Source organism: Pristis pectinata, chromosome 44, assembly GCF_009764475.1.
Source record: "Pristis pectinata isolate sPriPec2 chromosome 44, sPriPec2.1.pri, whole genome shotgun sequence".
Lineage (NCBI taxonomy): Eukaryota > Metazoa > Chordata > Chondrichthyes > Rhinopristiformes > Pristidae > Pristis > Pristis pectinata.
The window spans coordinates 2,889,337-3,033,515 of record NC_067447.1 but is presented as its reverse complement, the minus strand read 5'-3'; the positions used below and the strand labels follow the sequence as shown (position 1 = coordinate 3,033,515).

Genomic DNA, 144,179 nt, shown 5'->3' with positions numbered 1-144,179 from the left:
GACACTGAGAACAGTGTTGGTAAGGGCAATGCTCTAGAGCATGTTGATATCAAGAGAGAGGATGTGTTGGAGCTGTTAGAAAATATTAGGACAGATAAGTCCCCGGGGCCTGACGGAATATTCCCCAAGCTGCTCCGCAAGGCGAGGGAGGAGATTGCTGAGCCTTTGGCTCGGAACTTTGAATCCTCCTTGTCTGCGGGAATGGAACCGGAGGATTGAAGAGTGGCATATGTTGGCCCCTTATTCAAAAAGGCAGTAGGGAAAGTCCAGGAAATTATAGACCAGTGAGCCTTACGCCTGTGGTAGGCAAGCTGTTGGAAAGGATTCTTAGAGATAGGGTCTATGGGCATTTAGAGAATCATGGTCTGATCAGGGACAGCCAGCATGACTTTGTGAAGGGCATAACACGTCTCACAAGCCTGATAGTGTTCTTTCATGCGATGACCAGGCAGATTGATGAGGGTACTGCAGTAGATGTGGTCTACATGGATTTTAGGAAGGCATTTGACAAGGTTCTACATGGTAGGCTCCTTCAGAAGGTCAGAAGGCATGTCATCAAGGGAAACCTGGCCATGTGGATTCAGAATTGGCTTGCCTGTAGAAAGCAGAGGGTTGCGCTGGAGGGAGTGTATTCAAATTAGAAGTCTGTGACTAGCGGTGTCCCACAAGGATCTATACTCAGACCTCAGCTTTTCCTGATATTTACTAATGACTTGGATGAGGGGGTAGAGGGTGAGATGACAAGTTTGCAGACGACACAAAAGTTGGTGGTGTTGTGGATCGCGTAGAGTAATGTCGAAGATTGCAGAGGGACATTGATAGGATGCAGAGCTGGGCTGAGAAGTGGCAGATGGAGTTCAATCCGGAGAAGTGTGAGGCGGTGCACTTTGGAAGGACAAACTCCAAGGCAGAGCACAAAGTTAATGGCAGGAATCCGGGTAGTGTGGAGGAGCAGAGTTTTCTTGGAGTCCATTTCCACAGATTCCCGAAAGTTGCCTCACATGTGGATAGGGTAGTTAAGAAAGCTTATGGGATGTTGGCTTTCATAAGTCGAGGGATCAAGTTTAAGAGCCGCGAGGTAATGATGCAGCTCTATAAATCTCTGCTTTGATCGCACTTGGAGTACTGTGTCCAGTTCTGGTCGTCTCATTATAGGAAGGATGTAGAAGCGTTGGAAAGGGTGCAGAGGAGAATTACCAGGATGCTGCCTGGTTTAGAGAGTATGCATTATGAGGAGAGACTAAGTGAGCTAGGGCTTTACTCTTTGGAGAGAAGGACGATGAGAAAAGACATGTAGAGGTTTACAAAATATTGAGAGGAATGGATAGAGTGGACTGCCAACGCCTCTTTCACAGGGCACCAGTGCTCAATAGAAGATGGCATGGCTTTAAAATAACGTGTGGGAAGTTCAAGGGGGGAATATCAGAGGAAGGTTCTTTAAGCAGAGTGTTTGGGTCATGGAATTCTCTGCGTGGGGCGGTGGTGGAGGCTGGTACATTGGTCAAATTGAAGAGATTACTAGATAAGCATATGGAGGAATTTATAATAGAGGGATATGTGGGAGGAAGTGGTTAGATAGCCTCAGGCGAGTTTTAAAGGTCACACAACATTGTGGGCCGAAGGGCCTGTATTGTGCTGTAATCTTCTATGTTCTATGTCCTTTCTATTCATTGGATATATGAGATATTTCTCAGCCTTTCTCTCGTCTCACTCATCATGTGCATCTTCCATCCTGAGGTCTTCCTCTCTGCTATAGTAAGTGACGGGGAACTTATTAATCGGAAAAAGAGCAAGGCACTGAGCTAAACTAACAGAAACAGAAGTAACAATTTCAGCACCACATGCTCTGAGATTCGTTATGACAAATTTGAAAGCTGTCGATGTTCAGAGGAACGAGCTGCCAGGAGACGTAGTTGAAGCAGGTTTTAAATTAACACTTAAGAAGCACTTGGATTGGTATATGGAGGGGCGGGCCTTAGAGAGATATGTGCCAAAAGCGGGTAATTGGTATCAGCTGGGTGGGAACCGTGGTCGACATGGAGTCGTTGCGCCGAAGAGCCTGCATCAGTGCTTTACTGCTCTATGTCTCTATGATCTTATAAACAATCTAAACCACCTGAAATATAGTCCACATTAATTTAACACTGCAACTGGTTGTTTCCATGGTGTTACTGGGATCTTGCTGAACAAGATGACTTCTCATTTTCTTGCACTGCAAAGGCAAAAAAATGTCTTTGGATGTAAAAGCTCTGGGTATCCCGAGCGGAATAAGACTTGATTGTAATGCCGTGCATGTTTACTCTTCTTATAATAAACATTATGTTGATGTGCGCATTCATTACTCCGCTCAACATACACCTGATCCTATTCGAAGCCTCTCACTGTTGGGTGAGCTGAACAAAATATGGAGCTACCAGTGTTGATCAGGCAGCTGTTACCCGGGCAATATCGTAACTCAGTCAGCAAAAACAACAAGAGGAGAATTCGCCACAGTAACGTCACACGTTCCAAGATTCGTTATGATGCAGATAAACCCTGAAAATTCAACAACATTTCCTAACCACGAACCATAAATTCCAATATCAGGTTTTAGCATACCAGACATCTCTGTGCATTCAATTAATCAACTGTCCGGCTCAGCTTTACAGAACATCCGTCTGTAATTCTTCTGATGAACCCTTGGATTCCCTCAGATAGTTCCCAGCAGTTTTTAAACCAGGATGACCGCATGTCCTCCAAACCGTCTGAATTCAACCTGTTTCTATATTAAGGGTAGGAGTGATGATGTCTGATCCATTCTAAGCCAAGGAATAGGTGAGAACATGGACAAGGTATAATAACAGCTATCTTGAAACTATCAAAAATACACTGCCCCCCCACCCCGAGCAACTGCGGGAAGGGGAGCCTGCTGGTGGACGGGGTAATGGAGCCAGAAACCCGAGCACATTTACACCAGGTGAAGCCATTCAATTCGAGGCCAGTTGGAGATGGGGTCATGAGGCTGATCTTGCAAGTTATGCCCACGTTCCGTCAATGAATTAACAAAACAAAGGCCCAGGTGACTCGATCCACTCTGTGAACTCAGAGTCTGAGATCAGTGAGGGTGGACGCAAGCTTCCACCGCTGTTAACACTGGGGGTCGGGGCTGCGCGGTGCTCAAAAGTCCCCAGCTCTGGCTCCTTGTTCATAACAGCATGGGAAGGGGGATTTCTTCGATAATAATTCCAACAACACTGGGTATGGGCAGGATTTGGTGTCAAGTAAATTTAAATCATGGAAGAAAATCCATAATTCCTTCAGGAATCAACATGTTACAGATCCAGTACTAGTTCAATAATTCAGTAATTTCTGAACCTTATTAAACAGTTTCTTGAAAGTGTGAAGTGACTGATTCAGAGCAACACTGTATAAAGATCTTTGCTTTCAGTGTCCTGCCTTGTGTGGGGCCCCCGGATTCTCGCCTCACACTGAAAGGCCCAAAAACATTATGGTCTGTGACAGACAACCTGGGAAAGTAAAGTGACCAACAGACTCTGCCTGCTTCCACTTCCAAGTGCTGGTTATTTACACCCGTCGCTCATACAAATACAGTCCAGTGCCACGGCAGTGGGCCCTTGTTGAAAGGATGCATGACACTGAACGAGGAGGCACTTACTGTGGAATATATTGCAAACTGTCATTGCCGACAACTAACATTGCCAGAACATAGACTTGCAGCAGCCAGAGAATCAATGATAAGTTGTTGCACTTCATGGCAATACACTATTTTTGCAATTACTACAGTATGACTACACTTGGGGCATCTCAACATGGGGAGAATTTTCAATGCACTTTGAGATGGTTACGACGTAACACAACCGCATAAGGAAATCCCAGAACAACTGAACAGGAACTACTTCAAAGGATGCAAGGCTAGGAAAAGAGGAAATACTTTTGTGGGAATGTGAGCATTTTAAAGAGCTGAGCTGTTACCACACCTAGAGCGACTGAAACGGGCTCTGACAAAGGTGTAACTTGGTACTTATGGACACATTCATTCTCATGCCAACCACCTCCTGCCTTCCTTTGCACAGATCTGTAACGTTCAAAGAACCAGTGTCTGAGTAAATGAGACTCACCAAGCTTTCTCCCAACTGCATTGATGGAAACTCTGGATCAGAAGGGTTCGCTCCAGTTACTGCTCTCAGTTCCGGGTCTGGTTCACTTGTTGCTGTTCCTGAGTCTTCAGCTGCTGTTCACTTCCAGTTGTGAGATTTTTTTCCAATCAGTCTCTCACCGCAGGCCTAATTTTAACAGAACAGATAATTAAGCAGGTTAGGTAAGCAAAGGAGAACAAACTATTTCTGGTCAGTGTTCCTAAAAACAAAACTCTCTGAAATTTAAATGTTGAATACAAATATAATGATCTCATTGAACTAATACACAATTGTGTCTCTCACTCAAAGCACTTGGCATGGAATATGATGGAGTCAACATTAATTTCAGAATGAGACCAAAAGACATAGGAGCAGAATTAGTCCATTCAGCCCATTAAGTCTGCTCCGCCATTCAATCATGGCTGATTAATTTTCCCAACCCCATTGTCCTGCCTTCTCCATGTAACCATTCAGCACCTGAGAGTCAAGAAGCTATCAATCTCTGCCGTACATAAAACCAATGATGACCTCCACTGCCCTCTGTGACAACAAATTCCACAGATTAACCACCCCTTCACTGAATCAATTTCCCTCAGCTCAGGTTTAAAGGGAACCTCCTTTATTTCGAGGCTGTGCCCTCAGATCCCAGACTTTCCCACTGATGGAAGCGTCTCCTCCATGTCCACTTATTCCAGGTTTCTCAGTATTCAGAAGGTTTTAATAAAATCCCTCCCCCAATCCTTCTGAACTCCATCGAGTACAGGCCCAGAGCCATCAAAAGCTCCTCATATGTAAAGCTTTCATCATTCTTGTGAACCTTGTAAGCAACAACTGATGACCACATTTCCAGGAACAACATGCAATTTGGTGGCAGGATAATTTAATGGGAAAAGCTATGGTTTCGTTCCTACCCCATTAACTTCCAAAACATGAACGCCTGTGCACAGGTCCATTTCCCAGGTGGCTTAAAGCATTCCCAGGTGAATGTTATAATAAAACAATGCTGGAAATGCTGGAAACACTCAGCAGGTAATTATCAGCTGTGGAGAGTGGAACAAAGTTAATATCTCAGGTCTGAGACCGTTTGTCAGAATAGCTTCAAACAATTCCTGATTTCCTTGCAGATCTCCATCATCTTTAGATTTTCTTTGATTTCCACCTGCTCACAGGGCACAGTGAGGGGGTGTTTCCAAACATGTTTCGAATTCCGAACCACTGGTCCATTTCTCAGGTTGCAAATGCGGAACTGTTCATTTAATCACGGCCTCTCGCTGTGAGGGATAGAATGGGAATTCATTCTCTCCCCAGAGAAGAACTGACAGCTTCTAAAGGAATGCCAGACCCAAACATCCCAGCCCAGAACACAAATGTTCTCTCAACACCTCATATATACCGGGCAAGCTGATCCCCGGCGCCCATCCTCCCCGGGTTACAGACTGTCTGATACCCTGGGACACATCCTCCGCGGGACACTCAGTCTGACCTGCCACTCACCCACCCTGATTGCATCACCCATCGTCCCCATGTCTCACAGCCTGGATTAGACAGCCTGGATTGTTTGCTTTCGGACTCCTGTAGGGAGAGTTAATTGAATTGTACAAATTTTTAAGGCGCCCAGATAGACGAAAAGGCCAATTTCTCGTACCAATAGGGTCCGATACCAGCAATCACAGGTTGTACTTCTGCAGTTTGTAGAAACGATGAGAAAAACTGAATTGGCACCCCTCGCATGCATACAGGAAGAGGCGACAAATCTGAATCTCACTGCCTTGCCTGAACGGGCGAAGGGGGAAGATACTCATACATGTGCAGCTGTGTCGCGATGTGCGATTACTCGGTTTAACTTTCTGTTTCTTCATAAACATAATTGGCCAAATGGCCATTTGCTGCGTCCTGCAATCATGTAAAATTCTAATCGACCCCCGACATCGATCCTGTAGAAGTTCAGATCCCGCTACCGGACAGGGTGACGGAGGTAAATGTCCCAGATACAACTGGATGGAAGCCTGTGCTCCCGGCGTCACCAGCCTCACTCTGCTCCCAGCATCAGAACACCAGGGACCCAGCGGCGGCTGATCTCAGCTGACTCCGTGTGAAGGCCAGGGGTCATGATTTAAGAATAAGATCTAGGACATTTAGGACAGAGGTGAGGAAAAACTTCTTCTCCCAGAGGGTTGTGAATTTGTGGAATGCATTGCCTCAGAGGGCAGTGGAGGCCAATTCTCTGGGCACTTTCAAGAAGGAGCTAGATAGGTTTCTTATAGATAGGGGAATCAAGGGATATGGGGACAAGGCAGGAACAGGATATTGATTGTTGAGGATCAGCCATGATCTCAAAATGGCGGTGCAGACTCGAAGGGCCGAATGGTCTACTTCTGCTCCTATTGTCTATTGTCTAAGGCCCCAGCACGTGGGCCGACCCCTGCAGGTTCTCCGCTGGAGGTGGGCCGAGGCCACTTCTTAGAGGAATCTAACTGGAGTCACTGCCCAACATCAGACCTCACCCGCCCGGGAGTTGCGGTAAATACTCACCGATGGGAAATGGTCCTCGCCCCGCAGGCAGTGGGCCCTCTCCAACTCCCGGTACCGCAGACATTGGGCCCTCTCCCAGTCCCAGCCACGCAGGCTGTGGGCCCTCTCCCAGTCCCGGCCCCGCAGACACGCTTCAACACAGATCGGGAGGAATCTGCAGCTGCAGAACCTCCTGTGTCCGTAAAGAAACCTCCGCCCATCCAGAGACTTGAGCATGGGGGATTAGATATTTCAAAAGGGACAGTGATAGAGGTAAAAGAGGTGGGGGACTGGCTTTGCTGATCAGGGACAGTGTCACAGCTGTAGAAAGGCGGACGTCCTCGAGCAATCGTCTACAGTGTCAGTGCGGGTGGAAGTCAGAAGCAGGAGGGGAGCGATCACTCTATTGGTAGTATTCGACAGAACCCCCAATAGTAGCAGAGACACTGAGGAGCAGATCGGAAGGCAGACTTTGGAGAAGTGCAAAAATGACAGGGTTGTTCTCATCAACTTCCCCAATATTGATTGGCACCTCCATAGTGTAAAGGGGATAGATGGGGCAGTTTGTTGGTTGTATCCAGGAAGGATTACTGACACAGTATGTGGACAGACCGACTGGAGGAGAGGCCATCCTGGATCAGGCTCTCAGTGAGAGACAATTTTGGAGACAGAGATCATAACTCCTTGACCTCGACCATAGCCTTGGAGACGGATAGTAGCAGACGATATGGGGAGTATTTATTTGGAGGAGGGGGAATTATGATGCTATTAGGCAGGAACTTGGGAGCATAAATTGGGAACAGATTTTTACCTGAGGAAGTGCACAACCGAAATGTGGAGGCTGTTCAGGGAGTACTTGCATGGGGTTCTGGACAGGTTTGTCCCATTGAGGCAGGATAAGGATGGTATAATGCAGGAAATGTGGTTGACGAGACGTCGAACATCTTGTCAAGAGGAAGAGAAAAGCTTACTTAATGTTTAGAAAGCAAGGATCAGACAGGGCCCTGGAGAGATACAAGGTAGCCAGGAAGGAGTTGAAGAATAGACGGGAGAGCTGGAAGGGGGCCTTGGCGAGTACGGTGAAGGAAAACCAAGGCGTTCCACACATATGTTACGAGCAGGAGGATGACTAGAGTGAGAGTAGGACCGATAAAGGATAACAGAGTAAACATGCCTGGAGTCGAAAGAGGTAGGGGAGGTCCTTAATGAATGCTTTGCTTCAGTATTCACCAGTGAGAGAGACCTTGACGTTTCTGAGGATGGCATACAATATACTGACACGCTAGGGCATGTCAATGCGAGGATGTGCTGGAACTTCTGCAAAACATTAAGATAGCTAAGTCACCGGGGCCAGACGGAATATATCCAAGGATGTTACAGGAAACGGGGAAGAGATTATTGTGTCTTTGGTGATTAACTTTGCGTCGCCCTCTCCACAGTTGTGCCGGATGATCGGAGGGTGGCAAATGTTGCTTATTAGTTCAAGAAAGGAAGTAGGGACAACCATGGGAATTACAGACCAGAGAGTCTTACTTCAGTGATGGGCAAATTACTGGAGAAGATTCTCAGAGACAGGATTTATGGGCATTTGGAGAAGCACAGACTGATTAGGGACAGTCAGCATGGCTTTGAGAGGGGCAGGTCGTGCCTCACGATCCTGATTGAATTCATTGAAGATGTGACAAAGCAAATTGATGAAGGTCGAGCATTAGATGTGGTGCACATGGATTTCAGTAAGGAGTTTGTTGAAGGTTCCTCATTGAAGGCTTATTCAGAAAGTCAAGAGGCATTGGATTCAGGGTAACTTGGCTACGTGGATTCAGAATTGGCTCATCCATAGAAGAAAGAGGATGGTTGCAGTTGGACCATATTCTGACTGGTGGTCGGTGACTTGTGGTGTTTGCAGGGATCTATTTGTGCCCTTTGTGGTTTTTATAAATGACTTGGATGAGGATGTGGAACGATGGGTTAGTAAATCTGCAGATGACACGAAGGTTGGTGGTGTTATGGATCGTGTAGAACGTTGTTGTAGGTAACAACGGGATATTGATAGGATGCAGAGCTATGCTGAGAAGTGGCAGATGGAGTTCAACCTAGAAAAGTGTGAAGTGATACACTTTGGAAGATAGAATTTGAAGGCAGAACACAAGGTTTATGCCAGGACTCTTACCGGTGATAAGGAACAGAGGGATCTTGGAGTCTACGTCCATAGGTATATCAAGGTTGCTACCCAGGGTGATAAGGTTGTTAAAAAGGCATATAGTGTGCTGGCCTTCATTAGTCTGGGTTTTGATTTCAAGTTCTGTCAGGTAATGTTGCAGTTCTATAAAACTCTTGTTGGACCACACTTGGACCATTGTGTTCAGTTCTGGCGGCCTCATTATAGGAAGGATGTGAAAGCTTTAGAGAGGTTGCAGAGGAAATTTACCAGGATGCTGCCTGGATTGGAGAGCATGTCTTATGTGGATAGGTTGAGCGAGCTCGGACCTTTCTCTATCGAACAAAGGACGAGGAGAGGCGAATTGGTAGATGTGTACTAGATGATAAGAAGCATAGGTCTAGTGGGCAGTCAGAGACATTTTCCAAGGGCGAAAATGACTCACACGAGGGTGTATCATTTTTAGGTTATCGTCGGAAGGTATAGGGGGAAAGTCAGGGGCAAACTTTCTCCACCCAGTGGAGCGCACTGCGGGCAGAGGTTGTGGGGGCAGACACATCAGGGACATTTAAGAGACACATAGCCACACGAATGATAGGAGAATGGAGGGCTATGTGGGTGGGAAGTGTTAGATAGATCTTAGAGCAGGATAATATGTCGGCACAACAACGTGGGCTGAAGGGCCTTTGTTGTGCTGTAATGTTCTATGTTCTATATTCTTTGAGGCTTTGCCCTCAGATCCTAGACTCTCCCAACAGTGGAATCGTCCTCTCCACGTCCACTCTATCCAGGCTTTTCAGTATTCGGTATGTTTAAATAAGATCTCACCTCCGCCATCCTTCTGAACTCCATTGAGTTCAGGCCCACAGCCATCAAGCGCTCCTTACATGTTAAGCCTTTCATTATTGGCATGATTCTTGTGAACCTTGTAAGAAACAGTTATAATGAGCACATTTCCAGGAATAACATGCAACTTGGCAGCAGGATAATTTAGTGGAAAAAGCTGTGGTTTATTTACTGACCCATTAGCTATCACGAAATGAGTACTTCTATATGTCTATTTCCCAGGAGACAAACCATTCCAAGGTAAATGTAATTCAAAAGAACTAAAAACCCAACAAACACTCAGCAGGTAAGGAACATCTGAGGAGTGTTACGAACCAGCAACAAAAGAAACACACTGAGTCATGATTCAGTGTTAAAAACTATTTTATTAATCACTGATTATAATAATACGAAAAATAGAAGTAAAAATGTTAGTATGTTAGAAATTCAAAAATGTTAAACCTTGAACATTAACCCCAAAAACTAAACTCTTCGTGTGTCTGTGTGGCAAAGTCCCTAACTCAAAGTCCAGGAATGGTTCTTAAAGTTCAGTTCCGCAAGCCATAAGGTGAAACATGAGCAAAGGCTTCTTCAACAACCACCGTTGTCTGAAGATAAGACGTAGATGTAGAGAAACATAGAGAGAGTAACTACGAAATCCAAATGTTCCACGATTGAACCCAAACGACACTCCAGTGTTTACTCGGTAGTGACTTCCTCACCCCGAAAAGCATCCGAATCGTGGTCGTCCACACACAAATACCTGTTTCCTTCTACAGGTCAGCAACAAAGTGAACTCCACCGGATTACTTCCAACTTCCATACATGGATTTCAGTGGCAGACACAGTTATTGTTTCTCATCCATCGATAGAGAAAACTAGCAGCCTGGTGTCTCTCTCCCTTTTCTCTCTCTCTCTCTTCTTCTTCTTCTAACTTCTACCACGTCACTACGTCCTTTAACTTCTATTAACGTAAGCACGCCCCACACACACATTCACACACACTTTCTATCTTAAAGGGACTTTCACTGAGTCCGGAACACCTCCCACCTAAAAAAAAATTCCCAATAAAAATGTAACCGCGCATACAGTTAGTAATGTTAATAATTATCATTCTACATAACTACAGATTATCAGATTAGTACAGATACGTTTCCCATTTAACATCGGGTTAGACAATCAGTAATCACATTATCTTTGCCTTTAATGTGAGTTATCATGAGACCAACCTCTTGCAAAATTAATCTCCAGTTTAACAGCCTTCTGTTCTTGTTTTTGACCCTGTTCAGAAACACCAATGGGTTATGATCTGTATACACAGTCAATGGTTTCTGAGCGGTGCAAACATATACACTGAAATGTTGCAAGGCTAAAACAAGCGACAGTAATTCTTTCTCTATGGTGGAATAATTCTTTTGATGCTCATTAAATTTCTTTGAAAAGTAAGCTACAGGATGGTCAATATCATCAAGGTCACCCTTCTGCAACAACACAGCTCCTGCAGCTTCATCACTAGCATCTACTGCTAATGAAAATGGTTTTTCAAAGTCAGGTGTTTTGAGCACAGTATGGTAGCATAAAATGGCTTTCAGCTACTCAAATTCTTCTTGACAAGAATCTGTCCAAACGAACTTTACTCCCTTCTTCAGAAGGTTAGTTAGCGGAAGAGCAATATCAGCAAAATTTTTACAAAATCTTCGATAATATCCAACCATTCCCAAAAATTTTCTAACATTCCTCGTACCTGTGGGAATAGGGAACAATATCCTGTGGGATATTGCTTGAACTTTTACCTGAACAGGAGCTTGCTTGCCTTGACCTACAACATAACCAAGATACGTCACAGTGGCATGGCCAAATTCACTTTTAGCCAAGTTAACTGTAAGGTTAGCCTTGGAAAGTCTTTCAAACAACCTTTCTAACGCAGATATGTGATCTTCCCAAGTATCATTCCCAGTCACTAAGTCGTCAATGTAGGCATCTGTATGTTTTAACCCATGAATCACTGAATTAATCATTCTTTGAAATGTTGCCGGAGCATTTTTCATTCCAAATTGTAAAACGTTGTATTCATACAATCCAGAAGGGGTTACAAAGGCTGAAATCTCCCTTCCTCTATCTGTTAATGGGACGCACCAGTACCCTTTTAATAGGTCAATCTTTGTAAGAAATTTTGCCTTTCCCACTCTATCTATGCAATCATCCACCCAAGGAATAGGGTAAGCATCTGACTTTGTTACAGCATTCACTTTCCTGTAATCTGTGCAAAATCTAACAGTTCCATCAGGTTTAGGTACAATAACACAGGGCGAACTCCAATTTGAAGTAGAATGTCTAATAATATCATTTTCCAACATGTATTTTATTTCCTGATCAACAAGTTTACTTTTTTCCACATTCATTCGATATGGGTGTTGTTTGATTGGTTTTGCATCCCCAACATCAACATCATGGGTAATTATCGATGTTCTGTTTGGAACATCTGGGAACAGATTTTTAAATTTTAAAATTAATTCTCTCATCTGTTGTTTTTGTGAAACTTGTAAATGGTCCAACTTCTTTTCAAGTTTCTCCAGGATATTTTGTTTTTTTAGTTTCGATGGAACAATATTTGGTCTAAATTGACCTTCCTCAACATCAACATCAGGCATTCTAGAAACAACTTTTACATCATCCACCAAGACCACCACTGAATCCCTCTCATAATAAGGTTTTAGCATGTTTACATGACAGAGTTGTGTTTTCTTGCGTCTATCTGGTGTTTTGATTATATATGTTAAATCAGTCATTCGAGATTCAATAACATAGGGTCCAGAAAAAAACGAGATTGCAAGGGATTATTTTGGCTAGGGAAAAATACCAACCCCTTTTGCCCCACTGCAAATGTCCGAGGCCGAGCACGTCTATCAAAATATGTCTTCATTTTTATCTGGCTGGTTTTCAAATTCTCTCTTGCTATCTGGCAGACTCTCTCCAAACGAGTTTTAAATTTTTGGACATAGTCCAACAGACTCAAGTGCACCTCTTCATTAACCCATTGCTCTCTTAACAACTCCAAAGTTGTTCTCCCTATGTCCAAATACAAGCTCAAACCGACTAAATCCTATTGACTCTTGGATTGATTCTCTAATGGCAAACAAAAGTAAATGAATATCTTCATCCCAATACTTTGTGTTTTCAACGCAATAAGTCTTCAGCATATTTTTGAGAGTAGAATGAAATCTCTCCAGAGCTCCTTGAGATTTTGGGTGATATGCAGATGATACAATCTGCTTTGCTCCCAGCTCATAGACTAGTTGTTGAAAATTGTTTGACATAAAATTACTACCTTGATCAGATTGGATTTCTTTTGGCAAACCAAACAAGGTAGAAAATGTTAAAAGAGCCTTTGACACCGTCTTGGCCTTAATATTTATAAGGGGTATTGCCTCTGGAAATCTAGAAGTGGCACACATGATGGTTAACAAATACTGACTTCCAGTCTTAGACTTTGGTAAGGGGCCAACACAGTCCACAATCACCTTCGAAACGGGTTCACCAAAAGCAGGAATTGGTTTCAACGGAGAAACAGGGGGGTTTTGATTTGGTTTACCTACCATCTGACATGTGTGACAAGTTGGACAAAACATCACCACATCTTTTTTCAAACCAGGCCAATATAATTGTTTCTAGATCTTCCCTACAGTTTTATTCACACCACAATGACCACCCAAAGGCATACTATGGGCCAGGTTTAAAATTTCATCCCTATAAACTTTTGGAACAACAACCTGATGAATAACTTCCAATTCCTCATTAACAGGAACATGTGGAGGTCTCCATTTCCTCATTAACACTCTATTTTTGACATAATATCCAATTGGCACTTTTTCAATCTCCTCACATGAGAGTGCTTTTTCTTTCAATTCTGTCAACTCAGGGTCCTTTGTCTGTTCCACCATAAAATCCTTCCTCGACAAAGACAAATCTTTAAATTCAGGCTCACTATAAGGATGTTGATCCTCCAGTGAAGACAGAAAAGTCTCAGATAAGGCATCAAAATTTTCTTCCTGTTTAGGACTGTCACAAGGAACCACATCAGACTGCATCGGACTGTCTGTCTTGGCTAATTCTTTAGCTCTAGATCGAGTCACCGCACATGATGGGTAAACATCTGGATCATTCTCAGACTCGTCAATCCTTGGTTTGTTTGTTAACCGTACCACAGGAACAATTTCTCCATCTGCAAGGTCATTTCCCAATAACAAAGAAACTCCTTCCACTGGCAACCTAGGTCTTATCCCTATGTCGACTGGTCCTTCTACGAACTTTGACTTTAAAATCATCCTGCGTAAAGGGACAGATATGGTATCATCTGTAACACCTCGTATTAGATTTACCTCACCAGTGTCACCTTCTTCACTAAAATTTAAAACACTGTCCAGCAAGAGAGATTGACAAACCCCAGTATCTCTAAGAATTTTCACTGGCACCTGGGGTGACTCATCATTCAGTGAAACAAAACCCTCTGATACCTAAGAACGGAATTCCTTTCTGACCTCCTCCAACTTTTCCGCTTTTACCTCTTGCAAGGACTGATCTTTAACAGCATCTCCTGAACCTTTTTGATTTTTAATTGCCTTAAAGCAAGCATTGGGCCCAGCTTCCTTCCTTTTCTTCAAAAGGGCACAATTAGATATCACATGGCCAGGTTTCCTACAGTAATAACAAGTATGCTCAACAGGTTTCTCCAGCCCTGGCTTCTTTTCATCTTTTCCTTTTTGATTACCTCCCAATTTAATCTCCAGTTTACCTGGATTGTCTTTGTAAGTCTTTTGAAAGGTTTTAGGTTGTCCCCATTTGGATTTATGGGTTAATGCATAATCATCTGCCAACCTAGCAGTTTCTTGAAAAGTTTCCACTGCCTTTTCATTTAAATATGTTGTTAATTCAGCTGGAACACATCTTTTAAAGTCTCCCACTCGTATCAATTCTTTCAATTTATCAAAATCCCCATCTACAATTTTAGCCATGTACCATCGTTCAAAACATATTCTCTTTCCATTGGCAAATTCCATATGATTCCGATATGCAGATTTCCTCAAGTCACTAAATTTTTGTCTATAAGCTTCAGGTACCAATTCATAGGCCTTCAATTTAGCTTGTTTTACCTTGGTATAATCAACTGCATCCTCAGCAGACAAAGCAGAATAAGCTTTTTGAGCTTTACCTTTAATCATACTCTGTACCATAAGAGCCCATCCTTTCTTTGGCTAGTTTGAACTAACAGCAACCTTTTCAAAATGTTGGAAATACTGATCAACCTGATATTCCTCAAAAGGAGGGACTAATCGAACCTCCCTGCTGGCTGAAAAACCATCATCAGAATCAGATTCCAAACTATTTCGCTTCATTTTTAATTCATGCTGCCTCTGTTTTTCCTTCTCCTCTGCCTCAAACTTTAACCGAATTAGTTCCCGTTCCCGTTCAGCCTCGGAACTTCATCTGAGTTACCTTTAGTTCGGCCTCTAATTTATCTCGTTCGGCCTCTATCTTTAACTGAGTTTGTTCTCGTTCGGCCTCTATCTTTAACTGGGTTTGCCCTCGTTCAACCTCTATCTTTTCCAGCTGCACCTGTGCCTCAGAAATTGCTATTTCACTGCCAGGCAACTGTTTTAACACTTCCTTCTCTCACACCTTCTTTTCCACATAATGGCCAGCTATCAGTCTCTGAATATCTGCCTTTCCCATAAACTTCTTTACTTCTGTAAGGTTTAACCTTGTAGCAATCTTTATCAGATCATCCTTCTTCGCCACCTCCAATCCCTTTTGGGTTGGTGACTCCAAAAATGCCTTAATATCCATTGCTGCTGGTTTCCACACACACAAGCCAATTAAAAAGAATTTATCAGACCTCCCTCAAAAATCTTTGGATTGAATCCCGAACAAATCTCGTCAATCTGGGGAACGATCCCAGACGACACTCGTTAATCTTTAGATTGGATCCCGGACGAGCCCCCAATTACGTCACGAACCAGCGACAAAAGAAACAAACTGAGCATGATTCAGTGTTAAAAACTATTTTATTAATTACTACTTATGATAATACGTAAAATAAAAGTAAAAATATTAGTATGTTAGAATTCAAAAATGTTAAACCTCGAACGTTAACCCCAAAACTAAACTCTTCGTGTGTGTGTGTGACAAAGTCCAAAACTCCCAGTTCAGGTATGGTTCTTAAAGTTCAGTTCCGCAAGCCATAAGGTGAAACATGAGCAAGGGCTTCTTCAACAACCACCGTTGTCAGAAGATATGACGTAGATGTAGAGAACATAGGGAGAGTAAATACGAAATCCAAATGTTCCACGATGGAACCCAAACGACACTCCAGTGTTTACTCGGTAGTGACTTCCTCACCCCGAAAAGCATCCGAATCGTGGTCGTCCACACACAAATACCTGTTTCCTTCTACAGGTCAGCAACAAAGTGAACTCCACCGGATTACTTCCAACTTCCATACATGGATTTCAGTGGCAAACACAGTTATTGTTTCTCATCCACCGATTGAGAAACTAGCAGGCTGGTGGCTCTCTCCTCTCCTTCTTCTTCTTCTTCTTCTTCTTCAACAACGTCATTACGTCCTTTAGCTTCTATTGACGTAAGCACGCCCCACACACACATACACACACACTCTCTATCTTAAAGGGACTTTCACTGAGTCCGTAACACGCCACACACACACACACACACACACACACACACACACACACACACACACACACACACACACACACACACACACACACACACACATACTATCTTAAAGGGACTTTCACCGAGTCCGTAACAGGAAAGAGGAACAAAGTTAATGTTTCAGGTCCAAGACCCTCCGTCAGAATGGCCTCAAACAATTTCTGATTTTATTTCAGATCTCCAGCATCTTGAGTTGTCCTTTGACTTCCACCGACAGGTTTCAGTGAGGGGGAATTTTCAAACACAATTAGAATACTGAACCCCAGGTACATAACCCTGTTTCAAACACCAAACAGCTAATTTATTAGACATAGAATACAGCACGGAGACAGTCCTTTCAGCGCAACAAATCCATACTGTATTATTCTATGACCCAACCCATTAAAATGCCTCATAAATGTTGTATTTGTACCCGCCTCGACCACATCCTCTGGCAGCTCATTCCAGGTATTCACTGTGCTCCGTGTAAAGAAGGTTTCTTTTAAATATCTCGCCTGTTACCTTGTATCTGTGCCCTCTGGTTTTGAAATCGCCAATCCTGGGGAAGAGACTCTGACCATGCATCGTACAAGTCCTACCCTGGTTTGACTATCCAAAATGCATCACCTCACACGAATCCAAGTTGAAATCCATTTGTCATTAACCAAGATCTCTTTAAAATTCATTATAATCTGCTTCACTATCAATGACCCCCAATTTAGTAGCATCAACAAACTTGCTCATCGTGTCATGTACATTCATATCCACGTCATGTACATAAATAATGAACAAGAGGTCCCAACATTGACGTTAGCAACCCCAGTCATCACAGGCCTCCAGTCGGAGAATCCACTTTCCACCATCACCCTCTGCTTCCTATCATCGAGGCAATTTTGAATCCACCTCGCGAGCTCCCCCTGACCCCCATGCGACCTAACCTTCCAGATCAGCCTTCCATGTGGGACCTTGTCAAAGGCCTTACTGAAATCCATCCAGACAACATCCATCGTCCTGTCTTCATCTGTCCCCTTTGTTACCTTCGAAAAACTCCAAAAGATTTGTCATACATAATTTCCCACGCAGAAAACGACGCATAAAACTTCCTTGTACTAGTCACATCTTAATCAGTAACTCACACACCTAAATGTTTTTCTTTATGTTTAGTTTCAGCCCATCATCAATGTTACCAATTACAACAAAGCAAATTAAAGCGTACTTAGATGGATGTTTCGAATACCCATTCATAACCTCAAACTCCCAGCAGCAAATTTGGTTCCAGTGGTGAAAACAGAATGACCAAGGAAACTACATGAAGTGCCTGGACTGTTCCGGATCAGGCCTTGACTATCATTGTGATGGTAGATCTTGTCCGTCAAAATTCCCTGCAACAATTTCGTTACACCTGAAGTCAGGCTCACTGGCCTGTCCTTGCTACCTTTCTTGAACAATGGGACAACATCAGTAACCCTCCAGTCTTCTGGAACTTCGCCAGTGGCTAACGACGAAGTAAATATGCCCAAAAGGGCGTCCACAATTTCTTCCCTGACCTCCCATAAGGTCCAGGGGTGCACGTGTTCAGGATCTGGGGATTTTCCCACCTTAATGTTCTTCAAGCCTCCCATAATGAAGGGTGGGATGGGAATTCACCCTCATCCCAGAGCAGCACTGACAGCTTCCAAAGAAACTCCAGCTCCAAACATCCGAGCACAAAACAGAATTGCTCGCTCAACATCTCATCAACCCGGCAGTCTGATCGCCAGTGCCCATCCTCTCTGTGTCAGAAACTATCTGCTAACCCGTGTCTCACATATGGTGGTGTTGTCAGTGATTTAACCACAATCAATGTCCAACCGCCTGAGACTTCTCCTTCATTGCGAAAGGAGGAACTTCCAGTCCCAGCTGTAGAATTACTGCAGCCCGTATACTGCCAGTTCCATATTCTCGGAGGCACCACCCCAGAATTATAACTCTCACATAGACTCCTCCAGGACTTTTTTGCTGTCAGCAATTTCATGCGGTGTTCCTTTCCATTACCAGGTCACAAACTAAGGCGAAACTGGAACCTAATGATCCCCCGCTTGGGTCAGGGTTCAGGCTGGAAAACCGGGCTGTGGGGTCATCGGATGTCACGGATACACTTCATCTTGTCTCCGGCAGCTAAACTGAGCTATTTGATCATTTTCTTATTGCTGAGTGGGATCGTGCCAAGCACAATTGGCTGAATATTTCCTGCAATGTAGCAGGTACAAAATGCATTTCATATAAAATTAAGAACAGAAACCGCCGGTAACTCCGTACATCGGGCTGCATCTGTGGAAAGAGAAATGCTCGAAGAACCAGTATCAGAACTGGGACTGTCCAAGATGCTGACTGACCTGCTGAGCTTTTCCAGCATTTTCTCTTTTTACTTGAAATTTCCAGAAACCACTATTTTCTTTTCATGCACTAATATTAACTGATTGCAAAATGTTTGGAACACCAGCACAGGCATAATGGATTCCACACAGCAAATGCTCAAAGCATCCTTTCCTCCCACTATCATTCTGTTGCACCTGTTCCTGAGGCCACTGTCTCTCCACTGTGAGGCAGTGACTAGAGAGCCATGAAAATGTGCAGCAGCCCTTGCAGGCTGTTACCCTGGTAATGTGGGAAGTGGCTCACCAAAAATAACTGAAAAAGGAAGTAACATGCTGCAAGTTTCTTTATGATAAAGGTTAATGCATAATATTTAGCCATTTTATAACGGTGAAACTAAAATTCCGGTGATTTCTTTTACCCGGCCCCGCGGAGCATTCAATAAATCCGCTGGTAGTCCCAGCTAACAAAACCAATACTTGAAAGAACTCTGAGTCAAGAAGCAGAGGGTTGGGGGGGGGGGGGTGGAGGTGAGTGTCAATATTTCAGGTCAAACCCAACGCCAGGACAAAGGGAAGAAGAAAGATGACGGATATATAGCAGTTGGGTGGTGGGAAAGAGGCTGGAAGATGATGGGTGGAACCGGATGTGCAGGGAATGGGAAGGTGGGACCAGGTGGGTGAAGGAGGGGGTGGGAAAGGTGATCGATGGAAGAAGGAAACTGGAAACCCGCGGTGAAACGGGAGGCGGGATAACGTGACCCGGTGACTCTACTCCCCTCCACACCCGCTGCCCGACCCACCGGCCGCCTCCTCCGGCTCAGCTCAGCGCCCCACACCCGCTGCCCGACCCACCAGCCGCCTCCTCCGACTCACTTCACCCTTACAGCAGCTGCATTTTGTTCTAGTCCAGATCTGCCCCGTCACTGGCCCCCCCCCCCCCCCCCCCTACACCGCCCCTGTCCCAGAGACACGGGCTAGATCCCCATCCCAGCCCGACACACGGTTCACACCCGCGGGGGAAAGACGCTGATTTAATTCCAATCCTTTCGATAAATCAGTCGACTCACCGGCTCCGGCCGCAGGAAGCCGCTTCACCCGTGGGGAAATCGGTTCACAAACGGCCCCCAACTCCCCCTGGAGGGAAACGGGAATAAATAAAAAAAAGCGGCACATTTGCTCTGAGGTTTGTTCGGGTTTGACCGGGAATCTGGGGAGGGAGCGGGAGGCGGGGAGTGCGGGGGTAACGCCCCCTCGGCGGATCCGCCTCTGCTATTGGTTATATCCAAGAATTGAATTCCCCTCGCACTAATGGGTACAGGATTGTTCTACCCTCCTCTGTTCACAGTTGGAGGGTCAGGTGGCGGTTGGTGGGCGCTCGCTCGGCCGTTAAACCTATCCATCCGCTTCGTCCTTTCCTACCCCTAGGGCCGACTCAGTTACAGAGGGATGTGTTGAGTCCTTGGTCTCGGAGTTTGGTGACAAGCTTGCTTGGGATTATTGCATTGAAGGCAGAGCTGTAGTCAATAAACAATAGTCTCACGTAAGTGCCTTTACTGCCTAGATGCTCCAGAGCTGAGTGTAGGACCAGGAAGATGGCATCCGCTGCAGACCTGTTTCGTCGAAATGCGAATTGCAATCGTCCAGGTTGTCTGGGAGGCTGTAGTTGATGCGTGCCATGACCAATCTCTCAAAGCACTTCATCATGGTGGATGTCAGAACCACTGGTCGGTTGTAATTGAGGCATGTTATCTTGTTTTTCTTTGGTACCGGAATCCGTAGTCACTCTTCCGGAACACCACACTGACCCCAGCTACCTTCTTTATGTTATACATCCCTGTGTTTGTATTGATATGTTACACTTGCGATTTTTCTTTCCGTCATTTTCTCCCACATTATCAACTTCTTCGTCTCTTGGTGATCGTTCCTGTAAGATGTCCACTCCTCTGCTCTAGCACTAGACCTTGGCACCTTTTGTATTCATGGCCTTTTTTCGTTTGCTGCAACTATCTCAAAATAAGTCGGTCCTGCCGTCATTCCGTTCGCAATGTTATGGCACTTCCGCAACAACCATATTATTTGCAACACCCATCCGTTCGCTTCGTCCATTCCTACATCAAGGGGCGCAAACAATTCCTGCAAGAGAAGAAGCGATTCACTTGCACGTATTTCAATCTGGTGCAATGCTTTCTCTGTCCACAATGTGTCCTTCACTCTATTAGAGACACTAAACGCAGATTAGCTATTCAATCAGCAGAGCATCTGTATTCTTTCCACAGTCGTGACCTTAAGTGTCTCATTCCTTGCCATTTGAATTCACCATTCCACATCGATCTTTCCGTCTGTTGTCTCCTGCACTGTTACAATGAACCCTAATGCAAGGGTGAAGATCAAGATCTCTTCTCCTGTCTGGGCAACTTGCAACCTTCAAAACTCGATATCAAAGTCTCCAAATGTAGGTGAACCACGCTTTCTATCAGTTCTTTGTTGTACATTTCTGCCCATAAGGGATCTGCCATTTTACTTCAGTTTTCCCTTCTCTACTAATATAGCCTGGGTGTATCCCAGGTCCTGGCTATTAACAACAGATGGAAGTGAAAACAAGCCAGATGTCTCGGCCTTCTCTGCTACAAGTACCTAACATTTCTCTCTTTTCCCGTTCTCCAATCTGAAACATTGACTTTTCTCCCTGCAGAGATATTGCAAGACATACTGAGTGCCTCTGGTATTTTTAATTCCGCTCGATCCAGAACCCGCCATCTGTCACTGATTGGGCAGGCACGCAATCACTCTCGTCAACTTCCTGACCATCGCACAACCATGCGCCATCCCCATGATCTGATGCCGCACAAACGCAGCACTGTTCCTGCTGAGACGGATTAAACATAGTGAGTGCACTCATCAACAGCCGCGTAAATCTTCGCCTGTCAGCGAGATGCGTGCGTGTTGCCAGCCTCCTACTTGTCCAAATAAACATCAATCTCACCCTGTAACCAATAGCGAGAGGATCACCCCGTGGAGAGAACTGCTGCAGAGTCCGCTTCCCGCTTCACTCACTAACTCCAAGCCAAACCTGAAACCCCGATAATGAGATGTCTTCTATTTATTTTCATTTCCCTCCGATGGAAATGGGGAGTATTTGTAAGGGTGGAACACCGAATAGAGAGATGAATTTTTAGTTCCTCTCTCTGAGGAAGCGAGGAGGGGCGGTGAGTCTCGAAACTCCCCTCCGAGGTGGGGCGAGCTGAGACTTTGGGAATTTAAGGCCGAGACCGGTGGCCTTTCCATCAGTGATGCAGCGCACTATGATCTGGAGAGCGCTGGCGGGCGTGAGTATGGGATTAGGGAAAATTCAACTCAGCGCTGACCCTGGGAATGGCGGAACGGAGGAATATCGGACTCTCCGACTCCTCCCTTTTCGTTCAATGTTCTCCCGGTGTCGCACACCATGTCCCTCTGTCTCTCCCCTTCCCGTCTCACCCTATCCTGTTCCTCACACCTCTCTCTCCCTCTTTCTGTTTCCCCTTCTGTCCAAGCTTGTGCTCTTTCTCCATTTCTATGCTCATTGAGTATGTTCACAGGATGAGGTCGAACATCTCCCCAACACAAGATGGGACTATTCGCCATCCTGAGCCGTCAGACACGGCAGGGCTGGGCCGTTTAGTCCGCACCCTCCAATAGCAGTGTGTTTTCGTCGTTCTTCCGCTCACCGTACATAGGAAGAGGAGCGGCCAAACCCACCTGACAGGAGGATCTCAGCACGGTCGAACTGTTCCTCAGCGAGAGGGTTAGTCCGCTCCGCCATCCAGACCCTCTGCGGTTAGAGGATTAACCCATTAAACAGCTCCCATTCTTTACATTTCAGGAACAGACCAGTTAGCTTCTCGTCCTCGTTACATGAACTTGTCTCTTTTGCTGCACAACTGTTGTTCAAAGAGCTCAATCAGATCACCCATCAGACTCTGACACGAAGACGGGCAATGACAGTGGCACATTCATCTCACAGTCGTGATTATGATTTAAAGTCTCAATAAGTTTCTAATTTCTGGGAAAAACAATCTGTACGTCGGATCACGATTTAAGTACAAACACAGAGAACTGACAGCCATGCGGCAAGGAATCAATCCTACCATAGAGATGTGGTCGATGTTCAGGGATCTTATGCAGGATGTTAGGGAAAAATATGTCCCGGTGAGGCAGAGAAGGAATGGCAGGGTGAAGGAACAGTGGGTGACGAGAGAGGCGGAACGACTTGTTAGGGAGAAGAAGGTAGCATACGTGAGGTATAAGCAGCAAGGCTCAGACAGGGCCCGTGAGGAATATAGGGTAGCAAGGAGGAACTTAAGAAAGAGCTGTGGAGAGCTAGAAAGGGACATGAAAAGGCTTTGGCTAGTAGGGTTAAGGAAAATCCCAAGGCCTTTTTCAAGTACGTGAAGGGTAGGAGGATGGCTAGGGTGAAGTTAGGTCCGATTAAGGACAAAGGTGGGAGAGTTTTCCTGGAGGCGTCGGAAGTGGGAGAAGTTCTCAATGAGTACTTCTCTTCGGTATTCACCAGGGAGAGGGGTCTTGATGACGCGGAAGGGAGTGCTGGTAAGGGTAATATTCTCTAGGTTGTAGATATCAAGAGAGAGGATGTGTTTAAGTTGTTAAATAATATTAAGACAGATAAATCTCCGGGGCCTGACGGGATTTACCCCAGGCTGCTTCGAGAGGCTAGGGAGGAGATTGCTGAACCGCTGGTGAGGATCTTTGAGTCCTAGTTGTCTACGGGGGTGGTGCCGGAGGATTGGAGGGATGCGAATGTTGTCCCCTTGTTCAAAAAAGGTAATAGGGATAGGCCAGGGAATTATAGACCGGTGAGTCTCACGTCTGTTAAAAAGAATTCTAAGGCATTAGATTTATGAACACCTAGAGAATCATGGACCGATTAGGGACAGCTAGCATGGCTTTGTGAAGGGAAGATCTTGCCTCACAAGCCTGATAGAGTTCTTTGAGGAGGTAACCAGGAAGATTGATGAGGGCAGTGTGGTGGATGTGGTTTACATGGATTTTAGTAAGGCATTTGATAATGTTCCTCATGGTAGGCTTCTTCAGAAGGTAGAGGCCAAGGGATCCAAGGAAGCTTTGCTGTGTGGATTAGGAATTGGCTTGCATGTAGAAAGCAGAGGGTTGTGGTGGAAGGACTGCCCTCGGATTGGAAGGCAGTGACTAGTGGTGTCCCGCAGGGATCGGTTCTGGGACCTTCTACTTTTTGTGATATTTATAGATGACTTTAATGAGGGGGTGGAGGGCTGGGTTAGTAAGTTTGCAGACGACACTAAGATAGGCGGTGTTGTGGATAGTGTGGAGAGCTGTCGGAGCTTACAGAGGGATATTGATAGGGTGCAGAGCTGGGCTGACAAGTGGCAGATGGAGTTCAATCCGGAGAAGTGTGAGGTGGTACACTTTGGAAGGACAAACTCCAGGGCAGGAGTACTGGGTGAATGCAAGGTACTTGGCAGTGTGGAGGAGCAGAGGTATCTGGGGGGTTCATATCACAGTTCATTGAAAGTTGCCTCACAGGTGGAAAGAACAGTTAAGAATGCCAATGGGATGTTGGCTTTCATAAATCGCGGGATTGAGTTTAAGAGCCGCGAGGTGATGATGCAGCTTTACAAAACTCTAGTTAGGCCACACTTAGAGTACTGTGTTCAGTTCTGGTCGCCTCATTATAGGAAGGATGTGGAGGCATTGGAGAGGGTGCAGAGGAGATTTACCAGGATGCTGCCTGGATTTAAAAAGTATTGAATATGAGGAGAGGCTTAAGGTGCTAGGGCTTTATTCACTGGAAGGTGGAGGATGAGAGGAGACATGATAGAGGTATATAAAATATTGAGAGGTATAGATAGAGTAGACAGTCAGCGCCTCCTTCCCAAGGCACCAATGATCAAATGAGAGGTCATGGCTTTTAAGGTTATCGGTGGGAGGTTCAGGGGAGATGTCAGAGGGAGGTATTTTCACCCAGAGAGTGGTTGGTGCATGGAATGCACTGCCTGGGTTGGTGGTGGTGGCAGATACATTGAATAGGTTCAAGAGCTTGTTGGATAGGCATATGGAGGAATGTGAGATAGAGGGATATGCGTCTGATGGACGGAACAACATGGTGGGCCGAAGGGCCTGTTTTGTGCTGTATGGTTCTATGGTTCTAATTATCGCAGTCAGTCTGCAGGTATAGTACGGCTGATTCAGGGCAGTGTCCGAGATGGCTAGATATCGACACTCAGCTATTGAGGTATTTGAGGAATCATCATCATTATATCGGCAGGCTGCTGAATGGTCTGGAGTGAAAAAAAAATTAGACGCAGCGTCCACAGCAACGTGGCTAACATGGTTGTCTCCCCGGTAAACCCCACCATGGGACTCTGAATGTTATTCTCCCACTTCAGTCCAGTTTGAGCGTACCCTGCGGCCTTGTCGACTGTACAAGCTCCCACTATTGTGCGTAGGAAGCAATAGTGAGTGCCCAGACCCACTGATCCGGCAGAATAACCACCTCAGGACTGCGCGGCACTCTCATTTCACCCCGTTGCTGGGGTTCTGACGTCTGCGCCGAGTTCCAGCTGCAAATTTTTAAAGAGGATTTAGAACGTAAACCAGGAACTGAGACGTTTAAATCGGAGGGGGAACTTCAAGCAATTAAAAAAATTACTTTGCAGGCCCCGGAGGTCGCAGAAGATTTCATAGCTCCACAGTGAGCTCGGCTCTTGTTTCTCACAGTAACTTAAATTGGTTCTTCTCATCTGAACTGAACTGATTATCCCCCAGCCTGGAACGCATTTAAGAATAAAAAAAACAGACAGATTGCACAGCAATGTCAATAACACGGGGCAGTGGTTAATATTTCAACAAAACGACGGACAAACATCACCAGATAAACCCGTAGACCCACTGACATTTTAACATTAAACATTCGCACAATTAATCACCAGATCCACTCCAGAGTTCGACAGTTCAGTCCGGGACGGCGGAGACCGCGCACAGAGCCGTCTGTGAAAGAGTTTGATGCAAGGTCCAGACTCTTTCGTGAGCCGATTGTGCCAAGAGTGGAGGCGAGATTCTCGGTGCATGAATCCATGAGGCCGATCGATTAGACACTGGAGATCAGAGAGAGAGAGAGGGAGAGAGAGAGAGGGTTAGTAGTGGTTACTGCTAGTGGTTAGAGGGTTAGAGAGGGTTACAGCGACAGTAGTGGTGAGGTAGACCTGCTGTTGACTCCAGATTTGCTGAGCTCCTGTCGTAAGATCGTCCTGTGCACAGACACTTACCGAGGCCCAGACGCCTTCTGGCCAAGGCCAATCTTAGAACACAGCAAGATCCTACGACGGGATAAATTGGGACTTGGCCGTCTGGATTCAGAGTTAGCTTTCCAGGAGAAGGCAGGCGACAGTATTCGTTGGTACTTATTCTGGCTGGAGGTCCATGACTAATTGTGTTCCTCAAGATTCCGTACTTGGACCTCTGCTCTTCCGGATAGATAAATAACCTGGTGAAACATAGATGGGTGGCTTATTAAGTTCGTCGATGATACACAGATTGTGCACAGTGCAGAGGATTGCCAACGGATTTGGCAGGAATAGAGGTCAGTTCCAGATATGGGCGGAGAACCGGCAGGTGGAGTTTGACCAGCCAAATATGTGCTGTTGCACTTTGGGATATCGAACATAAAGTGGCAGTACGCAGTTATGGCAAGACCCTTAACAATGTTGACGTACAGAAAGTTCTCAGGGTCCAAATTCATAGCTCTCTGAAAGTGGATGCACAAGTTGCTAGGGTGATAAAGAGGGCATGTGGCATGGTTGCCTTCATTACTCGAGGAATTGAGTTCAGGTGTCGCGAAGTAATGTTGCAGATTTATAAAACACTCATTCGACCGCATCCAGAGTATCGCGTTGAATTCTGGTCGCCACATTATATAAATGATGTAGAGGCTTTGGAGATGGTGCAAAAGAGTTTAACAGGTTGCTGCCTTCATTATAGGGATGTGCTGTAAGGAAAGATTGGACAAACGTGTTGTTTTCTCTGGAGCGGCGGAAGGTGAGGGGTGACCTGATAGAAGTTTATAAATGATGAGAGGCATAGACAGAGTAGACAGCCGGTATGTTTACTCCAGGGTAATACTAGGTGGTATGTATTTTATGTGAGAGGGGGTAAGTTCAAAGGATATCTGCGCAGCAATTTTTTTATACAGCGCGTGGAGAGTCCTCAGAATGCGCTGCCAGGGGTAGTAATGGGGGTAAATCCGATAGAGGAGTGGAAGAAATAGTGAGGTTGCCACATGGATGTGCAGAGAATGGAAAGATATGAACATTGTGTAGGTGGAAGAGATGAGTTAGTTAGGCATTTAATTACTGTTCAGTTCTTTCGGTGCAACATCGTGGGCTAAAGGGCAGGTTCCTGTGCTGTACTGTTCTATGTTCTATGTATTGTGGACAGTTCTGCCCGAACATTACTGCTGCTCATCCTCATCAACACTGACTGCCATTGACCCCTCACCAGCAGGAATCAAAGCAGCTTCAAATGGTGACGGAGACGCTGCAGTAACGTTGCTGGTGATGACATGAAACCAAGTCACGTGTAATAAATCTACTTGAGAACCACTTCCGTCATCGTTCCGCTTGCACTGCTCAAGGACATATCCCCTCAGAACTGTAACATGCGTTTTAACGTAATTCCACACTCTTCCCCAAAATTGTCATGTGGTCGGCAGAGTAACCCAGCTGCGTACTCCAGGGAACGCGCACGTGTTGGCTACCTGCAATAACATCAGTACAGTGATTGTACTCAAATGGCACTGTTGTGGGCTCCAGCAGAATAATAACGTTGGTGACGATTGCACGCATTACACGTTACTGGCGATGGCGTGATGATTCTGACCCTAGTACAATATTTTTGCAGTAGGTCACACGGCTCCAGATTCTAGGGTCATTATGATGGTGACCGCACTCAAATGTATCTGGCGGGAACTCTGCTCCACCATTCCCAGTGGAGACGGCAAACCGGGCAACCGTTGTCTTCGACGTTGTAGACTCAATGCTCGGCAACTGGTCTGACATTATTTGTAGCTGTTTTCATCAATCGCAAAAAAAAAGAAAACATAAATGGACTCTGCTGGCAGCACTCCGCATTTCAGGCACTATCTGTGGAAAAAGAAATAACGTTTCAATTCGAAAACCCTTCGTCGGATTTGGCAAGGAGAAAGTAAAAATATTCGCAGCTGTCAGTAGGGCAGGGAGGTATGGGAAGTTCCTCTATCGAAAAGGGGATGCTAGCGTTGCCATGAAACGAGGTCATCTGGTTTTCGGTGAATAAGAATACATATGTAGAGACAACTTTGTCCTTTGTTCATAAATCCTATCAAATGAGGGTAGTTATAGAATTAGAGTAGAGGGTAATGAGTGTAAACGTTGTGAAATGTGGAGCTGCTTCACGTGCCCAGTAGATTAAGGTGTGCTGATGGAGAGAGAAATCCTGAGCTGTTGTCAGTGATAGACGACCTGGCCATTTGTGGTACGGACAGAGGAAACAAGTATCCTGAAGTGTAGGGGCCATTATCGAGTCCGAATCCGGAAGGATGCAATGTGCCAGGCTGGACTATGAGCTGCTTTTGTTCAAACTGATGCTGGACCTCCACATAAGAGTGCAGGAAGCACAGACAGGAAGATATGGATGGGAGTGGGATGGTGAATTAATGTGGCGGGCAAAAGGAAGATCTCACATTACTGAGTCGTCGTTCGAAGGTAGTTGTTGAGAGGGTGTTTCACGTTATGGGAGTATCTGCATATAATGAGTTTTGTCTGAGACGAACGCGGTCCAGTTTTCAGATGGAGGTGAAGAGACCTCTCTCTCTTAAATGCTTGTGAGTCTTTCAAATTCTTTATCCCACAGATCTGAGGAGGCTGGAATTTAATATCTTCATGACCGAGACGTGTTATCGTTTTGGAGGTGATCCAGGTGTTACGGGGAGATGGTCTCAGTATTTTCACACCTCTCATATTTCATAACGACAGAATGAGATCATTCAGCCCACTGAGTCTGCCTGCTGTCAGAGCAAATCCAATTACCCCATTCCCCCCACTTAACTTAGGCCAAGGTCAGAGCAATAAAGAATGGCGCAGCGGCGTGCAGTGCTGGGTGTCCAACCTTTCTTTCAATGGTCAGTGTTGATCCACCTCCGGCAGCGTTAGACTCGAGTCACCTCCGTTGAACGGAGACTGGAACCGTCTCCAATAACACTGTAAATGTTGGACAGCTGAATATGTTGGATTTTCATAACGACCGACAATATTGTGTAAAAGTGAATCTCCATCGATTTTGGTGAATTCCCCACTTAAGACACCGGTCGCACTGGCGGTGACCACCGGTGGCATCAGCAGAGGGCAACGTGAGCAGCTGTAATCTGAAAACAACATCGTGCAGATGAAGGCGTTAGGTGTGGGGGTGAGGGTGGGGTTGGGGGTGGGGGAGGAGACCGACTGAAAAGAAGGATAAATCAAATTACCTTTCGACAGGTGCTGCCCAATTGTTTGTGTTTTTTCCCTGATTATCAATCGCATAAATGCAGGTGACTCCAACTGTCTAAATGTGAACATATTCAGTAACTGCTGGAGAGGGGTTTCATATGATCTTTTGGAGTGACCACTTTACGTGTTACAGTGGAATCTCCAGCAGCAATCGCAGCATGTTACCATCAGGAATGCCAGAGTAGCGACGCCACCCTCATCGTCAGAGCGCTGATACCATCAGTTCTGGTGAAATGTGTCCGCAGTCAGGAATGGATCACAAGCTATAATATTGGGCTGGGACCCGCTGACTTCAGGGGATGATTATGAGGGTTACTGTTGAAGGCGAATAGTCATGAGTAAGGTGAAGGCAAGAGCAACAAGAGCAACGTTATAGCCAGCTCATCGCCAGAGATCCACACAGTGTGAACAGATCCAATAATAGAACGGAGGAGTGACGTGTTCACTGAATCACTGTGAGGCACCAAGAAGGTCAGCTCTCCCTGGAGGTATGTTCCCTGCAGGGGTCGCAAAGCGAGCGCTGCCGACACTCCCTCTGGGGGTATTTTCCGCTGTGGAATGTGAATGAATGAGCTTCTTGGTACAGCTGCACAATCTACCCATTTGAGTCTCGGTCATACTGGAGTGGAACATCGCCCTTGTTTGTTAACTGGCTTTAACTAACGACAGTCGTTGCACAACCTGTTTTTCCCTGACCGACGATTCGTGTTTTCTATAAAGCGGCAGGGTTTCGAGATCGCATTCATAATCTGATGTGAACCACAAACGGGACAGAATTCAAACAATCTTCGAAAATGTATCGACCCCCGATTTTACAGAAGAAGACATTTGTGACCCGATTCTCGCAGTCTTTGGTTTCCCCAATAAACCAAAGTAGCGCATCCTCCAACAGCTTTTGACCATCTGATACTTCATTGTGTTTATGGATAGAGCGGGTTCCAATGATGCACCGCGATGTACACAGTGTATTAAGTTGTTCTATAACCGTAGGATTCCTTCTCGTCCTGACTGCCGGTGAGGAGCCATCCGTGTGGGCACACCCGTGGGGCACAATGTCCCTTCCTGCAAAAATAAAAGGAGGGGCCTCATCCCTGATTCCCAAAGCAGTTTCATTAAGTAAGGAAGGGATTGTGCATGGCCGTCGAATCCTAAGTAGAAAATCATCTCTATTAGCTTGGTATACCTTTGGACTGTGGCCCCAGTAAAGAGCGCTCTGATCAAGAGATTTTGTAGTAAACGAGCACAGTGGCCCGTTGGTTCCCTCACCGATTTTGAATCTAGAAGGCGGGACCATCTTTTCCGCCACAGCTACTGGGAAATTACAGGAACATATAGATTTTAATTTCCTTTATGGTTTCGTTTTTAGTTTCCTATTTTGTTGAGAACCAGAGGAACTTAGTATCAATAATTGTGATGATAAACCCACCCCTGACTGTTCACGGACCAATCTGATCACTAACATGCCTTGAAGGCGCACAGCCTTGCTTACTGGTCTTCGCTGCATGTGACTTCAGTCCCACCAGGCCGTCTGATTCCTCGGTAGCTCTCAGATTAGGTGGAACCACAAACGGACAATACGAGCTGGCCTCGACGAGAACGACCATCTGCCGTGAATTAATAAATACAATCGATTAGTTTGCAGTTCGGTCTCAACATTCCTTCCTTCCCTCGGCTGCAGAGAACCGGCTCACACACTGTTAGATGCGGCTTCCGCCAGCAATTATAAGGAAGCACCGCGATCTGCTGTGGATGTTTTGTTATTGTCTCAGCTGGAAGTCTCACTTGAACACCTGTCTTACTTGTCATTGCTCAGAAGTCATTTGAGTGTTTGACGATGCCTGGTTCTCAGTGCCGCGATGCCACCAGCCCCAAAAGTAATTCACGCCGCCGGTCTCGATGAGACGAAGCGGAGGGACAGGCGAATATTTGCCCCGTTTCTGACGGTTTTCCAGTTTCTATTACGGCGAACTCGCTGATAGTTATCACTCTTTCCCGAGGAAACTGAGGTCTTTCCAAATGTTTCGGCGGCCACATGATGAACATGGCAGTGTCAGATTTATCGTCATCATACGTATAATGTCGTTCTCTATGAAATTTTAGTCCCCGTCTGCCACACACATTTCTGCATTGCACGACTTCCGTATCACCACACCGGACCTGATGACCGTCCGTCTGGAACTGTCACCGTGGTACACAGTCGCCTTCGCGTCTGACCGATATGTTGCCATGTGTTGTCAGAAGTTTAAAACAAAGTCCTGCCGGATGAAAACGGCGAGAATCCTTGCAGCATGAATTCTGATCCTGCTCTCCTTGGCGAACATCCCGTACCTGTTTGTATTTCAGCCTCGACGAATAATTGCCAACATTTCTTGGGGTATTGAATTTAGCTCGATGTCCCGAGCTCGCCAGCATTTGTCGCATTTACCCGATTGAAAACTTTCCAAGGTACAATGTGAGTCTGTGGTTAAATGTTTCTATTTAACGGGTCGACAGTCAGACATATCCTGGTGACGAACAAATCCAGAGGGCAATTGCGGAGTAAGAAGAGTGAGAATCATTGTGGCACGGAAATGGCGAGCAGAAGAAAATCTATATAATTATTGTTCAGTGTATCGGGCAGCTTCACGTTACTGTGAGCTGACAACGTCTGACACACTCCTTGTCGCCGGTTTCACAATGCATTCTCATCGCGACTATTATTCTCCCGCAGATATCGTGGCTCACGCACCTGAGTTCCTATACAAGCACATGTATTTATGCAGTGACCCAAACTAACTCCAGGGATGGGCTGAACACGTTGGGAATGTCCCCTTGGCGGTTTACGCCGGCATTGACCAAGACAGATGTACGTCAAACCAAGTCCTCCTGTGCTCCATAGTCCTCGGTTCCATTCCGTGCCCCCTGTTAGAAGAGGCACGGTTCTGTAAGGGATCCGGATTGTTCTTGTGGAAAAGAGTAATATCAAATTAATGGGTTTAATGCCTCGTGCTATGAGTAATTGACATAAACTCGTTGTTGTATCACTATAATAAGAATTCGTTGAAGGTAAAATGAAAATGGTGGAATGTCCGGAATCGACGGGAGTTTGGCCTCTCAGCCAGAAGTTTCATCAGCGCCGCTGCGGAACACAGGTGGAAATCGAGACGAGAGGTAAACATGCGCTCCTGAGCCAGAGCGACCTGTGGTCCGCCTTGGTCTCCTGTAAAACAGCGGACACTAACGATCAATACGATCCCGAGGTAGATAGCCCGAACTGTTTCTTGATGAAAACTGAAGGAGCGAGGAATCGGGGCAATTTTCTCCGAATCCTGAGGGCACCAGCCTTTCAGCAAGTACAGCGGGACTGGAGAATACGAGCAATAATGTCACGGTAACTTGTGGTTTGGAATTCAAGAATAAATTAATGTATCCCCTCGAAATAACCCGTTTTACTTTAATGTCGGTTGCGTTCTTGTCTCTGTTATGTGACCATAAGTTGGCCCTGATTGAAAATTCAGGTAAGAAGTTTCCAGTCTGTTTCGGACCCGTCCAATTTCCCGCTGCACACTTCGGGTGTTGAACAATGTTGCTCATCATCAGAACAGAAGCAATGGTAGCAGGTGACGGCCACCCCGCCGCTCGAAACTCTCCACCATCAAGTAAGATCACAGCTGATTGTTGGCCACGGCTCCAGCTTCCTGCTCGATCCCCAGAGTCCCGACTCTGCTGCAGCCCAAAGCTCTATCCATCTTAGCCTCAAATATACACAAATATACACTCCTCCGTCGGCTATCCTGGCTGGAATAATTTCAGCAGACCCCACGATCGGCACTTGGATTACAGAAATTCACCCTTCCAGAATTCACAAAACAATATCTAGAAAGTAAATACGACGTAAAATTTGTTATCACGTAATTGCTCCGAAAAGAAGTAAATGACACAAAAATACATTTCTCTTCAAATCTGAGCATCCACAGCTGCCTGGGTCAACGGACCCAGGGTCCTAACCATGCTTCCCTGCACTTGACACCAATCAATGGAAAACACCATTAAAACACCAGCCCTGTCAATCCCAGCACGGCCACACGCCGTTATCACATCAACTTTCTTTCTAAAACCCTGGAAGTTCAGACCCGTTCTGCTTAATCTTTCCCCTCAAAACACTGCCGTCAACCCAGCGATCGACACTGAGAATCTTTACTCGACGGCCTCGAAATGAGAAATAGCTATTTCTATATTTCAGGAGGGAAATCCGACATGGACCAGACGTGATCTCACTTAAACCCTCCTCAGGTGTACCAACACGTCCTTATTCGGTTGCTGCACTCCCTCGTAATGGAAGCCACTCCTCCGTCGGCTATCCTGGCTGGAATCATTTCAGCAGACCCCACGATCGGCACTTGGATTACAGAAATTCGCCCTTCGAGAATTCACAAAACAATATCTGTAAGTTAATACGACGTAAAATTTGTTATCACGTAATTGCTCCGAAAAGAAGTAAATTATACAAAAATGCATTTCTCTTCAAATCGCATTTCTTACCACAGATGCAGACGATGGATTTTCACCTTGCAGAAAATCGTATTACGGCCCTTACTCGAGGGGGCCTGTACCCCCACCCACCCCATCAACGCCCCAGCTCATCACCACACAGCCTGGATGGCCTGTACACAGTTTCATTCATCAGTTGACACAAAGAACACAAGAAGAAGAGGCTACACTGATCGAACAATCTCGTGTTTCCCATCCGCGTGTTTCAATGTCGTTTGGAATTCCAGTCTGTGAATCGCATTTGGCGAACTGTATGCCTGATTTAAATCATTCTATTCATTTTATTTCCTCATTTGTACCCTTTGTGTTATGACAGAGCAGCCTGGCGTGCTTCTGAGAGCCAGTACACTCTCTTATCTGGATGCCTTTTGGGTGATGAGTTCCAAAGTGCGGGAAGAGGTGGGGCATTTTATAAATGGGACGGCAAATATTATGCAAATATAAACCTTACCGTATTGTCCACAGATAAATACTGCACTCACTCATGCCGAGTTTCAGACCGCATTCCACTCCCTGATCAGCAGACCAAAGGCAGAGTGTCCTTTATCTTATGACGCTCGGTGAATATTAGGCCGGTATGTCTAAGCTGTATTTTAATATAATTTGCACAAGTATTGAGTCTGTGCCATTTGTGAAAAGTGAGGTCCAATTATGGACATATCTTTGCAAGTTTTAAAGAAAAATATTTCCATTCACTAAATCACGCCGTTGTTCAAGAAAAAAATTTGAATATTGTCCGTCATTTGCTATGAGACAAGCGATGGACTGAAGGAAAAAAGTAAAATTTGGGGCCGCCGCAGTCCCATGGTCAAAGCTTTTGGTAGAAAGTGAGTGGCATCAAAGTTGAAGTTTTTCAGGCTCTTCTTTGCACTCTTTTCCCCCACTTGGTTACAGTTAATCTATCTGGTTCTCCTTCTCTGTTTCTACCCTCCCACCGGCGTCCCCTAACTTCACTCCCTCTCTCACCCACCTATCTCCATCTGCCCATCAACCTCTCCTCATCTAGGTCCACCCAGCGCCTTGCAGCCCAGTGCCTGTCGACTCATATTGGCAAGTCCCCCCGATACTCACATCAATTTGCAAGGTCTCGACCCGAAAGGTTCGGTCATCTCTCTGTTTTCAAAGATTATGCCGGAGTTGCGGAGTTCCTCCAGTCAACTGTTTTTGATCCAGATTACAGAATCTGCCTTCTGTTGTGTCTCCAATATGATCAGGAATTGCGTAACTGATAAACTGTGGGGAGATTCGCCGTCGCCTGTCTCTCTGTGTCCTGCACGCTCATTCTCGCTGATCTCCAGGCTGGGTCGGAATAGTCTCACACATTCTTGCGCCGAGGATCTCGCCGCTGCGCTCAATACATATCGCTCACTGACAGGGCTGGACTTTGACGTTAACGACCTGCGAGATTCAGCAGTGAAACAGCTGTGTGCGGATCTTGTGAACCAGGAATGTAAAATACAAGTCCTTCGGTAAGTCTGTGAAGTTTATGGGTGTATTTTCTTTTTATCATTTCTCAATATCTCTGAAAGTTGGAAAGCTTGAATAACCCACCCTTAACCTTGGCTCCGTCCGGTTCCGATCACCTACCCAAAGAAGCAACCGAAGCATTTCCGACGCAGCCTGTTGGACGCAAGCCACAATTGTTTGTTCGGGGCCGGTTTGATGTGGAACTGACTGAAGATTAAGGCTGGTTTCATCCAGTTCCCATTTGGTGCATTATCGCAAATGCAAAATAATAGTCACGTGGGTTCGAAAGTAGTTGGACAAAGAAAGATGTGAACAAATATAAGCTTTGACTAAGACCGGGTCAGGGTCAATTTTTGGGTGAAATATCAATGAGATTGATTCTGTAACACTGAGACTTCATTCATACAGTACTTCAAGATGCGCGCTAAAATGAAGCACACCTCATCCCCTGAAGAAGTAACAGAAAATATTTTTTGTGGAGGAGTAAATGTGTTTTGAATTGTGATTGTTTTACGGAGGAAAGGTGATGTCATGTTGATGACTGTGTTCGTGAATAGAGCTAAGGTAGCTGATGAAGCGAATGCGTAAACCCAACCGTATTCCCCTCCGTCCATACAAAGTTGCCTCCATCAGCAGGGAATGTCAGGGCAGCTAGAACCGTAGTTATGCTGCCGTGAACAAGGCCCATCCAAACGATGAGCTCCCGAGTAATCGAGAAATAGGGGGTTGCTTCGGATTTTCATGACGGAGCAATTCAAGGTGCCGAATGTTGTGGCCCGTCAACTAAGTCTTGGAGCAAATACACAACCTGCACTGGGATAATTCGAAAGTCCAAGCGTTTTCAGATTGGAAGGTTACCTGGTGTTTCCAGTCACTCGGTGTCTGAATATGACCAGCCCAATTATCAGCAAGGCTGTGAATACTGAACATTAATGTAGCCATCATAGACTCATTGTTTATGCAGCACGGCCCGACTCCTCCCTGCCAACCAAGTTGCCTACCCGAGCTGTTCTCATTTGCATGAATTTGGAACATATCACACCAAACCTTTCCTATCTTGGTGAAATTTACCCGCCTCTACTCCTTCTTCTGGCAGCTCTTTCCATGTAACCACTGCCTTCTGTGTAAAAGAAAACTGCCTCTCAGGTCCCCTTTACATCTCCTTCCTCACGTGAAACATGAGCTCTCGAATTTCACTCTCACTTGTTGATCTATATCCTGTTATAATCTCAGACAACCTTCTTCATTGTCCAGTACACCACCAATTTTGGCGTCTTCTGTAAACTTACTCACCATGCCAACTACATTCTCACCCACACCATTAATATGGATGAAAAACAACAGTGGACCAAACACCGACCTCTGCTGTACACCGCTGGTCGAGGTCTCCAGTCTGAAAAAAGGGAACAACCAACCATCCCGCTTTTGTGACTCCTGCCCGAAGCCAATTGTGTATCCCATTGGCTAGCTCACCCTGGAATTAGCTACCCCACCCTCGATATTGTCTTGACTCTCCTTTGGAGTTCATCCGTATGCCCTGATAAGAGACTGTGCAGAATTATGAGTACATGACCTCAAGTATGTAATTCACGGACATGTCTTTGTTAGGTCCTGGCAGCAATCTCATCGCGTTAGTGATGAAATGATGTTGTATCATTTCGCTTTACTTGACATCTTTCTCCGCTCTCCAGGCTGGGTCAGAACGGTCTCACGGCCTTATTGTGTTAAAGATCTCGCCCCCGCTCGCTCGTCAAACAAACTCACTGACTGAACTTGACTTGGATTACAATAATCTGGGAGATTCAAAAATGGAATCTATTGTCTTCGGCTCTGAGGAACCCGGATTGTAATATAGAGATATCCGTTTTAGTACCCAGACTGCAAGTAATTGTATTTACAATCACTAAACATCCTCATACGAAACAATGGAACAAATTACCTCGTCAGGGTCCAGCACTTCTGTCGCACTGACCCGGGATTCTTCGCCACAGGTCCGGCGCTGGGGCTGGCTTACGCGGCAGCGCCATCTTCTGTTCTGCCGCCCGTGTTGCTAGTTCCACCTGTTCGCACAGTGCAGCATCCACGCAATGCAACGGGGAATCGCACACCTGGAATTCTCCTTTTCACCAGTTAAGCAACCTGTTCACTGAATCCCCAACAGGTTAAACGCGGAACAGGTCCAGCGACCCCGGCGAGAGGCTGGTGGGAAAACAGTGGATCATTCTACTGGAGTTCGTGCAGCTGAAAATTGGTTCATAGTTTCAGACGTGTGTAGTTTCTTAGTTATAATAATGTATATGTTAAAGGAGCGTTTTAATATAGTAGTTGTCAACTAATAATTCAGCATGTGCGTTATTGCCGGAAGGCTGTCAGTGATTCTCCCTGAGCTGGTTTTGTGAGCTGCCAATTCCAACCATTTTGAGGGGGCTGTTCAAAACATTCAGCTAAAAATTCCAAAGGATCACCAATATATCTGCATGGTGTGCGACCTGGAGAGAAATGTGCAGGTGGTGACGTTCCATGTACCTGCTGCCATTGTCATCCCTGTAAAGTTGCATCAAAACGTTTCTATGTCCATACTGCACCATCCTTGTAATAGTGGCCAATGCAGTATGAACATTCCTAATTACTTGTTGAAGATACATGACAGCATTTCCTTTCAGTTAAAATGATCCTGGGGGCCCTTTGTACCGTATCAGTGTACCCTCACGGCATGCGTAGACTTCTCTTCCAAAGTGGATAACCTCCACATTATCCCACCAGTATACTCCAACTTTCAAGATTTTGCCCTCTAATTTTCTCCGATCGATATCCCTTGCAGGCTCTTTTTGTTCTCCTCACAAATTGCTAACCCACCCACACTTGTGTTGGTCATCAAACTCCAAATGTTGAACATCGCTGAGGTCCAGCACTGATCGCTGTGGCACTTCAACGGGTTACTGACAGCCAATCCAAGCCTAATCCGTTTATCACATGGATTGATGGGCTGCCAATCAAGTGGGCTGCCTTGTCCTCGGTATGTGTTGAACTTGGAATTGTTGGAGATGCGTCATCCAGGCAGGTGGAGTGTCTTCCCTCAGGTACCTAGCTTGTGTCTTTGTGGATGATGAGAAAGTTCAGAGAGTTGGAGGTTCGTTATTCATTACAGGATGCCCAGCACTCGACCTGTTCTTGTCATTACAATAATAATATGTCTGGTTCACTGGTGGGATTGTAGCTTTAGCAGCAATCTGCCTGACGGCAAGATGTTAAAGGGTCGAAGATAAAAAAGACTACGTATGTTGGAATCTGCAGCGAAAAAGAAAACAGAACACTTGGAAAACCGAGAAAGAAAGCGCATCAGCGCTTTTGCTTTCTCCGGAAGCGAAAGGAGTTTGGCATGTCTTTGACGACCCGAACCAATTTTTATCGATGCACCATAGAAAACATCCTATCGCAATGCATCACGGCTTGGTGTGGCAACTGCTTGTCCCTTGGTCGTAAGAATCTGCAGGAGAATTGTGGACACAGCTCAGCACAATCACGGAAAACAGACTCTCCTCCATGGATTCTGTCTATGTCTCACTGCCTCGGTAAAGTTGCCAGCATAATCAGAGACCCCACCCACACCAGAAATTATTTCTTCTCCCTCCCTCAACGGCAGAAGATACAAAAGCCTGAAAGTACGTACCCAACAGGCTCAAACCACAGTTTCTATCCCGCTGTTACAAGGGTATTGAACGGTTCCTTGGTATGATAAGCTGGACACTCGACTTCAAATTTCACCTCATTACGACATTGCAGCTTACCGTTTGACCTGCACGACTCTTTCTCTGTGGCTGTTCCACTTTATTCTGAATTATGTTGTTGTTTTACTGTGGACTAACTCAATGTACGGTGCAACGAATTGATCTGTCTGAAAGCTATGCAAGACAGCTTTTTCACTGTACTTGTAACAATAATAAACCAATTCCAATTCCAGGTCAAGGAGTAATCTGTGGAGGCAAAAGGTGTAAGTTGACGACTTCGGTCGTGACCCTGTTCAGGATGGACAGAGAAGAAGAAAAGAAGCTACAGAAAAGATCAACGCCCAGGTGTTCTCTTCCTACACTCACCCACCTGTTCACCGAGCTTACTACAACACTACCTGAGTTTACCTTTCCATCACGTGGTTCTATCTGTCCATTTCCTGCTCATCTGGTTCCAACTATCATTTTCCAGCCTCTGTCCCACCACCACACTGCTATATATCGGAGATCTGTCGTCTTCCCTTTGTCCTGAAATGCTGTTTGACCTGAAATGGTGTCTTGCAACTTTTTCCTCCACACTGCTTCTTGACTCATCGAGTTCTTCAGAAGTCGCGTTTTGGTTACAGGACGAATGTGCTGGAGCTAATCAGGCCAGTTTAATTATTTCTTTAAAAAAAATTTTTGAGGGACTTTTTAATGAGTTAGTTGAACAATGAAGGAATCTTCATGAGTTTCACACTGAATTCATTGTGTGGTTTTTAAATATCCCCCAATGAACGTTTGGAGTATGCAAGTAATTTCCAGCACAGTATCTTGAGTTTGGATCTGCTTCTGTAGATATTGCGCTGCTTAGTGCTCTGTAAAGCTGGAACTACCAGTGGAGTTATTGAATGTAATTTGAGGCAGGGTAAACGCAAGCATTGATATTTTAGTTTCACTGTTATAAAATGGCTGAATGTTCAGGGTTAACCGTTATCATAAAGAAACTCGGAGCATGTGTTATTTCCGTATTCAGTTATCTTTGCCGATCCACTTCCTCCATTGCCAGGTTAAAAGCCCGCTAGAGCTGTAAGGGGTGTCGCACATTTTTAACGCTCTCCAGTCACTACCCCTCAGCGGAGAGGCACTGAACTCGGGAAGTAGCTGCAACAGAATGATAAAGGGGCGAAAGGGTGCTTCGATCATTTACTGTCTAAGAATGCATTATGCTTATGTTGGAATAAAATGAGAACTAACGAACTGGTAGGGGGTAGAGACGGCATGAACGCAAATCCGTTGATTGTTTCTGGATGTCCCAAACATGTTGCAGTTACTTAATATCTGTGCATCGAAATGAAATCAAAGTGAACATGCAGAACATTTAAGTTAAAAAAGACAAAAGCTGGGAAACGCTGAGCAGGTCAGACGGCATTTTGCACAGTCCCAGTTCTGATAAATGAGTCCTTCCACAGCTGATCCACCGAGTTTCCAGAATTTTCTGGTTTCCATTTTATATTCAGTGCATTATGTCCCTGTGTACTGCAGGAAACATGACAGCAAATTGTGCTGAGCAAGATCCAGTCAACAATAATAATGATCAAATGTCCTCAACTTAGCTTCTGGAGACTAGATGAAGTGTATCTTTCCCTTCGGTGACCCACAGCCGGTTTTTCAGCGTGTTCCCCAGTCAGGACGGAGGATCATTAGCTTCCATGTCCGCCTTAGTTGTGAACCGGAAATGGCAGGAATACTTTCAGCACATTGCCGCCAGCAGACGGTCCCTGGGAGTCTGCTCCTGGGTTATATATCCTGGGGGGTGACTCCGAGAATATGGAACTTACAATTGACAGGGCTTCTGCGAGGTCGGTAGTTGTACACTGGGACTGGGTGTTCTCCTTTCGCACTGAAGCAGAAGTCTCGGGCGGTTCGACATTGGTTGTGGGGAGATCACTGACGACACTGTCCAGTGTGAGACACGGAGACAATGTGTGATGCTGCGGGGGGCTGTGGTGGTGGGAGGGGGTGGTGAATGACAGTTCACACAATGTGTCTCGGGGAAAATGGGTTCCCGGGATCAGTCTGCCCGAGTTTATGAGATGTTGAGCGAACATTTCTGTTTCTGGGCTTAGATATTTGGGTCGGAGTTCCTTTGGAAGCTGTCAGTGCTACTCTGTGGGGAGAATGAGCTACCATCCCACCTTTCATGAGAGAGGCCGTGATGAAAATCAGCAGTTCGTGTTTGCAATATTAGTCATGTGCCTGTGGTTGACTATTTGAACCATGTTTGGAACCACCCCCCTCACCTGTCCGTCAGCGGTAGATATCAAAGAAAAACTGAAGATCCTGGAGATTTGAATTAAAAACAGTAACGTTTGAAGCCGTTCTGACGAATGGACGAGAATTATTAACATTAGACCATGAGACATAGGAGCAGAATGCGACCATTCGGACCCTCGATTCTGCTCCGCAATTCGATCATGGCTGACGTATTTTTCCCTCTTTAACTTCCATTCTCCTGCCACGTTTCCTGCAGCCTTTGACGCCCTTACTTAATCAGGAAACTATCAAACCCTGCTTTAAGTGTCCCCAATGACTTGGCCTCCACAGCTCTGTGTGGCAATAAATTCCACCAGATTTACACCCTCTGGCTAAATAAATTCTTCCTCGTCTCAGTTCTAAAGGGAAGTCCTTTTATTCAGAGGTTCTGCCCTCTGGTTCCAGACTCCCCCATTATTAGAAACCTCCTCTTCACATCCACTCTATCCAGCTATTTCAATATTCGGCAGGTATAAATGAGATCCCTCCTCATGCGTCTAGAAACTCCAGCTAGAGAAGTCCCAGAAACATCGAAACTTTCCTCATACGTTAATGCTTTCATACCCTGATCATTCTCGTAAGCCTCCTCTGGAACCTCTCCAATGCCAGCACATCTTTCCTTAGATACGAGGCCAAAATCTGCTCACAATAATACAAATGTGCTCTGACCAACGTCTCATAAAGCGTCAGAGTGGCATCCTTGGTTTTTTATATATTCTCACCATCTCAAATAAATGCCAACATTACACGCACCTCTTCTGCACAGCCGCATCATCTGTCCTGCAATGTGAACCTGAACTGCCCAGAATACTTTAAAGGTGGCCGAACGATAATTTTAAACAGTGCAATATGACGCGCCAACTTTTAAAATCAGTGCCCCGACAGATGAAGGCAAAGCAGGACATACGTGTTCTTCACCACCTGTCAAATTGTCTTGCCACTTTCACCGCTGCCGTGGGGATGTCAACAGTACCACTAGGGCCTGGACAGGAGCTGACCCCTCCCTCAGCTGATCCCTCCAAGGGGAGAAAGCTATAGAGACGGGACGGTGCCCGGACGATGGACCCGCCCCTGTCCCTGTATCTGAGCAACTAGCACACAGCTCCGCCCCTTGTTGCCCACCCACGCTTTATCTTATCTTGCATACACAGGCCCTGCTCGGCTAGAGTTGAGGCGGCCCAACGCCTGCTTATCGGCAGACACATTACCCACCATACGTCAACGAAGGCTGTTTGAGCAACTGAGCCGCTATTGGTGACGGCAGATGTCAATCACTGGTTATAACCAAGAGCGCTGGCGGACGCGCCGAGTGGGCGTTGTCGCACCCCCCCCCCCATGCAGTCCCGCCTCCCGCTCCCTCCCAAAACTTGCGGTCAAACCAGAACAAACTTCAGAGCAAACGTCCCGCCTTTTTAACATTTAATTACAGTTCTGTCGAAGGGCAATTCGGACCGTTTGTGAACCGGTTTTCCCTACGGATGAGCGAAGCGTCTTCTTGCGGCCGGAGCCGTGAGTTGACTGGTTTATTGATAAGAGGCAGGAGAAGGCTGCTCGGCCATCGGCTTCATGCCGGCTTCCAGGGGAGATATTCCAAAAGTCCCGTCCGCTCATTTCCCCACATGTCCATCCGCTCGAACTTTAAAAACCTTCTCCTCTCCCCAACACTGAACGGTCATTTACAGCTGCCAGTACCGACCACCCTCTTTTGGATTGGGAGGAAGCTGAAGCCGCCTGTGTTCGTTCCCCCACATCCCCAGGCAGGTTGTGGGGAAAGATTCCCCTCGGCCATTCATTTTCTCCGGCTGTTTCTACATTTTACTCTTTCAGTGGCCGCGGTCCGAAACTTCCGCGGAGCAGGACAGGCGCGGGAGTGGAAAACCGCAGAGCAGCGGGGGAAAGGTCTGGTGGTTGTAGGAAGGATTGTCATTGGGTGTTCGGGCTTAACGGTCTTCGTCTGTGCTGTCAGAGCTCTGTAATTAACTATTCGTCGCAAACCACGTCTGCAGAGTGAGATGTGGAAATTTGTGCAGTGGAGATAAGGAGGAGTAAGCGTGAGGCATGTGGGGGTTGGGAAGAGATGTGGGCCTTTGGCAGAAACTGTACTGTAAACAGAGTTCAACCTAAACAGTAATGGCTGGATCGGACCTCCTTTTGAAACCTGGCCATATCATTTTTCCTGTAGATTTTCATATCTAATTGGCAAACGTAGTTGCGGTGTAATTCATGCAGTGTATTCTGGATGCGTATTCTTAGAGCAATGTGTTGAAGAACGAAACAGGGAGCATGGATTTCATCTGTCCATCTAGACATCTTCTTCCTGTTTCCCCTTACCTCTACCAACCCCACCTAGTGCCGTCTGCATATCAGTTGCGGATAAAATTGGCGAGTTCCGCACAGGTGCAGGAAGCGACACTTATGCAGTCTTCAATGTAGCTGAGAAAGAATCGAGAGTGGTGCCCAGGTAGGTTTGGAACATGGACTGCTCCATCGAAAAGACAGGCTTAACTGGGGACTATGAAGTGTCCATGAAAAGAGAAAGTGGGAACAGCCAAAAGAGAAGTGGTTGAATGTAAGTTGTTGAAAAAAAAAACAGGAGTCTATACATGTAGTGAGAGTAAAATGTTGTAATATAAAAGACCCGTGATTGTCGTGTATGCAAGACGAAGCCATCGTTTATACACAGTCAATAATTAGGAAAGCTATTAAAATGTCGCAAGCGGATTCTCAAACTCCGTGAGTTTTGATACTCTACAGGGATAAGATGGTCGCAGGTATATGGGAGGCCACCGCGTAGGTTTCCCTCCAGGTCACACGCCAGGCAGACATCACCATTCATTTTGCACTTTTGGGTCAAAATTTCAAACTCCCTTTCAAAACAGCATCGTTACCATATGCACATTAATAGTTTGAGTAGGAAGGTCACAAAACCTGCTCAAGGACAATAGTAGACAGTTTCAAAATGATCAGTGAAGCAGCCTCCTTTGGTCGCATCGGTGAGTACATCCGATTTATTTAACAGATGCAGGATGTGGGTGCTCTGCCCATCTGGTCAACGCTGGCTCCCGGGGAGGGATCCCACTAACTGTGTCCCCATCCATCTTAACACACATGAAACCCGCTCCCCTTCAAGCCGTTTCTCTGCACCCCTGCATCAAGTGATTTACAGCAGCCTGTCTTTGTGAACTCGAGAGGTAACTGTAGCCCTTCATTTCCGGGCCAGTTGTGGGTAAAATATCAGCACTAACGAGCATGTCCGAGAGTCCTGAGCTACGTCTGTGTGTGCAGAGAGCGACCCCGGTGGGTCTGCTGCCTCCCACTCCCAAGGACTCACATTTCCATCGGTGGTTTCTGCACTTTCCTCCTTCAGCCGAAGAAGCCCAGAACTCCACGTGGACAGGAGGGGAGCTGAAAGGGCAGGACAGCGGGAAATGTGAGCGGGATGGAGTCTGAGGGGTAAGTCAAGGAGAGTCTCTCATTGGGTGGTTGGCCTGAACACCCTCATTCTGTGCTGATCGGGTTCTGCGATTCATTCAGTGTAAACAACATCTCCAGAGCGAGGTGTGGAATCTGTGCTGTGGAGGTGAGAAGTAGTGACGGTAAACATCAGTGGGTGATTGTGGGATGTCAGTTCCCCTGCAGGAGCTGCACTGCAGGACACGGCTCTTTTTTACGCATATTGTGTTTTGTTGGAAATGTTCTTGTGGCATCCTAGGCAATTGCCACCACCCTCCACCCCACCCCACCCCACCCCACAGCAACAATGCGTCGGGCAGAAGAGAGAAGCCCCTCGGGCAGTCTGCAGCTATTTAAAAAATGAAATATTTGTTAAAAGTTCGTGAAAGAAATGGAACTAAGAGCAGAGAAGGATGTTGTCTTGGAACATATCCACATTACAGAACAGGAGGTTATGGCGGTCTAAATGCACATGAAGTTGAATAAGTCCCTGAGACGTGACCAAGTGTATCCTCCGGAAACGAGAAAATTAATTGTTGGGACCCTGACAGAGGTACTAGTGTCGTCTTTAGCCATGGATGAGGTACCAGATGACTGGAGGGTGGTAATGTTGTGCCTTTATTTAAGAAGGACTGCAACGGACAAGACGGAGAAAACAGGCTGATGAATCAAACACTCGTGGTGAAAAAGTTAGAGGCGGGAATTCTGAAAGGCAGGATATATCTACACAGGGATAGTCAGCGTGGCTTTTCTGCATGGGAAATCCTGTCTCAAAAATTGATTGAGATTTTTGATGAAGTGACCAAGATGATTGACGAGGGAAGAGCGGCAGACATTGTTTATATGGACTTTAACAAGGCCTTTGAGATGGTCCCACGTGACTGGCTGGTCCGGAATGTAAGATCACATGGGATCAAAGGTGAGCCTGCCAACTTGAAACAAAACTCCTTCGACCCATTCACGTCAGGCAGTGACTTCCAGAGCTGGTCTCTCTGGTTGTATGTGGGGTTGCTTCTGGATTTCCTCTCCGATCTCACCAGCTGCGATTCCTGGTGTCTGACATTTCTACTGCGAGAATAGGCTTTTTTCCATTTCTCTGGGTGGCTTAAATATCTCCGAACCTGAATTCAGTTTTGCAGCAGGAGTTCCAAAGCAAACAACTCTCTGTCGAATATTTCAGTCTGATTGTGATGCTCACTGTTTGTTCCAGTCTTGCTTGTTTTTGTATGTTTATTAGTAGTTCTGTACTAATGGGCACAACATCTGGACCGAATGGCCTGTCTAGTGTTGTACTTTTCGAATGTTTCAGCCGTGTGTGTATTGCTTGAAGACTGTAATTTATTGTCCTGGAGCAGGTTTCGAGAGCTCCCAATCCCACCTAATGCAGTGCATGCGATGTTATTTGGGGAGGCAGTTGACCCAAAAACGGAGAAAGAATGGCGATATATTCGCACGTCTGAATGTTGTGTGACCCGGAGGAAGATCTGCAGGTCATGGCATCTCTTGTGCTCGGTGACCATGTTATCGCTGTAAATTGTAACAAAACTTCCTTATTCTTATACTTCACATTTGTAAAAGAGAGCGAACATTCCATTAGCTCTCCTGATTATTTCCTGTATATACATGATAGATTGGTCTTCCACGCACAAGGATCCTGGGTCCCTTTGTACTGCAACATTGAACTCTCACTGCATGTATGGAATTTTGTTTTCTCATCGTTGCTTCCAAAGTGGATAACCTCATATTTTCCCACATCGTAATACGTCTCCCTCGCAACCCATATGTATACTTTTACAGATTTTTTATGTCCTCATAATTTGCTAAACTACCTATCTTTCTGTCATCAGCAAATTTTGCAACGGTGGTTTTGCTTTCTGCATCCAAGTCATTCATATAAATTGTAGGTAGTCCATGTCCAGCATTGAATCTCGTGCTACTCAACTAGTTAGTGATTGCTCATCCAAAAATCAACCATTTGTTCCAGTGATTGATGGGCTGACAGTCAAGTTGTCTTGTCATGGGTGGTGTCGAACTTGGGAGTTGTTGTACCTGCCCTCATCCACGCAAGTGGAGTGTCCTCCTTCAGGTTACTGACTCGCGGAAATGAATTGGAGTTCCTCATTGCAGCCTTTGACCTGCTCTTGCAACTGTCATATCGATGTGACTGGTTCAGCTTCTGTTCAGTGCTATCCCCCAGGGTCTTGATGGATAGTTCGGTGATGGCAGTGTCATTAAATATCAAATGTTGGTGGTTTGACTCTTTTCTTCGGGATGGTCATTGCCGGAAAAACGTGTTGCATAAATGTTACTCACAGATGTCTATGCCTAACTGTTGCCTTGGACTGGATTGATTATTGAGGGCTTCTATGGTTGCTCCGTCCTATCTGTTTACCACTGAGGCCGCTATCACTGGTGAGTTTGTGGCACAAGATCCCAGATGCCAGTGGGGAAGATCTTACAGGGTCAAAGAGGAAAGGGACTGCATTTGTTGGAATCTGTAACAAAAGAATATTTGAAAAACTCAGCAGGTCAAGCAGCATCTGGTGGGAAGGTTGGATAGAGGCTGTAAGGCAACAGGTTGAACCAGGTGTGGAGGGGATGATGGGTAGATTGAACTGTGGTGGAGGGTAATTTCGGGTAATACAGACTCCTGGTGTTCTCCCACACACACTCCCTTTGCTCACCTTTTCCATCCCCTTTCCCCAGCCAGTTCCACATATCTCCTGCCGTCCTTTGTCTCACCCCTCCATCCCCTCGTATCCGCTTACATCTTTTGCCTCCAGATGTGCTGTTTGGCTCAATGAGTTCTTTCATCATTGCGTTTTTGGTTCTAACAGGGTTGACTGTGTTGGAGATAATTTGGCGAATTTAGTGCATTGTTTAACAAAATTGATCCACATCTTTCAAGGACTCACGCACGATGAGCTCCGATGCATTCATACCGTGTGACGCCTCGGTGGGTGAGCAGCAGGTCGGGATGTGTGTCCTGGTTATCAGACAGTGTGTTGACCCCTGGCCGATGAGCCGGGATATCAGACGGTGTGTGTGACCCGGGGCAGATGGGTCCGGGAATCAGGCTGCCTGAGTTATGAGGTGTTGAGCGAACATTTATGTCCTGCTCACAGTGGCTGTGGGAACCCAATAACTACACCACCTGGTGTGAAACACGGGGACGATGTGTGATGTTGTCGGGGTGGGTCAGTGACACGTCAGACTGTGTGTCTCTGGAAAGTGGTTCCCGGGATATCAGACAGTTTCTGAGCCAGGGAGGATGGGCGCCATTGATAAGGCAGCCTGGGGTTTATGAGGTGTTGAGCAAACACTTCTGCTCTGGGCTCAGATGTTTGAGTCTGGAGTTCCTTTCGAATCCGTCAGTGCCAGTCTGGGGAGAGAATGAGTTCCCATTCCATCCTTCACTGGTAGAGGCCGTGAATAAATGAGTAGTTCCGTGTTTGCCACATGAGAAATGAACATCGGGTTCAGTATTCGAAACATGTTTGGAAATTCCCACTCACTTCACCTATGAGCCGGTGGAAATCGAAGAATTTCGAAAAATGCTGAGATCTGAAATTAAGCAGAAATTGTTGGAAGCCATTCTGACAGAGTGTTGGACATCAAAACTTAACTTCATTCCTCTTTCCACGGATGTTCTTTATCTGCTGAATGTTTCAAGAATTTTAGAGTTTTTAGCTGAAATTTACCTTGGGAAGGCTTAAGTCTCCTGGAGAATGTGCCTGTGCACAGCTGGCCCCTTTTGTGATACTTGATGGGGCAATAAAGAAACCACAGCCTTTCCCATTAAACTATCCTGCGACCAAATTGCAGGTTATTACTGGAATTGCCCTCATTACAATTGTCTCTGACTGTGAAATGAACAATGACTCTTTAGTATTACATTTCAGGTGTTGGGAAGTGAGAGGGACAATTATATATTTGTTCTTCAGATCATTATTTTTGTAGTGAGATTTGGGAACACCGACCAGAGATGTTTTTTTCTCCTTTGTATTTTCCACGTGCTTCATTATCTATCCGGTTAAAAATAGATCTGGGGTGAGTGTCTGACTGTAAAAAAGCCCACAATTGGAAGAAAACCAGAAACAAATGAACCAGCCCCAGCAGTGAGTGCAGCAACGGGAAAGAACCTCTTTGATTCAAGGTTTCGAATCATTCAGTTGGTTCGTCCCATTTACTCAGACACTGGTCCTTTGAACGTTGGCTTCTCTGGAAGGTTGTACCGCATGGCAACCAGGGAGAGATTGCTAATTGGATTGAAGGTAGAAAACAAGAGGATGATAATGGATAGTTGTTTCTCGGACTGGAGGCCCATGACCAGCGATGTTCCTCTGGGGTAGGTGCTGGGCCCATTGTTTGTCATAAATATCAACGATTTAGATTAGAGGTCATGAGATATCTTTATGTACTTCGAAACACAATGTGAAATATATATTTTGCGCATTGTGTTCTGGGGGCAGCCTGTAGGTGTCTCCACGCTTCCGGTGCCAACATAGCATGCCCACACCTTCCTAACCCGTAGACAAGAATGTACAAGGCATAGTAAGTTCGTTTGCAGATAACACTAAAATAGTCAGCAGAAAAGAGGTTGTCAAAATTACAGGCGGAATCTTGATCAGCTGAGTTAGTAGGCCAAGGAATGGCAAATAGAATTTATTTTGGATAAGTGCAAGGTGTTGAATTTTGAAAGGTCAAATCCAGGTAAGACTTTCACAGTGAACAGCAGGGCCCTGTGGAGTGTTGCAGAACAGTGGGACCATTGAGTCAGAATCAGAATCAGGTTTATTTTCCCGGTCTTATACGACATGAAATTTGTTATTTTGCGGCAGCAGTACAGTGTAAAGACATAAACAATCTATAAATTAAGAAATAAATATATAGTGTAATGTAAAAGGAATAACGAGTTTGTGTTCATGGGTTAATAGGTCGTTAAGAAATCTGACGGCGAAGGGGAAGAAGCTGTTCCGGAATCGTTGAGTGTGGGTCTTCAGGCTCCTGTATCTCCTCTCTGATAGTAGTTACGAGAAGAGGCCATGTTGCGGATGGTAAGGTTACTCACTGATGGATGCCCCCTCCTTGAGCCACCGTCTCTTGAAGATGTCCTCAATGGCGGGAAGGGTTGTGACGGTGATGGACCTGGCTTAGTCCATAACCTTCTGCAGCACCTTGCGATCCTGTGCATTGGAGCCTCCATACCAGACTGTGATGCAACCAGTTACAATGCTCTCCATCATAACTCCATAGAAATTTGCAAGAGTCTTTGCTGACATACCAAATCTCCTCAAACTCCAAACGAAGTAGAACCGCTGGCGTGTCTTCTTCGTGACTATTAGTACATGGTCTACTAAAAGGGTAGTGAAGAAGGCTTTTGGCACGTTGGCCTTCATAAGTCGGGGCATTGATAAATGTTGAGAGGTTTTGGTGCGGTTCTGCAGGACGTTAGTGAGGACGAAATTGGAGTATGGTGTTCAGCGTTGGTCGCCCTGCTATGGGGAATATGTGATTAAACTGGAATAAGTGCCCAGAAAATTAACGAGGGTGTTCCCAGGACATGAGAGACTGTATTATAGGGAGAGGTTGAGCAGGTTAGGACTTTATCCTGTAGAACGTAGGAGACTGAAAGTCGATCTTATAGAAGGATGTGAAATCACGAGTTGCAAAGATGGGGAGAATACATTCCGTCGTTTTCCCAGCGTTGGGGAATCAACAACGAAAGGCCATAAGTTTTAGGTGACGGGGGAAATATTTCATATGAAATTGAGGTGTAAATTTTAACACAAAGGGTAGTATCTATATGGAATCAACTACCAGAACATACGTCTGAGGCAGGCACAACAATTTTTGAAAGGCAGTTGGGCAGGAACATGGATTGGAAAGGTGAGAAGATTATGGGCCATTGGCGAATGGGACTAGCTTAGATGTGGCATCGTGGTTAGTATGGACCAGTTGTGCAAATGGCCCTGTATCCGTACATTATAACTCCAGAGTTACTTTGGAAGCTGTCAGTGCTACTCAGAGAAATAATGAATTCTCATCCCACCCTTCACTGGGAAAGGCCATGAATAAATGAGATGTTCGGTGTTTGCAACATTTAGTTATGTACCTGTGGTTCACTATTAATGCGAACTATTTTCAGCCTCTTGAAGCACTTCATGATGGTGGATGTCAGAGCCACAGGGCCGTAGATATTAAGGCACGTTACCTTATTCTTCTTTGGTACCGGGATGATAGTGGTGTTCTCAAAGCAGATGGGAACACCTGATTGAATCAGGGAGAGATTAAAAATGTCTGCAAATATCACTGCCAGCTGATATACGCAGGATGTAAGGTCACGGCCAGGGCCACCATCCGGGCTAGATGCTTTCCGCGTGTTCACTCTCCGAAAGACTGATCTTAGGTCCTCATCCGTGACCATGGGTCCAGGTTCATTGGAGGCTATCGGGATGGGTGGTGACATACCAATCCCCTTCTGTTCAAAACGTGCATAGAATGTGTGAAGCTCCTCGGCAAGCGATGAGCTGTTGTCGGAGATACAGCCCGACTTCGTTCTGCAGCCTGTTATAGAATGTAAACCCTGCCACAAATGACGGCTTGTCTGGAACCCGATTATCCACTGATATTGTCACATGGCATCTCTGAGAGCTTTGTGGAGGTTATGTATCGATTTCCAGTGAGGGTCAGGGTCAACTTATTTGAATGCTGCAGTCCTGGACTTCAATAGGGAGTGGATATCACTATTCATCCATAGTTTCCGGTTTGGGAACACCCTGATTTTCCTCTTTTCTACACAGTCCGCAACACACAATCGACCGGTGAGCCTGACTTAAATTGTAGGGAAGTTTCTGGAAGGAAATATGAGGGACAAGATCAACCATCACTTGGATAGTCAATGCCTTATGTGGAATAGTCATCATGGTTTTGTGCCTGCGACGTCATATCTGACGAGTCTTTTGGAGTTTTCGAAGAGGTAACTGAGGAGATAGGTGAAGGTAGGGAAGTGTATGTTGTCTACATGGACCTTACTAAGGCCGTTGACAAGGTCCCACATGTCAGGCTGATCTGAAAGCTTCGGGCGCATGCGGTTCAGAGGAAGCCAGCGAGATTGACACAAAATTGGCTCGATGATTGGAAGCAGAGGGTAATAGTTGAAAGACGATTCTCCGACTAGAACTGTGGAGCTAGTGGTGTGCCCTGGTCAGTGTTGGGACCTCCGTTATTCAGTATGTATGCAAATAATTTGGATATGAATGTAGATGGCGCGATTAGCAAGTTTGCTGATGTTACTAAACTAGGTGGTCTCGTTGATAGTGAAACAGGTTACAGTGAATTGCAAAGAGATCTTCATCATTTGGAAAGATGGTTTGAGAAATGGCAAATGGATTTCAACTTAGATAAGTGTGATGTAATTGATTTTGAACATTCAAACCACGGTAGACATTATACAGTGAATGGCAGGGCACTGAAGAATGTTGCTTAACAGAGGGACCTTGGAGTACGTCCACAGTTCGTTGAAAGTGGCTGCGCAAGTAGACAGGGTGAAGAAGAAGGCGTTTAGCACGTTGGCCTTTATCAGTTAGGGCATCGAGTTTCGTAGTAGGGACATCACGTTGCTGTTATAAAAATGTTCGTGAATCCCCACTTGGGGTATTGTGTACAATTTTGGTCACCTGTTAAATGAAAGACATGCTGAAGACGGTGCAGAAGAGATTTACGAGAATACGAGTGTGAGTTATAGGGAGAGGTTTTCCACGCTGGATCTTTATTCCTTGCAGCGAGGGAGAATGAGGGGTGACTTCATAGAAGTTTATTAAATCATGAGGGGTATGGAGAAGGTGGGCGGACATAGTATTTTCCCCTGGGTTGGGAGTCTAAAACTAAAGGACACAGATACAAGATAAGAGAATAGAGATTTAAAAGAGACCTAAGAGGTAACTTCGTCACACAAAGGGTACCTGGATTGAGCTGCCAGAGTAAGTGGTCAAGGCTGGTACCAATGCAACACTTAAGAGGTATTTGGATAGGTACCTGGAGGAGAGGGGCTTGGAGGGTTATATGCCGAACGCGGGCAACCGGGACTAGCAGGGAGGATGTTGTGGTGGGCATGGGCAAGTTGGGACGAAACGCTTTTTCCACGCTGTGTTATTCTATGAGTAATAAATGAGCTGGTGGTTGTTTGCAACATTAGTTATATCCTTGAGTTCAGTATTCTAACCGTGTTAGGAAATTTCCATCACTAGCACATGCCTGTGAGATGCTGGATCTCCGAAATAAAATCAGAAGTTGTTTAAAGCCATTCTGACAATGGGTCTTGGATCTGAAACATTAACTTTGTTTTCTCTCTTCACGGATGTTCCTTACCTGATGAGTGTTTCTTGCATTCTTTGTTTTTTATTACATTTACCTGGGAATAGTTTCTCTCCAGGGAAATGGACTCGTGTAGCAGTGTTCATTTCGTGATAGTTAATGGGAGCAGTAAAGAATCCACAGCGCTTCCTATTAAATTATCCTGCCAACAAGTTGCATGTTATTCCTGGAAAGGTGCTCATTATAATTGTTGCTGACAAGGTTCACACGAATGTTCCCAGGAATAAAAGGCTTAATACATGAGGAGCGTTTGATGGCTCTGGACCTGTATTCGATGGACTTCAGAAGGATGAGGAAGAGGGGCGTTTCTTATTTAAACCTAACAAATACTGAAATGGAGAGGATGGTTATATTAGGGGGAGAGCTGAGGATCCGAAGGCACAACCTCAGAATGAAGGATTTTCCTTTAAAAACCGAGATGAGGAAGAATTTCTTCAGCAATCGGTGCGTGATTGGTCAGGAGCTTAAAGGTTACAGTGAGAAGGCGGGAGAACGGGGTGGAATAAACGTCAAGCATAATTGAATGGCGGAGCAGACTGAATGAGCGGAATGGCCTAATTCTGCTCCTATGTCCTTTTGTGAACTAAACGATAATTCCTTCATATCCCATTTCAGGTGTTGTGAAATGAGGACAATCATACAGTTGGTCACCAAGATCATTATATTCGTATTCAAGTTTTGAATTTCACTGAGTTTTGCTTTCAGGAACACTGACCAGAAATGTTTTGTTCTCCTTTGTATTGCTGACCTACTTCATTATCTGTCCTGTAAAAATTAGACCTGCGGTGAGAGACTGATTGAAGAAAGCCCGCAATTGGAAGTAAACAGTAGCTGAAGACTCGGAAGCACCAACAAGTGAACCAGACCCAGGACTCAAGAGTGCCAACTAGGGAGAAACCTTTGACTCAACGTTTCCATTAAGTCAGCCAGGCGAAAGTGTGGTGAGTCTCATTTACTCAAACACTGGTCCTGTAAGTCTGTACAAAGGAAGCCAGAAAATAGTTTGGGTGAGACTGAGTGTGCCCAGAAGTGTCAAGTTATGTCTTTTGCAGACCCAGTTTCAATCGCTCCAGATGTGGTAACGTTGTTTCAGCAGCCTGGCTCTTAAAAACTGTTTGCATTCCCTCAAAGTGTTTCCTCATTGCATTTTAAGGTAGCTTTTGATCAATTGTTCTGATATTTCCTCATGTGAGTGTTACATCACAACCATGTCAAATTGAAAATTTCCCCCATTTTAAGATGATACAAGCGCAGTCCTTCTGTAGTAACTGCAAAAATAGGGAATTACTATCAGTTGCAACAACTAGTCATTGATTCCTGTGGCTACTGCAAGCTGGAAGTAAATGCTATTACAATGTTGGTCATTGGCAGTGGGAGTTTGCAGTATATTCCACAGGAAGTACCACTGCTGCAGTATCCTGCATCCTTTGAACAAGGGCCCAGTAACGAGCCACTGGGCTGTATTTCTGTGAGTAAGTGATTCGCTGAAAACACATATTTGTAAAGGTGGATAAAAAGGATCCCAATGTTTCAGTGGAGGAAGACCTGGGGACTACATCTTGTGTGGATTCACATTAAGAACTCATGAAAGAGAAGTGGAACAATGTTAGAGCTCATATAGTGTGAAATTTATCCTGCTCAATCTCATAACCACAAGTTGAGGAACGCTGAGCTGTGGAGCACAGGGGATGGATGCAAGTCAATGCATCCCAGATAAAATTTAGCGGCTAGCTCAGAAACAGACTACTTACGCACAGATTGCCTATGGCTAATGGACGCAATGCCATCCGAAACGTGTCACCAATACCCGGTGTGCACTGTTCTACGTATATCTCCCAAAAGACTGCCTGTGCGTACTGGACAGAATCTCATGTGGAAAGTGTTCCCAGTCGCCAGACTGCAGTGTCTGCTGTCCAGTCTCTCCACAGACTACCTATGGGTACTGGACCGAATCCCACAGGCATAATGTCCCCAATCGCAAATGGCAGACTGGTTGTCTGTCTTCCCACAGCCTACCAGTGGTCAATGGAGAGAATATCACAGAGAAAGTACCTCCATCTGTAGTGTGCTGTCTGTCGTACTTTCTCCCCCAGGCAGACACCTGAAAGGAGCTGACTCCGTACTCAGCGCAATAGTGAACTCTGGCATCAATGGACTGTTGCTGAACCGAGGACTGAAGGAAATTCGGTGGTGTGACCGTTTGCTTCAAATGAGTTTGTTTTTAGCAGAGGCGTGCACACTGATATACTTGAGATAAAGAGAGAAAGGCCTTTATTTATGCCCACGGAGAATCCACCCCTTTTTACAGGCAATGGAACATGGAATGTGGTCACTGTTGTCAGAAAGCATCACAGTTGTGTTCAGCAAGATCCCATAGGTCAGATTAACCAGATATTACCACCCTGGTTCTTTGGTGCTGACTGTAATTTTAAGTAGTTACTTACGTTTGTGTCTTTATCGTCACTGTCATGTCCTTGAGATGGGTGTGGCCTGCTGCATTCAGCACCTGCTGTTCTTCTGGTAAATCTGCTCTCACCGAGCTGCTGGGGAGGGAGTTCCAGAAGTTAGACCAAGTGATGGTGAAGGAATAGTGAAATAGTTCCAAATGACGTGTGAATTCGAGGGTAACCTGCAGCTGATAATGTTGACATGGCACCTGTTGTCTTTTTGATCTTGGTGATGGAAGTCAAGTGTTTGGCAGAAGTTGTCTGAGTATCCGGGAGGAATAACTGCAGTTCATTTAATAGATAGGACGCACTGCATCCGCACTGTGTCAGTGGCAGATGGAGTGTGTGGTGTAGTTTTGGAAGGAGCTCCGATCAAGTGGCTGCTTTGTCCAGGGTGGTTGTCAGAGCTGAACACCCAGGAGACTTTTCGATCACACTCCTGACTGTGCCTTGTAGACTGTCCCAACACTTGTGTTGCCAGGATGTAAGTCACTCACCATATCTCTGATCTTCTCTTGTAGCCTGCATTTGTGTTCATTGTCAGTGGTGAACCCCCCAGAATATTGATGGTGTGTTATTTGGTGATAGTACCAGTGAATGTCCAGGTTAAACATCCCTCAGTTGGAGATGGTCATTGCATAGAACTGTTGTGGTAGAATGTTACTTGCGTCTTAGCCCATGCATGAAAGCTGTCTGGGTCATTTTGCAGGCATGGGATGTTGCTTTAACGGTGGAGTTGTGAATGGAATTGAACTTTGTGAAATCAACAGTGAATATCCCACTTCTGACCACAGGGTGGCAGGAAGGTGATTGATGAATCAGCTGAAGATGGGTGGATCTTGTTCACTGACTTTATTCTCCCTGTCTGACCTTCAACTTATGCGATCTGGTATTTTACATTCCCACTCTGGGAATAAAGACTCTGACTATCCTGTCGATTTCTCTTATAGTTTTATACACTGCTATTAGATCGCCCCTCAGCCTCTGACTCTCGAGCGAAAGTAATGCAGGCCAATACTCTCCAGTCCAGGCAATATTCCGATGCTCCTCTTCTGCAACGTCAACAAAGCCGCCACATCGGTCCAGTAACTGACCAGAACTTTACTGAGTACCTCAATTGTGGCCTCACCAAAATTTTACGCATTTGCAATATGGCTTGCCAACTTGTACAATCAATGCGCTCACCGGTGGAGGCAAGCACGCCGTACGCTGTCTTTACCACGTTATTTGCTTGTGTTGCCACATTAAAGGAGTTGCACACCCTGTATCTTTGCATCTCCTCCTTATTCCAATATAATTTCCTTTTCATTATGTGTCCTTCTTTCTTAGGTTATGTTGATTTTCCTTTTATCTCACTCGCTTTCACTGTACCTTAGTCCATTATATTTTTTTAAATTCTGCCAAACTTTCTCTTCCCTTAATTCCGATTTCCCATATTCCCTCTTTCATTCTCTCGATCTCACGTCTGTTTACTCATTCACTGACTTTCTCTATTTTTTTGTTTTTAAATGTGAAAATGATGACGACCCTCCATGGCAGTATCAATTTCTAAACTGGAATCTCTTGTATTTGTCCCTTGAACCCTGTTAATGGTAGAAGTTGCTTTCAGTGCAGAGAAGAAACGACGCCCACTGATAGTGTTTTCCATGGCACAACAACGGTGAGTCGTTGAATTGGGAACATGCCTTCCTTCCACTTCTACTTCTGCTTAATCGCAGGTTCATAGGTTCTGACAATTTTCTTCGTAGAGAAGTACTGAGAGGCCAGACGTATGCAAATGTGAATTATCAGTTGGCAGACTGTTGACCTGCAAGTGGGGCCAAAGGTCAGGGGAAGTTGGGGGTAGTGGAGTTGGGGCATGTTTGGACCAGCCTTGATTTTATTGAATGGCAGGATGGGCTGGAGCAGTCATGTTACCTGCCATTGTCTCTGGTGTCTGAGTGTTTAATAGATGGAACAAACATGTCAAGAGGGTTCAGGGTGATGTAGGCAAAGTGATTGAGTGGGAACAACGGGTTAGCTGGAGTATAGTGTGGAAAATGTGAGGTCAACAATTTTGGCGGAAGGGATATAAATGATGAGTGTTGTTACGGACTCAGTGAAAGTCCCTTTAAGATAGAGAGTGTGTGTGTATGTGTGTGTGGGGCGTGCTTACGTCAATAGAAGATAAAGGACGTAATGACGTTGTTGAAGAAGAAGGAGAGAGAGAGAGAGAGAGAGAAGGGAGAGAGACACCAGCCTGCTTGTTTTCTCTATCGATGGACGAGAAACAATAACTGTGTTTGCCACTGAAATCCATGTGTGGAAGTTGGAAGTAATCCGGTGGAGTTCACTTTGTTGCTGACCTGTAGAAGGAAACAGGTATTTGTGTGTGGACGACCACGATTCGGATGCTTGTCGGGGTGAGGAAGTCACTACCGAGTAAACACTGAAGTGTCGTTTGGGTTCCATCATGGAACATTTGGATTTCGTATTTACTCTCCCTATGTTTCTCTGCGTCTACGTCTTATCTTCAGACAACGGTGGTTGTTGAAGAAGCCCTTGCTCATGTTTCACCTTATGGCTTGCGGAACTGAACTTTAAGAACCATTCCGGAACTGGGAGTTTTGGACTTTGTCACACACACACACGAAGAGTTTAGTTTTGGGGTTAACGTTCGAGGTTTAACATTTTTGAATTCTAACATACTAACATTTTTACTTTTATTTAACGTTTTATCATAAGTAGTGATTAATAAAATAGTTTTTAACACTGAATCATGCTCAGTGTGTTTCTTTTGTTGCTGGTTCGTGACAGTGTGTTGAAATGGTGAGGGACTGATGTGCAGAGGGCAGTGACGGATGTCACATCTAAATTGTATTTACTGAAAGAGTTATTGGGTATAAGAGTGAAAATGACCCCGCACCTGTTACTTAGAGCTTTGTTGAGACTGCAGCTGGAATATTGTGGAATATCTTGGTCTCTTTGCCTAACAAGGGTTATATAGTGCAAGGAATAACCTGCTGGAGGAACTCAGTAGGTCTTGCAGCAACTGTGGAGGGAAATGGACAGTTTACATTTCGGGTTGACCACCTTCATTTATACTGAATGAACAGGGGGGTAGATAATCAGTGTAAAGAGTTAAATGGAAGGGGTTCGGCAAGAGCTGGAAAGCGATGTGGATCCAGGTGAGGAGAGGGGGAGGAGATAAGGGTGGAAATATTGACAGGGGCTCGGATGTGAGAGATGGCGGCAACATAGAGCTGCAGAAGAGGGAAATTAATTAAAAAGTAATACTGCAAAAACGTTTGCGTATTTGTTAAAGACAGTACAGTGAAGATTCACCATACTAATCTCTGGAGTGGTGGGGTCTTCCTATGAAGAACAATCACATGTGATAACCCTTCCATTTCGTGTTTGGAAGACCGAGAGGTGAGCTCATTGAAACGCACAACATCATTAAAAGGTTCGACAGGTTGAACCAGGGGTCACAGTCTCAGAAAAACGCGTGGACTATTGGGAACTGAGATGAGAAGAAATATCTTCACTCTGAGGGTGGTGAATCCCCACCACAGAGGACTGTGAAGTCTCGGACATCCTGAAACCGAGATCGGTAGATCTGTTGAAACTGAAGGAAATGAGGATCGGGCAGAAACATATGACTGAGATAAGAGCAGCCGGGATCTTGTTGGTGGTTTGACGGGCTGATTGGGAAACCCCTGCTGTTTCTCATTTTGATGATTTTATGTTGTTGTTCAGTGAGACCAGCGGAAACCAAATAGAAATTAGGGTTCATAAATATCGAAGAGATTGGAATTGAATCAGCATGTTTCTACTTTGGGTGTGAACTGTCTGGGATCGAGATTGAGTCTGTGTCTGGGGGCGGGATACGGACGTCAAAATAAAATGGAACTGCTCTAAATGTGAACTGACCCAGAGAGCACGGCAGGTCGGTTGGGAAGCGTGTGTGGAGCGAGGAGCAGAGTCACCGGGTCGAGTGGGTGATCCTCCTCCGGTCAGGTAACCACCTCCTGCTCCCATTTTACCGCAGGTTTCAAGCATCTGCGGGATTGCTTCAAGAGGCCCCGGGCCTGAACATGACGTGGTGCTCACAGTCACCGGATGGGCGGAGATATCCTTCCCACAGGATGTTCTGCAGATGCAGATTCCTACCCGATCTGTGTTGAAGCGGGTCTGCGGAGCCGGGACTGGGAGAGGGTCCAATGTCTGCGGGGCAGAGACTGGGAGAGGGCCCACTGTCTGTGGGGCGAGAACAACCATTTCCCATTGGTGGTATTTTCCACTGCTCCCGGGCGGGAGATGTCTGATGTTGGGCAGTAACTCCGGTTAAATTCCCCGAAGAGCGGCCACGCCCCTCCTCCTGCGGAGAACCTGCCGGGGTCGACCTGGGTGGTGGAGCCTTCACACGGAGCCTCCTGAGATCATCCGCCGCTGGTGTTTTGTTCCTGGGAGCGGGTTGGGGGTGGTGATGCCGGGACCATAGTCATCCGTCCAGGTTTATCTGGAGGCCTTTACCTCCATCACCCTGTCCGGTAGCGGGATCTGAAATTTGTCTGGATCGATTCCTGGGGTCGACCATAGTTTCACATGATTACAGGAAGTGGCCATTCGGCCTTTTGTGCCCTTGAAGAAAGAGAAGGTTAAACCGAGTAATCGCACTTCAGGACCCAGCTCCACGTGTATGAATATCTTACTCCTTCGCCCGTTTAGGCAAAGCAGTGAGATTCAGATCCGTCACATCCTCTCGTTCTGCATGCGGGTCGCGGCAATTCGGTTTTTCCCTCCTCTCCACTCCTACCAACTGCCGCATTACAATCTATAATTCCTGGTACTGGACCCAATGACTACGAGAAATTGACCTTTCCGTTTAGCCGGGCACCTCAAAACTTTGCACACTTCAGTTCATTCTCCTTTCAGGAGTTCCAAAGCAAGCAGCCAGGCTGTCTAATCTTTCCACGTAATTATTTGTATTATTTGTTCGAGCCCTGTCGTTTTGGGAGCTTTTTTTATGTCGTAATTATGTACTCATAATTTAGCATGTGTATATTGCTGGAAGGCTGTCAGTGATTCTCCCTGAGTTGGTTCTGTGTGCTGCCAATTCCAAGCATGTGGTAATCATGTTGTTTAAGGAAGGAGATCAAAACTCTGACCCAAAAATGGAGAAGGAACAACAATATGTCTGTATGGTGTGCGACCTGGAGAGAAATGTGCAGTTGGTTACGTTCCATGTACCTGCTGCCATTGTCATCCCTGTGGGGCTGTATCAAAGCGTTTCTACTTCCATAATCCACATCCTCATAATAGTGGCCAATGTTAATATGAACCTTCCTAATTACTTGTTGAATACACATGCCAGCTTTATATTTCAGTCCCAAGGATCCTGGGTGACTTTACACTGGAACATTTTACTCTCACAACATGTCAATGACTTTCTCTTCCAAAGTAGATAACCTCACATTTTCCCATAGTATATTCCTACTGTCAATGTCTTGACCTCTCACTTAACTTATCTATTATCCATTGCAGGTTCTTTGTGTCCTCCTCACTAATTGTTAAACCGCATTTCTCTGTGTTGTCAGCAAATCCGTCCACATTACTTTCAGTCCCTTCATACAAATGATGAACATAGATCGTAAGTATCTGAGGTCTAGCACTGATACTTGTGGCACTCAGCTTTCTACTGTCAGCTAATCCAAACAATACCTGTTTTCCCCACTGATTATGGGCTGCCAGTCAAGCGGTCTGCCTTGTCCTCAGTGTGTGCTGAACTTGGGAGTTGTTGGAGCTGCATTCATCCAGGCAAGTGGGATGTCTTACATCAGGTTCCTGGCTTGTGTCCTTGTGGACGATGGGAACGTTTTGGTGCGTTTGGAGGCGAGTTCTTCGTTGCAGTATGCCCAGCACTCGACCTGTTCTTGTAATCACAACAACGATATGTCTGGTTCAGTTTCTCTTCAATGCTGACCCCTGGATGTTGATGGTGGGCAGCTTTGTGATGGCAGAACCATTGAATGGCAAGTGTTGGTGGTTTGGGTCTTGTTGGAGATGGTAATTGTGTGAATGTTACTCATAGTTGCCTGTTCCGGAATGTTACCTTGGTCTGAGCTCATTGTTGAGGACTCCCATCGTTTCTACCACTGTGTTGTCACCACTGGCGGCTTTGTGGCTTGACCCCCAGATATCTGAAGAGAAGATTTTGAAGGGTCGAAGATGAGAGAAGCTGCAATGCTGGAATCCGCAGCGACGAAAAATGAGCGCTGGGAAAATCCAGCAGGTCAATAAGCATCTGTGGAGGCAAACGGTATAAGTTGAGGAGTTAGGTCGTGGCCCTGCATCAGGACTGAGGGGGAAGAGGAAGGTTTACCAGGACACAGCAGTATGAGGGTGTGGGATGGAGGCTGGTAAGTGATGGCTGGAACCCAATGGGGAGGGGATGATGGGTAGATGGAACCAGTCAGGGGAGGAAATGTAAAAAGAAACATTGAAACCCAGTTTCAGGAAACCCACACCCCAGTGTTCTCTTCCCGCACTCACTCACCTGTTCACGTAGTTTTCTTCTACCTTTGTTCACATTTCCCAAACCCCTGACTCCCCCCCCCCCCCAAACTGGTTCCACCTGCCCATTCCCTGACCATCCGGTTCCATCAATCATCTTCCAGCCTGTGCCCCACCACCCCACTGTCGTATATCAGTGATCTTTCTTCTTCCCTTTCTGCTGATATAAGTTTTGACCCTAAATATTGACTTGCACCCTATGCCTCCGCAAATGCTTCTTGACTCACTGAGTTTTTTGAGGAATTGGTTTTTGTTACAGGTCGATTGTGCGGAGCTAATTAGGACAATTTATTTCTTTTGTTCAAAAACATTATTTTGACAGCATTTTTAATGTTAGTTGGACTAAGAAGGAAACTTCACGAGTTTCACCTCTGAATTCATTGTGTGGTTTTTAAATATCTCCCAGTGAACATTTGGAGCAGACAAGTCATTTCCAGCAATGTGTCTTGATTTTAGATCTGCTTTTGCAGATATCGCACTGCTGAATGTTCTTTGAAGCTGGAACTACCTGTGGATTAATTGAATGCATTGAGGGACAGTGTAATTGCAACCACTGGAATATTTGTTTTACCGTTCCAAAATAGCTTAATGTTCAGTGTTTATCTTTGTCACAATGGAACTCGGAGTATGGGATGTTGAAATAGTTATTTCCTTCTTCCCTTACTTTTGGTGAACCACTTCCTCCATTACCATGGGAACAGCCCGCCAGAGCTGCAAGGAATGTTTCAAAATGTTTGGGACGTCCTGAAATATTCAACGGATTTGCGTAAGTGCCATCCCCTCCTGCACCCCTCCCCCACCTGTACCCCTCCCCCACATGTTCGTTAATTCTCACTTCATTCCAGCACAGGCGTCATGAATTCCACAGTGTGTTTTGGTGAGCCACTTCCTCCATCACCGGGGTAACAACGCTCTCTGCTCATTGCCCCTCAGCGGAGAGACGGTGGAACCAGGAGCAGGTGCAACGGAAAGATGGTGGGAAGAAATTATGTTTTGAGCTTTTCCTGCATGGAATGCATGATGCCTGTGTTGGAGTGAAGTGAGAACTGACGAACGGGTGGGGGGGGGGGGAGGGGTGTGGTGGGAGAGGATGGTATTTGCAGAAAGCCGTTGATTACTTCAGGATGTCTTAAACATTTTGCAATTAATATTTGTGCATGAAAATCAATATACTGTAGCTGCAGCAGAGTAAATTAAAGAGAAAATGATGGAAACGCTCAGCAGGTCAGATAGCATTGTGGACGGGCCCAGTTCTGATACTGGGGCTCCCTCCATTTCTCTTTCCACAGATAGAGCCCGATCTATTAAGTTTCCATCGTTTTCTGCTTTTAATTTTATATTAAATACATATTGTTGCTGTTACATTGCAAAAAATGTGGCAGGCAATTGTGTTTGGCAATATACCACTCAACAATAAGATATTGATCAAATTTGCTCAATTTAGCTGCTGAAGATGAGTTGAAATGTCTGTGTGCCCTACAGTGACACGGAACTGAATTTTCAGCTTAAACCCTTGTCCACTTTGAGAATCATTAGGTCACGATTCTGCCGGGGCGGTTTGGTGGCGTTAGTTTGTGAACCAGAAATGGTGGGGACACTGCAGCAGCTTGCCGGCAGCAAAGATTCCTGGGAGAGTTTGTGCCTGGGATACAATCCTGGGATGGAGACTTTGGGAATATGGAACTGACAGTGTTCGAGCTTCAGCCCGGGGAGGTGGTTCTATACTGGGACTGGATGTTCCTCCTTCCGCAATGAAGCAGAAGTTTCAGGGTTACACATTGACTGTGGGGAAGTCACTGACGACACCACAAGGTGTGAGACATGGGGATGATCTGTGATGCTATCAGGGTGGGTGAGTGGCAGGTCAGAATGTATGTCCCAGGAAGGATGGGTACGAGGGTATGAGACAGTTTGTAACCCAGGTAGGTTTGTCCCTGGGGATCAGGTTCCCTGGGATTATATGAGGTGTTGAGTGGACATTTCAGTTCTGGGCTCAGATGTTTGAGTCTGGTGGAAGCTGTCAATGCTGCTGTGGGGAGAGAATGAATTTCCATTCTATCACTCACAGGGAGAGGCCGTGAATAAATGAGCAGTTCCGCATTTGCAACATGAGAAATGGACCTGTTTCGAACAGTGTTTGGAAATTCCCCCTCACTGTCACCCGTGAGCCGGTGGAAATCAAAGAAAATAAAAGATAATGGAAATCTGCAATAGAAACAGAAATTGTGTGAAGCTGTTCTGACAAAGGATCTAGGACCTGAAACATTAACTTTGTTCCTCTCTCCACAGCTGATATTTACCTGCTGAGTGTTCAGAAGTAGTTTACAAGGATTGGGGGGAGGGATTTTATTTAAACCCACAGAATACAGAGAAACCTGGAATGAGTGGACGAGGAGGGGACGTCACGATCTGTGGGAGAGCCTGGGGTCTGAAGGCACTGCCTCAAGAATAAAGGAACTTCCCTTGAAAACTAAGATGAGGGGAATTTCTTCAGCCAAGGGGTGGTGAACCTGTGGAATTTGTTGCCACAGAGGGCAGTGGAGGCCGTCATTGTTGTATGTATGGCAGAGATTGATGGGTTCTTGACTGCTGAGGAGCTTAAGGTTTACAAGGAAAAGGGAGGGCAATGGGGTTGGAAAACATCAGTCCTGATTGAATGGTGGAGCAGACTTAATGAGCTGAATGGCCTAATTCTACTCCTATGTCTTCTGGTCTTATTCTGAACTAAATGATGATCCTTCATATTCGCATGTCGTGTGTTGTGAAGTGAGAGGGACAATTGTACATTAGTTCACTGGGATCATTGTATTTGTATTCAACATTTAAATTTCAGTGAGTTTTGTTTTTAGGAACACTGACCAGAAATGTTTTGTTCTCCTTTGTATTGCTGACCTACTTCATTATCTGTCCCGTTAAATTTAGTCCTGCGGTGAATGACTGATTGCAAAAAAATCTCACAGCTGGAAGTGAACAGCAGCTAAAAACTCAGGAACAGCAACAAGTGAACCAGCCCCAGAACTGAGGAGAGCGACTGGACAGAACCCTTCTGATCCAGACTTTCCATCAATTCAGTTGGGAGAAGGTGTGGTGAGTCTCATTTACTCAGACTTTGGTCCTTTGGACGTTACAGATCTGTACAAAGGAACACAGGAGATAGTTGGAGTGAGATTGAATATGCCCAGGCGTATCAGGTTACGCCTTTGGCAGACCCCGTTTCAGTCGCTCCAGGTGTGGTAGAAGCCCAGCTCTTGTTAAAGCTCACATTTCCTCCAAAAGTATTTCCTCATTTCAATGCCTTGCATCTTTTGAAGTAGTTCTTGATCAGTTGTTCTGAAATTCGCTCGTGCTGTTGTGTTACGCCATAACCATCTCAAAGTGAATTGAACATTCTCCCCATTTTGAGATGCCTCAAGTCCAGTCACACTGTAGTAATTGCAAAAATGGGGAATTGCCATGAAGTCCAACAACATATCATTGATTAACAGGCTGCTGCAAGCTGCAAGCTGCAAGTGTATGTTATGGCAATGTTAGTTATTAGCTGTGGCAGTTTGCAATATATTCCACAGTAAGTACCTCCTGGTTCAGTAGCAAGCATCCTTTCAACAAGGGCCCACTGACATGGCACTGAGTTTGTGTGAGTTAGAAATAACCAGCACTTGGAATTGGAAGCAGGCAGATCTGTTGGTCACTTTACTACAAGCTGCAAGTGTATGTTATGGCAATGTTAGTTATTAGCTGTGGCAGTTTGCAATATATTCCACAGTAAGTACCTCCTGGTTCAGTAGCAAGCATCCTTTCAACAAGGGCCCACTGACATGGCACTGAGTTTGTGTGAGTTAGAAATAACCAGCACTTGGAATTGGAAGCAGGCAGATATGTTGGTCACTTTGCTTTCCCAGGTTGTCTGTCACAGACGGGTTCTACTTTGACCGCTGACCATGATGTGTTTGGGCCTTTCAGTGAGGGAGTGAGGGATAACTGAGGGGTAGAAGCCCTTCATGAGGTACAAACACTGGTGTAAGTGATTCGGTGGAACACCCTCTCTGTGTCGAGGTGGAGCAGAAGGATCCCATTGTTTTAATGGAGGAAGGTCTGGGGACAAAACTGTGACTGGATTTACATTGGCAGCTCTTCAGAAAAAAGTGGAACAATGAGCGTGGTCGTCCCAGGTTATTTTTTTCCTGCCCAATCTTACACCCCCAAGTTGAGGAATGCTGAGCAGTAGAGCACAGGGGATGGATCAAGTTAATGGATCCCAGGGAATATTGTCGGCTAGCTGAGAAACAGACTGTCTGTGCACAGTATGTCCCTGGGTAATGGACAGAATGCCATACGAAAAGGATCCACAATCTCCAGTGTGCACTGTCCGCTGATCTTTCTCTCCCCTCAGACTATCTGTGGTTACTGGACAGAATCCCACAGGGAGAGTGCCCCAGTCCCAAGACTGTAGTGTCTGCTGACCTGTCTGTGGAGATACAACAGTGTGAATGGGTAAAATACCACAGGGACAGTTCCTCCATTTGCAGTGTGGTAGGCGAAAGAGGAGAGAGTGTCCATGGCATGGCATACTTGTCAAGTGTATCAGTGCTGCAGGTTGTGAAACATTGAGCAAACATCGCGCTCAATGTGGGCTGGAAAAGAACACACGGAGTTCAGCTGGGGCCAGCAGCCTGTTCGTAAAATGGAAAAGAGAACATCGGCACCCAGCGCTACTCCAGAGACCAACTATTCCTTATTGTGAGAGCTCAGAGGCAGGTAGCAAAAGACTAACTGTGGGGGAGAAACATGGCCAGCTAAAACTCCTGGTAACATTTGAGTAGCCTTGTGCCATTTGTTCCATATCGGTAACATTGGTCGTACATACAGGAGGCACTGCCTCAAGAAGGCAACATTCGTTATAAAAGATCCCCACCATACCGGCCATGCTATCTTCTCACAGCTACCATCTGCTAGGCAGTACAGAAGCCTGAAGTCCCACACCACCATGTTCAAGAACAGCGACTCCCCTTTAACCATGAAGTTCTTGAACCAACCGGCACGACCCGGATCATCACTGCAGTGGAGCAACACGATGACCACTTTCATCACTTTGCATTAAAATGGTGTTTGTTTTTTGTTCGAATTGCGTTCTTTTTCTTGTAAAAATTCCGTATAAATTAGGTTTAATTTTTGCTTTTCTTTTGAATGCTGCTTTTACAATGCTATGTGTTTCACCTACAGCTCCCCCCCGCACCCCCCCCCCCCCACCCTTCCCCTGTCAGGTTGCTTATTCTCGAGCCTGAATTCACGATATGTGGACAAAATACCCAAATTGATTTCCCTGACTTTGGCAAATTGTTTGAAATCTGTTCGCTTCCCTGACTGACTCACTTCCCAGGAGACTGATCGTCTGGTTATTTCCTCCATAAGATTTGCACAGGATTATGAAAACCTCTGTTGTACATCCCTCAATCCTCTGTGTTCTAAAATCAATGTTCCTGAGGTTGGGGATCGAACTGGGAGTGTGTAATCTGGGGAGGATGGTCCATGGGGGTGGGGTGATCATACAGTGTGACACGGGGAGGATGGGTCCCTGGAGATCGTACAGTGTGTGACCTGAGGAAGGTGGACCCCGGGGATCGGACAGTATGCGAACCCGGGGGATGGACAGTGTGTGATGCGGAGAAGGTGGGTCCCAGGGCTGTAAGCGCTCAGGCAGTGTGTGACCTGAAATAGAATAGGGCAGTGTGTGATGCGGGGAGGATCTGGTCCATTGGATCAGACAGTGTGTCTGTTAGTTCACAAGGCAATATTTCCCTCCTCTCAGTTATCGTCTAATGCTCCTGTTGATATTGTTTATTCCAGAGCACCGGAATTTGTGACCACCTGTCACCATCATGGCTGAAGGTGCCGGTAGGGTAAGAGGTGCAGTGTCTTCCACATCAAGGAGCACGCAGGTGTGTGCAGTTTCCTTGAAAATATAAATGTAGTCCTGATAGTGGGTCTGGATCCGAGGATAACGAAGGAAGTGGCAATAAGGAAGGGGCTGAGAACAGAGAGCTGACATCTCCAGGCGGTAGCACAGATACATGGGAAGAAATTTCCCAAATAAATCACCGTTATTGGTGGTTTTGATATGCATAAGGACAGAGTCAGAGGAAAGCAGCAACCTGAGGAATGGAGTGAACTGGGAAGCGAGAGATTACCCAGAGTGGAGCAGTGGCGGTGAGCAGGTCAGAGACAGAAATGGGAGAGCGACAGTGATGGGGTTTCATTTGTGACCGGAATATACTGTCTTCTCGAGAGCGGTCTGGGATAGGAAGTAGGAGGGAAAGCAGTGTTGTGTCTGAGGGATTAATGTGTCGTATTCTTTAATATGAATAAAAATAATTGTACGGATATTTGAAATGTCAGAAGTAGGAGAGGTGCGATCTCATGGCAGAGTGCAGGGGTTCATTCAGATAGTGATCTGGCAGTGTGTGAACCGACGAGGGCGGGTCCTACGGGATCGGACGGTGAGTAACCCGGGGAGAGTGGGTCCAGAGGTATGGGACGGTATGTAACCTTCGGAGAGTGGGTTCAGGGGATGGGAGACTGTGTGACACGGCAAAGGTGGGCCATGCGGGATTGTGCGCTGTGTGTCCAGGGGAGGATAAGGTCGCAGGGATTGGGGAATGTGTGACCCGGGTCAGATAGCCCATGGGGGATTGAACAGTCTGTGACCTGGTTAGGATTTTGCTTGTGGACGATAATCCCAGTAATATTTGCCTCCGCAGTAGTGCCATAAAGATCCCCTGGCCATCAGTGTATTAATCTACTGTGTAATTTATAATCAATATTACTGTGTCTGCCCTGTTCTATCAGACGGTGGGTGTGTCCAGTCACCTGCTTCTCAAGATGGACACACGACAAGTGACCCAGTTCACATTCACCAGCATAGTCCCGCTCCAAAATCTGCTCAACAGGAACCTTGGGTCACATTGCAGCCACCCATTCTGAATCTGTATTTTGCTCAATTCGAAATCACTCTGCTGTAACCAGCAAATCGTGATTTTTCAGGTGGCATATTAACTCGTATATAGAACGTCTTCAAGAGACTTTTGCCAGTTGGATCATCAAGGGAAGACGATCAGGATACAGGAACTATGACACAAAAGCAAGGTCCGATTGAGAGCGGTGTCCCAATGGAATCTGTTCCGGCCTTGGAGGAAAGGGAACAAAATCAGCCCAGCGGGAGTGGGATCAGAGACACAATTCAGGGCCTTGGCACCGGCCCAAGTGAGGCAATTCCCTGTGACGTCAGAGGTCCGTTAATCAAGGAATCATCAAGTCTTAACCAAGGAGCAGGTGAGTGAGATGTGAGGGGAGTGGGGGAAGCAGAATGATGCAAACTTTTGAGGTTGGGAGGAAGGGAAGTGAGAGGCCTTATTGGGGGATGGGCAACAGAGAAGACAGGAAATAGTGGGAGGGAAGGAACGAGTGCAGCACACGAGGTGGAGAGGGGATGGGCGGTGGGAGCATGTGGGATCAGTGGGGACATGGGAATGTAGCCCCTGCTCTGAGTTTTTCCGGGAAGTGTATTAGAGGAAAGGTAACTGTCCAGATGTGGAGACTATTTCCGGGATGTGTGTTGGAGAAAATGTTGCTGTACAGATAGTGGTGTTCACCTCTACCCACCCCCCTCGTCATGCTTGGTGCAAGACCTCGTCGGTTTAAGAGGTGCTGTCAGAATAGACGATGGAAGTAACTGCAGTTCATCTTATAGCTGGCAGACAGTGTCACCACCATGTTCTATTGGTGTGGCAAATGAATGTTAAAAATAAACATCAGAAGCAGGAATAGTGAATCACACATGCCCCACCACCCCCTCCCCGGCCTGCTTGCTAGTCACTCAGAGTTTGTTAGCTCTGTCACGTTTACACTCTCCCGCAAACCTCTTGACTCCTTGCGAGTTCCATTGTCTGACATTATCTCACAGCTCCAATGCTACATTCCGATCTGTTACTCAATTTACCCATCACGACTCGAGCGTAAGGAGAGAGTACCCCGGCACAAAAAAGCACCTTTTTTATACCCTTGAATCCCCTTACCCTCGTACTTTCTCATGGTACGGTACCAGGTGGTCTCTGCAGCGGCACATCATTTCCCTTTCCCAGGCGAGCGTGTTTTTCATCAATATCTACTCTTGAAAGCTGTGTACTGATATCCTTTGAAATTGTCACAACATTCCCACATTCCAAGCCAACATTTTGTGCCCTCTGCGCCTCCCCTCTTTTATCCACATCATTGCTCTTTTTTTCCCTCCTATATATTGGGCTTCCTCTTTTCCTATCTTCAGTCCTGAAGAAGGGTCCTGACCCGAAACGTTGACCGCCTGCTTTTCTCCACTGATGCTGCCTGGCCTGCTGAGTTCCTCCAGTATCATAGCGTTTGTCATCTGGATTCCAGCATCTGTAGTCCTTTGTTTCTCTGACACCACTTTGTCTTTGAACAATCATCTTGTGTTCCACAGTTTTCCACATACCAAAGAGGAATCACATATGACTTCCAGCAAATTTATCTTGTTCCTTACAGCTTTGTAAAGGGTGCAGATGAGCCTCGCCAGGATGTTGCCTGGATTAGAGAGAATTTGCTGCAAGGAGAACATCTTGGACAGTTTTCTCTGGAGCGTTGAAAGCTGAGTTGAGACCTGATAGATACATCTAACGTTACAAGTATACAGACAGGGTTGATAATCGGTCTTTTATTGAGGATGGAAGCATCAAATACTAAAGGGCAGAGAATTGAAGTGATCGGAGGAAAGTTTAAAAGAAATGTGCGAGGCAGATTTTGATGCACAAAGTTGTCAGTGTCTGGAACGCGCTGTCAGTGGAAGTGGTGGAAGCAGATACAACTGCAAAGTTCAAGAATCATTTAGACAGACACATGGACAGTCAGAGAATAGAGGTGCATAGACCATGTACAGGCAGGTGGAATGAGTTCAAACTGAGATCATGGTTGGCTCAGACATCGTGGGCGTAGGTCCTGTTCTTGTGCTGAACCGTTGTGTGGTTCATCATCAAATTTTGGCTAAATCACGCTTGGTCTCTTCATCCAAGTCATTAATATGGGACGACGGGACGCAGGCCTTACATTTGAGTAGAGAAGGATGAGCCCCGCCGTATCTGACAGCTGTGTAGAACGGGGAAGGAGAGCCAGGGAATCGGACAGTGCGTGAACCGGGAAGGGTGGGCTCTCGGGGGATCGGACAGTGCGTCACCCAGGAGGATGGGTTCTGAGGCATCGGACGATGCGTGACCAGGGAAAGGTAGGTCCCAGCGTATAGGATGCTGTGCCACCCAGGGAGGGTGGGTCCCTGGGAAACGGACAGTGTGTGATCCGGGGAGGGTGGGTTCCAGGCATCGGAATTTTTGACCCCTTCAGGATAGGCCCTTGGTGATAGAACACTGCGTGACCCGGGGACTGTGGGTCTCGGGTTATCGTGCAATATGTGACCCGGAGCGAGTGGGTCCCGGGTGATCGGACGTTGTGTGACCCGGGGAGGGTGAGTCCTGGGGTTCGGATGATGTGTGACCTGGTAAGGGCGGGGTCAAGGTGCATCAGGTAGCGTGTTGAAATGGGTAGGATTGGCCTTCGGTATTTCTACGGTGTGTGACCGCGGGAGGTTGTTGCATGTGGTCGATTATTTCAGGAAGATTTGCCTGCGTCATCTGCAGTTGTGCCATATACTGTATGTCCCAAGTTAGTGCATCCACTTACTGTGTAGTTTTTAGTCAGTATTAGCATGCCTGCCCTGTGATATTCTATGTGAATGGATGTTTTGGATCACCGGCTCTCGAGATGCACACCCTGCATTTGACCCAGTTCATATTCACCAACTCTGTCCCGTTCCTGAATCTGCTCACCCAGAGCCTCGGCTCACATTGCAACCACATGTTATTAATCAGTGGTTTCGTTTGTTTTTTTTTTATTACTCTGTAATCTGCAGTTACAGTCACAGATTCATTCAGCACGGAAACTAGCCCTTCGGCCCAGCTCGTCCATGCTGACCAAGGTTTCCACCGAAGCTGCTCACGTGCCCGCGTTTGGACAATATCGCTCTAAGTCTTTCCTATCCATGGGCCTGTCCGAGTACCCTTTAAATGTTATTAATGTACCCGTCTCAACCACATTCTCTGGCAGCTCAATCCAGATACTGACCACCCTCTGCGTGAACAGGTTGCCCCTCAGGTTCCTAGTAAATATCTCCCCCTCATCTTACACTTTTTTCGAGGCAATTACCAAAAACTTCGACGAGGGAAAGGCGGAGGATGTTGTCTACATGGACTTTGGTAAAACCTTTGATAAAGTCCTGCATGGAAGGCTTGTCCAGAAGGTTATGTCGCTTGGCATTCAGGATGAAGTCGCCAATTGAATTCAACATTGGCTAAGCGGGAGAAGCCAGAGAGTGGTAGTAGATGGTTGTCTCTCTGACTGGAGGCCTGTGGATAGTGGTGTGCCGCAGAGATCTGTGCTGGATCCGTTGTTGTTTATTATCTTTATTAATAATTTAGATGATAATGTAGTGAACTGGATCAACACATTTGCTGGCATAGTGGACAGCGAGGCAGGCTATCAAAGCTTGCAGCGTGATTTCGACCAGCGAGAAAAATGAGATGAAAAATGGCAGGTGGCATTTAATGCAGACAAGTGTGAGGTGTTGCATTTTGGGAGGACAAACCAGGGTAGAACTTACACAGTGAATGGTAGGACTCTGAGTTGTGAGCTGTAACAGAAAGACCTGGGAACACAGGTGCATAGTTCCTTGAAAGTTGCGTCGCAGGTCGATACGGTCGGAAAGAGAGCTTTTGGCATATTGGTCTTCATAAACTAAGGCATTGAATACAGGAGTTGCGATGTTATGTTGAAATTCTACAAGATGTTGGTGAGGCCGAATTCCGAGAATTGTGTGCAGTTCTGGTCATCTACCTATAAGAAAGATATCAATAAGCTTGAAAGAGTACAGAGAAAATTAACAAGGATGCTGCCAAGACTTGAGGACTTGATATATAAGAGAAAGTTGAAGAGGTTAGGACGTCATTCCCTGGAGCGCAAGAGAATTGGTGGGGGGGGGGGGGAGGGAGATCTCATGGAGGTATACAAAATTATGAAGGGTATCGATAGTTTGATTGCATGCAGGCTTTTTCCCATCAGGTTGAGTGAGACGAGAACTAGATGACATAGGTTTAGAGTGAAAGGTGAAATATATAAAGAATATCTGAAGGGAAACTTCTTCACTCAGAGGATGTTGCGAGTGTGGAACGAGCTTCCAACGGAAGTGGTAGATGCGGGTTCAACTGTAACATTTAAGGGATGCTTGGATAGGTACATGGATGGATAGATTTAGGGGGATATGGTCCAGGTACAGGTAGTTAGCAGAAGATCAGGTCGGCATGGAATAGATGGGCGGAAAGGCCTGTTTGTATGCTGTTTTTGACTCTCTGACCCACGCCCTCTACTTCTTGATTCCCCAAGTCTGGGAAAAAGATTGTGTATATTTACCCTATCTGTGCCCCTCATAATTTTATAAGATCTCCCCTCATTTTCATACACTCCAAGAATAAAGTACCAACCTGCTCAACCACTTTCCATAACTCAGTCCCTCTATTCATGGCAACATTCTCGTTAATCACCTCTACACTCTTTCCAGTTTTATGGCATCTTTCGTTTAGCAGGGCGACCAAAACTGAATACAATATTCCAAATGTAGCCTCACCAACTTCTTGTACAACTGCAGCGTAACACCCCAACTTCTCTATACAATGGTCTGACTGATGAAGACCAACGTTCCAAAAGCCGCCTTTACCATCCTGTATACCTGCGACGATATCTTCTGGAAATCGCGTACTTGTACTCCTAGGTTACTCTGTTCAACAACATTCCCCAGGGCCTACCGTTCACTGTGAAAGTCCTGCCCTCATTTGTTTTCCCAAAATGCAACACCTTGCACTTATCCGAATTAAACTCCATTTGATAATTCTAGGCTCACTTACTCCGCTGATCAAGATCCCCCTGTATTTTTCATAACCTTCTTCACTATCCACGATACCACCAATATTAGTGTCATCTGAAAACTTACTGAACATGCTCATCCAAATCATTGATATACTGTAGATGACAAATATCAATGGACATAGCACGGAGCCCTGTGGAACACCACTGCCACGAGCCTCCACCCCATAAAACAACCCTCCACCGTCACACTCCGCTTCCTACCATCAAGTCAATTCTGTATGCAATGAGCTCGCTCTCCCTGTATTCTATGTGATCCGACTTTCAATGGAGACTACCATATGGAACCTTATCAAAGGCCTTGCTGAAGTCCATACAAACCACGTCTACCGCCCTGTCCTCATCGACCTTCTTTGTTACGTCTTCAATAAACTCAGTCAATATCATCAGAGATAATTCCCACGCACAAAGCAGTGCTGACTGTCCATAATCAACCCCCGTCTTTCCAAATGCTTGTGTATCTTATCCCTCAGAATCCCCTCTGGTAACTTACCTACCACAGATGTCAGGCTTACTGATCGATAGTACCCAGGCTTTTCTTTGCAGCCCTTCGTAAATAAAGGCACATTAGCCACCCACCAGTCTTGCTCACCTCACCTGGGGCTAACGATTATGCTTATATCTCAGCCAGAGTTCCCGCCATTTCTTCTCTAGCTTCCCACACTTTTCTTGTATATACCTGATGATGTCCTGGACATTTATCTAGTTTTATACGTTTAATGACATCCAACACCTCCTCTGCTGCAATCCACACTATCCTCAAGACATCCCCATCAACTATCTCAAGCTTCAAAGTCTTCATGTTATTCTTTACCGTAAAAACAGAGGAGAAATACTCATTAAGGGCCTCGCCCATCTTCTGCGACTGTTCACAAATATGTCGCCTTTGGTCTTTGAGGGGCCGTGTTCTTTCTACAGTTACTCTTTTTCTCTTAATAAACATAAAATATCTTTGTATTGTCATTAATCTTCCCTGATAGAGGTATAGCACGCCCTGCTTTGCTCTTCCGAGTTCCTTGAGTATCCTCCTGCAACCCTTACACTCCCCCAGGATTCAATTGATCCCAGCTGTCTATACCTGACCCATGTCTCACTTTTCCTGAACAGAACTTCAGTATACCTCGTTATCCAGAGGTCCATACTCCTGCCAGCCTTGCCCTTCATTCTAAAAGGAACATGCAGATCTTGAACTTTATATTTCACTTTTAATAGCCCACTTGCCAGATTTACCTTTGCTGCAAAGAACATACTCCAATCAACTTTTGTAAGTTACTGTCCCACATCGTATTTGAATTATCAAGCTAATAGATCTATGATCACTGGTCCCAAAGTGCTGCCCCAGTGACACCTCAGTCACTTGCCCTGCTCCATTTCCGAAAATAGGCCACACTTTGCCCTCACCCTTATAGGGCCTTCAATACATTGCAAGAAGAAACTTTTCTGAATACACTGAATAACTTCCACTCCATCGAAGTACAATAGCATTCCCAGTCTACATTAGGAAACTTAAGATTTCCAACTATGACAACCAAATTAATCTTACAACTTGCTGAAATCATCCTATAATTGCCGTTGAATATTGGGGACCAATATTAAAATACCAAAAAGGTGATCACCCCCCTTTTATTTCTCAGTTCCATATATAAATCCTCACTAGACCATCCCTCATCAATTTCATCTCGGAAAACTGCCGTGATTTTCTCCTTAATCAGAATTGCAACTCTCTCTCCTCTCTTTCCTCCATCTCTATCCTGCCTCAGGGAAATGTACCTTCGAATATTTTGCTCCCAGGTGTGAGAAACTTGAGAATATCGTCTCCACCGTCAACTCACATCGTGCCCAATATTCTCTCTCTCTGTCTCGAATATGTTTAGTCTCAGCCTCCTCAGATCTCTGCGATAGATAGAGAATTCGAAAAATATACAATCACTTGAGAGAGAAATCTCTCTTCATGTGAAGAAAGGATCGCCTTGGTGTCAAACTATGCCTATTAGATATAGATACTCCCTTAATGTGAACAATCTAGCTACGAAATCTGTATAGGAATGAGGGCATAGTGATGGGAGTCGGTGAGAGTGGACAATATGCGCAATATGTAGTTACCATGTGGTCTTCGATTACGCTGCTCTATCGCTTTGGCTTTAGATGAATCGTCTCTGAGCATATGGAGACCGTATTTCCGGGATGTTAGAAGAAATATATCTGAATATAGGAAATCGAAAACTACAGCACATTACAGACCCTTCCGCCCACAATGTTGTGCCGACATTTTACCTGCTCTAAGATCGACCTAACCCTTCCTTTCCACGTAGCCCCACCCATTCCTCTATCATTCATGTGTCTTTCCAAGAGTCTCTTATATGTCCCTAATGTATCTGCCTCCACAACCTCTGCTGATATGTGCGTTCCACTCTCCCACCACTTTTTGTGTAAAATAAAATACCCATGACATCCCCCTTATACATTCCTCCAATCATAAAATTATATCCCCTCGTGTTAGCCATTGTCGCCCTAGGAAAAAGGCTCTGACTGTCACTAGATCTATGCCTCTAATCATCTTGTGCACCTCTGTCAAGTTATCTCTCATACTCCTTCTCTCCAAAGAGAAAATCCCTAACTCACTCACCCTATCCTCATAAGACATGTTCTCCAATCCAGGTAACTGCCTGGTAAATCTCCTCTGCAGCTTCTCTAAAGCTTCTACATCCTTCCTATAACGAGATGACCAGAACTGAACACAATATTCCAGGTGTGGTCAAACCAGATTTCTTGAACTCAATACCCCGACTAATGAGAGCCAACATTCCAGACGTCTTCTTAACAACCCAATCGACCTGCCCAGCAACCTTGAGGGATCTATGGACGCGGACCCCAAGATCCATCTGTTCCTTCAAACAGCAGAGTCCTGCCATCAACATTGTATTTTGCCTTCAAGTTCGATCTCCCGAAGTGTATCACTTCACGCTTATCCGGGTTGAATTCCATCTGCCACTTTTCAGCCCAGCTCTGCATTCTATAAATATCCTGGTTTAATCTACGTAAACCTTCTGCACTATCCACAACACCACCAACCTTTGTATCATCAGAAAGCTACCAACCCACCCTTCCACATCCTTATTCAAGTCATTTATAAAATTCACAATGAGCAGGGGTCCCAGAACTGATCCCTGCGGAACACCACAGGTCACCGTCCTCCAGGCAGAATACTCGCCATCTCCCACCACCCTCTGCCTTCAATGGGCGAGCCAATTTTGAATCCACACAACTAGGTTTCTCTGGATCCCATGCTTCCTGTCTTTCTGAATAAGCCTTCCATGAGGAAACTTATCAAACGCTTTACTAAAGACAATGTACACCACATCCACTTCACTACCTTCATCAATGTGCTTTGTCACATACTCAAAGAATTCAGTCAGGCTCGTGAGGGACGACCTGCCCCTCACAAAGCCATGCTGACTGTCTCTAATCAGTCTATGCTTCTCTAAATGCCTATAAAGACAGTCTCAAAGAATCTTCTTCAGTAATTTGCCCACGACTGAAGTAAATCTCACCTGTCTGTAATTCCCTGGGTTATCCTCTGGCTGTTCAACCTCCTCCCTCAGAATGCTATGGACCCAATCCGAGGGTTCCTGATCCAGGCACCGCGGATACAACATATCAGCCGGGTGTCTCTTTCATGTCCACAAAATCTCCTGTCTGCCTTCCTTACTATGGAATCGCCTATCACTAGCGCCCTCCTCTTCTCCCCCTTACCTTCTGCACCGCACGACCTGGCCCAGTGCCATATACCTGGTCATTGCGGCTTTCTCCTGGTAAGCTGTCCCCCTAACAGTATCCAAAGCGGTGTACCTGTTATTGAGGGGAATGGCCGCAGGGTTACTCTGCACTTTGTATCTGCCCAGATGGAGACATGTATCTGCCTATTTCCAGAGTGTGAGTGTCAGGATTTATCGTTTATCCCTCTTTGCTGCTGATGGGGTGTTGCTGCGTTCAACCTTGTGGTGAAGGGACTCACACATCACTGCTGGATGCGGTTTAAGTCCAGTGATTATGAACAAATGGAAGTGTATTTCAGGATGTCACTGTGACCTGCAGCTGGTGCGACTTGCCCCATCCACCTGTTGTTCTTGTCCTACGTGGGAGAGCTTATGGACTTGAGAGGAGGTGCAAGGGTTTGGACAGGGTACAGCAGGAGCGAGTGTCCGGGTTTGGACTGTGGGGGTTCGGACTCCGGGCAGAGTACTTTGTGGGGAGGGGCGAGACGGTCAGGGAAATGGTTGTTGGTGGGCCCAAATCAAAGTTTATGTAGTGTTCACGTTCTATATTTCTATTAACAGAACTGAAGTGTACAATCTCTGAGCTCCTGACACAGTGGGACGATGAGCAACTGTTCCAGCTAACAAAGCTCTACCGGGAGAGACTGAAACAGGCGATTGAAGAAAGGGTTGAAGGACTCAGCTGGATGTTGAGACAGGAGGGACATTTCAGTGGACAAGATCAAGAGGTGAGTGGAAGGAACAACGGCAGTTCCGTTTATTGTCACAAAACTGACGGCATCAGAGGGAAGAGAGACCACCCTGGCTGAATTACGCGATGGGTGGGCCCCCCAGGGGATGGCGTGTGTCGTTGACGGTGTAAACGGGATTCTGATATCTGATGTAGTCATGCGTCTGCGTAGTTCTTTCTTGTATTAGTTGCTGTAGTTTTGACACTGTATGTCATTTTGTAGTGCTTTTAATGAATAAACTTCTGTATATTCATAAAAAAGGTCGGTCTCGCTCACCATCTCACATTTCGGGAGTTGGCCGCTGCAATGGGGACACTGATCTCTGATCAGTTTGTCTTCCACAGATCTGGCATGGGGTTTAAAACCTGCGAGGTGGGGCGCACTAACGCCTGTAAATTCAGTCACCTGTTCCTCCCAAACACGCCGCGCTCAGCACAATAGTAGAGGAGCAATGAAATGGTGAACCAGTTTCAGAACTGACAATCCAATTGAAGCCATCAATATCATTAATCAAGATGATTTTGACCAAAAGGTTCTTCGGAAGGCAAGAGTGAGCAAATATGGTTACAGCCGCTTTATTTGCTGTTCATCAACGTGCAGGTCAGACAGTGTCGGCTTGTACCAGCACCCAAGGCAAGTAAAAGGAAATAACAAAGAATTTGTCCTCGTGCTCTCCCTTTATACTGAAAACTGGTAAAAACTGGTTAGATGAGGGAATCGTCTGATAACATCCCGTGAAATGGTACTGTCTGAGTTACACCAGTTTTACAGACTAAGAAACTACAGAAGTACGGAGCCAAATATCCAACAAGACGTTTACAGACAAACAAGTGATTATACAAATATAAAAGCAAGCGTAAAGAAAACTAAAACTACAGATAAAACCATGAGAAAGTCAACAATCTAGCCCTAGTCCAACAGTCTCACTTCTGCTGTTGGGCGGCGAATGATCCTGCCTGTGATGCTACAACTCGAACTTCCACGTCTTGTTCTGCTTGGTTAGCGATATCCACTGACGGTCTGTATGAAGTGTTAGGTTCATTCCAATTTGATTCTGTTAACCTAACCATTCTGGCAACATCTGGCTTCAGGCCATCCATAAAGGTTGCTTTCAGTGGACCATAGCCGGATCCCTCTCTGTTATCTTTATTTAACATTGGCACTCCTGAGTGGTTGAGCCATGCTGTTCTGAAGCGTTTCAGGTACGTCGTCAGAGTTCCGCTTGCAGCTGACGACCTTTCCCCAGTCTGTTGGTGTTGGGGTTTGTTGATGCAACCACATCTTAATGACATTCCAACAACCTTGTCGAGTTTGCTGATCCTGTCCTGTGTCAGTACCAAATTTACACATCAACTGCCTGACGACAAAGAGATAACACAGTGGCCAGAATTTGGATACCATGATATGGGTGCAGGTAGTGTAAATTGCTAATACATACAAGCCAGTCCATGGATTTTAACCTCATTTTTTCGGATGTGGGACCTCTTTGGACCATTAATCAATCTTCTCAGATTCAGCAGATTTGTGAGAAATCGAGTGTCTTCTTTCATAGGATTCGTCGTTATTCCTACGCTGCTTCACTTGACTGGTCTTTGTTGGAACTGGTCGAGGCAGGGCTGTCAGTCCTATTTTCTCATCATTGGCATCATCAGTTGAATTACCAGAGGTCACTGCAGCATCCGTGCCATGTCAATTCTGCAATCCCTCTAAGTTCGAATAGATGCGCTGCTTTGGGTTATTCTGTGATGTCGGGGTTGTATCCCAAGGGGGGAGGACCAGTGACAAGACGGCCGCTCGTGGTGCTTTTTCACATTGTCTCAGGTTGTCTGTCAGTTTCGTACACTTAACTTCGACTCTGTCACAATTCTCCTTTTGTTTTCTCACTTGTTCGGTTAACACACTTATCTGTTCTTTAGATTTTTCGCAGCCTTTATCATGTTAAGTTTGTAATTGAACACATTCAATCAAAGAGATGAAAGCTGGTTAAGCTACGGGGAGTGTGGTGGTGTGTATCTGACGGGGCAAAATTGGGGGAATCGTGCAGATGAGCCATCAACAAGGTTATCTGGTCAATGAGTAAATGGGAACAATCGGTAACAGAAAATAGATAAAATGAGTTGCAAAATACAGAGGGGGAAGACGCACACAGCTGGCTGAGAATTTACTCTACTTCCAGACAAAATAAAAACAGAAAGGTGGGTAAAAGCCAAGGAGCTCAGCCAATATCACGGATGGTAACTGATACAGGGAAATCATGACCCAAAGTTCTAGAATTCAATGGGCTGCAACGTCTCCAGACTTAAGATTGCTTGAGAATCATTGTAACAGTAAAAGAAGCCAAAGACCGATAGATCAGATTGGGGATGGATGGAGTATTAAAGTGGCAGGCAATTGGAATCTCAGTGCCGTCTTTCCAGACTGAGCACAAATGTTCCGAGAAGCAGTCATCCAATCTGCATTTGATTTTGCCAGTGTGGAGGAAACCACATCGTGACCACGGAATACAGTACACCAGATTGGGAGAAGTGCAAATGAATCGCGGTTTCACCTGCAAACCCTGTTTGGCTCCTGGTCAGTGGAAAGTGGAGAGGTGAAAGGATATGTTGCATCATTTGGGGTTGAAAGGGCAATGTGCTGTGGAAAGGGCGTGGTTCATAGTTATGGGCCAAACGCGAGTGCCATGGGCCAAACGCAGGCAAATAGGACGAGTTTGTACAGACTTCTTGGTCAGCATGGATGGGTTGGGCATAATGGCCTGTTTTTTTAGTGTTCTGTATCTCTGACTGGAATGCAAGAGTGGACCAGGGAGTCAGTAAGGGAACTGCCCCTGCAAAATGGAGGAGAGGGGAAGATGTGTCTGGTGGTGAAATAGCTTTAAAGCCGGCAGAAATCGCGGATCATGATCTGTTGAAGGAGAAGGCAGGTGGGATGGAAGACAAGAATCAGGGGACATTTCGTTTTTTTTTTCCCAGAGGAGATGTGGTGAAAGCAAAGTCGTGTGAATGGGTGAGAGGCGGTCAAGTACTTTGTTAATGATGGCAGAGGGAAAGATTTGGTTTGGGAAAGATGACGACATTTTGGAAGCACATGTACATAAGTGTCATCATTTGCAAATGGAGGAACTGTGAGAATGGAAGGAAGTCTTTTCGGAAGGCAGGGTGGACGAGGATCAGTGGAGGTAGCCATTGGAGTGGTGGGCTTGTAATGGATGTTAATAGGGAGCCTATATCCTCAGATTGAGACAGATGCAAAAATGAAAGGAAAGAGTCAGGGGTTGACTGTGTGAAGGAGAGAGCAGGGTAGAATATGGCAGCAAAAGTAATCTTGATTTCTGTGTGAGTACTGGAAGCAGCACCAGTGCAGTCATCGATGTATCTGAAAAAGAGCTGAGGGACTGGGCCTGGGAGCCACTGAAATAAATACCTTATCACATATCCCACGAAAGGACAGGCACAGCTTAGGCCCGTGTGAGTGTCCATGGTACAGCTCGGTCTGGAGAAAGTGAGTAGCGTTGAAGCAGTTATTCAATGCGAAAGCAAGTTCAGCCAGGTGAATGAATATGTTGGTGGAGGGGAACCGTCTGTTCAAGGAAGCGGTGGAGGGCCCTCAGACCATCCTGATGTGGGATGGAGTTGTAAAGGCATTCTGCCTATGGTAAATAAAATGAGCTTTTGAGTCAAGGGAATTGGAAACAGTCAAAGTGGTGTCATGGATAGCATCCAAACCCATCGGGTTCATTATTGTAAATGGGGCAGGAAAACTTGCGATCCACACTAGGACTTGTCTACGTGTCAACCCCAACCTTGCTGATCCCACCACTGATAGCTTGTGGTCTCATAAACTACTCGATTGTGCTGAATTGGTGAATTGGTTTATTATTGTCACATGTGCTGAAGTACAGTGAAAAACTATTGCATACAGTCCATACAGACATTTCATTACAACAGTGCAATGAGGTAGAACAAGGTAAAACAATATCAGTGCAGAATAAAGTGTTACAGTTACAGATAGTGCAGTACAGGCAGACAATAAAGTGAAAAAGTGCAATTGTGAGGACAAGAGTCCATCTTTGCATTCCAGGCGACCGTTTAATAGCCTTCAAACAGCTGGATAGATGCTGCCCTTGAGTCTCGTGATGTTCTTTCAGCCTTTTGTATATTCTGCCTGATGGGAGGAGGTGCAGAGAAAATATCTGGGGTGGGTGGGGTCTTTGATTATGTTGACTGTTTTACCGAGGCAGCGAAGTGTAGACAGAGTCCATGGCTGGTTTCCCTGATGTGCTGAGCTGTTTCCACAACACCCGGCAATTTCTTGTGGTCACGGTCAGAGCAGTTGCTGTACAAAGCCGTGATGCATTCGGTTAAGATGTTTTCTCTGGCGCATTCATAAAAATTGGTGAGGGTCGATGGGTATATGCCAAATTTCTTGAGCCTCCTGAGGAAGAAGAGGTGCTGTTGAGCTTTCTTGGACTTGGCGCCTACGTGGTTGGATCAGGACAGACTATTGGTGATATACATTCCTAGGAACTTGAAGCTCTCAACGTTCTCGACCTCATCACCGTTATGTAAACAGGAGCATGTGGACCGCCCCCCTTACTGAAGTCGATGACCAGCTCTTTTGTTTGCTGACACTGAGAGAAAGGTTGTTGTCTTGACACCATGCCACTAAGCTCTTTATAAACCTTTCTGTTCTCCAACTCATTGTTTCTTAAGATTCTGCCCACTAGAGTGGCATCATCTGCAAACTTGTAAATGGATTTAGAATGGAATCTGACCACACGGTTTTGAGTGCAGAGGAAGGAGCTGAGGGTCCTGCATTGTGGGGTCCCAGTGTTGAGGATAATCGTGGCGGAGGTGTTGCTGCCTCTCCTTATTGCAGTCTGTTGGTCAGGAAGTCAAGGATCCAGTTGCAAAGGGAGGTGTTGACTCCCAGGTCCATGAGTTTGGCTATGACTTTGCTTGGAATTATAGCATTGAAGGCAGAGCTGTAGTCAATAAACAATAGTCTAACGTTGGTGCCTTTACTGTGCAAATGCTCCAGAGATGAGTGTAGGGCCAGGAAGATGGCATCCACCGTAGACCTGTTTCAGCAGTAGGTGAATTGCAGTTGGTCGAGGTTTCCATGGAGTCTGGAGTTAATGTGTGACATGAACCAGCCTCTCGGACACTTCATGATGGTGGATGTCAGAGCCACCGGGCAGTAGTCATTAAGATATGTTGCCTTCCTCTTTTGGCACTGGGTTGATAGTGGTCTTAAAGCAGGTGGGAACCACAGATTGAACCACAGATTAAAAATATCTGCAGATATCCCCGCCAGCTAGTCTGCGCAGGATCTGAGGGCACGGCCAGGGCTGGATTCTTTCCGCGGGTCACTTTCCGGAAGACCGATCTCGCGTTTCCAACGGTGACTTTGGGTTCAGGTGCATTGGAGGCTGTAGGAGTGGGTGGGAACATTTTAATCCCCTTCCGTTCAAAACGTACACGGAATGCGTTGAAGGCATCGGGAGCGGATGCACTGTTGTCGGCAATGCTGCCCAGCTTCGTTTTCTGGACCATTATGGTGTGCCACAACAATTGTAGTGACTATTTCCTCCCTGCTGGTGTCTCGGACCAAATCAGCAGACGTGATGAGATCAGTAGTTTCTTATTTCTATTTTATGGCTGTTTCTTTCCATAAAACATTGATTGTTTTGAGCCAATGGACCTGCAGTTACTGCTGGTTTGTTTTTAGCCAAATCATGACGGATGAAGTGTGAGAAACATGTGTGTCATGTTCCAAACTTGGCAAAGGATGGAAACTGTTCCACTGAAAGGCCTGAAATGCAAACCTTGTTCCACTGTCCACAGATGATGCCTGACCCGAGAATATCCAGCATTTTGTACTTTTAAATCGCATTTCCATCCTCTGGATAGTCTACTGTTGTATGGGTACGCCATGCGTTTAAGCAATGACATATTGTAAAACGGGGCAGAGGAAACTGTGATAACGTATTCGTAATGTTTTGCGCTTGTATATCAACGCTGTGAGTAATTTTGTTCAGCTGGAGTTCTGAAGCTCATGATAAAATTGTCATTTACAGAGATTCACTGAGCTCGGGAGAAAGGGAAACCGGACAGAGATCTCAACACTCTTCTTCAGTCTGGTGTCGGGGAAAGGGTCCCGGGCCCGGAGGGTGATGTGGGAATCCTTCGTGAAAATGCGGAATGAGTTACCAAAGTTGGACAAAATACTGAAAGAAATCCAGGAGCTCGGTATGGTAAACAACACACTGAACACCATCACATTGAAACATGCTAGATTCAGCAGTATTATGTAAGTCCTGTTTCATGATAGTCCATTGATTTGAACAGGTCCTGATCCACATGAATACATAAAAATTGCCCGAGGTTTATGTGCATTACCCATTCAACTGAAAGGTAAGCGATGGATTGCATATTTCAATCTAATTACTTGTCAAAGACCAAGTTTGACTCCAGCTGCTTGTTTAAAGTTTGGCAGAATCTGGAAATCAGAAGGCTGGGGACTGAGATTGACTGGCCTTGTTAATCACAACCCGCCCGGAGATTCAACTTCGGTTTGCAATTACTAACACTTTGCAATCACTGACACTTCACAACCTCTGACAAACTCATCACTCATTACAATGCAACGTTCCAACAAATCCAGCATTTAGTTGTTTTGAGTCCTTCACGTCGCCATTGTCCTGACACACTTGAACTCAAAACACGTCTGGTAGAGCACTGACACACTGAAAGCTCCCACAGCCCTGGCAGGTCCCTGACACACTGTGAAACCCCATACACCCCTGGCAGGCTCCTGAGACACTGTGAAACCCCACACAGCCCCAGCAGGTCCCTGACACACTCTGAAACCCCACACAACCCTGGCAAGGCCCTGACACACTGTGGCACACCGCACATCCCTGGCAGGGCCTTGACACACTGTGAAACCCCACACACCCCTGGTGCAGGACACTGACATACTGAGAAACCTCACACACTCCTGGCAGGGCCCTGACACACTTAGAACTTTCACACACTCCTGGCAGGGCCCTGACACTGTGAAACCCCACACACACCTGGCAGGGCCCTGATACACTGTGAAACTCCGCACATCCCTGGCAGGGCCTTGACAAACTGTGAAACCTCACAAACCCCTGACAGGGCCCTGACACATTGTGAAACCCCGCAGATCCCTGGCAGGGCCCTGCTACACTGTGAAACCCCACGCACCCCTGGCAGGGTCCTTACACACTGAAAACACACACACCCCTGGCAGTGCCGTGACACAGTGAAACCCCACACACCACTGGCAGGTCTCTGACCCACTGTGAAATCCACGCACACCCCTGGCAGGGCCCTAACTCACTGTGAAACCCCGCACACTCCTGAAAGGGTCCTAAAACACTGTTAAACCCCATTGATATCTGGCATGGTCTTGAAATTTTTAAAAGTTTTCCGTGTCAATGTGAAATCCAGCATTTCGTGCCCCTTGGTAAACTGTTGTATAAATGCCATCTTGTTACTTTGTATTTTTGGAGGAGCAAGCGGGGAGGTGAATCTCATTACCATCTTTCTGCTAATTGTACTGACTATCTGGTTTCATAGTGTTCCATTCGTTGTGGTTTAGAGCACAATCTGAACTAGTTTTCATCAGCAAATACAGCGAAGGTGACATTAGAATGTGAGAAATCTGATATATTTCAATTTGCAAAATTGAAATCCGATTCGCGAAACTAACAGAAGTATTCTTATGGCAGAGCGTTATTCAGGGGTTGGGTGTGGGTGGTACTGCGGGTAGGTCAATATGGTGATGTCGTTAGGGTGGCTTCTAACATGTAAACAGAGCTGTGTTCTCTCAAAGAATAATCTTTTCATTCGAGAGTCATTTCAGACAAGAAATAACACAAAATTTGTCTTGAAATTTGGGAGTGGCAGAATGGCAGGATTGAAAGGACTTCAGTTTAATTCTGCCCTCTCTGTGTCTGCCTCCCCCTCCCCTCTGCATTCCACAAAGCTCAAGGAACAGCACAACGTTTTCCAGCAAGGGGCGTGACAGGCCTCTGAGTCAAATGTTGAGTACAATACCTCCAGATAACCAGGTGTGCCAGTCTGTGTCTGATGCATAATCGTTAACTTGCAACGTCAACTCAGTTATTTTCCCCTCTCCACAGGTGCTACCTGACTTTATTTGGTTATTTTACAGCACCAAACACTGAGACTGAGGAAATTTGGCATGTACACTTTATCCCTCACCAATCTTTATAGGTGCACCACAGAAAGCATCCTATCCGTTGGCGGATAGGAAACAAAGGGTAGGGGTGAATGGATGTTTCTCAGAATGGCAGGCCGTGACTAGTGGGGTGCCACAGGGCTCGGTGCTGGGACCGCAGCTGTTTACCATCTATGTTGATGATTTAGATGAAGGTATTGTGAATAACATTAGTACGTTTGCTGATGATACAAAGTTGGGTGGCAGTGCGACATGTGTAGAGGAAGTTAGGAGAATTCAGGGTGATTTGGATAGGTTGGGTAAGTGGGCAGATACTTGGCAGATGAAGTTTAATGTGGATAAGTGTGAGGTTATCCACTTTGGGAGCAGGAACAGGAGGGCGGATTATTATCTGAATGGTGTGGAGTTAGGTAAGGGGGAAATACAAAGGAATCTAGGAGTCCTTGTTCATCAGTCACTGAAAGTGAATGAGCAAGTGCAGCAGGCAGTGATGAAGGCTAATGGAATGTTGGCCTGTATTACAAGGAGAATTGGGTACAAAAGCAAAGAGATTCTTTTGCATTTGTACATGGCCTGGTGAGACCACTCCTGGAGTATTGTGTACAGTTTTGGTCTCCAGGGTTAAGGAAGGATATCCTGGCTATAGAGGGCGTGCAGCGTAGGTTTACGAGGTTAATTCCTGGGATGTCGGGACTGTCATATGCTGAGAGGTTGGATAGACTGGGATTGTACACGCTGGAATTGTGAAGATTGAGAGGGGATCTGATTGAAACATACAGGATTATTAAGGGATTGGACAAGATAGAGACAGGAAATATGTTCCAGATGTTGGGGAAGTCCAGGACCAGGGGGCATGATTTAAGAATAAGGGCTAGACCATTTAGGACAGAGGTGAGGAAAAACTTCTCCCAGAGGGTTGTGAATTTGTGGAATGCACTGCCTCAGAGGGCAGTGGAGGCCAATTCTCTGGGCACTTTCTAGAAGGAGCAAGATAGGTTTCTTATCGATAGGGGAATCAAGGGATATGGGGACAAAGCAGGAACAGGATATTGATTGTTGAGGATCAGCCATGATCTCAAAATGGCGGTGCAGACTCGAAGGGCCGAATGGTCTACTTCTGCTCCTACTGTCTATTGTCTATCACGGCTTGGTACGGCAACTGCTCTGCCCATGACGGCAAGAAACTGCAGGGGGTTGTGGACACGGCCCAGCACATTACAAAAACCAGCCTCCCCTCCAGGGAGACACAAGAGTCTGCAGATTCTGGAATCTGGAGCAACTAACAATCCTGATAAATCCTGATGATGCAGGCGTTCGAGTCGAAACGTTGACAATTCCTATCCTCCCACACATTCTGCTCAACCGCGTGAGTTCTTCCAGCAGAATGTTTGTTGTTCCCCTTAATGGAGTCTGTCTGCACTTCCCACTGCCTTTGTAAAGCAGCCAACACAATCAAAGACCCCACCCACACTGTTCATACTCTCTTCTCCCCCAACCCATTGGGCAGAAGATACAAAAGCCTGAAAGCACGTATCACCAGGTTCAAGGACAGCTTGTATCCCACTGTTATAGGACTATTGAACGCCACCCTAGTACTATGAGATGAACTTTTGACCTCACAATCTGCCTCGTTGTGATGGTTGCACCTTATTATCTGCCTGCACTGCATTTTCTCTGTCGCTGTAACGCTTTATTATGCATTCTGTTGTTGTTTGTCCCTGTACTACTTCAATGTACTGATACGGTAAAATGATCTTGACGGACGGTGGCAAAACATTTGTTTTCAGTAGACCTTAGTACGTGTGACAATAATAAATCAATTTACCAATTTAATTTAACAATTTATCGGTGAATATAATACAAAGCCCCTGCCACCGGACCGATCAGTTGGAATTGACAAGACTTCACCAGCCTCTCCCGTTGTACACCAGCACTGTGTACATCATTGAGACTCTCGTGGTCTCCCCAGTACATGGTTCCCTTCCCTCTATCCATCCCACATCCTCCTCTTCAGCTGAAAACATCCTGATATTATAACTTCTAATTTCAATAGGTCATCAATTTGAAACGTTATCATTATTTTCTCCACAGATGCTGCCTTACCTGTTGAGTATTTCACGCATAGACTGCTCTTAATTAGACACAAAAGTGTGGAACACCAGTGAATGACCAATGTGCACTTTTGCCAAACTACCCAATGCCCTGCTCCCCTTCTCTACAGAGCAGAACAACACAGGGGTTCTCAAACATTGGTCTACAAGAACAAAAATAGTAAAATGTAGCTGCAACGGAAGGAGTCCACTAAAGTGCAGACTGGATTTAAATGGACTATGAGGGGAATGTTCACCTACACAGCTCAGTTAGTATCAGAATATGAGAATCGGATAAGTTCTGGCATTCATCTCTTTCAAGTCAGGTGTCTGAATCGAGTTTTACCTTCTGTACTAATGTGCATGGAAACATTGAATTAATTCATGTAATCTTAAACACTGAATATTGAGTTGCAAGTATCAAGTTCTTTTCTCAATTGAGACATCTAACTTTGCAACAATTTGTTCCCATGCAAGATGTTCAGCAGAAACACAAGGAGACTCTGGGGGCACAAACTGAAACACTGAGAGTGAACACGATCCTGATGAGGGAGAAGGTGAAGTTTTTCCCGCTGGTTGATCGATACGCTGAGCTCACTCTCATTTCTACTGTTCGAGATCGGAGACTTGTGGAACACGAACTGTTGGCAAGAGGCCGGGACCATGAGGACTGGAGAGAGAAGCATCTCCGGGGAGAGCTGGAAAAAATCCGGACTGATCAATTGTTCCAGAGCAGCTTTTCCCGGAGAAAATCCAAATCTGGGAGTTCGGCAGCAGTTGCTGGAGTCCCGGGGATCGGGAAAACAACAATGGTACAAACGATTGTTCATGACTGGGCCACGGGGATATTATACCAACACTTGCAATTTGTCTTCAGCTTCAAATTCCGGGATTTAAACTCCATTAACTGCAGAATAAACCTGAGGGAATTAATACTGGATCAGTATCCTTACTTTGGGAACATCCTGGTAGAGGTCTGGAAGAACCCAGACGGATTGTTGTTTATATTCGATGGTTTGGATGAATTCAAACACCGAATCGATTTTGCTGACAGTCGGAGAGACACAGAACCTCAGCACATGTGCCCAGATCCCGAGTGGCGGTGTGAAGTGTCTGTCATTGTGTACAGTTTAATCCAGCACAGGCTGCTCCCAGGGTGTTCAGTGCTGGTGACCACCCGCCCCACTGTGTTACATTTATTGGAAAAGGCGGAGATCAGTGTCTGGGCTGAAATCCTGGGATTTATTGGTGAGGAACGGAAGGAATATTTCTGCAGGTCTTTTGAAGATCAGACGGTGGCAGCAGCTGTTTTCAAACACGTGGAGGAGAACGAGATCCTGTACACCATGAGCTACAACCCCTCCTATTGCTGGATCCTCTGTTTGGCACTGGGCCCCTTCTTCACACAAAGAAACAGGGACCCGCAGCGAGTTCCCAAGACCATCACCCAACTATATTCCTACTATATTTACAACATCCTGAAAAACCACGGCTGTGAGATTGAAAGCCTCCGTGATGTGTTACTGAGGGTTGGTCAGATGGCCTTTCGAGGAGTTTCCGAGAAGAAGATTGTGTTTACAGATGGAGATTTGATCAACTACAATCTGCAGCCTTCCCAGTTCCTGTCCGGGTTCCTGATGGAACTCTTGGAGAGAGAGGATTGTGCCCGGAGCGTGGTGTACACATTTCCACACCTCACCATCCAAGAGTTTGTAGCCGCACTCGCACAATTCCTGAATCCGCATCCCGGGGATATCCTGAAACTCCTCACTGAAGCCCACAGCACGACAGACAGGCGATATGATGTATTTCTCCGTTTTGTTGCTGGTCTCTCCTCCCCAGCGTCAGCTCGGGGGCTGGAGGAGTTTTTGGGACCATTTCCCCATCAAACAATCTGCCGAGTGATTGACTGGGTGAAGAAGGAGGTGAAATTTCAATTTGGAAACGCAGGGAGAGCAACGGGTAAAAGAAGCCTCCTGAACACACTGCACTACCTGTTTGAGTCTCAGAACCGTGGACTGGCTCAGGCCACAGTGGGATCTGTGGAAACACTTTCATTCGGTGAATTGCGACTGACCCCGATTGACTGCACCGTCCTGTCTCATGTCATTGGGCTCTGTGATACAATAAAACACCTCGAGCTGGATCGCCACTTCATTCCGTGTGAAGGGCTCCAGCGGCTGGGACCGGGGCTGCATAAGTGCCAGGAGTTGGGGTAACAGTTAATTTGTTTCTGTTTTTAAATTGTAAAATTTTCCCGATCAGTATTCCTTCAGTGTGACTCCCTCCCGCACTTCACCCTCCCGGTGCAACTCTCTCTTTCCTCTGTACCCTCGGCTGGACTCTCTCCCCTACCCCCACTCCCGGCGCGTCCACTCAACCTCCGCCACTTATCCCTGGCTGGTCCAAACTCCCTCCCCGGCCCGGCCGCTCTCCCGGCACGGCCCTTCCTCCGGCCCGGCCGTTCTCACTCCCACCCGGCTCTCCCGGCTCGGCCGCTCTCATTCCCTCCCGGCACCCGGCCTGGCCACTCTCACTCCCCCCTCAGTGTAACTCTCCCTTTCCCTTCCTCAGTTTTTTTTCTCCTCTCCTTACGCGCTGCGTGTGGATGACTTCCCCCTCCCCCGCCCAGTCTCTCTCGCTCGCTCTCACACACACACTGAGATTGAAGGGGGAGAGTTTACACAGCGCTTGATTGGATAAATTACTGACATTCCGTGAGTAACCAGGAGCTGGGCACTGAGTGGTGTGATTGGTAATTAATATCCTGAGGTGTCTCATGTAATATCCGAGTTATATCCTGTTATGTCAGACTCTGACTGGACCCCGGGTGTGAATCAGTTTCTTTCTCACTCTGTCTGTCTGTGTTTAGACTGGGGAGCAATGACCTGGGATATTCGGGAGTGAAACTGGTGTCTGCGGCTCTCAGGGACCCGGAGTGTAAAATACAGAGACTGCGGTAAGTCCCAGACTGTGAGAGATTGTGTTTACAGTCACTGGGTGACTGACACTGAACATTATTGTGGTCAGTAATTGTGTTACTAATAAACCCTGGGGTTTTGCACCGTCTCCTGTCTCTCTGTGTCCCTCACCCTCACTCTCTCTCATCTACAGGCTGGGACGGGTCGGGCTCACAGATTCTGGTGCAGAGGATCTCGCCTCCGCTCTGAGTACAAACCGTTCACTGACGGAGCTGGACCTGGGATCAAACTCCCTCACAGACCGATCTGTCCCCGCTCTCCCCCGCCTCATCCTGAACCTCCCGTGTCTGGAATGGATCCGGTGAGCGTGTTTACTTTTAATGTGATAAAATATCAGTGGATCCGCGGGATTTTCTGGTGACATTTACCTGTAAATGTTGTTGAAACATTAACCCCAGTCCCCAGTCACTGACACTGATGTTTATTCCCTCTTTAGTCTTCACTCTGTTTCAGGTTGGAGGGGAATCAGTTCAGTTCAGATGGACAGAATCAGCTGAAGTTGCTGCAGGGAACCAGACCCAGACTGAGGCTGGACCTGGAAAAGTCCCAATGTATAGACATCCCCGCCCGTGGAATGGGAATATTTTGGCCGGTTTCCGCCCTCCACTTTAAACGCGCGCGCTCCCAGTTTAAATCCCAACGGCCGGAACGGTTCCCAGCTGGAGCGTAGCGCGCCCCTTCTCTCTATGACGTCAGAGGAAACCCACAGACACGTTATCCGACCGCTCCCACGATGCCCGGGGCTGGATGCCCCTGAGTGGGGCCCTGGGACAATTAGACAGACAGGAAGGTCCCAGGACAGACTGGGACACCAGGGAACGCATTCAGTGTGCAAGGTGGGGCTCAGTACTGGACAGCAGTGATGGCATTCAGTGCCCTGCTGGGGTATCAAAAAGTGTGGGACAACAGAGTTGGCATTCATTGTACCGGGTGGGGCTCACGCTGCGACATCAGTAATGCCATTGTGTGAGACGGGGGCAATTTGCCGGGTCAGGAACCTTCCTGGCCATGTTGCTGAGGGGGAAGGGGTGGAATTTTCCCTCCATTCGGCAGCCTGTGGATATAGTAGTGATAATTTGTAAAATACCTCAGTAGATAAGCCTAGACCTCCAGTAATTATGCTGTTAATTTGAGTGAAGACAGAGAGCATCCAGAAACTCCTGCTGGTGCGGAATGGCGTTGATAAAAGGAGCTGATTATTCAACATGCCGCTCATTGTCGCTTGTCTATCAATTGTGCATGAATGTAAATGAATTGTGAGCAGCTTATTTTACCCGAACGTCGGAAATTTACTCAGTGTTTAATTCATAATGGGCAAAGTGAACTCAATAAACCGTGGTCAGTTCAGTTCTGAGTTCCTGTCTTGGAGTCTAACTTGCGTCTGAGAAATCTGAGTGACCGGACACCACAGCGTCACAGAGCGTCCTTCAACAGCGGTCTCGAGCGCCCAAAACTGCCAGAACATCAGAGTGCACCACCCCGTGAGCCCAGAGTGTCTGTCATCGACAGAACACCAGCGGTACACTGTAACATCAGCCCACAGCGTCCCTCACCGACAGAACACCAGCGGTACACTGTAACATCAGCCCACAGCGTCCCTCGCCGACAGAACACCAGCGGTACACCGTAATATCAGCCCACAGCCCCCTCACCGACAGGACAGTTGCATTATCTAATGAGTTGGGGTGAAGGGGCAGACGGAGAAAGGGAGCGAATTTGAGAGAGAAGAATGGGTGAGACAGGGTGTAGAAAGAGACGGGAGAAATGTTTGGACAGGAGTTGGAGAGGGCCTGAAGAAGCGACGAGTGAGGGTTTGGGAAAGTGGCCGTGGGGAATCTTGCAGTGCGGGGTGGTGAAGAGGAGGGAGAGGTTGGGACCAGGGTGGGTAAAGTCATTGGAGAGGTGTGGGGAAACGGGGAGACCGTTTGGAGAAAGTGGGGTGTGTTTGAGGAAGGAGTGGTAGAGGGCTTGGGGACAGGGGAAAGTGTGTGGTGGTGTGCTGGGGATAGTTGGCCAAATACGGGTAGAAGTGTGGGGAAAGAGAAGTTTTGAAGAAAGGGGAAGAGTTGGGGGAAATGTGATTGAGATGATAGCGGCTTGGGGAAGGGAGTAGAGGGGGTGGGGGAGTGGAGGTGAGTAAGAGGGGGAGTGGGTGCGTGGAAAGGTTGAGATGGAGAGAATGAGGAAGTTGAGAGGTATGAGAGTGTCAGACAGAGAACATGTGGGAGAGAGCAAAAGGGGAGAATGAGGGGACAGAAAGAAGGGAGAGAGGGAAGGAGAGAAAGAGGAGATGAGGGCGAGAGGGAAATAGAGGTGAGGGGAAGTGGAGAGATGGGGAGCGAGATGGGGAGATAATGGAAAGAAAATGGGAGAGAGCTGTGAGAGAGAGGGGAAGCGGAGGGGCAAGGGGGAGGAAGTGAGGTGAGGGTAGGAAAGCGGGAAAGAGGGGGTTAGAATATGAGAAATCGAGGGGGTGAGCGATGGACAGATGGAGGGAGAGGCGAATGAAAATGAAACAATGAGGGGATACAGGTGAGGACTGAGGGAAGATGAGGAGGCAGCAGGGGTGAGACGGGAATGGTGAGACAGCGGTGAGAGAGACCGAAAGCAGGAGAGAGAAGAGAGAGCCGGGAGAGGCGAGAGCTTGAGAGAAACGGATGGAGAGGTGGAGAGACAGGTGTCGAGACCGTGGGGAGTCCAGAGACGGAGACGGGTGGACGGGAGGGTGGAGGTCACAGAGACGTGGGGTGGAGGGCCGAAGGGGGTTACAGGTACGGGGAGCGGTGTCGGAGCCGGAAGCGGTTACAGACACGGCAAGTGTCAGGGGCCGAATGGGAACACGGAGACGGCGAAGCGTGCAGGGGCCGGTGTTGGCCAAACAGAGAGGGAGACATGTATGTGCGGGAGGGTTGTTACAGAGACAGGGACTTTAATAGGAGTTGGAGGGCGTTACGGCAATAGGGCGATTATGGGGCTTGAGGGGTGGGGTTAAAGAAATAGTGAGGGGTGTTGGAGACGGAAAGTTTTCAGAGTTAGGGAGTGGTACAGAGGAAGAAGGGGTTATAACGATAGGGTGACCTATGGGGCTTGACGGGTTTACAGAGATCGGTAGGGATGTTGGTGGGGAGGTGGTCACAGGGAGAGGAAGGGTTTTAGGTGCCGGGGGTTTGGAGATAAAGGGAGGGGTGTAGGGACACGAGGGGGTTCACAAGAGATGTGGAGGTGTTAGGGGCCAGAGGAGGTTCACAGAGACGTGGAGGGATATAGAGACCAGAGAGGGTTCAGAGTCAGGGAGGGGTGCCTGTGCCGGTGGGGGTTCACAGAGACATGGAACGGTGTAGGGCCCGGATGATGTAACGGAGACTGGGATGGGTGTGGGAGCCGGAGGGGGTTACAGAAATAGGAAGTAGTTCAGGGGCCACTAAATGCCTGAGCCTTGGCAGTGTGACTGGCTGGGGTTCTGAGTGTTAAATCTGGCATTTACTGTGTTCGTGCATCAGGTCTTTTTTTCCAATCGTCCTTTGACCCAACAAGCACACAGACAAGCCTGCTCAGGATGCAGTCGGAGAAACTTCTACACCGGACCCCCTCTCTCCCCCATAAATGCAAATGAAACATTGGGTGCAGACTTTGGGAATCGGAAATAGAAACAGAAAATGATGGATCCACTCATCAGGTCGAGCCGTGCCCGTGGAGGGAGAAACTAAGGGAACGTTCTGGTCTGAAATTAATGTGGTTGCGCGCGGTTGTGGAAACACTCAGGAGATCGGGCAGCCTTTGTGGGGAGAGATGGCATTGAACTCGGACAAGGGAAAAGTGATGCATGTTGGTAAGGTAAGCCAGGGCCCGACACACACCGTGAATTGCAGGGCAATTTGTTGTGGCACAGAGAGAACCAGGGTATAGGTACTTCGTTCCCTGTTAGAGCCACAGGCAGACAGGGCAGCGAAGAAGGCGTACGGCACGCTTGCCTTCATTAGTTAGGGCATTGACTGCAGGAGTTGTGTCATCATGTTACAGCTGTACAAGACGACGGTGAGACCGCACTTGGAGTGTTGTGTGAAGTTCTGGTCGCCCAGCCATAGGAAGGGTGTGATTAATCTGAAGAGGGTGCAAGGAAGATTCACGGGGTTGTTGCCGGGACTGGAGGGCTCGAGTTATAAGGAGAGGCTGTGGTGACTGAGATTGTTCACACGCTCCTGTTTACACCTACAGCGCTGAGGTCGAGAGGGTTGACAGTTTCCAATTTATGAGGAGTGAACATCAATAGTCAGTCCCTGTCCAACCACGGCCAGGAAAGCTTACCAGCGCCTCTACTTCCTCAGGAGGCTAAAGAAATTTGGCATGTCCACTGTACAGATGCACCACAGAAAGTACCTAATCCGGATACATCGCGGCTCTGCCCGTGACCACAAGACACTGCAGAGAGTTGCGAACACAGCTCAGCACATCACCGAAACCAGCCTCCCCTCTATGGACTCTGTCTGCACTTATCGCTGCCTCGGTAAAGCAGTGATGTGAACAAAGTCCCCACCGACCCCGAACATTCTCTCTACTCCCTCCTCCCATCGGGCAGAGGAATACAAAAGCCTGACAGCACGTACAACCAGGACCGAGGACAGCCTCTATCTCGCTGTCATTAAGACTATTGAACGGTCCCCTAGTACGTAAAGGTGGACACCTGACCTCATAATCTACCTCGGTATAACCTTTCACCTTATACTCTGCCTGCACTACATTTTATCTGTAACTGTAACACTTTATTTTGCATTCTGTTATTGTTTACCTTGGTACTGCCTCGGTGACCAGATGTGATGAAATAACCTGAATGGATGGCTTGCAAAAGAAAGTTTTTCACTGTGACAATAATAAACCAATTTACCAACTTCATAGAATCATAGAGCAGAACAGCATAATACAGGCCCTTCGTCCTACAATGTTGTCCCGAACTTAAAACCTCACCTGAGACTATCTACCCACTTCCTCCCACATATCCCCTATTTTAAATTCCTCCATATGCTTTTCTAGTAATCTCTTGAATTTGACCAATGTAACTGCCTCCACCACCGCTCTAGGAAGCGTATTCCATGCCGAACCACTCTCTGGGTAAAAGGTCTTCCTCTGGTATCTCCCTTGAACTTCCCACCCATTATTTTAAAGCCATGCCCTCTTGTATTGAGCATTGGTGTCCTGGGAAAGAGGCGGTGGCTGTCTATCTATTCCTCTTAGTATTTTATATCCCTCGTTCATGTCTCCTCTCATCCTCTTTCTCTCCAAAGGGTAAAGCCCTGCCCCACTTAGACTCACCTCATAATGCATACTCTCTAAACCTGGCAACATCCTGGTGAAATGAGTCTGAGGGGTGACCTAATAAAGGTTTACATAGTTATGAGGGACACAGTATTTGGTGGAGGGTCACAGTATTTGACCCCAGGCTGGGTTGTCGACAACTGGAGGGAAGAGGTTTAAGGTAAACTGGTAAAGATTTCAAAGGTACCTGAGTCGCATGTTTTCTACACAGAGGGAGTGGGTATATGGAACGTCTGCCTGGGGAGGTCGCAGAGGCGGGTACATCCATGTATTAAAGACAACTGGGCAGGTACATGGATAGGAAAGGTTGAGAGAGATATGGGGCAAATGCATGGGAATATGATGAGAGATGGACAAGTTGGGCCGAAGGTCCTTACCGTGCTGTGGTACTCTGAATGTAAACAGAGGTAATTGGTATTGGTTTATTATTGTCACTTGTACTGAGGTACAGTGAAAAACTTGTCTTGCATACTAGTCGTACAGGTCAATTCATTACACAGTGCAGTTACATTTGGTTAGTACAGAGTGCATTGACGTAGTACAGGTAAAAACAATAACAGTACGGAGTCGCAGCCCCAGAGAAAGTGCAGTGCCACGAGGTTCAAGGTCACAACAAGGTAGATCATGAGGTCAGGGTCCTCCTCATCGAATAAGGGAACCGTTCAATAGTCTTATCACAGTGGGGTAGCAGCTGTCCTTAAGTCTGGTGGTATGTGCCGTCAGGCTCCTCTATCTTCTGCCTGATGGGAGAGGAGAGAAGAGAGAATGTCCCGGGCGGGTGGGGTATTTGATTACGCTTGCTGCTTCACAAAGACAACGAGTGGTAAAGACGAGAGTCCAAGGAGGGGAGGCTGGTGTCCGTGATGTGTTGGGCTGTGTCCACAACTCTGCAGTTTCTTGCAGTCCTGGGCAGAACAGTTGCCGTACCAAGCCGGGAAACATCCAGATCGGATGCTTTGTATGGTGCATCGCTAAAAGTTGGTGAGAGTCAAAGAGGACAAACCGAATTTCTTTAGCCTCCTGAGGAGGTAGAGGGGCCAGTGAGCTTTTTTGGGTTTACATCGACGTGATTTGACCAGGTCAGGCTGTTGGTGATGTTCACTCCCAGGTATTTGAAGCTGTCAGCTCTCTCGACCTCAGCAACGTTGATGTAGACAGCGAGAGGGCGGTTGCAGCAGCCGGCTGAACAGGTGGCGGTCACACTGTCGCCGCAGAACCAAACCCATCGGCTGCACATGTCCACAGGTTCCCGGGCAGTGTGGAATGAGATGGCCGCATGGATGGCACAACGGGAACTGGCAGATCCAGGGAAAGCCCCTGTGAGGGCAGGCGCTCTGGGAACAGATCTGGGATCCACCAATCGCCTCCCAGCCTCTGGCCCATTCCCCACCCCCGGACACGGCCAACCTCTCCTCTTCCCCCTCAATCCCGATCCCAGAGCTCACACGGAAAAGTCAGCGATCCCTTTGCCCCACAGAGGCTGAACTCTCCTAACAGTTTGGGTTTGAACCCGTTGATGATGCTGCGCATTTCAGTCAGGTCACCACTTCGTCCTCGACACTTTAAACAATGCTCAGCCTGTTTGTTTTTTCTTCATGTGACAAACCCATGGCTGCAGTGAGCAGTGCGGTGACCCTTCACTGCCAGCTCTCTGCAGCAAGTGCTGCATCTTTGATGTTTCACCAGCAGACCGAGATGTTACACAATATTCCAGCTGCAGTCTCAACAAAGCTCTAAATAACAGGTGCGGGGTCATTTTCACCCTTATACCCAGTAACTCCTGCAGTAAATACAACTTCCATGTGGCCTCCCTCACTGCCCGCTGCACCTCAGTCCCTCACCATTTCAACACACTCGGCATTTGTGTCCCTTACAGAGAAGTGGGGAGCTCACATTTCCCACACTGAACTCCAGCTGACCTGTTGTTCCCACTCACCCACCTTTCCCACATCACCCTGAACCCTCTGGACATGATCATCCCCGCTCCACCCTCCCCGGGTTGTGTCAGGTCCTGTCGGGTTCATTGTCAGGTGCACAAGTACAGGGAGGGACAGGTCCAATGGAAAACCCTGCAGCAGTATCACAGGCAGCTCAACTCACCGGTTCCGGCCACAGGAAGCCGCTTCACCCTTCGGTGGGGAAACCGGTTCACAAAAGGACCCAAATCCCCCCGGAGGGAAATGGGAAGAAATAAAAATGACGCACATTTGCTCTGAGGTTTGTTCGGGTTTGACTAAGAGTTTGTGGAGGGAGCGGGAGGCGAGGTCAACGCCCCCTCGGGGGGTCCGCCTCCGCTATTGGTTATAACCAGTGATTGACGACCCTTCGCACCAATGGGAACAGGATTACCCGACCCTCCTCTGTTGACAGTTGGAGGGTCAGGTGGCGATTGGTGGGCGCGCGCTCGGCCGTTAAACCGCGCGAGCCGGGCAGCGAGGGTGTGACGTCAGGTCCGCGAGCAGGCGGCGCGTGTGCGAGTAGCCCGTGTGTGACGTCACATGTATGTGGGGAGCCCGCGTGTGACGTCAGACGTGGGGGGCAGCGCTTTGTTTTAAAAACATTTTAATCGACGTTTTCACTGATTTCAGGTGGACAACGGGTTTCACCACTGAATACAGTGTGGGGTGATTTGAAGCCCCCCCGAAGAGCTGCTGTCTACCCAGCTGTGCCGTGTTGGTGTTTGTCTCGGGTTGCTCACAAATCCCCAAATGTTGCTGGGGAGGACTTACCAGGACGGTCTGGGCTGGGGACTCGTTAGTCAGTGGTTGGAAAAAAATGATTTTACTCATGTGGATAGACGAAGAAGGAAAGTAACAGGGTTTCATCACTTAATTCAGTGTTGTGTGATGAGTTACCTAATGTAAACAGGAATTGCCAGCGAGGTCCACAGTCAGTAAATTAGTCCAGTGAAGACTTGCAGTCGTTGCAGTCTTTTATGTCTCCAGTAAAATAAACACCCTGACAATGTGGACCATAAACATCCCTGCCTCTGATTCCCAGTTGTGGATGAATCAGTTAAAAAGCTGATTGCTGAAGGGAATTTTTTTCATGGTCATAGAAGGCATCCCAGAGTCATTTGGGTGGAGTTGAGTCGAAGGTTCGGTGTGTCGCAGTCAAGGGGCCGAACGGTCGGGCCTGCTGTAATGGTCCTTCGGTCATACGACCACCGGTGGAGTTGTGGAGATCTCTGGCAACGCCCAGGCGCGTATATGGTTCTCCAGCCATCCCGGCCGTTCTCCTGTTCGGGCGGCGATGAGGAAGGGGCCGGTCTCCGGTTTATGTAAATTGGGGGAGGGGTCGAAGTAGGAATGAGCCGGGCCGGTGCCTGAGGAGTGGAACAGCGCAGGTTTTGTGCTCCAGGAATGGGACAGGGTCGGTCCGGTGCTCGGGGAGTGGGACAGAGCTCCGCTGGGCAGGGCTAGAACATGGGTCTGGGTGGGATCAGTTCGTTGTGGTACCCCACAGACGCGCCGCCCAGCTGGCGGACCTGACGTCACACAGCCGGTGAGTTGACGTATTTATCGGTGAGAGGCAGGGGGAGAGTCCGCTCGGCTCATCGGCTCCATGTCAGCCCCCGGGGGAAGGATCTCCGTCCCCCATCTTGTTTCCCTCCGGAACCCCCACCTTCTACTTACAGGCCGGGCCCGATCCCCTGGTGAAGCCCTTTATCCGCATCCCCCCCCCCCCAAAGTCCTATTTGCAGCCGCCGGTTCAGTCCCGAGCACCAGTCCTTGGGGTATGGGAGGGATCCGGAGTCACTGCGGGTGTTTCTGTGTCGCTCTATCCGTCCCCCCTCCCCAGGCTGTTGCCGTCCGTCCCCACCCCCGGCTGTGTATGTCCGTCCATCCCCACCCCGGCCGTGTCCGTCCGTCCGTCCTGGGCCGTGTCCTTCCGTTACCCCCCCCCCAGTCCGTGTCCGTCCTCCCCAAGCCCGGCCGTATCTGTCCGTCCCCAACCCGGCCGTGTCCGACAGCCCCCAGCCCGGCCGTGTCCGTCCGTCCCCAGCCCGGTTGATCTTTCTTCCTAATGAACACACAAGGACCTTTATCCCTCACTATCTCTCGGGTTTATAGTCTGATTATAAACTGGTGTCATGGTGGGCAATAAATCAAACCGAGGACACGAACGGAAACCGCTGCAAGACAAAGCTTTTCTCTGAGATTTTCTGAACCGTACAGAGCGGGCAGGGGAAAATTTAAAGATTAGTACATTAGTGCGGAGGGAATGGGCTGATCATTCTTAAATCCAATTTGTTGACCATGTTATAAACTGACCTTTACCCAGGTTGTGGCCATTGAGAGGACTATGAACCGGATTTACACGGGATCTCGGGAAGAATAGGCAGGTAGCTAGAACAATAGAAGTATCCAAAATACAGTCTAATCTGATCCGATCTGTTTTCGCCGAAGGACTGATCGATTGGAATTTTTTGCTTCAATTTAGCAAAAGAACAATACCATTTTACTTGGGAGGGAAATTCAATACAAAAAATAGAGTTTCTCTCTCTCAGTTATACGGGACATCGATGAGACCGCATCTTAAGTGTGGAGTACTGCATTTGTCTATTTATTTATCGAAATGTGCTGATATTTGTTCATGGAATGCTTAACAGAACGATTCCTGGAGCGAGCGGGTTGTTTTTGAGGAAATGTTTGTCGGGATATTCTTGTACACGATGGAGTTGAGTGTAAACGGGAGGGGTCTTCATAGAATCTTCAGAACCCGAGTGGTCTTCACAGGGATTTGGAAAAGCTAGTCCCTGATGTGGAGTAATTCAGACAAACATTGAAGACAGATGCGGAATGTGTTATTTTTCTCAGAGCCTTGCATGTATTTGGACCTTTTTTCTCAAAATGTTGGAGCAGTAGATACTTGAAAATTCTGTTGGGGGTGCAGCCTACCTGGGGAAGCAACAGTGGCCGTACCTCGATCACAGAGTCCGGCCCTGTGGATCAGAAGGTTAGGGAAAGGAAGAGTAAGGCAGTAGAGATAGGGGCTCTACAGTTTGGGGGTCAGACAGGCGATTCTGTGGACGCAGGATAGAAACTCGGATGGCATTTTGCCTCCCAGGTGCCAGTGTCCCGGATGTTTCAGATCGCGTCCAAGATATCATGCTGTGGGCGGGAGAACAGCCAGAGGTCGTGCTACATATTGGTAACAGTTACATAGGTAGGAAAAGGGATGAGGTCCTGAAAAAAGACTATGGGGAGTTAGGAAGGAAGTTGAGAAGCAGAACCTCAAAGGCAGTAATTTCAGGATTATTGCCTATGCCAAGGGACAGTGAGTATAGGACTAGAATGAGGTGGAGCATAAATGCACAGCTGAGAGATTGGAGCAGGGGCAGGGATTCAGATTTCTGGATCATTGGGACCACTTTTGGAACAAGTGTGACTTGTAAAAAAAAGGATCGGTTGCACTTGAATCCCAGGGGGACCAATATCCTGGCGGGGAGGTTTGCTAAGGCTACTGGGGAGAATTTAAACTCGAATTGTTGGGGGTGGGAACCGAACTGAAGAGACTGGGGAAGAGGCGGTTGGCTCTCAAATGGAGAAAGCTTGTAGACAGTGCGAGAGGGAGGACCGGCAGGTGATGGAGAAGGGACGCGCTCAGACCGACGGTTCTAGATGTGTCTATTTTAACACAAGGAGATTTGTGAACAAAGCGGATAATCTTGGAGTGTGGATCAGTACTTGGAGCTATGGTGCGGTGGCCATTGCAGAGACTTGGATGGTTCAGGGTCTGGAATGGTTGCTTCAAGTGCCGGGTTTCAGATGTTTCAGAAAGGACAGCGAGGGAGGCAAAAGAGGTGGGGGTGTGCCACTGTTGATCAAAGATAAGTTCACGGCTGAAGAAAAAGTGGACGTCATGGAGGGACTGTCTACAGAGTCTCTGTGGGTGGAGGTTAGGAACAGGAAGGGGCCAATAACTTCACTGGGTGCTTTTATCGGCCGCCCAGAAGTAACAGGTATATCAAGGAGCAGAGAGAGAAAGACATCCTGGCAAGTTGTGATAATGACAGAGTTGACGTGATGGGAAATTTTAATTTTCCAAATATCGATTGGCATCTCCCGAGAGCAAGGGGTTTAGATGGGGTGGAATTTGTTAGGTGTGTTCAGGAAGGTTTCTTGACACAATGTGTAGATAAGCCTACAACAGGAGAGACTGTACTTGATTTGGTATTGTGAAATGAACCTGGTCAGTTGTCATATCTCTCAGTAGGAGAGCAGTTTGGAGGTAGTGATCATAATTCTATCTCCTTTCCAACAGCATTGGAGAGAGATAGGCACAGCCAAATTAGAAACGAGTTTAACTGTAGTAAGGGGAATTATGAGGCTCTCAGGCAGGACATAGGAAGTTTCAATTTGGAACAGATGTTCTCAGGGAAAAGTACGGAAGAAATATGACAGATGTTCAGGGAATATTAACGTGGAGTTCTGCACAGGTACGTTCCAATGAAACAGGGATGCATGATAGGGTACAGGAACGTGGTGCACAACTGCTGCAATAAATCTCGTCAAGAAGAAAAGAAAGACTTACGAATAGTTCAGAGAGCTAGGTAATTTTAGCGATCCGGAAGAGTATAAGGTTAACAGGAAGGAGCTTAAGAAGGAAATTAGGAGAGCTAGAAGGGGCAATGAGAAGGCCTTGGCGGGAAGGATTAAGAAAAACCCCAGGGCATTCTACAAGTATGTGAAGAGCTAGAGGAAAAGACGTGAAAAAATAGGACCCATCAAGTGTAACAGTGGGAAATTATGTATGGATCCGGAGGAAGTAACAGAGGTACTTAATGAATACTTTACTTCAGCATTCACCACGGAAAAGGATATTGGTGATTGTGAGGAAGTGAAGGGTTAAGAATTGCAACCATTCCTATAACAGGCAAACAATATATATATATATGCATTTATATTTCTTTAGCAAGGACTAGCAAGCTGCTGACCCACTAGTTAGGTTGGAATGTTAAGTATGTTAACTGCCTTTGTTTCGGGTAACGAACCATTCCGATATGTCAGACGGTGGCGATACTGCGTGTAGTTAACATCGAGGTGAAGACTTGGTCTGAACAATGAAGGGTGATACCTGCCTTTGAAAGCCTTGATTTTAACTCAATTATACTAAGACAAGAAGTGTGATAGCTGTCTCGGGATCTCTATAGCTTGACGGAAACTCGCGGCGCCGTCTGCATGGGATGTGCGTGACAATTCCTGTAGAAATGTCTGTCTGCCCTTTGTTCGGGGAGAACTGGGGAAGCGACTCTCAGTGTGTGCTGAAGAGAATTCTCCTAGCGGTGCACTGCTAATAAAGTTACTTGTTCGAATCGACCTCGTGGCACTGTGTTACTTACAGCGGACAGAAGGGGACAATTAATTTCGGGACGACAAGGAGACGTCATCGAAGTTGATAAAACCATGAGGGGAATGGATAAGGTGGGCGGACATAGTCTTTTCCCCCAGGGTTGCGGAGTCCAAAACTGGAGGGCTCGGAAACAAGATAAGAGGAGAGAGATTTAAAAGAGACCTGACAGTAAACCTCTTTGCACAGAGGGCAGTGAGTACCTGGCATGAGCTGCCAGAGGAAGTTGTTGAGGCGGGTACAATTGCCACATTTAAGAGCGATTTGGACACGGGAAAGGGTTGCAGGGTTCTGGGGTGAACTCTGACAACTGGAACAGCAGACAGGATGCTGTGGTCGGTATGGACCAATTGGGCCGAAGGGCCTGTTTCTGAGACTCCTTGACTCCTGCATTCCGTTCATCTCACTCCCTCTCCTCCCTCAATCTCTCTCTCTCTCTCCCTCTCTCTTCCCACCCTCATTCTTTCCATCTCCTTTCCCCGAGGCTTTAAGATAAGTGGTGTTGCTCAGGGATCAGTCGACGGTCCTCTGTTCCTTTTCATACATGTAAAGAACGTGGATGAAAATGTCGATGTGTGGGTTGGAAATTTTGCAAATGACACAAAGATTGGTGGCGTTGTGGGCAGTGTAGACGGCTGTCAAGGAATACAGCGGCATACCGATCAGTTACAGATATAGGCGGAGATAATTGCAGATGAAGTTTAATCCGGTCAAGTGTGAGGTGTTGCATTTTGGGAGCTCAAGTGCAAGGGAAAAATGGCCAGAACCTTAGCAGCACTGATGCACAGATGAATATTGGGTTTCAAGGGTATAGCTTCCTGAAAGTGGCCACACAAGCAGTTAGGGTGCCAAAGAAGGCGAACGCCGTTCTTGCCTTCATCGGCGGGGCGGTGAGTAAAAATGTTGGAAAGTCATGTTGTTGCTGTTTAGGACATCAGCTGTGTCTCATTTAGAGTGTAGTGTGCAGTTCTGGTGGTCACAATTAGGAACAATGTGGCAGCTGGAAACATGGTGCAGAAGACGATCGCCAAGATGTTCCCTACATTGGGGAGGACGAGCGACAAGCAGAAGGTGAACAAAGTTGGATTGTTTTCTCTGGAGTGTTGAATACTGAAGGGCGATCTGATAGAAAATGTCTTGAGTTAAGAGAGACATAGATAATCCAAATAGAACCATAGAACCATACAGCACAAAACAGGCCCTTCAGCCCACCATGTTGTGCCGTCCATCAAACCAACCTCACACTAACTAACCCCATCCTCCCGCGTATCCCCCCCAATCCCACACTCCTCCATATGCCTATCCAACAAGCTCTTGAACCTGTCCAATGTATCTGCGTCCACCACCACCACAGCCAGTGCATTCCATGCACCAACCACTCTCTGGGTGAAAGACCTCCTCCTGACATCTCCCCTGACCGTCCCACCCATAACCTTAAAGCCATGCCTGGGAAGGAGGCGCTGACTGTCTACTCTATCTATTTGCTCAGTATTTTATATACCTCTATCAGTCTCCTCTCATCCTCCTCCTTTCCAGTGAATAAAGCCCTAGCACCTTAAGCCTCTCCTCATATTCAATACAGGCAGCATGCTGGTAAATCTCCTCTACACCCTCTCCAATGCCTCCACATTCTTCCTATAATGAGGCGACCAGAACTGAACACTCTACTACAAGTGTGGCCTAACTAGAGTTTTGTAAAGCTACATCATCACCTCACGGCTCTTAAACACAATCCAGCGACTTATCAAAGCCAACATCCCATTGGCCTTCTTAACTGCTCTTTCCACCTGTGAGGCAACTTTCAATGAACTGTGAATATGAAACCCCCAGATCCCTCTGCTCCTCCACACTGCCAAGTACCTTGCCATTTACCCTGTACTCTGCCCTGGAGTTTGTCCTTCCAAAGTGTACCATCTCACACTTCTCCGGATTGAACTCCATCTGCCACTTGTCAGCCCAGCTCTGCATCCTATCAATATCCCTCTTTAGGCTCCGACAGCCTTCCACAATATCCACAACACCGCCGATCTTAGTGTCGTCCGCAAACTACTAACCCAGCCCTCCACCCCCTCATCTAGGTCATCTATAAATATCACAAAAAATAGAAGTCCCAGAACCGATCCCTGCGGGACACCACTAGTCACTGCCTTCCAATCCGAGGGCACTCCTTCCACCACAACCCTCTGATTTCTGCATGCAAGCCAATTCGTAATCCACACAGCCAAGCTTCCTTGGATCCCTTGGCCTCTTACCTTCTGAAGAAGCCTACCATGAGGAACATTATCAAACGCCTTACTAAAATCCATGGAAACCACAACCACCGCACTGCCCTCATCAATCTTCCTGGTCACCTCCTCAAAGAACTCTATCAGACTTGTGAGGCAAGATCTTCCCTTCACAAAGCCATGCTGGCTGTCCCTAATCGGTCCATGATTCTCAAGGTGTTCTTAAATCTTATCCCTTAGAATTCTTTCAAACATCTTACCCACCACAGACGTGAGACTCACCGGTTTATAATTACCTGGCCTATCCCTATTACCTTTTTTGAACAAGGGGACAACATTCGCAATCCGCCAATCCTCCGGCACCATTCCCGTGGACAACGAGGACTCAAAGATCCTTACCAGCGGTTCAACAATATCCTCCCGAGCCTCTCGAAGCATCCTGGGGAAAATCCCGTCAGGCTCCGGAGATTTCTCTGTCTTCATATTATTTAACAACTTCAACACATCCTTCTCTTGATATCTACACCCTCGAGAACATCACCGCTACCAGCACTCTCTTCCGCGTCATCAAGACCATTCTACCTGGTGAATACCGAAGGGAAGTACTCATTGAGAACTTCTCCAACTTCCGCCGCCTCCAGGCAAACTCTCCCACCTTTGTCCTTAATCGGACCTACCTTTACCCCAGCCATCCTCCTACCCTTCACGTACTTGAAAAAGGCCTGAGGATTTTCATTAACCCAACTAGCAAAAGCCTTTTCATGCCCCCTTCCAGCTCTCCTTAGTCCTTTCTTAAGTTCCTTCCTCTCTACCCTATATTCCTCACGGGCCTGTCTGAACCTTGCTGCTTATACCTCACGTACGGTACCTTCTTCTCCCTAACAAGTCGTTCCACCTCTCTCGTCACCTACGGTTCCTTCACCCTGCCATTGCTTGTCTGCCTCACCGGGACATATTTATCCCTAACATCCTGCATAAGATCCCTGAACATCGACCACATCTCCATCGCACATTTTCCTTCAAAAAGGACATCCCAATTTGCACTCCCAAGTTCTCTCCTTATAGCCTCATAGTCCGCCCTTTCCCGATTGAAAATCCTCTTGTCCTCTCTGCACCTGTCCCTGCCCATGACAATTTTAAAGGTTTTGGAGCAATGGTCACAGTCCCCCAAATGCTCACCCACCAATAGATCCTTCACCTGTCTCGGTTCATTTCCTAAAACTAGATCTAACATGGCATACCCAGTAGTCGGCCTGTCAATATACTGCGTCAGGAATCCCTCCTGGACACATTTAACAATTTCCGTCCCATCTAAACCTTTGGAACTAAGCAGGTTCCAGTCTATATTTGGGAAGTTGAAGTCTCCCATTATAACAACCCTGTTTTTTTTGCTTCTCTCCAAACACTGCCTGCCAATCTGCTCCACTATATCTCTACTGCTACCAGGGAGCCTATAGAATACTCCTGGTAGAGTAACTGCTCCTTTACTGTTCCTTAATTCCACCCATACGGACTCTAGAAATGATCCTTCTGCAACATCCATTTTTTCCACAGCCGTAACAGTGTCCCTGACCAGTATCGCCACCCCTATTCCTCTTCTCCCCCCTTCCCTATCCCTCTTAAAACACCGAAAACCAGGAATATTCAATATCCATTCCTCTCCTGACGTCAGCCACATCTCAGTAATCGCCACGATATCATAGTCCCTTACACTTATCCAAGCCCTCAGTTTTCCCACTTAATCCTGACACTTCTTGCATTTAAGTAAACACACTTCAGTCCATCTACCTTACTACTTTCATAGCCTGTATTCTTCTTCTCCTTCCCCAAAGCCTCTCTACCTGTTTGATCTAACTCTTCCTCATTCCCTTCTTCCTCTGACCTACTACTCCGGTATCCTTCCCCCTCACAAACTTGTTTAAACTCTCCCGAACCACCCTAGCAAATCTCGCCGCAAGGATATTGGCCCCCTTCTGTTTCGGGTGTAACCCGTCCTCTCTGTACAGGTCCGACCTTCCCGAGAAGAGATCCCAATGATCCAGAAATCTAAAACCCTCCCTCCTAGTCAGAGTCTTTATCCTAGGCTGAAAATATCAAATGCTGGAGGAAATAAGGCCCCAGAGTCAGATGAGATAAACCCCATGTTATTGCGAGAGGTAAAATATAGGACTGACGAGGGTTTGATCAAAGTCTTCGAGTCTTCTCCAGCCACTGACGATGTGCACGAGGAATGGCGAAGAGCTAATGTTGTTCCGTAAGTCAAGGAGTGAAATAGGGATATTTCTGGGATCTATGGACCCGTGAGACTCACATCAATGGTAGGGAAGTTATTCGAGAGTATTCTTTGGGAGGGATTGATGAACATTTGGAAAACCGTGGTCTAATTAGGGACAGACAGAGTGGCTTCATGCTGGGCAAGACATGTCTACGAAGTTGGTGGAGATCTTGGAGGAGATGACGAATTTCATTGATGGAGGTTGGGATGTGCATCTTATCTGCATGGATTTTAGAAATACGTTTTACAACTTCCTTCGTGATAGGCTCACCTGGAAGATTACGACGGGCGCCATCCACGGTGACCTGGTCGTTTGGATTCAGAATTGGCTTGCCCATAGTAGACAGAGTAAGTGGTCGATGGGATCCACAGAAGGCCCTATATTGTTTATGATATATCAAAATAACCTGGATCAAACTGTGGATGGGTGAGTTAGTTAGTTCTCAGACGATGCAATGATTGGTGGTGTTGTGAATAGTATGGACCAAAGGATACAGCGGGGTACAGATCTGATGCAGATAAGGGCGCAGAAATGTGAACCGCAGCGCTTTGGGAGATTAAATGTAAACAGTCGATACGTTGTGAATGGCAAGACCCATAACAGTGTTGAAGTGCAGAGGGATCTGAGGGCGTAAGTGAAGACCTCCCTGAAGTGGCTGCAAAGATTGATAGGGTGGTGGGGAAGGCATTAGGCATGCCAGCCTTGCTGGGTCTGGACATAGATGCGGTCCCAAATCCATGTCATAAATAAAAAAATTTGACCCCGCATAATTTCCAAAGTGTCTGTGAACAGAGCATGAATCATCCTTTCCAGCCTTCGTCTTCGCCGTGACGTCAGATGACTCAAAGTTCCCGGGTTTCAATCTCCATCCTCTCATCCAAAGAAAGGATTCATCTGAATCTTCCACTTTGAGGGAACTGTTCAAAGTCCACAGAATTCTGGATCACACGTCAGAATCCCATTGTCCCTTCATATAGTTCCCTGGCCCTATTGTACATCTCACTGAACGGTACTAATTTGCTTTATTATTGTCACATGTATGGAGGTGCAGTGAAAAAATGGTCTTGCACACCGTTCATACAGATCAATTCATTACAACAGTGCTTTGAGGATCAGCAAGTTTGCTGATGACACTAAGATTGGAGGCGTTGTGGACAGCGAGGAAAATTTCAAAGCTTGCAGAGGGATCTGGACCAGCAGGAAATATGGGCCAGAAAATAGCAGATGAAATTTAATGCAGACAAGTATGAAGTGTTGCATTTTGGAAGGAAAAATCAAGGTAGGACATACACAGTAAATGTTAGGGCACTGATGTGTGCGGAGTAACAAAGGGCTCTGGGAGTTCAGATACATAATTCTCTGAAAGTGACGTCACAGATAGACATGATTATAAAGAAATGTTTGGCATCCTGGCATTCATAAATCAAAGTATTGAGTATAGGAGTTGGGATGTTATGATGAGGTTTAAAAAGACACTGGTGAGGCCAAATTTAGAGCATTGTGTGCAGTTCTGGTCATCTAAATATAGGAAGGATATCAGTAAGATAGAAAGAGTGCAGAGAAGAATTACTTGAATGTGCCAGAACTCCAGGAGTTGAGATACAGGGAAAGATGGAACAGGTTAGGACTTTATTCCTTGGAGCGTAGAAGGATGAAAGGAAATTTGATAAAGGTTTACAAAATTATGAGGGGTATAGACAGAGTAAGTGAGAGTAGCCTCTTTCCACCTAGATTAGAAGAGATAAGTACGAGAGGACATGGCTTTAGAGTCAAAGGGGAAAGCTTTGGGGGAATATTAGGGGGAACTTCTTCACTCAGAGAGTGGAGGGAGTGTGGAACGAGCTGCCATCTGACGTGGTAAATGCGGGCTCACTCTCAAGTTTTAAAAATGAATTGTATAGATATATGGACGGGAGAGGTCTGGAGGGTTATGGACTGTATGAAGATCAATGGGACTAGCGTACTAAAGTTTCGCACAGACTAGAAGGGCCGAATGTCTTTTTTTCTGTGCTGTTGTGTTCTATGGTTCTATGGAAAATCAAATCCTGTTAGGACATTCAGAGTGAACGGCAGGGCTCTGGATGTTAATGTGAAGGGCAGCGATCTTGGAGAAAAGCAAATGGTTCACCGATGGAGCAGTGACAGGCGTACAGAGTGATAACGAAGACTTTTGGCACGCTGGTCTTCATAATTCTGGACATTAAGTATAAAAGTTAGGAGGATATGGGTTGTTGATACAGGACGCTGATGAGACCGCGCTTGGAGTACTCTGCTCAGTTTAGGTCGCACTTCCGTAGGAAATATGCCATTAAACCGGAACGTGTTCAGCAAATTTTGACAAGTATGTTGCCAGACGTTGAGGAACTGAGTTCCACAGTCTGGGAGCACAGAAGACTGAGAAGTGATCTTACTGAAGTTCAAAATATAACGAGGGCATAGATAGTGTGAATGCCCTCGGTGCTTTTCCCATAGTTGGGGAATCAAGAACTAGAGTGGTTGAAGGGTAGAGAGGAAATATTTAATTGTAACTGGAGGGGCATCTTTTTTTTACACAATGGGTGGTATCAAAATGGAATGAGCAGCCAGAGGAGGTGGTTGAGCCTGGTACAATAACAACTTTTAAAAGACGGGCACATGGTTTGGAAGGCGTCGAGACAGACGTTGGGAAATGGAAGATGGGGCACCTTGGTCGGCATAGACCATTTGGGCCGAAGAGCTTGTTTTCGTGCTGCATAACTGCAGGACTTCCTGTGACTCTATTCTTCTGAGGAAGGGTGTGCTATGGAAAATTCTTGCGGAGTTTCTGTTTTCAGAACAGCTTCGACGGGATCGAGATACCTCTGTCCGAATTAGGTACAGGTGGAGGCAAGGAAAAGACCGTCAGTAAACGAAGACCAAAGTTTTTCCTGAGGATCTGCGAAGATGCAGAAAACCCGGAAATTTATTTTAACGCAATAACTTAGCTGTAATCATTTTTTTAAAAAAAAACAAGAACAGAAAGGTAGTAAAAGAAAATAGAACATGTTCCGAAAATGTGACATGAGAACAAGCCACCGATTGAGGAAGAGCTATGTGCATCATAGTGAAAAGCGTCGTCTGCTCAGACCAAGTTACATGCTTACAGCTTATAGCTTCTCGAATATAATCCTGCAAAGAACGGTTCAGCGTTACCTGCTCAACTGTGATCAGGGCTCTTGGTCTGGTAGTAACAAAGGAAATAATACTGCAGACGCGATGGATAAATGAAAACGATTCAGTTTGTTCCAAAATTAACTGCGAGTATTGTCAACAAAGTATCATATCACGGTTGAAATAAGGTTTACCCTCGTTGCCACAATCTCAAGTGGGATGCAGTTGAAGTGTGTCTGGTGATACGTATCTCACTCTTTGTCTGAAGACATTGGAAACTGCCTATCGCGTGGTTCACTTGTTTTCTTTATGAACTGAACTCATAAGTGAGGTCACCCGGGCATTTGGCAGCGTTTATGAACTGTGCTCTGAATTTCGATTGAGTCACTGCATAAATAAATGTGTTTGTGCACAAACTTAAATTCTGCAGCATATGTCCAATTTGTTCAAGGACATATTCCGCGTTGGTGTAATTATTGGGATCCGTTCCTGCAACATTATATTTAAAGAAAATTATCACAGTCGCCATCTATAAAATGATGAAGCTGCCGGAGATGGTGAAGAGCAGAATCACAGATCTCCTTCGACTCTCCAGTTCTGGGTCCACCCCGTTCTCTCCATTGTTCTTCCCTCTCAACACTTTACGAACACGACTGGTTATAGAGATGTGTCTGACGGTAAGAACATTGAGATACAAAATTACAGCGACTGGGATCAGTGGAGTCAAACTCTTGTCGAACCTGTCAAATCCTACCAACTTGGTCTCACTGTAATAACTTGGGTTTAGTTTACAAAACATGTATACATTGTTGAGTAACTACCCTGGAATAAATATAAAGTAAGCCCGAACATTCTTATAATAGGTCAGAACGCAGGTGGTCGACAGGACAAGGACGGCAGTCTTCCCGGTACAATAACATGGTCTTAGCTTCTGACAACAAATGGCGATAAATCTATCCAAATGTGAAGGTGACGGTGAACCAGACGGAGCAGTCTCTTGAAGCACATTGCAGTGCAAAGATAATACTACACAAAGGGTACATATCCAGGAAGGATACTGGGATATAAAAGCTGATGCGCCTCAGTATGACTGCAGTGATCACAGCCAGTAGATCCGCTGTTGCCATGGCCACCAGGTATCGAGTGGTGCAGGTCGAGAGGTCTTACCTTCCCCGTGACAGGATTCCAATCGCCACCAAATTCACTGCAGAGATAAGAGAAACAAATTCGAAATTACAGTCAAAACCTTGGTGTGACCCCAACAGTATTAGAACAGAGGATGAACTGGCTCGTACGAGATGTTAATGCATTTCACATTATCTCCTTCTCCAAAAAATCCATCACCCATTCCCTCTCATCCGCCTGATGCTGGTGCTGACGGCAGCAAGAGGCTGCGCCAGCAGGCAACGAGAGGGATGATTGGTAACTTCGATACTTCAATACTGCAGGCGGTCTCTGATACAACACACATCTAACCTGCTGCAAGACCGAGGCCTTCCTGAGAACTCAATCTGAATCAGGTCCCGCCAATCATTCCATCTCCATCCATTCTACCTTGAAGTCCGAACCACGCCTCAAGAGTCTGGAAGTTTGGGCAGATCAGGTCGAGATTGCGAACAGTTGAGTGACAGTGAAAGATCGTGATCTCCTCGATTAAGGTGAGTGTGGATGTGCTGATTCTGGTTTCCGTGCTTTATTCCAGAATCCTCGGATCATACTTACGTTACATTTTAAGCTAATATTCAAACTTTTTTAAAAAATAGAACGTAAGACTATTTTGATCGAACAAAATTGCTCAAAAATGTTAATTGGATCAGACGACAAGTGCGGAGAGAAAATGACAACTTTGATCTGAGCTGGGAAGTATGAGTGGTTGGACAGTGGAAGTGAATCATAATGGAAGAAATAATGGACAGTATTGGTTTATTAACCTCTTTTGTGCTCATGAACGGGAAGGTAATTGAATAAACCATGGGCTGAAACAGTTAAATAATGTGAGGTGTGCCAAGAGGGGACCTACGAAACCGGGACACGTGAATACGAATGCAAGGGAACATCAACATTAAATTATCAACATCAGTGAGAACTAAGGAAGTGGTTTCAACATGCTGGAGGGACAAAAGACACAATGGGAACGGCGTCAGAAGTTTGGAACGATAGTCTGCGAAAGATGCGAAGATATTCGAAAGGGCGCCGAAGGAATTGACTGGAATGACTAAAGGAAAGAGGAAATTTGGTCACGTAAACAGAAGAATTCGTTGGGCTCATTCTCCTTCGAACAGAATAGACGGCAAGTCGACAGATCAGAAATATTTAAAACAAAGCAACACGAACACAAGAGGTCACGGAAAGATGCACCACTGAATGGGCTGTTCGACCCATCAATCCGCGCTGACCATCAACCACACATTCACACGAATCCCACATTCATCCCATTTTTATTCTGCCCATATTCTCAAGCTTTGCCACTCCCCTGTACAGTGGGAGCAGTTTCGAGTTGTCATTTTGGGGGGGAAGCCTGTGCGGTCACAGGGAGAAATCCAGACAGAAAACAACCAAAGACAGGATTAACCTCTGCTCGCTTCGCCACTGTGCCGCCAAAGGAATAATCCCCAGTGATTGTACAGAGTTAACGTGATTAGCAAACAATGGAAATGACATAAATGAGCTGCGTTATGAATTTAGAGTCAGTACAATAAGATTGGCGAAGATTGATTCTACTCTGGCCTTGAGAAAAGCACCAGGAGAGCAGGGAAAGGAAGCTACTTTGCAGCAGAGAAGGCGCGACAATTGACCAAATTGATTGAATTAACATAGACCTGCAGCACGGATGACGGGCCGAATGGCCTCTAACCATTGTGTAACATTTCTGGGATTGTGTGATCCCTGTAACAAGCAGTCGGCCCGAACGGTGCAGTGCGCCTGGTTATAAATAAGAATGAATTTGGCGTGAAAAATTCAGAGCCCGAGGTAAAAAGGGAAATCTCTGCGGAAAGCAACTGTTTGTACAACAATACCGCCAATAGCTTCCCGGCGTTGAATGTTGAGTGAGGCGGAAATCGAAATCCATTCGAAGGAAGCGGACACTTTGTTTGAGCAGATTAATTTCAGTCATGCTTGCAGGCATACACATTATTAAATATTGATTTATGCTTCCTATTATATATCGCAAAAAAGAAAGGATTAAAGGAAACCTAATCACTCTGCAAAATTTGGTATTTATGTCACTGTTCCATGAAACTTATTGGCATAATAAGTTTTTCATCACTTCAGATTACAGGAATTTGGAATGTTAATTAATTCATTTTCAGAGAATTACAGATGATATTTCTGCTGTCTTTGAAATGACACCTGCTATACAATAATCTAATTTGAAAATCACTTGTCTGTGACACGCTATTGACCAGATGGAACAGATCGGTACAACTGCTTGAACAGATAGTGCGAGGATTCAACTAGCATAATTCAAATAATTAGGAAACACAGATCACGTTTTTTCTCCCGAGTCCAAACAAGAAAATAGCATCATAAACATAAAATTAACCTTGTATTCTTTGGGCTTTGGTGTGAAAATGTAATTAGCTTTTAATAAATCAACGAACACAATGCTGTGTCATTGGACAAGGAATTGGAGTATGTTCAAAGTCTAGTCATACCCATCACCTACAATGATAATTAATTATTGTTCCGGCTAATGAATTTAATCCGCTAAAGCCCTCAAACTTTGTAGATTAGCTGAATAAGAAGCAACTTCAGTCAACGGAAGAGAGAAAACGCTGTAAATCACTTAAAAAGCAGAGTAGCGGGTATAGTCCATTTAGAACATGAAAGGGAGATTCCCTTTTCTCTGATAAATGTCAATAATATGAAATGTTCACTGTTTATTTCTCCGTAATGCCGAATATGATCTCCTAAATATTTCCCACGTGTTCTATTTCTATTTGATATTCCTTTTTTTATTTTTATCTTATACACTCAATTCATTGACTTAGGATCAGGAGAATTGTACAGTAACCTCGCTGACATGTGTTCAGTGGAAACAAGTGCAGTTTATTCTGACCATAATACATTAGTTTGTCTACCCATGGATTCCATCATGGATTTATGTTCAATTCCGTCGGCACAACATTTAACTAAAGCATTTAATTGACCTGTCACAGGTTAAGGAGAAACAAATGAATTGAAAATTCACAGGGGAGGTCAATCAATCCTTTCTTCTTTCCCCACTATATGCAGAAAGGAGTGGAGTTCTGAGGTAAAACTGTCAGTTTCCATAATACCACAAGTCACAAACATAATCGGCCTCAAGGAAAGGGCAGGTGTGCTCACACAGTCAATTGCAAAGCATAAGATGACGAAGTTATCGTTGCTTTCCCGGGACGCCAAGAACAACAATGGTGAAGTAAAATGTTTTTTCAGACAATATAAAACGTTTGCAGCATTTTGGATGTGAAGCGATCAGTGCAGCTGAAGGATAGGCGATGTCTCTGACTGAAAATCTGGGGAGACACTTAATTTATCAGCCTCAGCCTCTTAATTTATACGTCGCCAGATATCCACTGGGACACTGATGATGCAACATCATCAAGCAGAATTATTTTTTTTAATAGCCGTGTTAATAGAGTTAAATCTGGGTGGGAAACCTGTTTAGTTCTGAGAATGACATAGAAATCCCCAATGTATGAACAATTCTGATTGCAATGTATTATGACAATTTGAGGCCGTACTCTTTCAGAAGATGGGCACTGGGGTCAGTCAGTCTTCGGTACATCAACCGATCCCGAATTTTTCAGTGAAGTCGTTCATTCGTTGAGTACATACCAAGGAAGTTGAATTTGTCGAGATCATTGCATCTTTCGTTTGAAGAAATGAACTTGTGCCGATTCAGATTTCAATAACTAAAGTGATCTGAAGCAATTTGAAGTCAGCAAATGAATTGGAATGCTGAATGAGTAGACCCAGTAATCATCACTGGAGAGTTTAATTGACGTCTTGGGCCCAATGTCCTATCTTCATGACTCGATGAAACTTGCCGGACAAAGTTGTCACTGGGAGAGCATAATTTAGTAAAACCAATAGCATAATTATTGAAAACATCAGAGGCATACAGTTGGTAAAAAAAAAATGAAGTTAAAAATTCCAAACTGTACAAGACCGGTCTTCACCAGGATGGGTGTCGCATTTGCAAGGAATTCGGTGCCACGTTAATGAGGGAAGTTAATGGATTATATAATGAGGCTGCCGAACAAATTTGTTGAATGAACATACAAAGGATTGTTGCAGTTTCGAGATCGCAATTACGTCAAACAATAATACCAAAACATAGAAGTTCTCAGCGCAACTCAGCTGCTGCTGAGGCAAAGATTCACCAAGGTCAGGTCCAACGGATTTATGGGAAGTCCATGTCTGATTAAATTAAGTTTGCGGCGATAACAAGACGTTCCAGGCAGATCTGAGAATTTAGAGAAACAAAGGACTGCATGTGCTAGAATCTAGATGAAAAACAGCATGATGTTCGAGGAACTCAGCAGGCCAGGCTGCATCCGTGCCCCGAAGAAAGGTCATGGCCTGAAACATTGACTGCCTGCTTTTCTCCATGAATGCTGCCTGGCCTGCTGAGTTCTTCCAACATCATAGATCTTAGAATTTGTTGTGGCACTCACGATTTACCTTCCGAATGAAGTCCCACAAGCTTGATCACTGAATTGAAGCCAGAAGGACGTTGAAAACAAGTGATGATTATTTCAAGATTCGGAAGCAAGGAAGAGGATGTGATGAGCTGGACATAAATGCAAAGGAAACTATAAGAGATTTTACGTTCCACATCCTAATTGGTTGTACGGTGAATGTGATAGGAAGGTGTCAGGATGGTGATGGCACAAACATAACCTACGAGGAGGCAACTGCAATTCACTCCGGCAAAATAGAACTGTACAAGTGAACAATACTAATGAATAGATGACGAAAGGCAGAAGTGGTGTAGCCTTGGTATGGTTGAGCACAGCTCCCTGAAGGTAACAGGAGAGATGGAGAACGTGGTTCGGAAGGATGACTTGGAAGTTATCCGAAGGATGGAGTGCGAGAGGAGGATAGAACTGGGCTAAATCTACACATATCAGATCACAGATAACTTTGGATTCACAAAGGACGTCTGTACTTCAAATACGAATGGTGTAGAGGAGATTAATTAATGTTACCAGCACTGATACATGGGAGAAAAACCAAAAACAGTTCACTGTTGGGATCTGGTAGACGCTGCTTGATAGGATTGTAGAGGCAGGGACATGAAAAACTTTAAAGATGTAAGTTAACGAACATCTGATTCGCCAAGGCACCGAAAGCTACAGATCAAATGGTGGAAAATGGGAGTAGTATGGATAACTGCTTGATGGCCGGCATCACCGTAGTGGTTCTAAGGCCTTTTCTGTGCTATCAGACCCCATGGCTCTTGAAACACAGAGCGGATTCTTGAAAGCTGAGATGAAAAGTAAATTGCGGGCAGCGTTGTGCTGGATTTTCATTGTCAGAAGAGGCTATTTTGCGCTTGTTTTTCCGGGGCCAAGTGTGACTGAAGGGAGACTTCACAGAGACCTGGACAGGGCCCACTTCCCACAGCAGTAACCAAGCAGCACAGTTTTCAGCGATTTGTTGAAGCATTGGCGGTCTGCTGGTAACACCAATTACAATTCACGGTCTGGGAAACCCGCAGCTGGAGGTGTGCGGAGGAAGAAGCCTCATTACATTCTAAAACTGCAAGATAAGTAGTTGAGCAGGCACAGCCGGCAGGAATACAGACCAATATCTCCACATGCAGATTCATCTAAACATTGGAGGCGATCCGCAGTCTTGAACAGAAATACAGAAAGATAGAAACTGGAACAGCAGTAGACCGCCCATCCCATAGTTTCAGTTGTCCCTGTTGCACACACCGAGGCCTATCTCCTCAAGCTGTGACCCGTACAAAGTAGATCCCTTTGTTCTCACCGTCTGCCTGTTTCAAAGACACCGAGGCTCCAGTCTCATGTCAACATGATTAGTGCTGTGCACTGTGGCCGGATTTGTTTCCTAATGTTCACGTTGCAGGCACAAGTGACCTGGTGTTAATTTTCCTGAGGTCAGTGATAAAGGTGCAATGGAGAAGGATTCCTCATCTTAGTACCTGTGCGATGGGGCTGCAGAAGCTCACGTCTGTTTTCCTCAAGGCCGCAAATACGAATCACTCACTCAGCAGCTGTGATACAGACTCACACCGATTCCGTCTTTTTGCCACAGATGTATGTAATTGGTGATTGCATCCCGAAATCAGTACAACAGATACAGGGGTTCGTGTTTCTTTTGTCTCACGGAACGTGCGATGGATATCGTGAATCGTTCTGTTCTCCTCTGCGTTTCTGGTGGAGATTCATTGACTCCAATCTGTTGTTCTCATTCAAAACATACATCTGTCATACTTCCTGCGCTAGTGACCGAGGTCTAGCGGATTGAAAGCTTCAGGTTCCTTGGTGTGAGCATCAACAGCAGCCTGTCCTGGTCCATCCACGTATATGCGACCGCCAAGAAAGCGCAGCAGCGCCTCTACTTCTTCAGGACGCCAACGAAATCTAGAATTTCCCCTTTAACCCTCACTAATTATATCGATGCACCAGACACACCATGTTATCCGGATAAATCACGGCTTACTATGACAATGACTCTGTTGGTGACCGCAGGAAACATCAGAGAGCTGTGGACACAGCACATCACAGAACCCTCCCTCCCCTCCATGGACTCTGCGTCCACTTCTCGCTGCCTCGGTACAGAAGCTAAATTGATCAAAAATCCCACCCACCCTGGACATTCTCTCTTCTCTCCTCTCCCCTCGGGCTGGAGATACAGGAGGCTGAAAGTACGTACCAACAGGCTCAAATACTGCTTCTTTTCCGCTGTTATGACTATTGTACTGTCCGCTAGGACGATGAAATAGACTCTTGATCTCACAATCTACATCGATATGGCCTTGCAACTTATTGTCTGTCTGCACTGCACTTTTGTCTGTAACTGTAACACTTTATTCTGCATACTGTTGTACTACCTCAATGCACTTCTGCACTGAAGTGATTTGTATGGATGGCACGTAAAACAAAGTTTTTCACTGCATCTCATTGCGTGTGACAATAGTAAACCAATCTATAGGTCGAGTCCACTCTCTTGCATTCGTTTGGCCTTCGGTGTTGGCGCCCGCGCGCGACTGGGGAAATTGACCAGTTTCATCATTCAGTTATTTCTAATTATCGCCACATTTTTTTCTTCATTGTGGCTGCACAGTGGCGCAGCGAGTAGAGCTGCTGTCTCTCAGTTCCTGCAAATTGGATGCAACCGTGACGATTGATGGTGTCTCTGTGGAGACTGCACGTTGACTGCGTAACCTTGTGGGTTGCCCCCTGGCTCAGATTTTCTCCCACATTGCAAAGCCAGATTGCTGCACGAATTGTCTCTGTAAATCACCCTTAGTGTGAAGGTGCGTTATGGAATCTTGTTGGGCGAGTTGATGAGAATATGGTGAGAATGCATCAAGATTAGTGTAACTTGATGTTTGATGGTCGGCACAGTCTCGATGTTTCTGCTCTATTTTGCCTTGTGACTATGGGTTTCCACGTGGCGGTCCAAAGGCCTGGAATGGCACAATGAAACTGCTTCCACCATATTTTTCTAATTCCGAAGACACAGAGTGTAACGTGTTATTCATCTATCAGTTTTTTCTCTTCCTCTTTGTTTTTTTTTTCCGTGAGGTCTCATCAGTTTTTGCCAATAACACAGATGATTGAAGAAATGTAACGTCTGCAATTTGTCGAATAAAAACGGCGAAAAATAACAGATGTGCCTCACTGCAGGTACACCAATAACCGGCGTAAGGTGAACCTGAAGAAAAAAGAAACTGAAGATGCTGTAATGTCCAACAACAACATCAAACAAACAAACCCATTCTTTTCGAATGCATCAGCGGGTCAGGCAGCCTTTGTGGAAGCAAATGGTGTCAATCGACGGTTAGAGTCATGTCCCTACATCAGGACTGAAAGAAATGAGGAAGCATTACCAGTAGCTATCAGACGTGGTGGAGGGATAGAGGCCGCAGCTGAATGTTGGAACCATTGAAGAGTGGATTATGGGAAGGTGGAAAACTAGCTGGACGGGGGGTGGGGGGGAGTGTGTGTGGGAGGGGAAACCTGGGGGTATGGTTGGGTTACCTGAAATTGTAAAATACAATGATAACACAACTGGGTTGTGATCCACCTGAGATGAATATAAGATGTTGTACTTCCAATCTGTGTTCGGTCTCTCTGTATCAATGAGAAAGGCCGAGGACAAAGAGTTCCCTGTAGGACCGGTAAGAAGCGTTAAAAATAACATACAAACCAAAGCTATAGATGTCCTTTACGGACAGAGCGAAGGCCAATCGTAGACTAGACGACCGTTTTCCAGCTGATCCACGTCCCGCTATATCGTCGAAAGACCCGGCCGATTTTGGCGTCGTCTACAATCTTCCGAGTCATACCTCCTACTTTCTCACACAGGTCACTTATGTATGTTGCAAATATATCGATTTCGCCCTGATTTCTCAGTGAATTAATGGAAGGTCAGATCGTGGTCGTTTTTTTTGTGGGAACTGGATTTGCAATGTATTGATGCCCGTCGTTTAGTGAATGAAAAGTTCGTCCTGACCATGGTTTGTTGGTTTCAATTAACACTGAAGCAGACTGCCTGTTTCGCCAATACCATTAATTAAGGAAACCTGTCAACCTTATAGAGACTGTCTTCTGATATCGGACGCACAAATGCGGTTGACTTGAAAGTACGCCCTTATAAAAGGGCGTGTATGCCAGAAACGCCAACGACCAATAGATCTGACGAACTACAACAAAAATTGCTCAAAGCCGGATAAAAGCAATCAGATCGTTTGAAGACAGCAGACCTGCTGAGAGGCACGTTCAGTTTTACAGATCCTCAAGAAGATGAATAATATTCCGCCCTGTTCAGTTTTGGAAACGTGTCGTACTGGTCCGATTTCCGAAATCCGAATGGATTTCTAAATATTTCTGGGACGTGTTTCGGATTATTGGCAATTGGGATATTTTGCCTGTGAACTAATGCAACCCAGTAAAATGAGAGAGCTCTTTATAAAAACAAAAAAAAAATACACCGATCAAAATATTCGAAAATCTGAAAACGAAACAACTGCATCTGGCGGAGAATCTGCCAAAGTTCCAAGTCTGCAATGCCACATCAACCCAGAATTCTAAGAGAAATTTCTTATATCTCTCCAAAACGTTGCATATTAACAGAACATCGACAATCTCCAAATCATCCCTTTCGCTCATAGACCTGAAAATAATCAGGAGTTCTGTGCAATAACAATTCCACGACGTAAGCCTGTCCCTCTATTTTGCCCCTTCCGTTACGAACCAGCAACAAAAGCAACCCAATGAGTCATGATTCAGTGTTAAAAGCTATTTTATTAGAAACTACTTACGATAATAAGAAAAATAAAGGTAAAAATGTTAGTATGTTAGAAGTAAAAATGTTAAACCTTGAACATTAACCTCTAAACTAAACTCTTCGTGTGTGTGTGTGGCAAAGTCCCAAATTCCAAGTCCAGGAATGGTTCTTAAAGTTCAATTCAGCAAGCCATAAGGTGAAACATGAGCAAAGGCTTCTTCAACAACCACCGTTGTCTGAAGATAAAACGTAGATGTAGAGAGAACATAGAGAGTAATTACGAAATCCAAACGTTCCACGATGGAACCCAAACGACACCTCAGTGTTTACTCGGTAGTCACCCGAGAAGCATCGGACTCGTGGCCGACCACACAAATATCTGTTTCCCTCGACAGGTCAGCAACACAGTGAACTCCACCGGATTACTTCCAGTTTCCATAGGTGGTTTGCAGTGACAGACACAGTTATTGCTTCTCATCCATCGACAGAGAAACTAGCAGGCTGGTGTCTCTCTCCCTTTCCTCTCTTTCTCTCTGACTGACTTTAACTGACTTCTTCAACGTCATTACGTCCTTTATCTTCTGTTGACGTAGGCACGCTACACACAAACAAACACACACACACACACACACACACACACACACACACACAAACACACACACACACACACACACACACACACATCTAGCTCTATCTTAAAGGGACATTCACCGAGTCCGTAACACTTCCTTGTCCAGTTTATTATTTAAATGCATGAGAAATCATCCGTCCAATTATTCCTGAGTCATCAACCTTCATCCAATGGTTGGCGGTGCGATAGAACTCTTAGCTTCCCTCCATCCGGCAAACTTTATCCCTGCTGTGCAGGCACTTCACAGACAGTCACACACCAGAGAACAACGATACAATAGACTGTGTCTCAGGGCAAATCTTGAGCCTGAATGTCAAGATTAGTTCTTTTTCCTCAACTGCTAATACAATTCACAAAGAAAGCTGTAGACACTGGAAATCTGCTATAAAAATATAAAATGCTGGAAACACAGCGGTTCCGACAGCACCTGTAAAGAGTGAAATATCATTGATATTTCAGGATATTAAAACGAATAAAGGGACAGGTAAAGATGTCCTTCCAAAGGGCACTGGTTCCATCCCTTGATATAATTCGTATTTGACGTTGCCATATGTTACGCCTGTCCCACAAATGCATATAGCAAATAAGAATGAATATTCACAGGCAAAATAGACATCGGAAAACGTACATAAGTATTGAAACCACAATTTGAGTTTCTGACTTGTCATTTGAAACATAGAACCATACAGCACAAAACAGGCCGTTCGGCCAACCATGTTGTGCCGTCCATCAAACCACCCTCACACTACCTAACACCTTCCTCCCGCATATCCCTCCATCTCACATTCCTCCATATGCCTATCCAACATGCTCTTGAACCTGTCCAATGTATCTGCGTCCACCACCACCCCAGGTAGTGCATTACATGCACCAACCACTCTCTGTGTGAAAAACCTCCCCCTGACATCTCCCCTGAACCTCCCACTCATAACCTTAAAGCCATGCCCTCTCGTCTTGAGTATTGGTTCCCTGGTAAGTAGGCGCTGACTGTCTACTCTATCTATTCCTCTCAATATTTTATATACCTCTATCATGTCTCCTCACATCTTCCTCCTTTCCAGTGAATAAACCCCTAGCACCTTAAGACTCTCCGCATGTTCAATACTCTCTAATCCAGGCAGCATCCTGGTAAATCTCCTCTGCACCCTCTCCAACGCCTTCACATCCTTCCTATAATGAGGCGACCAGAACTGAACACAGTACTCTAAGTGTGGTCGAACTAGAGTTTTGTAAAGCTGCATCATCACCTCGCGGCTCCTAAACTCAATCTCGCGACTTATGAAAGCCAACATCCCATTGGCCTTCTTAACTGCTCTTTCCACCTGTGAGGCAACTTTCAATGAACTGTGAATATGAACCCCCAGATCCCTCTGTTCCTCTATACTGCCAAGTATTTTGCCATTTACCCGGTACTATGCCTTAGAGTTTGTCATTCCAAAGTGTACCACCTCACACTTCTCCGGATTGAACTCCATCTACCACTTGTCAGCCCAGCTCTGCATCCTATCAATATCCCTCTGTAAGCCCTCCACACTATCCACAACACCGCCGAACTTAGTGTCGTCCGCAAACTTACTAACCCAGCCCTCCACCCCCTCATCTAAGTCATCTATAAATATCACAAAAGGTAGAGGTACCAGAACCGATCCCTGCGGGACACCACTAGTCACTGCCCTCCAATCCGAGGGCAGTCCTTCCACCACAACCCTCTGCTTTCTACATGCAAGCCAATTCCTAATAGACACAGACGCTTCGCTGGATCCGTTGGCCTCTGACCTTCTGAAGAAGCCTCCCATGAGGAACCTTATCAAAAGCCTTACTAAAATCCATGGAAACCACATCCACCGCACTGCCCTCATCAATATTCCTGGTCAACTCCTCAAAGAACTCTATCAGGCTTGTGAAGCAAGATCTTCCCTTCACAAAGCCATGCCAGCTGTCCCTAATCAGTTCATGATTCTCTAGGTGTTCATATATCCTATCCCTCAGAATCCTTTCTAACAGCTTACACGTGAGCCTCACCGGTCTAGAATTCACTGGTCTATCTTTATTACCTTTTTTGAACAAGGGGACAACATTCGCAACCCTCCAATACTCTGGCACCATCCCCGTGGACGAAGAGGACTCACAGGTCCTTACCAGCGGTTCAAAAATCTCTTCCCTAGCCACTCGAAGCAGCCTGGGGAAAATCCAGTCAGGCCCGGAGATTTATCTGTCTTAATATTATTTAACAACTTCAACACATCCGCTCTCTTGATATCTACACCCTCGAGAACATTACCCCTACCAGCACTCCCTTCCGCTTAATCAAGACCCCTCTCCCTGGTCAATACCGGAGAGAAGTACTCATTGATAACTTCTCCAACTTCCGCCGCTTCCAGGCAAACTCTCCCACCTTTGTCCTTAATCGGACCTACCTTTACCCCTAGCCATCCTCCTACCCTTCACGTACGTGAAAAAGGCGTTGGGATTTTCTGTAGCCCTACTAGCCAACGCCTTTTCATGTCCCCTTCTAGCTCTCCTCGGCCCTTTCTTAAGTTCCTTCCTCGCTACCCTATATTCCTCACGGGCCTGTCTGAACCTTGCTGCTTATACCTCATGTAAGCTACCTTCTTCTCCCTAACAAGTCGTTCCACCCCTCTCGTCACCCACAGTTCCTTCACCCTGCCTTTCCTTCTCTGCCTCACCGGGACATATTTATCCCTAACATCCTGCATAAGATCCCTGAACATCGACCACATCGCCATCGTACATTTTCCTTCAAAAAGGACATCCCAATTTACACTCCCAAGTTATCTCCTTATAGCCTCATAGTTCGCCCTTCCCCAATTAAAAATCCTCTTGTCCTCTCTGCACCTGCTCCTGTCCATGACGATTTTAAAGGTTATGGAGCAATGGTCACTGTCCCCCAAATGCTCACCCACCAATATATCCTTCACCTGTCCCGGTTCATTTCCTAAAACTAGATCTAACATGGCATTCCCTCTAGTCGGCCTGTCAACATACTGCGTCAGGAATCCCTCCTGGACACATTTAACAAATTCCGTCCCATCTAAACCTTTGGCACTAAGCAGGTTCCAGTCTATATTTGGGAAGTTGAAGTCTCCCATTATAACAACCCTGTTATTTTTGCTTCTCTCCAAACACTGCCTGCCAATCTGCTCCTCTGTATCTCTACGTCTACCGGGGGGGGGGGGCTATAGAATACTCCTAGTAGAGTAACCGATGCTTTCTTGTTCCTTACTTCCACCCATACGGACTCTAGAAATGATCCTTCTACAACATCCATCCTTACCGCAGTCGTAACAGTGTCCCTGACCAGTATCGCCACCCCTCCTCCTCTTCTCCCTCTTCCCTATCCCTCTTAAAACACCGAAAACCAGGAATATTCAATATCCACTCTTCTCCTGACGTCAGCCACGTCTCAGTAATCGCCACGATATCATAGTCCCTCATTCTTATCCAAGCCCTCAGTTCATCCCCCTCATTCCTGGCACTTCTTGCATTTAAGTAAACACACCATTCCATCTACCTTACTACTTTTATGGCCTGTATTCTGCTTCTCCTTCCCGAATGCCTCTCTACCTGTTTGATCTAACTTTTCCCCATCCCCTTCTTCCTCTGACATACTCCTCCGGTTCCCTTCCCCCACACAAACTTGTTTAAACCCTCCCGAACCAGCCTAGCACATCTCGCCGCTAGGATATTGGTCCCCTTCTGGTTCGGGTGTAACCCGTCCTCTCTGTACAGGTCCCACCTTCCCGAGAAGGGATCCCAATGATCCAGAAATCTAAAACCCTCCCTCCTGCACCAGCTTCTCAGCCACACATTTCTCTGCCACCTCCTCCTATTCCTGCCTTCACTATCGCGTGGCACTGGCAGCAATCCCGAGATTGCTACCGTTGAGGTCCTGTTCCTCAATATTCTGCAGCGAATAAAAGGAAGCTCGGTATGAGAGGAGCGGCCATTGTGGGAGCGAGCCAGGGTCAGAGTGCAGCATTTGAGGGTTCGGCGGAAGAGGCCTCGGCGTAAGAGTTTTCGGCGGGGGCTAAGGTAAGTATCTACTAAGTTACTTTCTTTTTTTTTCTTTAGTGACAGACTACAGTGATTAAAGTGGCTCCAAGTGCAGCGGTGTTTTCATCTTAGTAGATGTGGGGGTTTGGGAGACCTCCAGCCTCCTTGATAGCTACATCTGCACGAGGTGCACCCAGCTGCAGCTCCTCACAGACCCATTCAGGGAACTGGTGATGCAGCTGGATGACCTTCGTCTTCCACTGGAGAAAGTGGAGTTCACGGAGAATAGCGGCAGGGAGGCTGTTACTCCTAAGCTGCAAGCGGCAGGGAACTGTGTCACTGTCAGGATAAGGAAGGAGAATAGACATCTGGTGCAAACTACCGCTCTGGAGGGTCCCCTCATTAACAGGTATACTGCTTTGGATACTGGTGGGGGAGACGACATACCAGGGGAGGGCCTCAGTGACCAGGTGTCTGTCACTGAACCTGGTTGTGAGGCGCAGAAGGGAAGGGAGAGAAGAGGAGAGTGATAGTGAGAGGGTATTCAATAGTAAGGGGTGACCAGACAGACAGGAGAACTGTGGACGTGAAGGAGACACCTGCATGATATGTTGCCCCGGGTGCCAGAGTAAGGAGCCTCTCGGATCGGGTCCACAGCATTCTGAAAGGGGAGGGCGAACAAATGCAAGTCGTGGTACGTATTGGTACCAATGTGAGAGTTAGAAAATAGATGAGGTCCTGATGAGGGAATACAGGGATCCAGGTAGGAAGCTGAACAGCAGGACTTCAAGGGTATGAATCGGTGGATTGCTGCCTGTACCGCGTGTCACTGAGGGTAAAAATAGGTATATCTGGCAGATGTTCTACATTTCTACACGTAACCCTGGCCCTGGTTAGCAAAGCCACTCCCTCACCTCTTTTACCTCGGTCCCTGTGCCTTTTGAAACATCTAAACCCTGGAATGTCCAAAAGCCATTCCTGCCCTTGTGACAGCCAAGTCTCTGTAATCGTCACCACGTCATAGTCTCATGTACTTCCCCATCATCTAAGTTCATCACCCTTGTTCCTGATGCTTGTCGAATAGATGTAGACACACTTCAGCCCTTCCAACTGACTGCAAGTTTGTCTTTTCAAGTGTCTATCCCTCTTCACAGACTTTATTCACGCTGTATCTACTTGTACACAAACATGAACCAACATCTGATCGATCACTCGAGTTCGTCTACTGAGTCAGTGTGGGTGGAAGTCAGAAACATGAAGGGAACGATCACTCTATTGGGAGCATTCTACAGACCGGCCAATAGCAGCAGAGACACGGAAGAGCAGATCGGGAAGCAGATTTTGGAAAGACGCAAAAATAGCAAGGTTTTTTCATGGGTGCTTTGAACTTCCCGAATATTGATTGTCACCTCCTTAGTGTAAATCGCATAGATGGGACGGCGTTTGTTAGGAGTGTCCAGCAAGGATTCCTGACACAGTAGTGGACGGGCCAACTGGAAGAGAGGCCAAACTGGACCTAGTACTTGGCAATGAGCCTGATGTGGTTTCAGATCACTCGATGGGAGAGCATTTTGGAGACGGTGACTTATAACTCCTTGACCTTTACCATAGCCGTGGACGTGGATTGGAGCAGACGATGCTGGGAAAGTACTTAATTGGTAGAGGGCAAATTATGATGCAATCAGGCAGGAACTTGGTAACATAAATTGGGAAGAAATGTTCCGGCCGAAGTGCACAACGGAAATGTGAAGGTTGTTCAGGGAGTACTTGCATGATGTTCTGGATAGGTTTGCCCCATTCAGACAGGGTAAGGATGGTGGAGTGAAGGAACCGTGATTGTCATGAGATGTTGAATGGATTATCAAGAAGAAGAAATAAGCTTACCTGGTGTTTAGAAAGCAAGGATCAGTCGGGGTTCTTGAGAGTTACACGGTAGCCAGGAAGAAGCTTAAGAATGAACTTCGGAGAACTAGAAGGGGGTCATGAGAAGGCCTTGGTGAGTACGATTAATGAAAGCCCAAGGCGTTCGACAGCAATGCGAAGAATAGGAGGATGACTGGAGTGAGAATGGGTCCGATCAGTGATAAAAGAGGAATCATCTGCTGGAGTCGGAAGAGGAAGGTGAGGTCCGTAATGATTATTTTGCTTCAGAATTCACCTGTGAGGGAGACCTTGACGTTGTTCATAATTGCATACAACAGGTTAATACGCTATGGCATGTCGACGTGAGGAAAGACTATGTGCTGGAATTTTTTAAAAACATTAGGGTAGATAAGTACCGGGGCCCGACAGGTGGTGATTACGGGGAGCTAGGGAGGAGATTTCTGCGGTGTTGGCGATTACTAACTGGCCACAGGAGGAGTGCCAGAGGGTGGCTAATCTTTTTCCTTTGTACCGTAAAGGGAGTTCGGATAATCTTGTAAATTACAGACCAGTGAGTATTTCTTCATTGATGGGCACATTAGTGAAGAAGATTCATAGAGACAGGATTTATGGACGTTTGGAGAAGCATAGACTGATTACGGACAGCCAGTTTCGCTTTGTGAGGGGTAGGTCGTGCCTTAAAGGCCTGAATGTATTCTTTGAGGATGTGAGAAATTACATTGATGAATGCATAGAAGTGGAAATGGTTTACATCGATTTTAGTAAGGCATTTGATAAGGTCCGTCATAGACGACTCATTCAGAAAGTCAGGAGGCATGAGATTCAGGGAAACTGGCTGTGTGGAAACTGGCTGTGTGGATTAAGAATTAGCTCGGCCATAAAAGACAGAGGGGGGGGGTTGTAGATGGAGCCTATTCTGCATTGAGGTCGGTGACCAGTGGTGTTCCGCAGGGATCTGTTCTGGGACACCAAATCTTTGTTATTTTTTTAATATAAATAACTTGGATGAGGAAGTAGAAGGGTGGGGTAGTAAGTCTGCAGGTGACACAAATGTTGATGGTGATGTGGATTCTATAGAAGGTTTCTGTAGGTTGCAACAGGGCATTGATAGGATTCAGAGCTGAGCTGAGAACTGGCAGATGGAGTTCAACCAGGAAAAGTGTGAAGTGATGCATTTTGGAAAAACGAATTTGAAAGGAAAATATAATGTTCATGGCAGGTCTCTGGCTGAATCCTGGAAACCCGGCATTTCTCCCCGCGTGTCATTCCTCCAAACAGTGCAGTGAGTGGATGAACTCGGACACTCCACCAGTCACATAGCGAGAACGGGTGAATCAAGTCACTCCGTCAGTCTCACCATGAGCACTGAATGTCTGCAATTCACCCTGTCAGATGCAATGAGCCTGTGAATCCTATCTATCGCCGGCAACGGAACAGTAGAGCTGACTTGTTGGTCAACGTGTCCTCCTTCGTATTGCAGTCAGTATTTCTGCATGTCCCGTCAGAGACCCGTCTTCAATTGACCGACCTGGAATGTGTTTTGTTATTTGGAAGTTTAAGCGGAGTTACAATAAGCCTTTTAAATCAGTAATTGTTAGTGGAAGCTGACGGAGAGCTTGGAATTGCTTTGATTTCATTAACTGAGCCCAGGAAAGGCGAGACATCCAACCAGGAGTTTTGAAAACTTACTCAGATAATCAGTAGCTCAACGCCATTCGATGCAACGATTATTGAGTATCTCCATCTCCATTTATGTTGTATTAAAATTTTAAAAGCACCAGGTGATTACATTCTCATTTACACCAATTCACCAACAAAAATAAATCAGTCCAGTATAGACACGTCAAGATAATTGTTGAAGAAACCGTGCAAATCCACGAAACATTGGAATCCGCAACAGATCATAAAAGTCGGTTTTATTTGTTCACCAGCACAGATGCAAACAGCGCAGATTCGGGACAGGCTTGGTTCACCACCTCTGCCAACCCACTCCTGCAGTGCCTCCTCTCCGCCACCAGGTGGTACACGACATCACATAGACTGCTGCAGTCTCTCGCTGCGAGGAGACGAGCTGCAGCAAGAAACACCGTTCTTCTGTTAACCGATTCTTGTGCAACATAGAACACCTTCAGACTGAATGGTCATCTTTACACTACATGAGAAAAATGCTCCATACTCTGAACAAATTTGCACAAGACCCAAATGCATTAAAAAAGATTAATTCTTTAACAGCTGATATGAGGTGTTTCGAAGCAGTTTAGCTCAGCACCAGTTGCAGGGACCCACTGTCACTTCAGTCCGATCTCGGATGAATAATTCCAGGGTGTTGTCTAATTCCGACCTGTTGGAGGATGGCGACGTCAACTTGGCAGAACAGGAATTGTGGTAGAGCAAGGAATATCCGAACACCCAATACTTTGTGGCGTACGTTTAATCAGTATTTCCATAACGTTATGTCATTTGAAAGTTCTTATTGGAAATACGGGGCACTAAAGTAATATTCTGTCTCTTTTTTAGTGATTACTGGTGAGCGTCATTGCTCACTGTGCACTTCACCCCGGTTCCTTTCCCGGCAAATGCAGCTTGCAATTCTTGATCTCTTTAAGCAGATACGATACGGGTCCCCTCATTTTCTGGAAAATAGGTGTTTTATTTCAGAGCATAATTTATGGAAGTATTAAAATGCAATCGGTAAACACGGTCAGCGGTCTGTGTGAGTGGGATTCAGCCGTCATTTCATTCATTGTAATTCACTATAATCCCGTTTATGAATCAGGAAGAGAATTCCCGCTCCTACGTTTTTCCTAGTAGATCGATGAAGGCAACAGTGCGGCTTATTACTTCCTCCCTCTATTTGAACAGGTTTAAAACATTTTTATTTAAAAAATAATACTGTGTAATTTCCCTGGAGAGGCCAAATTTGTTGCATGGTCACATAAAGATTAAAATAGTTGACGTAGGTGTTTGTTCAATGGTCTGTGTCTGTTGTGACTGACGAGATGGTCACAATAACTGTCTCAGTGCACTTTCCCTCTCGTGTATAATAGGTTGTCGAACCACTCACCAGTAAATATAGGCAGCTGGTACGTTGTGTACAACTGATCGCTGGTTCACATGGAAAATGGGATATCCAGCAATTTACTACATAGTGAGCATTTATTATCCAGTACTTGCAGCTGTCGGTATACCGGGTAAGATATTGGAACTGGATCGATGTGTCTGGTTCCTTTTTCTTGCTGCACTGTAGAATAGTCGCTTTGATACCCAACGCAAATGCTGCTTCACATGATGAGGGTTTCCAGAATGTTCAGGATTTAAAATCTGATATGTTTGTGTGCAATGTTCTATCTTTTTGATGTTCGGTTCTTTTGTCAATTACATTAATTAAGTCAGTGCTAACATTGGTGTTGGTATTGTTTCGGACTCAGTGAAAGTCCCTTTAAGATAGAGGGTGTGTGTGTACGTGTGTGTGGGCGTGCTTACGTCAATAGAAGATAAAGGACGTAATGACGTTGTTGAAGAAGAAGAAGAAGAAGAAGAAGGAGAGAGAGAGAGAAGGGAGAGAGACACCAGCCTGCTAGTTTTCTCTATCGATGGATGAGAAACAATAACTGTGTCTGCCACTGAAATCCATGTATGGAAGTTGGAAGTAATCCGGTGGAGTTCACTTTGTTGCTGACCTGTAGAAGGAAACAGGTATCTGTGTGGACGACCACGATTCGGATGCTTTTCGGGGTGAGTAAGTCACTACCGAGTAAACACTGGAGTGTCGTTTGGGTTCCATCGTGGAACATTTGGATTTCGTATTTACTCTCCCTATGTTCTCTACATCTACGTCTTATCTTCTGACAACGGTGGTTGTTGAAGAAGCCCTTGCTCATGTTTCACCTTATGGCTTGCGGAACTGAACTTTAAGAACCATTCCGGAACTTGGAGTTTGGGACTGTGTCACACACACACACACACACACACACACACACGCGAAGAGTTTAGTTTTGGGGTTAACGTTCGAGGTTTAACATTTTTGAATTCTAACATACTAACATTTTTACTTTTATTTTACGTATTATCATAAGTAGTGATTAATAAAATAGTCTTTAACACTAAATCATGCTCAGTGTGTTTCCTTTGTTGCTGGTTCGTGACAAAATTGGGGGCTCGTCCGGGATAGTTCCCAAGGTTAACGAGATTCGTCCGGAATCCAATCCAAAGATTAACGAGTCGTCTGGGATCGTTCCCCAGATTGATGAGATTCGTTCGGGATTAAATCCAAAGATTTTTGAGGGAGGTCTGATAAATTCTTTTAATTGGCTTGTGTGTGTGGAAAACAGCAGCAATGGATATTAAGGCATTTTTGGAGTCACCAACGCAAAAGGGATTGGAGGTGGCGAAAAATGATGATTTGATAAAGATTGCTACAAGGCTAAACCTTACAGAAGTAAAGCAGTCTATGAGAAAGGCAGATATTCAGAGACTGATAGCTGGCCATTATGTGGAAAAGAAGGTGTTTGAGAAGGAAGTGTTAAAACAGTTTCCTGGCAGTGAAATAGCAATTTCTGAGGCACAGGTGCAGCTGGCAAAGATAGAGGCTGAACGAGAGCAAACCCAGTTAAAGATAGAGGCTGAACGAGAACAAAAGAAATTAGAAGCTGAACGAGAGCAAAAGAGATTAGAGGCTCAACGAGAACAAACCCAGTTAAAGATAGAAGCTGAACGAGGACAAACGAAATTAGAGACTGAACGAGAGATAACTCGGATGAAGTTAGAGGCTGAACAGGAACGGGAACTAGTTCAGTTAAAGTTTGAGGCAGAGGAGAAGGAAAAACAGAGGCAGCATGAGTTACAAATGAAGCGTAGGAGTTCGGTATCTGATTCTGATGATGGTTTTTCAGCCAGCAGGGAGGTTCGATTAGTCCCTCCTTTTGAGGAAGATCAGGTTGATCAGTATTTCCAACATTTTGAAAAGGTTGCTGTGAGTTCAAACTGGCCAAGGAAAGGATGGGATCTTATGGTACACAGTGTGATTAAAGGTAACGCTCAAAAAGCTAATTCTGCTTTGTCTGCTGAGAATGAAGCTGATTATACCAAGGTAAAACAAGCTATATTGAAGGCCTATGAATTGGTATCTGAAGCTTATAGACAAAAATTTAGAGACTTGAGGAAATCTGCAGATCAGACATATGGAATTTGCCAATGGAAAGAGAATATATTTTGAACGATGGTACATGGCTAAAAATGTAGATAGGGATTTTGATAAATTGAAAGAATTGATATGTGGAAGACTTTAAAAGATGTGTTCCAGCTGAATTAACAACATATTTAAATGAAAAGGGAGTGGAAACTTTACAAGAAACTGCTAGGTTGGCGGATGATTATGCTTTAACCCATAAATCCAAATGGGGACAACCTAAAACCGTTCAAAAGAGTTACAAGGACAATCCAGGTAAACCGGACATTACATTGGGAGGTAATCAAAAAAAAAAGGATGAAAAGAAGCCAGTGCTGGAGAAACCTATTGAGCGTACTTGTTATTACTGTAAGAAACCTGGCCATGTGATATCTAATTGTGCCCTTTTGAAGAAAAGGAAGGAAGCTGTACCCAATGCTTGCTTTCAGGCAATTAAAAATCAAAAAGGTTTAGGAGATGCTGTTAAAGATCAGTCCTTGCAAGAGGTAAAAGCTGAAAAGTTGGAGGAGGTGAGAAAGGAATTCCGTTCTTATGTATCAGAGGGTTTTGTTTCACTGAATGATGAGTCACCCCAGGTGCCAGTGAAAATTCTTAGAGTTACTGTGGCTAGTCAATCTCTCTTGATGGACAGTGTTTTAAATTTTGGTGAAGAAACTGACACTGGTGAAGTAAATCTAGTGCGAGGCATTACAGATGACACCATGTCTGTCCCTCTACACAGTGTTATTTTAAAGTCAAAATTCGTAGAAGGACCAGTCGAGATAGGGATAAGACCTAGGTAACCAGTGGAAGGAGTTTCTTTGTTATTGGGAAATGACCTTGCAGATGGAGAAATTGTTCCTGTGGTACGGTTAACAACCAAACCATGGATTGATGAGTCTGAGAATGATCCAAATGTTTACCCATCATGTGCGGTGACTCGAGCTAGAGCCAAAGAATTAGCAAAAACAGACAGTCCGATGCAGTCCGATGTGGTTCCTTGTGACAGTCCTTATCTGAGACTTTTCTGTCTTCACTGGAGGATCAACATCCTTATAGTGAGCCTGAATTTAAAGATTTGTCTTTGTCGAGGAAGGATTTTATGGTGGAACAAACAAAGGACCCTGAGTTGGCAGAATTGAAAGAAAAAGCACTCTCATGTGAGGAGATTGAAAAAGTGCCAATTGGATACTATGTCAAAAATGGAGTGTCAATGAGGAAATGGAGACCTCCTCATGTTCCTGTTACTGAGGAATGGGAAGTTATTCATCAGGTTGTTTTTCCAAAAGTTTATAGGGATGATATTTTAAACCTGGCCCATAGTATGCCTTTGGGTGGTCATTTTGGTGTGAATAAAACTGTAGGGAAGATCTTGAAATAATTCTATTGGCCTGGTTTGAGAAACGATGTGGTGATGTTTTGTCGAACCTGCCATATATGTCAGATGGTAGGTAAACCAAATCAAAAAACCCCTGAGGCTCCGTTGAAACCAATTCCTGCTTTTGGTGAACCCTTTTCGAAGGTGATTGTGGACTGTGTTGGCCCCTTACCAAAGTCTAAGACTGGAAATCAGTATTTGTTAACCATCATGTGTGCCACTTCTAGATTTCCAGATGCAATACCCCTTAGAAAGATTAAGGCCAAGACGGTGTCAAAGGCTCTTTTAAAAATTTTTACCTTGTTTGGTTTGCCAAAAGAAATCCAATCTGATCAAGGTAGTAATTTTATGTCAAATTGTTTTCAACAACTAGTCTATGAGCTGGGATCAAAGCAGATTGTATCATCTGCATATCACCCAGAATCTCAAGGAGCTCTGGAGAGATTTCATTCTACTCTCAAAAATATGCTGAAGACTTATTGCTTTGAAAACACAAAGGATTGGGACGAAGGTATTCATTTACTTTTGTTTTCCGTTAGAGAATCAATCCAACAGTCAATAGGATTTAGTCGGTTTGAGCTTGTATTTGGACATAGGGTGAGAGGACCTATGGAGTTGTTAAGAGAGCAATGGGTTAAAGAAGAAGTGCACTTGAGTCTGTTGGACTATGTCCAAAAATTTAAAACTCGGTTGGAGAGAGTCTGCCAGCTAGCGAGAGAGAATTTGAAAACCAGCCAGATAAGAATGAAGACATATTTTGATAGACGTGCTCGGCCTAGGACATTCGTAGTGGGGCAAAAGGGGTTGGTATTTTTCCCTAGACAAAATAATCCCTTGCAATCTCGTTTTTTCTGGACCCTATGTTATTGAATCTCGAATGACTGATTTAACATATATAATCAAAACACCAGATAGACGCAAGAAAACACAACTCTGTCATGTAAACATGCTAAAGACTTATTATGAGAGGGATTCAGTTGTGGCCTTAGTGGATGATGTAAAGGTTGTTTCTAGAATGCCTGATGTTGATGTTGTGGAAGGCCAATTTAGACCAAATATTGTTCCATCGAAACTAAAAAAAACAGAATATCCTAGACCACCTTGAAACGAAGTTGGACCATTTACAAGTTTCACAAAAACAACAGATGAGAGAATTCATTTTAAAATTTAAAAATCTGTTCCCAGATGTTCCAAGCAGAACATCGATAATTACCCATGATGTTGATGTTGGGGATGCAAAACCAATCAAACAACACCCATATCGAATGAATGTGGAAAAAAGTAAACTTTTGATCAGGAAATCAAATACATGTTGGAAAATGATATTATTAAACATTCTACTTCAAATTGAAGTTCGCCCTGTGTTATTGTACCTAAACCTGATGGAACCGTTAGATTTTGCACAGATTACAGGAAAGTGAATGCTGTAACAAAGGCAGATGCTTACCATATTCCTAGGATGGATGATTGCATAGATAGAGTGGGAAAGGCAAAATTTCTTACAAAAATTGACCTATTAAAAGGGTACTGGTGTGTTCCATTAACAGATAGAGGAAGGGAGATTTCAGCCTTTGTAACCCCTTCTGGATTGTATGAATACAATGTTTTGTCATTTGGAATGACAAATGCTCCGGCAACATTTCAACAAATGATTAATTCAGTGATTCATGGGTTAAAACATACAGATGCCTACATTGACGACTTAGTGACTGGAAATGATACTTGGGAAGATCACATCTCTGCGTTAGAAAGGTTGTTCGAAAGACTTTCCAAGGCTAACCTAAAAGTTAACTTGGCTAAAAGTGATTTTGGCCATGCCGCTGTGACGTATCTTGGTTCAGTTGTAGGTCAAGGCAAGCAATCTCCTGTTCAGGCAAAAGTTCAAGCAATATCTGTGTTCCCTATGCCCACAGGTACGAAAACTGTTAGAAGGTTTTTGGGAATGGTTGGATATTATCGAAAATCTTGTCAAAATTTTGCTGTATTGCTCTTCCCCTAACTAATCTTCTGAAGAAGGGAGTAAAGTTTGTTTGGACAGATTCTTGTCAAGAAGCATTTGAGAAGCTGAAAGCCATTTTATGCTACCATCCTGTGCTCAAAACACCTGACTTTGAAAAGCCATTTTCATTAGCCGTAGATGCCAGTGATGAAGCTGCAGGAGCTATGTTGTTGCAGAAGGGTGACCTTGATGATATTGACCATCCTGTAGCTTACTTTTCAAAGAAATTTAATGAGCATCAAAAGAATTATTCCACCATAGAGAAAGAATTACTGTCGCTTGTTTTAGCCTTGCAACATTTCAGTGTATATGTTTGCACCGCTCAGAAACCATTGACTGTATATACAGATCATAACCAATTGGTGTTTATGAGGCGAGTCAAAAACAAGAATAGAAGGCTGTTAAACTGGAGTTTAATTTTGCAAGAGTTTGATCTCATGATAACTCACATTAAAGGCAAAGATAATGTGATTGCTGATTGTCTTTCTCGATGTTAAATGGGAAACATGTATCTGTACTAATCCGATAGTATGTAGTTGTGTAGCATGATAATTATTAACATTACTAACTGTATGCGCGGTTAAATTTTTCTTGGGAAACATTTTTTTTAGGTGGGATGTGTTACGGACTCAGTGAAAGTCCCTTTAAGATAGAGAGAGTGTGTGTATGTGTGTGTGTGTGTGGGGGGGGGCGTGCTTACGTCAATAGAAGATAAAGGACGTAATGACGTTGTTGAAGAAGAAGAAGGAGAGGAGAGAGACACCAGCCTGCCAGTTTCTCTATCGATGGATGAGAAACAATAACTGTGTTTGCCACTGAAATCCATGTATGGAAGTTGGAAATAATCCGGTGGAGTTCACTTTGTTTCTGACCTGTAGAAGGAAACAGGTATTTGTGTGTGGACCACCACGATTCGGATGATTTTCGGGGTGAGGAAGTCACTACCGAGTAAACACTGGAGTGCCGTTTGGGTTCCATCGTGGAACATTTGGATTTCGTATGTACTCTCTCTATGTTTTTCCACATATACGTCTTATCTTCTGACAGCGGTGGTTGTTGAAGAAGCCCTTGCTCATGTTTCACCTTATGGCTTGCGGAACTGAACTTTAAGAACCATTCCGGAACTTGGAGTTTGGGACTTTGTCACACACACACACAAAGAATTTAGTTTTGGGGTTAACGTTCGAGGTTTAACATTTTTGAATTCTAACATACTAACATTTTTACTTTTATTTTACGTATTATCATAAGTAGTGATTAATAAAATAGTCTTTAACACTAAATCATGGTCAGTGTGTTTCTTTTGTTGCTGGTTCGTGACAGTATTGGTTTATTCTTTCCACTCGTACCGAGGTACAGTGAAAAACTTGTCTTGCATACCGATCGTACAGGCCAATTCATTACACAGTGCAGTTAGATTGATATTTTTCCAGCATTTTAGTTTCCTCGCCTTTCCGAATTGCTACTGGTCTATATTATTTTGCGTCTTAGTGTGCTTCACCAGAGAAACCTGGATCTTTACAACAACAATCAGACAGTCTTTGCCTTTGTCACAACTCTTCCAATGAACTTCCCAGTTTATTTCCAACTCCCAGGCCCCTTGTACCGTCAGGCATATACCTGCCTAAATGCCGATTCAATTGCTAAAGTAACATGAACAATCTCCTTGTTTCCTCTTTTGCGTTTTTTCTCCCAGTTTTATTTGAAATTTACGATTCCGGTTGGAAAATAGGCTCCGCCAGATGTGCAGTCTCCCTGCATTCATTTTACCACCACCACCAATGTTCCCTTCAGCATTTGTGCCGCAATACTGGGTTCAGTCGCGATGACTGACGCGATCAGCCACACACCAGTAAGTATGTCGTGAACATCAGAGACCCGCCGCTCTTAGAGTTGGAAAGTTGCGGCGCAGCTGTCACTAGTGTCGGCATCGTCGTCGTCCGGAGCCCAAACGTACTGGATTTTCACTCTCCGATTCGAAACCAACCCTGACCCGGCATAATCTCAGAAGAATGGGAACAACTGAGCTCGGCACAGCGGGGTTTTCTGCATGTAAATCAAACAGAACGGATCATATATTGCGCTCTTGAAACTAACTCTGTTTTTGTTTTCATCCTTGCAGTTAATTTAATAGCGATCGTGATCCAGTCTCGAGGAAATTGCGTACTGTCCAAATGCATCTCCCGTTACCTGCTGGGCATGGCAACAGCTGATTTACTGGAAGTTGTCATTGCTGTTGCAGTGAATCAGGTCAATAATATTTATGTTTATTCCCGTCCTTTGCTCATTACTCCGATTAGCGCTTTGACGGTTGTTCTGAGGCTCGCCACCATGGACTGTTCTGGTTGGCTCACGGTGGCTTTCACGTTCGATCGTTGTATCGCAATTTCTAGTCAAAAGCTGCGAGAACGATACTGCACTGAGAGAATAGCGAATGTGGTGGTAACAATCATTGCTGTAGGGAGCTGTGCGAAGTGCGTTCCATGTTACTTCGCATTGCAGCCTCACGTTATTATTGACAACTTACCCTGGCGTTGCGTTGGCAAAGCTGAGTATGCCACTTCTGCAGTGTGGAAAGCATACCAGTTGTTTAATAGCATCATTACACCTTTGCTCCCAATCTGGTTAATTGTATTGTTCAATGTTTTAACAGTCAGACATATCATTGCGGCTAACAGAGTCCGCCAGAGTCTCAGGAACAGCAGCGAAAATCAGAAGGATCCAGAGGTGGGGAACCGGAGAAAGTCAATGATTTTGTTGTTCACTCTGTCAGCCAATTTCATATTGATGTGGATACCTTATGTCGTACATTCCACCAACTGGAAGGTTCAAAATTATTTTTACCAAGACAGATATTTGAATCCCCCGACATATATCCTGTAACAGTTTGGGTCTTTGTTGCAATTCCTCTGTACCTGCACCAACATGTGTGTCCACACACTGTCGCAGAGGAAATTCAGACAGCAGCTGAAGAATGGAGTGAAACAACTGATTACTTTGAATGGGCGGCTTTGTGGGTAAAACGCATCCAATTGCAACTTCTGTTGAGAGCTTAAATAAAACCTCTGAAAGATTCGTACGTTTGGTAAATGTTTCAAAAATCCATGTTGCCAGATGCAATACATCAATAACCTGTTCGTGCCCGCAAAAGCAGCTTGATTACTTTTGTTCAGTATTGCACTTGAGCCACCGAATCAAGTGCCGGTGTTGTGGTTGTTGTATTGGTAAAATTATGGATTCATTTGGGCGTCAGGGCCAGCGAAGTGGGTGCCTGCGATTTGATTCTTACATTGTCAGATTTACAATACAAATCACCGGTTCTCAATCCCTGGAACAGGAGTGAATATCCTACTGTATACATTTAATGGTCAAGAAAGTTAGAGTAAGATAAGGTAATCCGCAATATATCAGATTTCCATGGAAGGAGTACACAACAAAAATGCTGGCTAATGCTTATCCATTGAGGAAACTCGTGTTCCGTAGTACTACTGAAGGATAGAAGAGCTGGCAAAGATAGTGATGGTGTCATCAGGGAATTGTCATGTTTTCCAGAACTTGCAGACGTATATAGTGAGAAGGTGAGAAGGGCCTGTATCAGAAATGTATCCGTGACGTAAAAAGTGATCGCTCTCACACTAGGACATTGCTGACTGATATTTTGCGGGTGGAGGAATCATTTATCACATCGACCTGAATACCTCGCACCAGAGACAAGAAATTCGGCCCGATTGTTTGTCTTAAGGCGCCACAATCCTTTCCACGCCTCTTCATTCTTGTATATATTTCCACACTTTGGTCAAGGAGCTCATTTAGATTTCTAACAAAGATTAAATATCCTTTGAATTAATTACTTATCGTTGAAGCTGTTTTCAGATAAGGACCGCTCTGCACGTTGGAAAGTTGCTCGTGAATTCGCACTTCAGGCAGCTTAATTGGGTTGGGTAAATACGGGAATCTTATTCAACGAATGAATGTCCGTGACCTGATGAACGGTTTTCGAACTGAAAATAAAATAATTCCTTTTCTCTCTCCACAGATGCTGCCTGACCTGCTGCGAATTTTCACAACCTGTTTTTGTTTCTGATTCAGATTACAGCTTCCTCACATTTACCCGATGACATTGCATTTGCTCTGATTCGTGTTGGATATTTTTGGATATTATTTCATCGCCGGAATAAATTCACTTCAATTTATGACAGGAAAGGCTCTTCCATCGCCAGTCTGACGAATCCTGTATTTTCACATGTAACGGGGAGAACAGTGTGACGGTATATCGTGTGTCTGTCAGATAAAATAACAGGTATTTGTGTTTTTGCACAGCCTCTGGAAGTTCGGTTTCTGTGTCCACCCTGTCAAACACATTCATCGACACCTTTGATGGATATTCTCTTGGAAAGGATGGAGAGTTTGTGTTTGTATCAGCTGGTGCTTCAACAATGGAACCTGATTGCGGAGTACATGGCAGGGTGGCTGTGGTCGCTTGTCGGAACATCTTGGATCAGCTGACACTAGTTAAATGCATCTTTGCAGTGAAAAGTGTCATGAGGTATTTTCCCGATATTTGTGTCTTTGCTTCACGGAACAAATTAATGTCCGTCCCCGTGTGTCTGTTATAAAGTAGAAGGCCTTGATAGAGAGAACAGCAAAATAAATTGAAACAATGGGTGTAGAGTGCAACGTTACTCACAAGAAGGCGTTTATGATTGGGTGAGACTGAATATGCCCTGAGTCTCATGAAATTATAAACGCTTTGGCAAATCCTTGGAAAGTGGGATTAAAGAGAATCCCAAGGCATTATGTACATTCATCAAGAGCAAAAGGATAACTGGGGAGAGGGCAGGACAGCTCAAAGATAAAGGAGGGAGCACGTGTTGGGAGGCAGAGGATGAAGACGAGGACCGAAATGCATACTTTGCGTCAGTGTTTACCAAAAAGCAAGATGTGAAAGATAGTGAGGTGGGTGTGTAGCTGACTTACATGCTGGGGCATTTTGCGATAAAGAAACAGGTGGTACTGCGTCTTTTGAAGAACGTTAAAGTAAATCCGTCCCCAGAGCCTGATGGGATCTACCCCTGGTTAATGAGAGAGGGAAGAGATGAGATTGCGGGGCCCGTGACCATGATGTTCTTATCCTAACTTGCCAGAAGGGAACTTACGGAGGACTGACGAGAGGCTAATTTTCTTCCATTATTAAAAGAGGGAAGTCGGAAAACTCATGGAAACTATCGACCGGTGAATCTTTAGTCAATAGTAGGGATGCTATTGGAGATGATTCTTGCGGATAGGATACGTGAGCATTTGGAAAATCATGGTCTGATTAGGGACAGTCAGCATGGCTTTGTGTGGGGTAAGTCATGTCTTACTAACTTAACTGAGTTTTTCGAGGTGATGATGAAGGTAGAGAGTGGATGCTGTAGAATTGGATTTTAGTGAGGTGTTTGACAAGGCAGGCGCTTCCAGAGGATGAAGGTGCATCGGATACACCGTGACCTGGACGTTTGTATTCAGAATTAGCTCGTCCATGGAAGGCAGAATGTCGTGCTGGATGGTATGATTCTGGATGGAGGTCCGTGACCACTGGTGTTCCTCAAGAATCAGTGCTGGTCGATGGGATCTATTTTGGCTGGAGGTCCGTGCCCTGTGGATTTCTACAGGGTTGTGTACTGCGTTCTCTGCCCACCTCCCACCTCCCTGCACCTCCCTCCCCCTCCTCCCTCCTCCCCCTCCCCTCCTCCCCTCCCTACGCACGCCCTTCCCACTCCACCTCCCCCTCCCCCTTCCACCCCCTCCCTCCTCCACCCCTCTTCCCTTCCCTTCTTTCGACCACGCTCCACATCACCCACTCCCCTAGCCCCTCCTCCCACTCTCCTACCACCTCCTCCTTAACCCCTAACCGCACTCCCCCTCCACACCTCCTCCATCTACCCCCGCCTCCCTCTCCCCGCCTCCCCCCACTCCACCCTCGCTCCCCTTCCCATCCCCCTCCCCTCGCCCTTCCCATTCGCCCACTCCCCTCACTCCCCACAAAACCCTCTCTCCCACACCCAAAACCCACACTCCCTACAACCTCCACCCACGCCACCTCCTCACACTCCCGCACCCCCTCCCCAACCCCATTCCCCCTTAACACCCCACTCCGCTTAACCCCACACCCCACGCCTACCCTTATACCCTCCTACCACTCCCACAGCCCCCACGCCCACCCCCTCTACCCCATCTCCCCTCCATCCTCTCAGACCCAGTGATGCAGCAGCAGGGAGGGGCCGCCTCCGGACAGCGCAGTGTTACCCAGCTGACAATGACACGCACAGCAAAAGCTGCCGAATCGCCAACGTCCCTGGGTGGGCTCGAACCACCAACCTTTCGGTTAACAGCAGAACGGGCTGACCGATTTC

The 144,179-nt window shown here is 45.9% G+C and overlaps 1 protein-coding gene across 9 annotated transcripts; it reads left to right on the top strand.

The window, feature by feature from the left end:
* Positions 1 to 43,644: 43,644 nt before the first annotated feature.
* Positions 43,645 to 93,278, top strand: LOC127566688 (NACHT, LRR and PYD domains-containing protein 3-like). Of its 9 annotated transcripts, none has more exons than XM_052009233.1 (12): positions 44,699 to 44,727; positions 53,882 to 54,044; positions 65,028 to 65,192; positions 67,950 to 68,041; positions 69,144 to 69,431; positions 78,473 to 78,639; positions 84,722 to 84,893; positions 84,993 to 85,058; positions 89,442 to 91,179; positions 91,837 to 91,923; positions 92,079 to 92,246; positions 92,399 to 93,278. In XM_052009233.1, exons 5-12 carry the CDS (start codon positions 69,230 to 69,232, stop codon positions 92,613 to 92,615), a joined length of 2,817 nt encoding a protein of 938 aa, XP_051865193.1. In that variant the 5' UTR covers positions 44,699 to 44,727; positions 53,882 to 54,044; positions 65,028 to 65,192; positions 67,950 to 68,041; positions 69,144 to 69,229; the 3' UTR covers positions 92,616 to 93,278. The 9 variants fall into 9 exon arrangements, with proteins under 9 accessions (XP_051865196.1, XP_051865193.1, XP_051865192.1 ...); XM_052009232.1 differs by lacking the exon at positions 44,699 to 44,727 and adding an exon at positions 49,663 to 49,784; XM_052009236.1 differs by lacking the exons at positions 44,699 to 44,727; positions 53,882 to 54,044 and adding an exon at positions 43,645 to 43,735.
* The last annotated feature ends 50,901 nt before the right edge of the window (positions 93,279 to 144,179 follow it).

What these genes read in the sequence shown, in the direction of transcription:
- LOC127566688 (XM_052009236.1), top strand. Translation starts at nt 69,230, where the DNA reads ATGACACAAAAGCAAGGTCCGATTGAGAGCGGTGTCCCAATGGAATCT. An exon ending in TCAGTGGACAAGATCAAGAG is followed by an intron (nt 78,640 to 84,721) that starts GTGAGTGGAAGG and finishes TGTCATTTACAG; the next exon opens with AGATTCACTGAGCTCGGGAG. An exon ending in TGTAAAATACAGAGACTGCG is followed by an intron (nt 91,924 to 92,078) that starts GTAAGTCCCAGA and finishes TCTCATCTACAG; the next exon opens with GCTGGGACGGGTCGGGCTCA.